This window comes from Grampus griseus (genome assembly GCF_964374135.1).
Source record: "Grampus griseus genome assembly, chromosome: 1".
NCBI classification, from domain to species: domain Eukaryota; kingdom Metazoa; phylum Chordata; class Mammalia; order Artiodactyla; family Delphinidae; genus Grampus; species Grampus griseus.
In genome coordinates this window covers 75,748,791-75,891,813 of record NC_139017.1, presented here as the reverse complement: position 1 = coordinate 75,891,813, position 143,023 = coordinate 75,748,791, and the positions used below count along the sequence as shown (strand labels likewise).

General features: G+C 43.4%; 14 protein-coding genes across 15 annotated transcripts; 6 read left to right on the top strand and 8 right to left on the bottom strand.

The window, feature by feature from the left end:
• Positions 1-64,276: 64,276 nt before the first annotated feature.
• LOC309827393 (histone H2B type 2-F) lies at positions 64,277-64,686 on the bottom strand (the record flags this gene model as incomplete). Its single annotated transcript, XM_082662013.1, has 1 exon — positions 64,277-64,686. Exon 1 carries the CDS (start codon positions 64,655-64,657, stop codon positions 64,277-64,279), a length of 381 nt encoding a protein of 126 aa, XP_082518139.1. The 5' UTR covers positions 64,658-64,686.
• A 1,073-nt stretch (positions 64,687-65,759) lies between these two features.
• On the bottom strand, positions 65,760-66,170 carry LOC309826817 (histone H3.2; the record flags this gene model as incomplete). The annotated part of the gene is made up of 1 exon (XM_082661198.1): positions 65,760-66,170. One exon carries the CDS (start codon positions 66,168-66,170, stop codon positions 65,760-65,762), a length of 411 nt encoding a protein of 136 aa, XP_082517324.1.
• Positions 66,171-71,047: 4,877 nt separating this feature from the next.
• LOC309837493 (histone H4) lies at positions 71,048-71,359 on the top strand (the record flags this gene model as incomplete). The annotated part of the gene is made up of 1 exon (XM_082678001.1): positions 71,048-71,359. The coding sequence occupies one exon, from the start codon at positions 71,048-71,050 to the stop codon at positions 71,357-71,359; it is 312 nt and encodes a 103-aa protein (XP_082534127.1).
• A 13,794-nt stretch (positions 71,360-85,153) lies between these two features.
• On the bottom strand, positions 85,154-85,564 carry LOC309827582 (histone H3.2; the record flags this gene model as incomplete). The annotated part of the gene is made up of 1 exon (XM_082662323.1): positions 85,154-85,564. One exon carries the CDS (start codon positions 85,562-85,564, stop codon positions 85,154-85,156), a length of 411 nt encoding a protein of 136 aa, XP_082518449.1.
• Positions 85,565-86,772: 1,208 nt separating this feature from the next.
• LOC309830102 (histone H2A type 2-A) lies at positions 86,773-87,190 on the bottom strand (the record flags this gene model as incomplete). Its single annotated transcript, XM_082666444.1, has 1 exon — positions 86,773-87,190. Exon 1 carries the CDS (start codon positions 87,163-87,165, stop codon positions 86,773-86,775), a length of 393 nt encoding a protein of 130 aa, XP_082522570.1. The 5' UTR covers positions 87,166-87,190.
• A 325-nt stretch (positions 87,191-87,515) lies between these two features.
• Positions 87,516-87,902, top strand: LOC309837799 (histone H2B type 2-E-like; the record flags this gene model as incomplete). Its single annotated transcript, XM_082678641.1, has 1 exon — positions 87,516-87,902. The coding sequence occupies one exon, from the start codon at positions 87,516-87,518 to the stop codon at positions 87,894-87,896; it is 381 nt and encodes a 126-aa protein (XP_082534767.1). The 3' UTR covers positions 87,897-87,902.
• A 7,164-nt stretch (positions 87,903-95,066) lies between these two features.
• LOC309835799 (histone H2B type 2-E-like) lies at positions 95,067-95,453 on the bottom strand (the record flags this gene model as incomplete). Its single annotated transcript, XM_082675489.1, has 1 exon — positions 95,067-95,453. One exon carries the CDS (start codon positions 95,451-95,453, stop codon positions 95,073-95,075), a length of 381 nt encoding a protein of 126 aa, XP_082531615.1. The 3' UTR covers positions 95,067-95,072.
• Positions 95,454-95,781: 328 nt separating this feature from the next.
• Positions 95,782-96,196, top strand: LOC309825158 (histone H2A type 2-A; the record flags this gene model as incomplete). The annotated part of the gene is made up of 1 exon (XM_082658625.1): positions 95,782-96,196. Exon 1 carries the CDS (start codon positions 95,804-95,806, stop codon positions 96,194-96,196), a length of 393 nt encoding a protein of 130 aa, XP_082514751.1. The 5' UTR covers positions 95,782-95,803.
• A 1,210-nt stretch (positions 96,197-97,406) lies between these two features.
• Positions 97,407-97,945, top strand: LOC309832236 (histone H3.2; the record flags this gene model as incomplete). Its single annotated transcript, XM_082669861.1, has 1 exon — positions 97,407-97,945. The coding sequence occupies one exon, from the start codon at positions 97,407-97,409 to the stop codon at positions 97,815-97,817; it is 411 nt and encodes a 136-aa protein (XP_082525987.1). The 3' UTR covers positions 97,818-97,945.
• A 16,987-nt stretch (positions 97,946-114,932) lies between these two features.
• On the bottom strand, positions 114,933-117,751 carry LOC309835584 (histone H2B type 2-E). 2 transcript variants are annotated; one of them, XM_082675152.1, is made up of 2 exons: positions 117,359-117,751; positions 114,933-115,064 (listed from the first exon to the last, which is right to left on the bottom strand). In XM_082675152.1, the coding sequence occupies exons 1-2, from the start codon at positions 117,733-117,735 to the stop codon at positions 115,061-115,063; spliced, it is 381 nt and encodes a 126-aa protein (XP_082531278.1). In that variant the 5' UTR covers positions 117,736-117,751; the 3' UTR covers positions 114,933-115,060. The 2 variants fall into 2 exon arrangements, 1 of the variants encoding a protein (XP_082531278.1); XR_014298029.1 differs by having other exon boundaries at positions 114,946-115,064; positions 117,222-117,751.
• A 275-nt stretch (positions 117,752-118,026) lies between these two features.
• Positions 118,027-118,578, top strand: LOC309824954 (histone H2A type 2-C). The gene has a single exon (XM_082658245.1). The coding sequence runs from the start codon at positions 118,062-118,064 to the stop codon at positions 118,449-118,451; it is 390 nt and encodes a 129-aa protein (XP_082514371.1). The 5' UTR covers positions 118,027-118,061; the 3' UTR covers positions 118,452-118,578.
• Positions 118,515-119,005, bottom strand: H2AC21 (H2A clustered histone 21; the record flags this gene model as incomplete). The annotated part of the gene is made up of 1 exon (XM_082658240.1): positions 118,515-119,005. One exon carries the CDS (start codon positions 119,003-119,005, stop codon positions 118,613-118,615), a length of 393 nt encoding a protein of 130 aa, XP_082514366.1. The 3' UTR covers positions 118,515-118,612.
• Positions 119,006-129,207: 10,202 nt separating this feature from the next.
• On the top strand, positions 129,208-131,682 carry BOLA1 (bolA family member 1). The gene is made up of 2 exons (XM_082677607.1): positions 129,208-129,304; positions 129,674-131,682. The coding sequence occupies exons 1-2, from the start codon at positions 129,272-129,274 to the stop codon at positions 130,088-130,090; spliced, it is 450 nt and encodes a 149-aa protein (XP_082533733.1). The 5' UTR covers positions 129,208-129,271; the 3' UTR covers positions 130,091-131,682.
• A 2,554-nt stretch (positions 131,683-134,236) lies between these two features.
• On the bottom strand, positions 134,237-142,553 carry SV2A (synaptic vesicle glycoprotein 2A; the record flags this gene model as incomplete). Its single annotated transcript, XM_082672984.1, has 12 exons — positions 134,237-134,420; positions 134,839-134,998; positions 135,591-135,797; positions 136,656-136,789; positions 137,000-137,164; positions 137,844-137,932; positions 138,121-138,231; positions 138,471-138,560; positions 139,226-139,359; positions 139,472-139,623; positions 140,446-140,626; positions 141,932-142,553. 12 exons carry the CDS (start codon positions 142,551-142,553, stop codon positions 134,237-134,239), a joined length of 2,229 nt encoding a protein of 742 aa, XP_082529110.1.
• Between the last annotated feature and the right edge of the window lie 470 nt (positions 142,554-143,023).

Below are 143,023 nucleotides of genomic sequence, written 5' to 3'. Positions count from 1 at the left end.
TGTACAACAGTGACTGAGACAGCGGGCTGGCTCACATTGTGGAAGGCAAGGAGAGCAGGAAGAATGGATACAGGGAAGACATAACTAAACACTACTATATATATATATATATATATATATATATTTTTTTTTTTTTTGGCTGTGTTGGGTCTTCGTTGCTGTGCGCGGGCTTTCTCTAGTTGAGGTGAGCAGGGGCTACTCTTCGTTGCGGTGTGCAGGCTTCTCGTTGTGGCTTCTCTTGCTGCGGAGCACGGGCTCTAGGCGTGCAGGCTTCAGTAGCTGTGGCACGCGGGCTCAGTAGTTGTGGCTCGCGGGCTCTAGAGTTCAGGCTCAGTAGTTGTGGCGCACGGGCTTAGTTGCTCCGCAACAAGTGGGATCTTCCCTGGCCAGGGCCACTGCGCCACCAGGGAAGCCCACTATATTTTTTTAAAAAAGAAACTTGGGAATTCCCTGGTGGTCCAGTGGTTAGGACTCTGTGCTTTCACTGCTGAAGGCCTGGGTTCAACCCCTGGTTGGGGAACAAAGATCCCACAAGCTGCGTGGCGCAGGTCCCCCCCCATCCCCACCCCTACCTCCCCCAAAAACTAAATACGTAAGGAGATTGGGTTGCTAAGGGCAGTATCCACATTTCTTTTGAAGACAGGGGAGATTAGATTGAGAAAGAATACTGAAAGAATAAGAGAAGGACTAAGAGTGCCCTCCTGAGAAAGCAAAGAAGATTGAGCCCAGAGGGATGTGATAATGCAAAACAATGGACGCACACCACATGGAATAATCATGCACGTGAAAGCACTTTGTACATTTCAATGTACCCCAAAACAGAAGAGATATATCTTAAATATAATGAATATGCATTGCCATTAATTCAGTGATTCTTATGTTGCTTGGCATTATCTCACTATCTCACTCACTTAATGCTTCCAGCAACCACATGAGGTAGATTTTTTATTATGGTGTTAGAAATGAGGAATTTGGGACTGGCTTAAATACCTGAGAGCCTACATTGTTTGTCTAAAGCAAAAACCAAAAAAGTAGTGGCAAACCAGAACCTCCTGCAAATAGTGGGGACAAGCAGCTGTAATTAATACAGTAAAGGCTCATGACACTTTATTTGAATCTTTTGGGCCAGATGTTTCTAAGATGTCGGAATTTGTTATTCTTTTAGGAAAATAATATAAAGCACAGCCTTTATATTACACAACACCTCCAGTGAGTACTGGGATTGTATCCCACAATCAAATACATATACTGGATTCTAAAAATACAGGCATCACTTGTCTTGCCCTAGTCACTTCCAGCTCATGAAATGAGGGCCACTTCATTTGGTGTCTTTATCTGGAAGGACATTCATCCTGGAAAAACAAGTTCTCCTGTTGCTTCTCCTTCCAGTTCTATGAAAGCTACTATCACTCCACCTTCTTTTGCTCTACCTTCCATTTGAGCCCTTGAAGCTGGGACTGAGAGGATAGCAGAGCCTCCTCAGGAATTCCATCTCCTCGGAGTGTTCTGGTGAGCCCAGGTTGGAAAGGGGTAAAGGAAGGGGAATTTGGGTTCTCATCACTGCAAAGCAGTCAGCTGGAAGGTGAGCCCAGTCACACCCACACTGATATTGAGATCTAAAGCAAAGGTGGAAGGAAGCATCACTATTGGTATCTGAGGTGAGCTAGGGCCATATAATGGCCCCTGGGGTGACCTGCACTTATCTGGGTTCAGAGAAATAAGAGTGGCACCTAAATTCAGGGAAACTGAGCTTAGTACCGAGGCATCAGGAGATGTGCTGGGTTTATTTGTGGGAGGTTGACGGGGGTTGAAGAGAGCTATTGAGATGGTGTGAGTGCCTTTGCGATAACCTACTGAGAAAGGTAGCATCCAGTAAAGACAAGCACATAAAAACTATGCAATAGAACTATTTAAAAGACCAAGCCGTGAATATCGATTAAAGAATCATAGAACCTTACAGTTGGATTGTGCCTTAGGCATCTATCTCAGCAAGTTCTCCTTTCAAGGATTCACTCTCAGACATTCTCCATGAGGAAACATGTACTCTGGTCTTGAATACTTCCAAGGACAGAGAGCTCTCTCCACTATGAGGCACGCTACTTCTGTCATTGGACAGTTCTAGTTGGTAGAAATGGCTCTCATCATCAAGTCCACCTTGGCCTTCACGTCACTTTCACCCACTGGTGTTCACTCTGCCCTCTAACTCCATAGTCTAATTTCATTTCCACATGGCAGCTGTTCCAATATTTGATGAGCCTGTATTCAGAATCTTTTCTTCTCATGTACCTTTTTTCATGAAATACTCTGTCATCCTCTGAAAACTAGCAAAACTATGTCTCTTAGTTGGCAACTAGAAGTTCTCTTAAAACCGAGTTATGCCATGACCAATATAGAGCACATGGGCCTAACTTTTATCCTTGACTCAGCTCTCTGGGCATTCTTCTGACCTGCTAAGTTATCAATATGGCTTAACTTGCTCTTGGTGAACCCATTCTGCTTATCAGTGCCCATCTTTTCTATGTGCTTACATGTCATCTAATTAATACCAATCCATTCTTAGTTTGAAAAAGATCAAAATAAAATTTACTCTTCTATATATATTGAAATATATTATTTCTACCTTTCTGAAAATTGGACAACTGCTATTTTCCAGGCTTGAGGCAACTCTGATCTTCATGACTTTGAGAAGCAGCTTCTGTCATTCTGTTGAAGGGAGTGCACCCGGGTCTGGTAAATGGTCTTCATTATAAACGTTCAGATTTTATGCTACTATATTTTCACGTGATAGTTTTTCTGTTCTTTCCAAGCATGTAATGGGGGTCAAGGAGTCCCACGGCCCCACTCTTAATAGCTCCAACATTTTCCCAGCATCGGCCTTTCTGGTCTAGTTCTCTGAAATAGAGATAGCTAATAGAGAAAATGTATTTTTTCCTTTAACCTTTGCTATGAATTTCAGGCCATTCTGGGTTTTATTCTTTCCTGCCCAAATTTTACTTTTTATAGACACTCAATAAATACGTGTAAACAAGTTTTAAATAATAATTTATTAAATTGATCCATTCATTTAAAGGTAACATCTGATGCCTCCAAGTTTACATCCACGAATGCTGTTGGATAGGGCTGGAAAATCTGGAGAACATATCTCTAGACCCTCCTGCTGTCATGTCACAAGATGTCCTTACCAGAGGCAGAATAGTGACTCTCAGTGTATGAATGAGGGGTTGCAAGGGAGATATCTGGAGCTGGCTGTGCAGTTCCTAGGGAGGGAGAGACAGAGCTGCAATGAAGTCTGGAGGGACTTAGGGTACTCTCTTCACTGACTGCTCCAGACAGAAACTGACATTCTTTCCCCTCCTCATTTACACTCAGCTGGAAATGGGAAAGGGAGAGAAATAGACACCAAGCTGGTATTCAGTTCACAGCCAGTGACCCTCTGGTTATCTGCAAAGATGGGAGAAGGGATTTATATATGAAATGTGAATTTCTCAGTGCTATTCACAATTAGAGCTTGTGAGTCTAGGGACTTGTAGGTGGGATCTCATAAGAAGCAGCCTTATCTAGATTGGGCTGTGTGGGTCTGGGCAATTTTTGTACTCTCTACCCTCTTCTCTTTGATTCTGCAGCAGAGTATTGCTGTGGAAAGGAGGAATATGGAAGTGACCTGAAAACTCCAGCTGGCTTCCCTGAAGGCCCTTTTCTTGTTGTAGAGCTGAGGCATGGACTCTGGGTTCTAACCATGGAAGCCAAAGGTGGATGCTTTCTCAGGGAATAACAAAAACCCAGTCAAGTCACACATTTGGGTAACAGATTCTTTCAAAGATATAGTTCCTTGCATTCACCAAAGTTTCAGCCCTAGTCAAACAGAAAACCTGGGAGCCTCATGCACTGGGACAATAGTATGATGTGGCTGAGTCCATGACGGGCCACACACTCATGTCAACGGCTGCAGTTGTAGAACAGGGTCTTTCCCCCTAATTGGCTGCTGCTGTGATGTTGTAGGGGCTCTGGTCACCTTTTTTCTGATCCTGACAAGGGAGAAGGAATGTGGAAGTACTGGTCTTCCAGCGAGAACATCTGGGTGGAAAGTGTGGAAATACGGGCCACTTGCATGGGGCGGGGGAGTGGCAGGTGCTATCCAAGGCATGTGGTAGTAACATGAAGGTGGGATGTGGTCCTCCCTCTGCTGAAGTGGGCACCATGGAAGCCTTCGCTCTATCATTTGACAGTCAGGCCACAAGCCCAGGGGCAGCACCAGGTAGTATAGGGAGTCACAAGAATGGGCATCACATCAGACAGCCCTGAGGATGAAAACTAGCCCTGCCTGGGGCAGGCCACTTGGGGTCAGTATTTGTAAAGTAGGGACAATAGTGCCTGTCCTGCTTCCCTCTCTGGGCTGACTGTGAGGAAGAGTGGAGTACTGCACACCAATGTGTTTTATAACTGCAAACCTATATGCCCTCTTGAGACTCTTAGATGTGGACAGAACCAGGAGGTTTTGGTGACTTTTCTTACTTTTTCCTTGGTGAGCTTTGCTGAGCACATATTCCAGCCTCTCCCGCAGGCGGTCATTGATGAATATGGATTCCTCCAGGCGCTGGCGCAGGTTCTGGATCTCAACAAGATTCTTTTCCAGCAGGTCGGCCCCTGTTGCGTACCACCAAGACATGGGAGAGGTAGGAAATGGGGAAGGCTGTCACTCATGGGCAGGTAGGGGGTTCTGCCCAGGGTCCCCCTGCAAGATCCCTGCCCATATCTATACTTCCGTCAACTTCCTCCTCACACCTGGGCACCCAGGAAACACCAGGCAACTTCGTTTAAAGAGCTCCTGGGCTCTCAATCACATCCACTCACTGACAGAAAGACTAAGGTAAGTGGAGATGAAATTAGATCAGGCTGTGAATAATGAGTGACACTGAGTGTTTTCCTTTGGTGAGAAGTGACAAGGAAGAGCCTGGGGAGGTATCAGGACCTGAAGGAGGAGTGAGAGAAAGGAACACCTTCAAGGAGAGAAAAAGATGCACAAAGGAAAGGGTAGAAAGACCAAAATTAGCTTCATCCACCAGGACATCTTGCTTAGGGCCAGCTTTTTCTCTGAGAATGTCAAATGTTGTATTGTTACACTGTCTGCATCCCAGAAACTGAGCTGCTCCAAGGCATTCCTCTACACAGCTGAACCCCTAGCCACTGGGTGCCAGATGCCTGGCTCCAAACCCAATGGCAAAGTTTGAGAGGCAGGACTGACTTATAGTTGTATACAAAGAGTGTGTGTGTGTGTGTGTGTAGAAATAGTCTCCCATCCTGCAATAGCTCTTGACCTAAGGAAGACCTACCTTCCCCATGGAAGGGAACACACAAATGTGAGGCAACTCAACCTCCCTACAGAGTGCCTTCCTTTATTGTCCTGCCCAGAGTAAGTCCCTAGGTAGGGGAAATGGGAGAGGCACATAGAAAGGACCAACACTGAGCTGGGACTTCATTCTCTGGCTGACCCACGGGATGTTGCCTTTCATCTTCTCACCCATTTTCTGTGAGCCAGGGTCTAACAGAGGAACAAAAAACCATCTGGCCAGGAAAGGAATGTATCATTCCTGTCAATGGGCTCTATTTCACCAACTGCTCCTTTGTATTTTACCAGAGGGCTTGGAGTTGGGCTGGTATAAAGAGGAGAAGGAGGATAGGTTCCCAGATGCATTCATCTTCTGAGGCCTCATCTCGTCCCATGGGTCACTGCTGCCGTGAAGCCCAGGGTCTGGTGTCCCACTCAGTTGTGTGGTGCCACTCAAAGGATAGAAGGGCTGAGCAGACATGGCTTCTGAATGGTTGCTGGGCAATGAACCTGAATCAGCAGGAGTGGCTGGGCTCTCATCTGTCCAGAAAGGAATATGAGTGAGAAACAAACAGAGAAGTCAGAAATGAAGTGTTTTAAAAATAATTATACTGGGTTGAATAGTATCCTCCAAAAATTCATGTCTACCTGGAACCTCAGACTGTGACCTTTATGGATATAATTACTTAAGATGAGATGATACTGGATTAGGGTGGACCCTGAATCCAACATGACTGATACACAGGGGAGAAGACCACATGACAGTGGAGGCAGAAATGGGACTGACGCATCTTCAAGGCAAAGGATGCTTCCCGCAACCACCAGAAATCAGGGAGAGGCAAGGAAAAGGGAGCATGGCCTGTTGATGCCTTGATTTCAGACTCCTAGCTTCCAGAACTGTGAGAGAACAAATTGCTGTTGTTTTTATTTTTGTTTTGTTTTGTTTGTTTGTTTTTGCGGTACGCGGGCCTCTCCCGTTGCGGAGCACAGGCTCCGGACGCGCAGGCTCAGCAGCCACGGCTCACGGGCCCAGCCGCTCCGTGGCACGTGGGATCCTCCCGGACCAGGGCACGAACCCATGTCCCCTGCATCCACAGGCGGACTCTCAACCACTGCGCCACCAGGGAAGCCCCTGCTGTTGTTTTTAACATCCAGTTTGTGATATTTTGTTACAGCAGCCTTAGAAAACGAATGCAGTAATACGTGGAATGAAGACTAAGGTGGATATCAGTGACCCCCAGCCTAGTACTGAGTATCAGCTGAAAACTCATTTCTCAAGGACCATAAATTTCACCCCAAGGTTACTGGCATTCCTGGCCTATGATATCAAGAAGTAGTTGTTAGATGTAGTGTCTGAGGGTCACAGTGCACATGCAGGAAAAGTACAGGGGCCCCTCTCCTAGCTCCCTCTATGATCCCCAAAATGCTGGAATGTTCCCAGGGAGGTACTTCAGAAATGTGTCCTCCAACAGCAGGACTCATTGCCAATCGTGTAAGTCATGAGACTAAGGAGATGAAGCAATTTGCTGGTCTGTGAACAGGTGATCCACTCACCCAACAGTCTATGCTCTTGCCAGCAACAGAGCAGCTAGTCCTTCCTGGGGTTGTTCTGTACTGGGGCTGTTGGAAGAGGATGAGGAAGGGAAAATTGTCTCTACTTCCGGCGGATGCGCAGAAAACCTAGACGGGTGGCTTCCACTCCTCCTGCCTCAGCTTACTCTGGATGCCTTCTGAGGCTGAAGGAGTGTCTGAGGAAAGCAAGTGGTGAGTTGCATCCCACCCAGAATGGCTCATGAGACTGTAAAAATAATTCTTAAATATAGCTGATTGTCTGGCTCCCGTCCAAAGAATGACCTGGGTATTTCTGCATGGGGGATTGTAGAACCAAACAATATACGGTATCTTACAGCTCAATGATCCTACGAGAACATCATCATGTCCTTTGCTGGCTCCCTTTAGAAAAAAACCTGGCTAGGTGGCAGGGCCATAATTCAGAGAAAAGTTCAAGAGTCGCCCCTTTCAAGGATTATTATCAAGGTCCACAGAGTAGTCAGGTTTCTCCTCTAAGCAGGGAGGAGTGAAGTTCTATTTCCCTCAACCAAGCCAAGTTCCTCTAGGGAACTGCCTACTTAAGTCAGTATCCTTCCCCAGTTTACATAATACCAGATGTAATTAACATCACAGTGAAATAAAGAGGAAAGCCTTCAGTTCAGAGCCTCACTTAAAGTAGGAACTCAATCAAAATGTGATTCCCAACCCCTTTCAAAGCCCCTTTATCCGCTCCCCAGAAAATCAACTTACTCTCAGCTAAGAGCGTAGGAGGGTTCAAGTCTGTCAGTTAACAGTGATCAGCGTTTCTTGTCCCATTCTCCCCTGGCCACACAACACAGGGAGTGTGCCCTACACGGCATGTGGAAAGCAGCAGAGAAGAGCCTCCTGTGAGAGGAATTCAGCCTCACGGTGAAGCTGCCACACACCATTTGTTAACTACCCTAGACATTTTGACCCCAAAAGCAAAGAAGGAGCAGTGATAAGCCATTGCCCCTCTGAGAAAATAATGACTTCAGATGGGAAAAAGAAGGGCTTCAGCCTCCCTCTGAAAAGATAGGAATAACAGAAAATAAGGCCAATACTTTGAGAGTGCCACTCCAGCAGCCACATTTTAAATGTGGCCATTCTTACAAGTAGTGGCAGGAATTTCAGGTAAGGAGAAGGTGTATTTGCCTTTCTCCTGCTGTCCCTCAGGGCAGCGCTGAGGTGGAACCAAGTGCCTATGGGCAGCTGAGTCCAAGGATGCACTCAAAACTCCCATAGGCCCTTGGATGATGTCACACACACATCAAGGGCACCCTATTCATTTATAAATTCATGGGTGCAAGTGCAATGTGTCTAGGGTCTTGTCTCCTTTGCAGAGGCTAGGCCTTTGTGTGGGGCATAGGGGCAGAAAGAGTGGAATGGGGGAAAACCCTCGCCCCAGAAGCCTAGAGAAAGAGGTGTGCGACGGAGTGACTCCCTCCCTGCTTGGTCCCTGAATGCTGAGGCTGCCGTTCAGTGGACAGTCTAAGCGTTAGGGTCAGGCAGGCTCACAGTGAACGTTACCCCAAGCTGGGCTGTCTTCAGTAGCTTCCCTTACTTCACCAAGCCTCAGTGTCCTTAGCTGTGCTGTAAAATCAGAACACCAGCACCAACTTAAGAGGACTGCTGTCCCGATTAAATGAAGCAACATATGTGTAGTGGTCAATAATACACGCATAACAGGTGCTCAATAAAGGTGTACTTCCTGTCTTCCCTTGGCTGCTATACTCGTGAGGAAACATTATGCTGCCTTGCTTCTCAGGGTAAAATGAGAAACAGGAATAGTACCAGGTCAAAACCCATTATGGCTTATTCATGCCTAAAACAGTCAGTTCAGGTAAAAACAAGAAAACAACAAAAAAAAGCAAAAAAAAACCCCAGATATAGCCAGGGACTAAGGATGGTTTCCTGGTCCCTGGTTGTTCACACCAAAATCTGACTCATACAGTTGCCTAAATATTCAAATGCTTTTCTCAGCAGGGAAAATAAAGAGAAGGCTTAGCAGGAGAAAATGAAGGTTTGATTTTAAACTTACTCTCCTCCTCCTATCCCTAGCAAGGCTGCCTAAGAGCCCTCCTTGGGGAATTCTGGAGACGGGCATGCTGGTGATGGATTCAGCCAGTCCCAGTTACTGATGGTTTAGAGGATATTACAGCTGAATTATTAGAATGATGAGTGGGATCTGTAAATCCACAAATGATAAAGAATATTTAGTGGTGAATAGAAAATAGGAACTGTGGCTGTTTACCCAAAAGAGTCCAAGATCAGAGGCCCAATGTTAATGATATTTGCATCCATAGTCTGAAACATGACGTGACTGTGTTGCAGTGATGAGGAGCATCTGTCCCCTCCCGTTCCCAATTCACGACCCCTCCCCTCAAGTCCAATACCATGTATGTGCCTGATGGGGTCTGGTGGCTGACGACGTCGGGGACTGGGAATGGAGAAAAGCTATCTGACACCCTTGGGGCCTGTGCTCGGCACTGAGTCCCAGGCCTGTGCTCAACCAGGTGTATCACAGTGGATCTGCAGGGTCTGGCTGCCAAGATGCCTCCCCCTGGCCTAGACAAATAAGCGAGCACCCAGAAACTGGAGGCTCTCTGCATACTTACTGGCCACATCCACTGCAGGGCGCACTTCCTGTTCATCAAACAGCGGAGAGGTGCTGCTAGGGGAGCGATGGGCAGCGGACTGGGCAGGGCTGTTGGAGTGGGTCTGGGGCCTAGTCTGGGGCCGGGCATCCTGCTTGGTCTCTAGGACTTCTGTCATTTTACCCTTCTTCTGCAACTCCCTTAAGATACTAGGGGGTAAGAAAGACAGAAGGAAAAGTGAAAGTCACCCAAACACCACAGCTGTATTGACCTGGGGGCTCACAGGGGAGGCCCCAGGAGTCAAGGAGACTGTTCCTTTAGGGAAGAAGCCAAACAATCCATTTCCATTTAGGGGTAGAGAGTTGGGAGGCAGGAGAGAACAACAGTGTCCAGTGCCTTGGCCACAAACATCCTGAGAAAGGGAGAAGACCCGTCAGGCTCTTCAACACTTAACGGTTCCTTCACAAGACACCCACAGGCCCGTAAGATTTCAACATACTCTGTGACATAATCCACTGAATAGTATTTAAAACTGCTTCCTGAGGCAATGTTGCCTTCTGGGTGTCTTGTAGTTTCTAGACCTCCTTCCCTAAGTATAGTTATACACAGTATAAATCTATCTATGTCATATTTATAGTATAAATCTTTTTTCTTTCAAAGAAAATTTGTAGCCATTTAACACCTGCCAGCACTTGCTGGGTCACACTTGAAGATATCAGGTATAATCTCACTCCAGTTTTTAAAGATCTAGGGGAAATCAGAGGTGATCCCTGGGAGTACAGGAGACTCCTAAGACTGGAGAGTTAGGCTAGAGCAGCTCTATATTACTAAATTAGTGAATTAATACGAGACTGGGAACCAAAAGAAAAATAAATTAAAAAAATAGGAAATGAGACCACGTTGTCGCTCAGGATACATAATGGTGTAATGGTATAATCAGCTGTTTGGTTTTTACGGAGGGTGAGCACTCCTTGCTCCTTTGATCTTCTGGCCTTCGCTCTGGATCCTCTACCAGATTATATCTTTCATAGCCCCTGAAAATTTGGACTTACCTGAGGTCCCGCAGCACCTGTTCTCTTTGATTCTTCTTACTTATACAGTCATCTGAAAAGCAAATTTAAAAAAGGATCAGTCATAATTTAAACAGCTCTCATTTACCAAATACAAACACACACTGGGTTCTCTCTCTGGGATCAGAGACACATAGCTGCTTGACTCTCAAGTCCAGGATACTCTGAATTTTCTCAGGAGACACTGGGTGGAGTCTTTAGAGAACTTGTCTGGCAGACTTTCCTGAACCCACCGTGAAGATCATCATCTCTACTCGCTCTGCCCTGAATCAGAGTAAAAAGCTGAAAATGTCTCTTTTCCCACAGGTCATGGGATACTTGTCCAGCTGGCCTCTGGACCACTCCGGCCAGAGTCTCCAAGTCCTGCCACAAGGCTGGTTCCCAGTCCCGTGTCTGTGTGTCCCATCACAGCTTTCATGCAGAACCTACTCCTGCCTCTGTAGAGGTGACAGAAATCCCTGTCCCACCTCTGCATCTGCCACCAGGAGCCTGCACAGTGGCCTCAAGCCTGCTCTTACTATGTGCCCTCAGGTCTCCAGGCAATATTCTATGTAAAAGGCTCCTGAAATAAATATTCCACTAAAGGTACGAATACACAGAGCGCCTAAATCATTCCCAAATCAGCATGATTCTTTTATCATTCTTTTTTTTTTTTTTTTTTTTTTGCAGTACGCGGGCCTCTCACTGTGGTGGCCTCTCCCGTTGCGGAGCACAGGCTCCGGATGCGCAGGCTCAGCGGCCATGGCTCACGGGCCCAGCCGCTCCGCAGCGTGTGGGATCCTCCCGGACTGGGGCACGAACCCGTGTCCCCTGCATCGGCAGGCGGACTCTCAACCACTGCGCCACCAGGGAAGCCCTTTTATCATTCTTTTGAAGTACTCTGATTAATATTGTTTATTTGTCCTAAGAACAATCATGCAAACTTTAGGGGCTGGTATTATTTGACCTAATTTTTTAGGTGAGGAAACAGATATCAAAAGGAATATGAGTATGTCCAGAACTAGTAATGATCACATACAGGCTAGAGCAAGAGTCTTTAGATTCCTAGTTTAGGGTTCTTTTCATGACAACCAGCTGTCCCTACTACACCTCTCTTTCAATTAGTTTCAGATAAATGCTGTCCCCCCACTGATCCCTCCTGCCATAGCAGCCACATTCCATGAGAGATGGAGGAGCAAGTAATCATCATGGCATCCTCAACCCCATGTGCCGCTCTGTTGCTCCTAACCAGCCAGTCCTGACTCTGGCCCCAAGATGGTGATTACAAAGCAGGACCCCAGATTGAAAAGTCACTCGTGGATGAGTGTGGGCCTGTGTGAGCGTAGGTCCTTGGGAGGGACTAAAGGCCCTCCTGAGGCCTAGGGCCAGATTACCTGTGTTGAACTTGCTGGCAAGGCTCTCTGCCAGCTGGCTGCCCTTGGCCAGCTGCTCACGGAAATGCTGCTCCATGTAGCAGTCAATCTTATTACTGCTGAGGAGCTCTTCAAAGGTCTTCACTGTGTTCTTGACATGCTGGATGAGAAGGGAAGAGACAGCCCTCCCAATCCTCATCTTTTCCCGCAGGTGGGTCAACTCTCGAGCCTGATCCTGGATCAAGGAATATTTCCTAAGGCGGGAAAGAAACAGTTAAGGGTGGAAGGGGGTGACTGATAGATTATGGCGCTTCAGCAGAAGGTGCTTTGAGGATTTCACCGAAAGAGCCTCCACGCTGAACTCTAGCACGTGTTTAGTGACCGGAATGTGGTAAAGAGAATGATGTGTAAAGAGAATGATGTGTTTCTCTGTGTGAAAGACCCCTGCTAAGATCATCTTTCCCCTTGCCCTATACTTCTGAAAATGGCTTTCTTCTCTAATTCTACTGTAAAATCTGCCCCCAGTCCCTCTCTTCAGCTTATAATCCATTTCAATACAGTAAACAAAGCTAGGTGTTAATTGAAAAGTTGAAAGGAAAATCATTATGTGAGAGAAGAGACCGCTTGTCTAGGCAGCGGGATTCTTCTTTCACCAGAATGGACCTATCTGTGCCTTTTCCATAGACAGCCAAGGCTTGATTGGCAAGACATCCTCAAGCCCTTAATTTAATCACTATATACTATTGCTTCTGTATTCTCCAGTGTAACGGCTACAGTTCTGCCCACAGGGTTCAAAAGAATGATCTGAAAAATATGATCTCCAAAAAATGTTCTGAATTAATTTAGAATCCTATGATATCTTGGCCAATATAACTACTATTTGTTATATAGAAGAGTAGAAGAGAAGGTTTTAGTTTATCTTGTTCCTGAGGGAGGCAAAGAGGTTAGATGTATGAGAAGGAATCAGCAAGCCCAATGCACCCTGTCCTCCCACCGCAAACTTGAGAAGTCACTTTACTACTTTGTGCCTCAGTTTCTTTATCTGCAAAGTGAGAGTCATTTAGCTTCTTTGCCTTTTTAGAAATATGGTCAGGATTGAAATTTATTTTAAATGTTGGGATGAGTAGAGCAAAGCCTATAAAGCATTTAACTTATCAAAATGAAGACAGATTATCATTCATTACTTTGGTAATGGCGAACTTATAAGACCAACTTGACATCCTCTGTGTTTCTACAGATGTGCCAGAGCAGAACCAACGGCTTCTGATTTCACCATTTTCTCTTGGAGACCTAGGCAGTGTTGTCTGTATTGTGCCAGCAGGAAGCACAGGTGTTTGTTTTCTGAGAAGCAAAAATCTGCCTGAGGCCCAGGGTCGCTGGTCTGGAACAGGCAATCCAGGTGTTGGAAGGAGCCTGAATGGGGATCAGGGCAGGTCAAGTAGCATAAAACGCCCTTTGAACCTTTTAACCCACCCTACACCTTATTCACATTTCTGTCCAACAATTCTCATGTCATTAAGCAGCTATACTGGTTACTAGGCTAAGAATTCTTTCAGTGCTGGGAGTTTTTTATTCATCTTACGCACACAGGCAAACACAGAGGGGGCTCTCAGTAAACAGTTCTTCAATAATGGAAAAGAGAAGTGCTTGCAAACCTCCACTCATCTCTCCCTGTGTTCCTGTTCTAAGTGTCCTCTCAGGGAGCCTATGGATTCTCCATTGACGCAGAAAACCCTTTCCTTAAGAAGGACCCTGCACTCACTTGTGCGGAGGTCTGTGAAATGGGATTGTCTTCAGAAATTCATCTCAATGGGTGACAGCTTCTTAGGAAGAGATGGCCTTGTCCTACACTCTTTTCATCTGGGCTTCCAAAACACCCAGAGGTTAGAACAGTTAGAGTGTTCTGTTGAAGCTATCTATTCGTATACTTTCCTTCCCCACCAGTTTGAGTTTCTCCATGGAAGAGACCAGATCTTATTTATTTATTTATTTTTGGGCGGTACGCGGGCCTCTCGCTGCTGTGGTCTCTTCCGTTCCGGAGCACAGGCTCTGGACGCGCAGGCTCTAGACGCACAGGCTCACCGGCCACAGCTCATGGGCCCAGCCTCTCCGCGGCATGTGGGATCCTCCCGGACCAGGGCACGAACCCTCGTCCCCTGCATCGGCAGGAGACTCTCAACCACTGCGCCACCAGGGAAGCCCGAGACCAGATCTTATTGATTCCAGGTGCCTAACATGGTATCTAGCAAATTATACATTCAGTAAACATTTATGAGCTATTACGTATAAAAGCCTTTCTCAAATGTAATATAAGTACAGAAAAATACTATTATTGCTGCTGCTTCAGATGCATTAAGGATTTAAGCACACTGCAAAATCTCAGAAATTCTACTTCAATATGCAGATGACTTACTTCTGTGTTCCTCATCTAGAGAGAACTCAGGAGTTAATTCAAAATATTTGTTACGACTGGCTTATAAAGGCCATAAGGCCTCGTGAGATACACTTCAGTTTTCACAAGGAAAGGTACATTACCTAGGTCATGATTTATCTCTAAAAGGACACTTTCTGTCTCCAGAAAGATAAGTACCACCCCAAGTAACCCAACCTATGACTAAGAACTTAGAGGTTTCCTCAGACCTGCAGGATACTGACAAGCCAGGGTCCCTAACTTTTCCTTGTTAGCTACTCCACTCTATGTAGGAATTGACTACAAATAACACTCAAGAACCTCTTCCTTGGGAAACAAAATATGAGAAAGGCTTTACTGAAACTAACGGGCTTTACAAAATCCTCCTGCATTGGGACCCGCCCCCCGGCCCCCAACCTGCCAACTACCCTAAACCTTTCATGCTATTTGTTTAGGAATGTCATAATCAGGCTTTGGAAGTTCTTATGCAAAAATCTGGAGGAAAAAAATAGACCCATAGCCTACAATTAGGTCCAGTGGCCCGGGCATACCCAAATTGTTTAAAGGAAGTAGCTGCAGCCTTTAAATTCCTTTGTGGGATCCTCCTGGAAACTTGTTCAGGGAAGTGAATTAAATTTACAGGTTCCTCATGTTGTAGGCAGTTTGCTAAACATTGAGCGTGCACACCATTTCTTAGCTAGTAGATTAACATGAGACTCTACTTCTGCCTCCTAATCTGAGCATTCTTTGCTGCCGCTCTTTAAACCCTGTTACCTTCCTACGCTTACCTGACAGAGAGAGACTCAACGGTGCTGAATTTGGCTCCCCAAATCTAACTCCTAGATGAGTTTTACAGAAAACCCTATTAGCCAACCCAGATTTAGTACTCTGTGTTGGTGGCTCCTATGCCACAAATTCTGAAGGGGAACGTCAAGCTGCATATACTGTAACTACTCAACACGAGCTGTTAGAAAGAGGAGTCCCTTCCTCAGTTTAATTCAGCTCAACCTACAGAACTGTCTACCCTCACTTGAGCCTGTGAATTGGCAAAAGAAAAAACTGCAAATATCTACACTGATAGCAGGTATGTCTTCAGAGTGGTCCATGGCTTTGGTATGCTCTGGGAACAGAGAAGATTTTTAAGTCCAGTGATACACCTATAAAAATGGACCTCAGGTTGCTGACCTCCTCTCTGCACTGTTATTGCCCTCACAAGTTGCTGTCATAAAAACTGAGGCTCATACCCACTGATCAGACCCTGAATACCAGGGAAATGTGATGGCTGACTTTCATGCTAAGGCTACTGCTCAAGAAATTACTAAGCTACCAAAACGTTGTAATTTAAATGAACTCCATAAAATGGCACATAGCCATTTTTCCTGAATTTCCACAACCTACCGTCCACGGTAGAGCCAAATCAGATTACTTAAGACAATTTGGGTAATAGGCAAAAAATTGTATCTGATGCTGAAAGATACAAAAGTGTCATGAAGAAGGACGAATATTTAACATAAAAGAGAGGATTTGCAGAGGGCCCAAATGGCTGTCTGGTGCTTCCTGAATCTCTCAAACTACCACTCTTGCAAGCACTTTACGAGACTACCCACAATGGAATTGACAAAATGACTCAAATTATGAAAAAATATTAGTGATATGGTTGTTCTAAATTAGCAAGACACGTTTATAATCAATGTTTAAACTGTCAATCATATAACATGGGTAAAACCATTAATGTAACTCCAAGGGCTGCTCCCCCACTGTCTGGACTATTTGAATATTTACAATTAAACTTTTTCAATTGTCTCCTTTAGGGGCTATCAATATGTACTTGTAATGGTGTGTCTAGAGGAATAGAAGCTTTCCCATGTTGGAAAGCTGATGCCAACATTGTAGTCAAGAAATTATTAGAAAATGATTTTCCATTGTGGGGAATCCCAAATGAAATTTCAAATATTAGAGGGACTCACTTCACTAGACAGGTTTTAAAACAACTAACCAAGGTTATTCAAACATTATGGCATTATCATTGTCCTTATCAGCCTCAGTCTTTATGGAAGTTGAATGTACCAATGGCATTCTAAAATTTAAATTGGCAACACTGACTGAAAACACAGGAATACTTGGCCTAAAGTGCTACCCTCAGCCCTCATGACAATGAGGTCAACACCTTTTGGGAAACATAAATTAACACCCTTGTGAAATCACCACTGGACAACCCATGCCTTTGATAAGAGAACCCCATGCACATCCTACCCTTGTAAATTCTAATACGACCCAATACTGTAGGGCACTAATACAATATTCAAAAGCTTACAGTCAACAGGTCAAGGAGACTTTCAGAGATCCTTGGTCTCATGAGGACTTTGTATCCCTTACACTGGAACCTGGAGACTAGGTATTCCGGAAGAGATATCAATGAAAAACTCCACTTGAACCTTGATGGAAAGGGGCCTACCAGGTTTTTTTAAATTTCCCACACAGCAGTTAAATTACAGGATATTGAAACTTGGATCCATGTCTCTCAACTGAGGAGACGCCTCCCCGCACCACCACCAGACTCTTGAACTTGTCAACCTTCAGCTGACTTAAAATGAAAGATTTCCAGGAAAAAAAAAATCTTCCCTCAAAGCAGATGACAACATCAGGTAGACAGCTTACACCCAAGATCACAGAACATGATTCTGCTGGCTTCCCCATTCTCTTCCAGGACTTATTTTTATAACAATTATTGTGATATTGCAATTTTACAAACACAAAACATTCAAACTTATTTTCCTTTTTCTGTTAGGGATTTTCTCTACCCACTGAGGTCCGCCATTCAATGCATACCCTCCTTTACTAATCAGAATGATTGTTATGTTATTATTATTTAAGTGTAGCCACTAAAATGCTCAGGGAAACTCTCAATTAATATTAGAACCAGGTTTTACACATACTTGGATGACAGGAAAAATGGCCTTACAGAAAGATTTAGTATCCATCCTTTGGCCATTCAGCTAATACTGATGGCCAATTAATCTGCCATTGAGAGGAAGCTTCAGAAGCCAAAGGATGGCCTGTAATCAATGTAAACTTCATTGCTGGCAATCTGTCCCTATGCATAGAAAACCTTAATGGTACCGGACTTGATTTAGGACATGTTCTGGACTCACTCTTTATTCGCACCCTTTGGTTTGACTCAGATGATGGAGACTGAACTCCTATATATAATGACACAGATTTTAAAATAGATAATGACAATGAAATCTTTGATTATAGTATTAAGAAAATTACTGAAGCTAAACTCAACCTAATCTGCAAAACAAGAAAAAATTACATTGGGCTGCATCTCGTAAGTGCCTTTGAAAATCATAAACAAAACTTAAGCTGTTCCCCCAAACTGGCATGAGGTGGCCAGTTTTAACCAAACCTCTATCATTAGGAAAACGCTAATGTTATAACAAATCATTGTAAATAATAAACAGCTTCTGCATTCTTACTATATAAGCTATCTTATAACAATATACTTCTGAGCCGCATTCTAACTGTCCGTTTAAGAGTTCCCAGTTCATGACTGTTTTTATGTGCACAATAAACTCTTACTAATTACTATTTTTAGTGATCCAATAGTTTCAATGTTGTCATTTCTGGATTTTTTACACTCAGTTCCCTCTAACTTTCTCATTCACACCAACTTTGGCTACCCGTTCCCATCCCAGCGCCATCATCTCCATCCTTCTTCTTGTTATTCTCTTTTTCCAACTAAGAAGATGCTTCTTCTCCTATCTGCTCTTTCAGCTCTATCTCAGGATATAATATTAGCGTAGTGTTCCTTGTAAGAAACACACACACAACACACAGATATACATCAGGGGCCAAGGCCCAGTCTTGGCTGCATTTACTAAGATAACAGACACTTTAACATCAAGAGGTATCAAATACTAGTTCAGGAAGGGACTTCATCTTATTTTACAGATGAAGACATTCACAAAGAATAAGAGAGATATTTGACATATGTCAAAAATATCTCAATAAAGCTGAGGGGGGATATATCTGAACCCCCATAATTGGTTGGTGGAAGAGCCATCATTAAAAATTTTGGCTTCAAACTCCCAACCTAGTATCTTTATCAGTACCATGCATCCTATTCTGACTTTCAGGGGTCACTGAGATATAAATAAAGCTAATTCTACTTTTAAAACAAGGCTCTTTTCTGAAACACATTTATTATGCTGGATTCTATAGGTCTATTATCTACTCTCAGCCAGTTTCCAAATAATAAACAGCACTTATCACAATAACAATTAAAATGTATCTAGGTAATTTTTTTGCATAAAAGCTGTTTTTTTGAAAACATCAATAAAATCAATAAGCGTCTGGCCAGGCTAACTAAGAGAGAAGACACAAATTACTAGTAACAGAAATGAAAGAGAGGACATCATTATAGATCCCATGAACATTAAAAGGATAATAAAGGAATACTATGAATAACTCTAATCCCACAAATTTGATAACCTAGATGAAATGGGCCAATTTCTTGAAAAACACAATCTGCCAAAACTCATACGAGAAGAAATAGACAATCTGAATAGAACTATATCTATTGAAGACATTGATTCAATAATTAATAACCTTCTAAAACAGAAAGCACCAGGCCCAGATGGGTTCACTAGTGAATTCTACCAAATATTTAGGGAAAAAATTATACCAATTCTCCATAGTCTCTTCCAGAAGATAGAAGCAGAGGAGCTACTTTCTAACTCATTCTATGAAGCTAACATTACCCTAATATCAAAACCAGACAAAGGCATTATAAGAAAAAAACTACAAACCAATATCTTTCATGAACATAGGTGCAAAAATTCTCAGCAAAATATTAGCAAATTGAAGTCAACAATGTATGAAAAGAATTATACAACACACCAAGTGAGATTTATTCCAGGCATGCAAAGCTGGCTCCAACATTTGAAAATCACCTGATGTAATTCATCACATCAATAGGTTAATGAAGAAAAATCACATGATCTTATCAATAGATGCAAAAAAAAAGCATCTGACAAAATCCAACACCTATTCATCATTAAAAAAAAAAAAAACTCCCAGCAAAATAGGAATAAAAAGAAACTTTCTCAACTTGATAAAGAATATCTACAAAAAACATATAACTAACATTACACTTAGTAGTAAGAAACCAGAAGCTTTTCCACTCAGATCAGAAACAAGGTAAGGTTATCCCCTCTCACCACTCCTTTGCAACATCATATTGGAATTCCTAGCTAATGCAATAAGATAGGGAAAAGAAATAAAAGGTTTACAGAATGGAAATGAAGAAATACAACTGTCTTTGTTTGCAATGACATTATTGTCTATGTAGAAAATCTGAAAGGATCAACCAAAAAACTCTTGGAACTAATAAGTGATTACAGTAAGGTTGCAGAATACAAGGTTAATATACAAAAGTCAGCTTCTTTCCTATATACCAGCAACGTACAAGTGGAATTTGAAATTGAAACAATACCATTTGCATTAGCACCCCCCAAAATGACATATTTAGGTATAAGTCTAACAAAATGTGTACAAGACCCATGTGAGGAAAACTACAAAACTCTGAGGAAGGAAATCAAAGAAGAACTAAATAACTGAAGAGATATTTCATATTCATGGATAGGAAAATGCAATATTGTCAAGATGTCAGTTCTTCCCAACTTCATTTAAAGACCCAAGGCAATCACAGTCAAAATCTCAAGCAAGTTATTTTGTAGATATTGGCAAACTGATTCTAAGGTTTACATGGAGAGGCGAAAGAACCAGAAGAGTCAACATAATATTGAAGGAGAAGAACAAAGTCAGAGGACAGACACTACCAATGTTAAGACTTACTATATACCTATAGTAATCAAGAAAGTGTGGTAGTGGTGAAAGAATAGACAAATCAACAGAACAAAATGGAGAGCCCAGAAACAGACCCACAAAAATATAGTTGACTGATCTATGACAAAGGAGTAAAGGCAATATAATTGAGAAAAGACAGTCTTTTCAACAAATGGTGCCGAACAATCGGACATCCACATGGAAAGAAAATGAACCTAGATACAGACCTTATACCCTTCACAAAAATTAACTCAAAATAGATCATAGACCTAAATGTAAAACACAAAACTATGAAACTCCTAGAAGATAATGCAACAGAAAATCTAGATGATCTTGAGTTTGGTAATGACTGCTTTTTTTTTTTTTTTTTACTTTTTATTTATTTATTTTAACATCTTTATTGGGGTATAATGGCTTTACAATGGTGTGTTGGTTTCTGTTGCTGGTATTGACTCTTTAGATATAATACCAAGTTTTAACATTTAAAATTTCTGCTTTGCAAAAGACATGGTCAAGAGAGTAAGAAGACAAATCACAGACATGGAGAAAATATTTGAAAAAGACATATATGATAAAGGACTGTTACCCAAAATACACAAAGAACTCTCAAAACTCAACAATAAGAAAACATACAATTCAATTAAATAATGGGCAAAAGACCTGAACAGACACCAAAGAAGATATACAGAGGTCACATAAGCATATAAAAATGCTCAATATCAATGTCACCATGGAACTGCCAATTAAAACAACAATAAGATACTACTATACATCGTTAGAATGGCGGCCATCTAGAACACTCACAACACTAAATGCTGGTGAGGATGTGGAGCAATAGATACTCTCACTCATTGCTGGTGGGCATGCAAAATGCTATAGCTACTTTTGAAGACAGTTTCTTACAAAATTAAACATATTCCTACCGTATGATCCAGCAACCACACTCCTTACTATTTACCCAAATGAGTTGAAAACTTATGTCCACATAAAAATCTGCACACAATGTTTATAGCAGCTTTATTCATAATTGCCAAAACTTGGAAGCAACCAAGATGTTCTTCAGTAGACGAACAGATAAACTGTGGTACATCCAGAAAATGAAATATTTTTCAGTTCTTAAAAGAAATGAACAATCAAGCTATTAAAAGATATGGAGGAACCTTAAATGTATATTACTAAGTAAAAGAAGACAGTTTGAGAAAGCTAGATAGTGTATGACTGAAACTATATGACATTCTAGAAAAGGCAAAACTATGGTGACAGTAAAAAGGTCAGTGGTTGCCAGGGATTAAAAGGGAGGGAAGGATGAATAGGTGGAGCAGAGTATTTTTAGGGCAGTGAATAGTCATTCTATATGATACTGTAATGGTAGATGCATGTCATCATACTTTTGTCAAAACCTATAGAATGTACAATACCAAGAATGAACCCTAATGTAAACTACTGACTTTGGGTGATAATGATGTTCATCAATTGCAACAAATATCAACAAATATACGACACTGGTGCAGGATGTTGACATTGGGGGAAGAGGCTATGCACGTGCGGGGCAAGGGATAGGTATATGGGAACTCTTTGTACTTTCCATGAATTTTGCTCTGAACTTAAAACTGCTCTAAAAATAAAGTCTATTTTTTAAAAAGAATGATCACAAGAATATAAATTTTTTCAATGCGTTTGACAAAGTGAGTGTAGGCTTTGTGAATTGAGGGCCCAGGATTCTGATATTATTTCTGCTGAAGGCTACTGTGCAACTGTGATCAAGCAACCATATCTTTGGGCCTGAGTGTTCTCAGTTCTAAAATAACTCTCAGGTTATTTTAGCTCTAACATTATTCTCTGGGTCAGTGAAATTTAAGTGGTACATATTGACAGTGACCCAATGGAGTATGAAGCAAAATCTAACCACCTCCAAAGCTGCACTTCAACCACTAAGCAAGTTAGTGATGATTTAGTATTTCAGTAACTGGTGCTCACAGGTAACTGTATAATAGATTATCCCCATATTAATTGAATGCTTTCCAAAAGTTATAGGCAAACAGCCATTAAAGACAGACTGACAAATCTAGCCAACAGGCCATTATTTGGCAATTTTGTAGGCTTATTTGTAAAATTGAGCTGATCACACTGTAGTGTATACAGAAGTAGAAATATAAGATTGTACACATGAAATTTATATAATGTTATAAACCGATGTTACCTCAATAAAAAATAAATTTAAAATGTTGAGTTTATCCAAATTGCCATTCTAGAAACCAGGGTCATGAGCTTCCAAGAGAACGGGGTGGAGATGGAGGAGCCTCTGTATAAGTCTACCTCCTCAGGCACTGATGTGGGTCAGCTTTCACCATCAAAACATCTCAGGTAACAGGAGATTCGTATGTGCTCCCATCAATGAAGAAAAGAGACACTACTCAAGTGACTGGAAGAGTTCCATGAAATCTCAAGTACCCGTGATATCATATATTTGGTGAATACATGCATTGTTAGCTAGAATAAAACCAAATTACTCTGAATAATATAAAATAATTAATAATAAGAACACAGGGACTTCCCTCGTGGTCCAGTGGTTAAGACTTTGCTTTCTAATGCAGGGGGTACAGGTCTGATCCCTGGTCAGGGAGCTAAGATCCCACATGCCTCATGGCCAAAAAATCAAAACAAAAAACAGAAGCAATATTGTAACAAATTCAATAAAGACTTTTTAAAAAGATGGTCCACATCAAAAAATCTTAAAAAAAATCAAACACAACTTGGTTCCACGTTGTGGACCTTTTTTAAAAAATAAAATAAATAAAAATACTATAGACTTTTCTTTAAAGAATTTCCAGGAAGGTCTTAAGAGAAAGCACTACAGTTAAGGTACAAAGCCTGAATACAGACCCTGAAAGGTGCTACGATAGCAATGACTTAATTCTGACAGAAGAAGTCTCTGAACAAAGAGTCTCTTACCCACTGTGGGACACAGAGGAGAATCCTGCTTTCTCAGGCTGAGTCTTCTGCTCATTCACTCCCCTCTCAGCAGGTCCCTTCTTCTCTAAGGGTTGATGCATCACAGTCTTCAGTTGGAGCATTTTCTCACAAAGAACACTCTTACTGCCTCCTTTAAAAGGAAAGATAGAAAAGAAATGTATCTGGGTCTCCACAATGGCTAGACATTCCTCCAAAGCTACCTAGAGGAATCAAAACAAAATAATGGTTTAAAGAGGCTGGATTACTATGAAGGGTCCCCTAGGAGCATAAAAATCACAAGAGCAGAACCTACAAGAAAGTAAACAATGAAGCCTACAATGTGCCCCCTTGAACAGTTCTTTATCAGCCATGAAGACCCTGGTGATCCACTGGGTTGAAGGAAAGATGCAGCAAGTAGGGGGAGACGCTGCTTGCTATGAAGAGGAAGAGGACGGTCCAGAGAAGTTTTAGAACTAAAAACAAGCAAACAATGAAGTAAACAAATGAAAATAAATGGGCTTTAAACTGGGCTAAAGGATGAGTATTTTTGATTCTTACAGTTGAGATAAAGTTCCCTGGGAGTGTCCCTTCAGAAATCAGAAAGCCTTTTTATCATCCCTAAGTTTTGACAGTCATGTAGGCAGAAACAAAATTTGAGATGTCAGAATTCAAATCTCAGTAACTGGGACTCAACAATAGCACCATGGAAGGACTCAGAGTGTCTGGTCTCAAGTTGTAATCCTAGAATTGGAATGTGGAGGTAGCTACAGAACCTGAGCAAGCCCTGCTTTCTGATGGCCCGCCATACTCAACACAAGGCTACCTGTTTCTCCCTGGATGTCCCTATCAATAAAGACCACCTCTCTTACCAGCCAGTTTTAGTATCTGTGTATTCTTTTGCTCATACTACCAACCAATCAATTCTAAAGAAAAATCTAAGCATATTTTCCTTGTTCAATCTTGCTGTTGCATAGAAAACATCAAACAAATAATATTTTCTCAACACCTTTTATTTTCTTGAAGATAGTTTCAATAAAAACAGTTGTGGCTTTTCCTAAATGAATTTTTTTTTTTTTTTTTTTTTTTGGTATGCGGGCCTCTCACTATCGTGGCTTCTCCCATTGCGGAGCACAGGCTCCAGACGCGCAGGCTCAGCGGCCATGGCTCATGGGCCCAGCCGCTCCACGGCATGTGGGATCTCCCCGGACCGGGGCACGAACCCGTGTCCCCTGCATCGGCAGGCGGACTCTCAACCACTGTGCCACCAGGGAAGCCCTCTCTGCATTATTTTTGAAAAACACTATGTTGATATTTTGCACCTTAGTTTTACGTCTTCAAGAAGTTATTGTAAATGGAATAATGGAATATGAACCTGTTGTGTTCTGCATAATGGCTCTGAGTTTTATTCATATTGTTGAGTACATCAGAAGTTTATTACTTTTTATTGCTGAGTAGTATTCCATTGCATGGATATACCACAATTTGTTTACCAGTGTCCTGATAATGGACATTTGGGTTGCTTCAAGTTTTGGCTATTGTGAATAAAAATGCTATGAACATTCTCACTACAATTTTTTTTGTATGGACATGTGTTTTTATTTCTCTTAGAAGAATATCTAGGTGAAGTGTTTCTGGGAACAAAAGGATATTTATGTAAATTTATGTTTAAATGTATAAGAAATTGTCAAACCAAAGTGGTTATAACATTTTACAGTCCCACTAAAAATGTATGAGAATTCCGGTTTTTCCACATCTTCACCAAGATTTGATGTTTTCAGACATTATAATTTTAGCCATGCTACTGAGTGGAGTGGTATCTCAAGGTAGTTTTAATATCTATTTCCCTGACAGCTAATGATATTGAACACTTTTTATGTGCTTACTGGCCATTAATATATCTTCCTCTTTGAAGTGTGTTTAAGCTTTTGCCTGTTTTAAAAAATGGGTGTTTCCGTTTTTAATCTGAACTGTAGTAGTTCATTATATATTCTGGAGACATAGTCTTTGTCAGATATCTTTTGTAACTATTTTCTTCCAATCTGTGACTTGACTTTTCACTTACCTAATGGTATATTTTCATGAGAAGACTTTTTAATGTTGTTAAAGTCTAATGTATCATTGTATTTTTTACTTCTTTTTGTGTCATATTTAGAAAATCTTTGCTTACTACCAGGTCACAAGGATATTCTCATGTATTTTCTTATAAAATGCTATAGCTTTAGTTTGTATGGTTTGATCTATGATCCAACTCAGATTAGCTTTCGTGTATATTGTGAGGTAGGGATTGTAGGTTTTTTCACTACATAGATATCCAGTTGTTCCAGCACTATTTATTGAAATGATATTCCTTTCCCCATTGAATAGCTCTAGTGTCTTTTTAAAAAAATAATTTGACCATATAAGGTGGGTCTGTTTCAGGTGTCTCAATTCAGTTCCATTTATCTATACATGTATCCTTTTGCCACTCCCATACTATCTTGTTTGTAGTAATAAACAGCTTGATAGTAAATCTTAAAGTCTTCCAGGGTTGACTTTTTCACACAGCTCAATAAATTTTGAAATGTGTATATACTAAAGTAGCCACCATGCACAGCAAGATATGCTGTCACTTAATCCCTCTCATTTAATTGCAGGATACGTGCCTTCACATATTATGGCTGACCTGTTAGCCAAAGATCCTCTATTGCAGCCTCCAGAGAAAAATCTCCAGTTACCTTCAGAGCTGATTGAGAGACAAAATATCTGCAACATTCAACAATGAATCTAGATTTTTTTGAAAAAAAAAACTTCATTTTCCTTACACCCATGAATACAATTGTTTGATTTGCAATTTTCTATTCTTCGTAGGGACAGTCCCCTGGAAGGCCTACCCTAATTTACTAGGCTGATGGTTGAGTGTGGGGTTGCAAATTAAAGGCTGAAGTAGAATTTACTTTTATTGTATAGAAAAGATGATGGGGAGATGCTGAGGAAAGGCTTAGGGAAGAGTAAGTTGGAACTAGAAAGTTGATATTAGGATCTTGCAGTGATTGTCAGATTTCGTAGAAAAAGGAGTTAGATGCTACCTATCCAAAGGCGGAAAAAATGTTGGTGGAAAAAAACAATATTTAAAGGCATTTTATTAGGCCTTGTCATTTATATATCATCTTTCCTTTTCGTTTTTGTAAAATTGGCATAAAGCTGGCCTCATGTGTTTGTTATATGACTTCTGGAATGTGGATTTCCATTGAAAACTATTAAAATTAAAATATTCATTGTGAACGTCCTAGATTACTGGTCCCAACCTAAGGGACAAACCTACCTGGCTGAAGTGCCGTTCCTGGGTCTGTGTCATTAACAGTAGTTGCTTTCCCTAGTGTATTGGCTTTCGTATTTCCCCCACACCTGAAAGTCGTAGTTCATACCAGCCATAAACCGTTTCCTTTGCTAAAAGATTTTAAAGTACTCTTACCCCAAGTAAGTGCATTTAAAAAATTGACCTATCTGTTGCATCCTTGGAATCCATCAAAAGCCAAGGGAGAGACGTTCAAGTGCTACAAGTTCCAGTGCTGCCCATCTGGGGAGGCAAAGGGGCTGCTTACTCGCTGGCCGCCTGGCCACGGTTGTCTGCTTTGGCTCCAACTGCTCACGGGAACTCGACTCACCTTCACCACGCCGGGAGGACCGGGTCGCTGCGGACGCCGACTTCATCTTCAGGGTGCGTTCAGATGAGGAATTCGCATGGGATTTCTTCTTTTCCCTTAATCTGTTTTCACCTCGCCCTCTGTCTCTTCAAGACCGTTTTTGGATCCTGACTGGACAGGGCTTAAAGGAGAGGCTTCCCGTCTCCTACAGGTCTCTTCCTGCCCGGACGTTACTGCCCGCGAGGGAGAACGAGAGGAGCTGGGAGGGCAGCGGGTGCCCGAGAACCACAAAGTCGCCGTGTGCGCCCGCGCGCACCGCGCCCCTGCGTCTCGCGGGCCGCTGGCAAATTGAATCAACACCGCCGGAAGCTTCTCTGCCGGCGCCACGCGAGGTGTGGGGCTCCCGACCCGGCGAGAGGGGCCCAGCTGAGGCGGCCCCGCCCTGCCCCCGGCCCCCGAGGACAGGCCCGGAAGAGGCCGATTTGGACCGGCGGAGCCAAGAAAAGTCTCAACCGCGACCCGGCCCCACGCTCCCGAGGTTTAAGGTCTCAAACCCTGAAGTCTTAGCGGACCGAGCGTCGCGAGTTGAATCGATTTCCACGCCTTTATCAGGAGAGTCGAGGGCCAAAATCAGACCAAGAAGAAGACTGTGTGGATCAAAGTGCGCAATTAATCAGAAAGGAAAAACTATTTCTTAACTGATTAGGTTGTGGATTGTGAAAGACCGGCATCAGGTTTTTTGGCGTGAGCACACGAAGGATGGAGTTGCCCTCAAGTAAGGTAAGAAAACTGCAGGTGCAGCAGGTTGTATGGGAAAGATTCAGAATCCAGTTCAGGGCCTTGGAGCCTGATTTGAAAGCGTTTTCCATCCTAGCCGTCTCCGTTGCTACATCCGCCTGAGTACATTTGGACGATGGAGATGCCGGGTCACGGTGCGCGGCCCCTTTTCTCCCCGCGCACATTCCCTCCCGCCTCCAGTGGGCCCCTAGCACGCTCCCCGGTCACCGGTGACCTTCTCTCCACACGCAGCCACCTCACAAAGACGCGTCACCAGGCCAGTTCTGAGGTGCTGCCAGGATGAGGCAACTCGCTCGGGACTTGCAGACACGGCTGGCCTCGCGCGCGCTCGGAGCGTCACCTGCGGGCTCCTTTTTTGGACGAAGCAGGGAGGGAACGACCTTAGGAAAGGATTTCTGGAACGACGGGTGACCCTTCCGGAAGGCTCAAGGCCTTCCAGAGCAAAGGGAAAAGGTCACTGTAGTCAGAAGCAAGGAGAAGAGGTGTGGATTTGCGGTTCTCCGGTGGTCTAGTGGTGAGGATGCAGGGCTTTTACCGCTGCGGCCTGGGTTCGATTCCTGGTCAGGGAAGGAGGCTTTGCTTCTTACTAGGTTTGACATTTTCTAACCGCTATCATTCGTTTTTTCCACGACTGGAGGAGACATGGGGTTGACTGTTTACCGAGAATACATTCCAGAAAGTGGAACAGGTAGGTGAAATGTAGTATGAATTTAAAACTCTCATATGCGGCCACCACCAAATTATAAATCCAATTACATGCCCCAAATTGTACGAGGCAATTTTCTCCCCACATTTAAAACCAACACTAGAAATTATCAATCTTTTAGATATGATTTTGAACTTTATTTACCATCAATCTCTTCACAATTTCCCCATAGTCTTTTAAGTCCGCAGGAGACAAACTAAAAGAACTGCCTAGTATTTCTGCAAACTTGAATTTAAGACTCTTTCTCTGTTCTCTTCTGTTTTGGTGTTCACCCTTCCAGGTAAGATAAGTCGCAATAAAAAATGTAAGTCTGGGCGTCCCTGGTGGCGCAGTGGTTGCGAGTCCGCCTGCCGGTGCAGGGGACACGGGTTCGTGCCCCGGCCCGGGAAGGGAGGATCCCACACGCCGCAGAGCGGCTGGGCTTGTGAGCCATGGCCGCTGAGCCTGCGCGGCCGGAGCCTGTGCTCCGCAACGGGAGAAGCCACAACAGTGAGAGGCTCGCGTACCGCAAAAAAAAAAAAAAATGTAAGCCTGGATTTTTTGCTTGCAGCGGTCTCACTGGTTCTAAATTTTGTGGATATGGAGTTGTAGCTTGGATAGGTTCACGGGTATACTTTACCTTTAGGAACTTCACAAACGTGGTACATCGGAGGATCCCTAGATCCATTTTTGGAAGTGTTGGCAGAAATAAACACCAGAAATAAAAGTAACAGCTCCTGAAGACCAAAGACTGGTTGGAACCACAGCAGACTTTTGTTGTTGTTGTTGAAGTGTAGTTGATTTACAATGTGGTGTTAGTTTCTGTACAGCAAAGTGATTCAGTTATACATATATATACATATTCTTTTTCATGTTCTTTTCCATTATGGTTTAGTATAGGATATTGAATATAGTTCCCTGTGCTATACAGTAGGACCTTATTGTTTATCTGTTTTATATATAGTAGTTTATATCCACAGGAGACTTTTTAAAACCAGAGAGGAGTTGCTTTCATAATTTAATTTTCATTTTGATGGCCACTTTATCTATTTTGATGAGGACATTAGTGGAGGGAAATTTCTTTATTGGATCATTCATTTTTCTATATTGTTATTTATCTAAAGGAAACTTAATAAAAAATTGTACTATAATGGTGATAATAACAATAAAATTTAATAATAAGATTTCACATCTTACATTATTCACATTGATGTAGCTGGCTTATGCTGTCATGTATTGCCCACTGTATAACATTACCTGATGAGTATATTCAAATATGTAGTAATACGTACTATTTTGTATATATTTTACATATGGATAGATAGATAGACAGATAATGCAATTATTTATAATTCAAGAAGGGAAATATAATGGGAAGGTGTTGGTAACCTCTTAGGTAGTGTAGCCCTGAAATTAACTGATTTTATGCCATGTTCTCACATACTTTAGAAGGCTATGCTATAATATTAAAATGACATTCCTTAGCCAGTTTTGTTGCCCATTTCCTGACCCAGCATTAAACACAGGAAGAGTGACAATGGGAAGAAAGCAGCCTTTTGATGGACTTACCTAATATCTCTCTCTTATTATTACTTAGAATAACATCAGAAAGTCAAGAGAAACATTTATGTAGAAAAGGGACATTCTCTGCTCTTCCTCTTCCCCAACCCTTAATACCCAATGGGGGAGTAAACACTTCTCATTCTTCACAATCCAGGACAGATATTGAGCTTCCCTTTCTAATTGTTGAGGTCAAGAGTATATTAAAACATCATACCAAAGGGTGTGGTTATTACTGCCGCTTTCTACCTGAGCAGCAAAAATTCTAACCCAACTGGTGTCAGGGGGAGGTTCCGACCATGCATCCCCATTCCATCTGCCTTCTTTCTGGCCCTCTCCTCTCATAGGACTTGCACCGTCAGATTAATTTGGGGAAGTTTGGTAAAGGTTGTTTTGTGCTTAGACAGAAGGAAAAACCTCTCAGACCTCGAACTGAGCCTTATGTTCTGGTCTAGTTTACTGGAGTTCCTTCTACTATGGCACAAGCCCTACCAATGGAAGTTTGTTATTGGTAATAACCAATAACAACTTTGCTACTTTTCTTTGTGTACATATCTCCCTCAGGGACCCCCACACCAACCAGCAAATCTAAGTTATTGGCAGGTTGAGATTTGGGAATTCTTTGGTCCTCTGGCCAAACACCACCAATTAAGTGCTCTAATTCCACCATTTGTTAAAATTACACCCACCATATTTTAAACACTTTATTTTAGAAAGTCCAGTTTGTAGGCAATGGAGATTATTACTTTAATGTTATTTCTGTATTTTTAAAATTTTAATTGTAATGGAGATTTCTCATCAAAAAGTATGGAGGCCAGAAGACCGTGGAACAACAGTTTTTACTATAAAACAAACAGGTCAAACTTTGGCAGGAGTTATAAGTCTAGCATGCAGTGGTGGCTTCCATATCAGAAATACAGAGTTCTTTACTTTGTGAGAGAAAGCAGTTTTGGTTTTTTTTGTTTTGTTTTGTTTTTCTCTTTTGGCTGCCAGAGGGATTGAGAATGGCCAGGAGAATTGATCCACCTAGTTCCAAGTAACTTTACTTGACAAGCAAGCTACTTGCTTGTTATTGGGGTTTATCCGTCACTCCTGCTAGTAGCAGTCTGATAACACTGCAGTCAGAGCTGTTGATATTAAAATTTTTGACTTGTCAACCAAGAGGATATTATTTACACGGTGAAACTTTGGACATTAGAGGGTACAGGCACTCATGCTAAACTCTGACCCATTGACTGGTGGCAAACCCCAGGGGAGTTTATCCCATTAGCACTTTTTTTTTACACATGACAGTACCCTGAACAGAAGAATCTCCTCTAACACTTTAAGAGCATTCAAAGTATAAGCATGTAACTCATTAATTTCAATTACAAATTTTCACAGCTATGTGTTGAATTGACTCAGAGGCCTCACTCATAACTTTAACTTGGTTTTTCTCTTTGATGCAAGTTGTACCCAAACTCTGTCAGTTGAATTCACGCTCTCTTTTGCTGGAACACAGACCAAGGAGTTTAACACTTGCACTTGATGGGTTACAGCAGCAGCCAAGAGACCATTTTACCCCCTTGACAGAAAGTTCAGGAAATGCAAGGAGGTGTGACCAGTCTGTGAGGTCAGTTGGAACAGTGGGTGGCTTCTTATTATCTGAGGTCAGGAGGAGGAGAAGAGAGGGTTTGGAGAGCATGAGGGTGGCAGCCCCACAGCAGTAAGCACAGCTCTGCATTTCGGTTTTAAGAGGCTGTCTACTCAGTCTCAACAAATTTTTAGAACAACTAAAATATTGTTTAGGTGACTGTTTTCGATCCTTCCTTGTCATTGCCCAGCCTCTAAATGTTCACTAACTCGTGGGATAGTTGGAGGATCCTTATTCCCTCCCCGCTCCTGCTCATAACCACCACTTGGGGGAGAACTTCCCAGGGAGCCTTCTCATATCTCCTAACTTGGCTTACACAGACCCTTCTGTCTTTTCTTCAAGAAGGTACTGTGACCTCACTGGCCCTACACTGGGCACCAAATTAGTCAGGCAGTCTAGCAGTCCCTAGACAATGGTATACTGGCAGCTGCTAGTCACACTTCTGTAGAATTGGTCAGTAAGGAGACAACAAGCTCAAATGAACTGAAGTAGTTCATTATTTACACACACAGCATAAGTAAATGTAGCATGTTGTCAGCTCCCCACATCCATAATTCCACAAAATCACACCACACTAGAGGGATCAGATGACAAGAAGACACAAGTGATGGCTTGCTCTGTTACGAAGGAGCCAGTTTCCATGTTACAGCTGAGCAGTTTTATAGCTTATAGTTGAGCCCTAGGAGGGTGGGGGCAAGGTTGGAAATTTCTATGTCTCACAAAAGCAAGGAGGCAGGTGAGAAACTATCTGCTGGTAGCCTGTCCCAAGGTAGGGAAGCTCCTATAAGAGATCAGTGAGAAAGAGCCTTATGATAGCTCCTCACAAGACTGCCTATCTTTCCATGTTCCGAGGCATTCAGCCAAGACTTGGGTCAGACTCCAATTGAGCCTTGCCTATGTGGCCTATGTGGAGAAGTATAAGGTCACCGGAGTACCACACCAGAGCTATTCCCCTGTACCATGAACCTTGAAAACGAGGTTGACTGGACATGATATCTTTGATTTGCACTTTCTTTACATAAGTTCCTTGAAAATGCTGCTCCACTCTTGCCTTGCTTTGTATGTTGGTGCTCATCTAATTCTGTTGCTTTTGTAACTTATTTCACAGTTTTGCCTGGCAAGCCTAAGGATGTTTTCTTTATTTTTGTTTGTTTGTTTTCTTTATCTTTAAAGTCTAAGAGTTTTACTATGATATTGTCTTGGAGTTGATCATCCTGGTTCAATTTTCCCCGATACCTGATGAATCCTTTCATTTTGCCTCAACATATAAGTAATCTAATCATTTCTTTTTTATAAATCAAGTCCCCTAGTTTGTTCTCTCTAAAGCCTAATTCTTGTATGTAACACATTACAATTTTTATTCAACAAATACAGAGATTCTCAAACAAGTTCCCAAACAAATAGTAAAATAACCCTGATGATTTCAACACAGTATGCCAGTTTAAGGCTTAAAAAAAAAAAAAATCACCATCAGTTTATAAACAAAATGTAGAAAGACATAATGTCAGAATAAGGAAACCTTTGAATATGAATAAATTTATTATTAAAAAGAGAAATGTAGCTGGCTTGAAAATAGGTTAAAAAAACTTAAATTCTAAGCTATTCTTAGGTGAAAAAATTTTGGAACAAGATTAATCACCAAGTTGTCTTTCTAACACATTAACACCCATTACTTTTATTTATTTTATTTTTTTAACATCTTTATTGGAGTATAATTGCTTTACAATGGTGTGTTAGTTTCTGCTTTACAACAAAATGAATCAGTTATATATATACATATGTTCCCATATCTCTTCCCTTTTCTGTCTCCCTCCCTCCCACCCTCCCTATCCCACCCCTCCAGGCGGCCACAAAGCACCGAGCTGATCTCCCTGTTCTAAGCGGCTGCTTCCCACAACACCCATTACTTTTAAATGGCAGTCTTTCGCAGGAGCTTCCTAATGTGTCAAGAGCTATAAAACAAAACCCTATAAACAGTTGCCAGATTCTCAGTTCATTTTCCCTTTAAAAAAATATAATTTTCAGGCTAACACCTGTTGACACACATAATCAGGTACACAGGATCCTTCCCTGTGTTGGGGACAAAAATTCTACCACTGAACCGCCAATGCTTCCCTTTGTTACACCACAGGCAGAGTAATTAGTGTCCGGAAAGACCCAGCAGTAGTTCCAAAAGAAGCTTTTTATGGTGCTAATAGCTAACAAGGACACCAGAACAAAAGGTTTTTAATAGGAGACTTATCGTAGACAAAACTATAAATAACAAAATATCTGATTTATCTGATCAGACTCTTAACTCTGAAAAAGATTCTGTGTAACTGCACAACAGATTCTGATAGAAGAACATCAGAAATTCATCCAGGTTCTTTGTTTCTGTTCCTAAATCTTCACTTGTCAACCTCTAACTGTTGCCTGAGAAGGTAAGCTAACTTGTAGGTTAGGTAAGGCACAATTCTAATCCAGGAAAGAAACAGGAATCAGAATCAGAATTACAATTAGAAGAAAGAGGGGGAAAGGGGACAGAATCAAGATAGAGATAGTGAAGAGATCAATTTTGGTTCTTGGAGTTGGTCCTTTGAGGCTTTTTTTTTTCGTGAAAGAGTAATGATCAGTCTTACGATAATTATAATAATACTATGTGTCTGCTTTTTAAGGTGCATAAAACATTTGAACGGGTATATAGTATGAAAAGATTAATATTGTTTGCAATCAGTATTTAATTTTTGGGGAGGATTCAATTTCCTAAATTAATAGGCTTTGATTTATTAGCTGTATGAGGCAATAGACTATTTTAAAGATATATTGATTGTTAAAATATTAGCATGGTGATCTTTTGGTGAAGTTCAAATAGTATAGAGGTCTCTTTCCTCAGTCTTCCCTGGGGAAATTAAACTGATGAAAGGAGCCTGGGGAGCTCCCCCACATTTTGGAACTTAGGACTTTTTGAAAGACAGGAGCTATAACCTGCAATCATGCTTCTCCTGCTGAGAAGCCAGGCTAGTTCCAGGCTGAGTCATAAACTTGTTTTCAACAAGGAAAACAACCATCACCTTGACCTTGAAGCGCTTTGGCTCTGTCTGCCCTCTGCTCAGCACACCAGACACACACAAGCTCTGGCCAGCATGCTTTCAGTTACCACCTACGTCAACCAGATCTACATGTATTCCCACATCCCTTTCTAAACTACAAACCTATACTTCCAACTCACAACTCCTAATTCACAGGTCAATGCCTCATATGCATCTTAGAGTCACAAATGCTAAAACTCAACATACCAGTGAGTTCCCTGTCAGCATCACACATCACCCTCTGCCTCAACACTCTGTGATCAGACCCAGGTACTGCATCCCCAGAGGAGTAGTATACTGTCCCGTGTTTCAATCCGTCAGTAAAACCATACCCAGACCTCTTCCCATCCCTACCTAGTACATTTATCCTCACCACCATCAAGCCTGTTGCCCATACCAGATCTTACTATCCTTTTTGGATAGACTCTCTCATCCTCCCAGCACAGAAGTTTATTTCCAGTATAATTAATAAACAGTGCTTAAGTTTATAGGATTCTCTACAGATTCACCTCCACTTCATTACTATACCCTTCCTCTATCACCTCTTACCTCCATTAATCTAAGCAGATCAAAAACTGGCCTCCCTACAGCGAGTCTAGTCTACTCCAGGCCCTTTGCCACACTGCATTCTGATTGACTATTCCGTGGTATAAATCTGGACATACCTGTACCTAAATCCACGTCAACCAAGACAGTAGCCAAGCAACAGTAGTCCTCCCTCCCTTGGTCATTAGAGCCCTGGAGACTGTGGGAGGTGCTGGGAAAATAATTGCAATAGATCAGCGTCTGGAGTTAGTGGTTTCTGGACTTATGTTGGCTTTAAAACATTTACATATTGGAGAAGCACAAGTCTCTGACAGGGCTTGGAAATTAGGAAGCAAGGATAAAAATGAGTCACTGTGCTGGTACACCTGTCCTTTTGACTTTTCAGTTTCACCAAGTCAGTTTCCTAGCAGCTGGGGTAAAGGCCACCAAAAGGCCCCTGTAGGAAGTTCTCTGGAAGAAACATTCTGAAACTTGGTCTTATGGGAATTCTTAGTAGTAATGATCAGAGATTTCCTAGAAGCACAGAGGTCTTCACACAGGGACAATTTTGGGTTCCTCAGGGGAGAATTTTCATCCTTTAGAGGCTGGGTGCTACCTGCAGTTCTCTTCCATCCCAGACCAAGCTCCAGAAACAGTGGGCTGCTTAATGTGCTGGAATCTGTGCAGTCATTGAGTCCAGGGTGTGGACAGGTGGCTCCATTTCTTTGAAGAATCCTGGTAGATGAAGTCGTATGACCTGCTGGTGGTTGTGGGAGAATCAATCTCATGAATTACTGGATGTGTTATGATCTGTGAAGAACACCTTAAACTAAGAATACTGGTGCTTCAATAGCAAGCATTTTATCTCCCACCTGAGTGACCCAAGTTTGAGTGCAGGCCAAAACGTACAACTGTTTTTCTTCTTTCTGCACCATAGTGGCTTCATTACTACCTCTATTAAGTCTTTATTGCAAAGGCAAGTCTCATCAAACATCCAACAGGCAGGGGCAACACAGTCAGCTGAGGTAAGGGAGGGAAATGGACAGTGTTTTGGGAACAAAAATTATTAAAGACCGTTTCTAAACAGTAACGTGACAGCCTTGGAACTGGGATAGGGCTATGATCATGGAAAGATTAGTGCCTGGCATGAGTTACACAACTGTTCCTCTGGGGTGCATCTTCCAAGGCAGGAAGTAAGTTTCGGTGTGTTGCTGGGACATGTAACATTTGGAGCTAAAATCCTTGCTACACTCATGTGTATAACCTCTGACACCATGACATCACCTACTAACAAATGAGTGTCCTAGAATATGAGGAATAACTTTACTGTGTTTCTGTCTTTGGAAGTTAGCTTTGGCAAAAGATCAGAAGATTTCCCTCCCTTGTCATGCCTATATTATTCTGATTTTCTCTTGTCATGATGCATGTAAATGTACCCCAAGAGATTTGAGGAACATAGAGGAAGTCTCACCCTCTCCTTTAGGTTGCCATTCCATAAACTTTTCTTGAACCTTCTGTATGTTACACTGGACCAGAAAGATGAGGAATTTGGCCAATAAAGACACTTCTCTCAACAGGTTACTGTACAGGTCACCACAATATCACAAATGGTCAAAATCATACATTAAGTTAACTTTTGGAACCTAGTATCTGAGAAGTCAATTGTTCATTTTGAATTCTAATTATTTACCTCTTCTAACAGCCTATCAGACAATTACAGTCAACAGAGGAATATTCAGAACTTCTGACTTAGGTGGGCATGGCAGATACAGAACAAAAGCTGTTTAGAATGAGAGAGAAACTGAAGGGTAGCTCTAGAAAGTGCTAAAGGCAGTCAAAAGCCAATCAGCTTTAACTGCCAACCATTCAGTTAACAGCATAACTCCCTAACTGACTGACCACATGGCCACTCCTCACAGATGAGACTACATCAAGTGGTAATGTGGACAGTTCACCTGCTGAAACCGAGAACATGTCCACCTTATCTCTACTCTGTCCAAATCTGCCAGCTCCAGAAGGCTGAGAGTGCAAGAGAGTGTAAGACCTCTGCTTCTTTGGTACATGCATAGGAAACACAGGAATTTAGGGGTTAGCCAAACAATAAGGATGGGGAAATTGTCCTCACCAGTTTTGGTGTTCTGAAGAGACAAAATTAAGAGGGAGGAAGGGATAATGTTTGAAGTTCGGTGGGGTGGTGGAAGACTATTCTGGTCCAAATACCTCCTGCTATTGGCCCAGTGATAAGTGAAGCAGTTGGCCTCAGAGAAGCCACATAAATGAGCATTTGATTTACTATGGGAGGCAGAGACGAAAGAGCAGCAGGAAGCTGGACAAGAGCAGGCAAGGAGTTTGGCACTGGCACTGCCATCCATCCATCTGCATGCCAGAGACAGTGTCATCCTGGGTTTTTCCCTACAGTCTCCTCTGACCCTGGATAGTTAATAACCTAAGATTTGCCTAGGGAAGAAATTCTGAGGGCCTGCTGTGGCATGGGAATCATCCTAAATTATAAGATGACTGTAATTACATACACAAATTTTAAAGATAAGGTATCTTTAAAGATTTATTAGTTTATTATGCCTTTGTAGTTGGAGGGTGAAGAAGAAAATATCAGAGTTCTTTGTCTAACAAAATGACTCATGGAGATTAATTTATATATCATTACCCATAATAACCAGTTAGCATAAAAGGCAATTAGAAATGGATGGTTGTATTCCACAAGAGACATATTCTGAAGTCATGTTTTTTGCCTTAAAGTCTATTAATGTAGCTACTTTTTGGTTAATATTTTCAATAAAGCTTGTTTTTTCTCCTTTTGTTTTCAACCTTTCTGTCACTTTATAGTTTCGGTGTATCTCTCGAATACAACATATAGTTAATTTTTAAATCCAGCCTAGCAATATTTATTTTTTACTGTATAACTTGATCTCCTTATATTTATGTAATTGTTAATATAATTAATTTAAAATCTATCAGCTTTATCTTTTTCTATTTGTCCTTTTTGTTCTGTGTTTCTGTTTCTCTCTTGGGTTTCTTTTTAATTGGTTATCTTTTAAACTATTACAATATTATGTTTTTTATTGTTTTATATATACTTTGCTTCAATTTTTTCCTTCTAAATTTTTAATTGTATTTCACTTCGTTTCTATCCTTTTTGTGATTAGTTTAAAAATTACAATCTTAATCCTTAGTTTATCAAGCATAGTAATAATTATGACCCTTACTGTCATACTGAACAGTATAAAGACCTTGGGATACTTTTATTCCATTTAGTCTCACTCTATGTATATGCTGTTATCATTTGTTATAGTTCTAAACATTTTTAAACCCCATAAGACTTTTTATGTATTTTTATATGGCCAATGTTAATTTAGATTTATCTATGTATTTACTGTTATCTTTCTCTTTTTTTGTGTCTGTCTTTCCATGTGGAATCATTTTCCTTCTGCTTGAGAAGCATCGTTTAGAGATTTCTTCTGTATGGGTCCCTGGTGAAGAACTGTTTCAGCTTTTTTTCTCTGAAACAGTCTTTATTTTTCTTTAATTACTGAAGACTATTTTTATTAAGTATAGGAGTCTAGAAGCAGTTACTATCAGAACATTGAAGATATTTGCATTTGATTTTTGCTTTTCAAAAGTCAGTCAGTAGTCTAATTGCTGCTGATTTTAATGTAACCTCTCTTTTTTCTCTGGGTGTTTGTATAATTTTTGTCTTTGTTTTTGATTTTCTGCAATTTTAGTGTGATCGCTCTAGTATTGATGTCCCTTTATTTACCTTGTATGGAATTGGTTGGCCTTCTAGAATCTGTTGGTTTGTGTGTTTCATGTTGTCTCAAACATTACTTCTTCTAATATTTACCCTGTTTTCTCTCTCTTCTACTTCTGAGACTAACTAAAAAATAAGGTAGACCTTCTCACTCTATTTGCTATTTTTTCACTTATGTTTAATATTACTTTTTTCCTTCTTGTTCTACATTTTTAATTTTTTCTTCTTCCCGATCTACCACTTTACTAATTCTCTTTTCAGCTATGATTGCTCTCCTGTTAAATTCTTCCACTAAGTTTTAAATTTTAGTTATTTTGTTTCAGAATTTCTTTTTTTTCTACCAAGTGAAGAAAACGTTTCCAGGAAGAGGGAAGGATCAACTGTTGTTGATAGATTAGATAAATGTTGATAGATACATAAATGAAGGTAAGAATTGACCACTGGATTTAGCAAAATTAGTCACTGGTGACCTTGACAAGAGCAGTTGCAGGGGAGTGATGGGGATAAAAGCATGATTTTAGTAAGTTCTAGATCAGAGACTGAATATGCAAATGGACAATAGCCAGATAACAAATAAAAGTAGAACTCTGACCCACAATTTGTAGTAACCAGCCTAGAAAACCGACCCATTATCTACACTAACCAGCCCAGGAAGTCAACCTACTATCTATAAGTCAGAGTTGTAGAAAGTCAACCATCTTCTCAGCAAACAATCCAGGAAGCCAAACAAAAACCCTTGTAATAATCAGTCCCAAATGGCCAGGACTTGATTGATAACTTTAATTTTTGTCCCTGCTTCTAACTTAGGACCAACCAGAGCAGGCCAAAAATGCACCTTTAACCAGTCATATAGGACATCCTGCTTCTACAGGTGGATGCTGGAAGCTGTTAGCCTGCCTACAGCTTCCCCATGCCAGCAGCCTCCAATCACAGCATACCTGAAGCCTTCCCTTTTTTCCATAAAGCTTTCCCAGTCTTCTGCTTGCGCTTGCCTTTGAGTTTCTACTAAACCTAAAGGATGGTGGCTGACACCTTTGCTATAGCAAGTTCTGAATAAATAGCTTTAGCTTATTCTCATTTGGATGGGTTTATCATTTTAGAATTTCTGTTTGACTCTTCTCTAAGTCCGTTTTGTCACTTTTTATAATTTCCATTTTGTGGTTAAAATGTTAAACTAATAAAAAAACAAAATGTTTCCCCTTCTGCATGACAATTTGACCTTTAATTAACCTTCTAGGTCTGTTTTCCTGGAATCTTGGGGTGAAATATCAACTATATTACTAAACTACATTGCATGATAAAAAAAAGACTCCTGATTGACACCTGGACTTGGAAAAATAAGCATCTGGCGAGAAGGTATACTTTGAGCTTCCTTGAATGCAGTGACTCTTGTAACTTGCATAAACCTTGCATGGATACTGGAAACTACGTTATTGTTACCTGAAAACTGGGTTCATCTCTTGGTGAGGGCTGAGTCAAAAGACAACCGAGCTAAAGACTGAGAGAAGGAACGGTTTGTTGCTTGCAGCAAGTAAGGAGAATACCAGGGATCCTTCCCAAAGCAGTGTCTCCCCTCCCAAGACAGCAAAATTGGGGAAGTTTTAAGCTAAGGGTACATGCATATTCATAAAGGGGGTCGGGAATCCAACAGGATCCAAGCTTTAGTTTATTGAAGTCAGGAGGGTCAGAAAAGGCCAACCTCATCATCCCTTAGGTTCCTGTTGAACTGGTGGTTGAGCTTGGGGGGTGGGGGGGTGGTAGGGGGTGTTAAATTCTGCAAATCTGCTCAAGAAGATGCTTCAGGCTAGTCTTTACCATAGAAACAGAACTGGGAGTCTTTACAAATGATTTATTATCTTTGCTATTGTTACTTCTCTTGCTTGATAACAGTTTGTTCTTTTGTTCCCTTAAGATCATTATTACTGAGACCTGTTCAAGGGCAAGCAGTGTGGCCAGGCTTAGATCACAAAATGGCTTAGGCCAAAAATGGCTTCTATTATGTCAAGAAAGCCATGCCTGGTTTTCTTTCTCCAGGGACCCCCCCACCCCCACCCTATCTGCTTACACTGTGAAGTTTTTGCAAGAGATATTGGTTCCTGGGACCTGGAGTTTCAAAGCCAGGGTGGCTCCACTATATCTTTTTCCCTTACACCTCACTCTTCATCTGTCCTGGAATGGAACGTGAGGGGCAGAGAACCAAGATAGTATCTCCTGGGTGGCAGTGCAGACTGCTGCAAGGACTACTTCCACAGAAGAATAATGCCTGAGATTGCCCTGCCAGGAAGCTGTAGTTCTTATCTTTTATCTTTCTGAGTAGACTGGTGCCATGTGTGGCCTATGAAAGTCTTGTGATTCTGAATGTTTAGTTGAAGCTAAGAAAACTCCCCAATAGGCAAAATTCTTCCAAATTTTCAATTAAAACAAAATTTTCTATTGAGGTATAAGAGATATACAACATTATATTAGTTTCAGGTGTACAACATAATGACTCAATATTTTTATATGTTGCAAAATGATCACCACAATGTCTAATTAACATTGATCACATAATTTTTTTCTTATGATGAGAAGTTTTAAGATTTACTCTCTTAGCAACTTTCAGATATGCAATACAGTACAATTAACTGTAGTTGCCATGCTATATGTTACATCCCCATGACTTATTTTATAATTGGAAGTCTGTGCCTTTTGACTCCCTTCACCCATTTTGCCCACCCTCCACTCTCCACCTCTGGCAACCACCAATCTGTTCTCTGTAACTATAAGCTCCGGGTTTTTTTCTATTAAGATTCTACATAGAAGTGAAATCACATGGTATGTGTCTTCCTCTGTCTGACTTATTTCACTTAGCATAATGTCCTCAAGGTCTATCCATGTTGTTGCAAATGGCAAGATTTCATTCTTTTTTATGGCTGAGTAATATTGCTCTGTCTGTGTCTGTGTGTGTGTGTGTGTGTGTGTGTGTGTGTGTGTGTGTACTGAATTTTCTTTATCCATTAATTTGTTGATGGGCACTTATGTTGTTTCCATATCTTGGCTATTGTAAATAATGCTGCAGTGAACATGGGGGTGCAGGTATCTTTCTGAGTTATAGTATTTTCAGATTTTTCACTTGTTTCATGAACAATGTAGACATCATTGTTTACAGTCTTTATGATAACTCCAATATCTCTATTATTTCAAGGGGCAGTTTCTGTTGCCTGATGTGTCTGCTGGTTCTCATGCATAGATCTAGTTTCTTTGTTTTCATTATCTTTGAATATGTGCTACATGTTGTATCTGAAAAAACAGTTTTGTAATAATTTGAGACTTACAATGAAGGCCTTCCTGCCAGGCACCTGGGAACACTCCCAGCCTAGAACAAGCTTAAACCAAGTAGAATGTGTGAAAGATGCTCTAAGCTAATTGTATTACAGCGGGGATGTTTCATTTCTAGTTCACCTTCATCCTAAGATTATAGCCATTTGGGGTCCTAGCTTTTGATAGGAATGCATTTCTGGTAGACACCCCAACTTATGCAGAGCCTGATCTTTTATTTCTGCTCTATTAGCCACAGGAGGCTGTCATACCAAATTTGCAGGATCAGGAAGTGCCCTTAGCAAAAAGTGTGGCTTCTATTCTTGTATGTCTCTGGCTTCCAGTTTTTCCTTACTTTAGACCTGGTGATTCTTTATCATCTAATCATCACCTTAATGCGTTTAAGAATACGTTTTCTGTATTTTATCCAACACTTACTTGTTTTCAGAAGGAAGGTTAATTTAAATATTCTAGCCACTATTACCAGAAATGTATCATCAACTTTTAAAATATACTAAATGCCTCAAAAAATAAGGTCATGCTTTACTGCTATGGCTCTGACTTAAATCTAAGTTGCTAACACCACAAGACGGAGTACAAATCACAGTTCAACCATTGTAAAAACTGTCAGACCACTACAAATACAGATTTTATTACAGAAAATTACTACAGAATTTTCTTTCCCCTCTTTTTCTTAACTCATTCCAGCTACCAGTCTATTCTGGGCCATGCAATCGAAGGCTTCAGTCTCAAAATCTAACTTTTTTTCCCTTTGGATCCCCCAGATGGCAATCTATACATGTTCAGCCTTTACTTTGGATAAGAAAATCAAGTCACATCATTTAAAATTAAACTGTTTATTTTTATTATGTAATTAAAAGAGTATAGTAGACAGATGCACATGTATATGTTGGCTAGAAATTGAGATAAGTTTTCACAAGTGAGAATCAAGAATGCCACCATAGAACCATCGGCCTCAACTTCACTTGTCTGAATAAGATGGCATAGCCTAGTTTCACCACAACTGAGAGCACACTATTTGGCATTTTCCAGTGTCCTTGAAGTTTTTAGCTACCTACCAGAGGACAGGTCGTGTAGAAATAACAAATGGTGCCAGGTTCCAAGTGCCTTCAAGTGACAGAAATAAAGATTTAAATAAACAGAAGCTGAGTCGGCCAAGGAAAGTAGCTCTGCTGTCAAAGGACTCTAGAGTACAAAAGTAGAGGGTTTACTTAGGATTTCAAGGAAACGATAGAGAAATCTTCACCAGTTTTTATCCTTGAGATCCTTTTGGTGGTTGTGACCCTACAGTGGGATAATCCTAGGATCGTTTCCAACCCTAAGGATATCTTAGGACCCAAGAAACCTAATTTCTGGCAATTCTGACTATCATAAAGCCTATTCAATAAGTCATTATCTAATGTTGTATCTGGAAGTTGTTATTACTAGTGTTTCCTATTTGAATGGTCATCTCATTTCCTGCTTCAAAATGATATCTAGAAATAATGGCTTAGGACCACATTCTCAATTTTTAGGTGAAAAGTAGTCTCTGGAGACATCAGACACAATAAAATACTCCCGTAAATGACAGTGAAGTATATGGACTGGGAATCAGGAAAGCAAGAGTGTTCTCTTAGGAGACAGAGAAATTGATAGAGCAATTGAAATTATGCCATCCACCCCTTATGTGCTATGTAGGAGGGAAATTCTTGCCTTACCTAACCAGTAGATGGAGCTACCAAGATGAAAAATAAATTTTGATCTGGTTTAGTTCTTTTCTGACCCATATGCTCTTGAAAATTTGAAAACATTTCACTCTTTCTTCTTTTTGTGTTTCAACGTAGATAGTTTCTTTTGATTTATCTTTAAGTTCATTTTTTTTTAGAAGATGTTGGGGTAGGAGTTTATTAATTAATTTATTTTTGCTGTGTTGGGTCTTCGTTTCTGTGCGAGGGCTTTCTCTAGTTGCGGTAAGCGGGGGCCACTCTTCATCGCGGTGCGTGGGCCTCTCACTATCGCAGCCTCTCTTTTTGCGGAGCACAGGCTCCAGACGCGCAGGCTCAGTAGTTGTGGCTCACGGGCCTAGTTGCTCTGCGGCATGTGGGATCCTCCCAGACCAGGGCTCGAACCCATGTCCCCTGCATTAGCAGGCAGATTCTCAACCACTGCGCCACCAGGGAAGCCCTTTAAGTTCATTTTTAAGTCAAAATCTTTCAAATATTGGCAATTTCATATGGCTCAATATAATAGATTAACCTAATGGGCAAAATTCAGATTTGCTTATACACAGCTTAATAATATTTTTTTTTAAAAAAAGACTTTGCCAATTTACTTACATTGACAGTGTGTAAAAGTATCCATTTTCTTTCATTCTTTCCAACCTGATATTATCAATAATTTTTACAAACCTGAAGAGGAGGTTGTGGGAACTCGGGGGGCAGTCTTGTGGGACTGAGCCCTTACCAGGTGGGGTCTGTGCTTTGAGTAATTAGTATCAGAATTGCTTAATGTGGGGGGAAAACTCATACATTTGGTGTCAGGAGTGTTGTGAGCGGAGGAAATAATTTTTTTCTTTTAATATGTGTGAAGGAAAAACCACCCTTAAACTCACTTATCTTGGGGAAGAGAGGGGGGGTGCCACAGATCTGACACTGGAAATGGCCTTTCCCCATGTGAGTCTTCTGAACTGAACCAACTGCCATCTATCTGAGCTAGGATAACAATATTCCTAACCAAAACAGGGAGAATAGTGATATGATCCCAGGAAGTCCTTGTACTCCTAGACGTCTAATCTTATCAATTTCATTTGGTCTTATAGTTCATAGTTCTTGAAACTGTAGAGACAGAACTGAAGACTGGGCCATGTTTGGGGCAGTGATGTCTCTAAAATCAAAAGAACCAAGACTTGGATCTAGAAGTGAGTAGTGGAAAGGGAAAGTATATGGTTGTAACTTAAGAACCATCTCAATCCTCCCTGAGTTAGTAGTTGTCATCCTCTTACTTATGCTGCTCCTAAGAGATTCCATTCAAGCCTTTGTGGCTCAGCAGTGGGCACAAACATAGCTCTTCTCCTTCCAGAATAGTGTTCAACAGAAAACCTTGACATAAACCATGCATTGTATCTATATTATGCCATCTTCATGGAGTCAGGTGAGAAGGCCAGAGGATCCAATCTGAAATGCTGTGACTTAAACAGGGTCTTTATTGAGTTCTAATATAATATCTTATCTTATAGTTGTAAAAAGAAAAGTCTCCCTATGTCCCTTTTGACTACAATAAGGCTGTGCTTACCCTCTGAAAAGTCAGAAGAAGATTAATACAACATTTACTGTTATCAAACCAAATGAGTCCGCTCACCCGCACGCAGTAAAGCCAATCTACTGACACTGGGTTGTGGTGAAGGAAGGTGCACCATTTATTGTAAGGCACCAGACAAAGAGTCTGGGACAGCTAATGCTCAAAAAACCTGAACTCCCCTGTGGGTTTCAGGGAGACAGTTTTAAAGGCAACGGGAGGGAGGGGAGTCTCAGGGTATGTGATCAGCTCTTGCACAATCCTCTGATTGGTTGATGGTGAGGTAACAGGGTGGTGTCACAGGGGTTAACATTATCAATCCTCAGGCTCCGTAGCTCTGGGGGCTACAGTGCTCATGGTCATCAAGTAGTTAACTTCTTCCATTTGGTGGGGGTTTTAGCATCTGTAAAACAACTCAGGAAATGTGCATCAGATACTGTTATCTATATACTTCAGATAAGAACTAAAGATGCTGTGACTGCCATATGGCTGATTTACTGTTTAAATTCTTATCAGTTCTCCTGGCCCAACTGCTATTTTTGCCACTACATGTTCACATCCTCTCAGTCATTAACTCTTGAGTCAGGCTTTTGTGACTCAGGGGCGGCCTGGGAGACTACAGCTTTTCTACAAAAAGGAGGCAGGCAGAGGACAAGGTGGTGAAGGGTCTGTCCCAGGAAAGTTCTGTAGGGTCCTGCTCTGTTATGTGCTAAAGAATTTGGAGTTCATTTCTGAAGGTGACAAGGAGCCACTGAAGAATGTTAAAGGGGGAGTGAGTGACTCTCCCACTTACCAGCTGCGTGGCTCTGGGAAAGCCATCTCACCACTGTGAACCTGAGTCTCCTAATGGGTAAAATAGGGATAGATGCCTATCGTCTGGGGTGATGGCAAAGAATGAACTGGCTCATGACCATGAGGCATCCAGCTCAGCCCTGGTATGCAGCAGCTTCTGGGCAGCAGATCAGACTCTGTGTGATCCCTCCCTGTGGAGAAGAAGCTTTAAGGAGGCCAAGCAGGGCTGTTCTGTGGCCCAAGGTCCCTGGTGTGGGATTTGTGGGTGAACACCTTTGAGCAGACTTCCTGCTAGGGCACTGGGAGGACTCCATCGAGGCTGTGCTAGCTGTGCTAACTTACCTCTTGGAGCAGCAGAAGCTGAAACCTTTTTTTTTTTTTTTTTTTAAACACAAGAGAGCTCTTAGCTTGGGGTTGGAAACCATCTGCTTTCTTCTATTGGTGAGCTGCAAATTCTAATGATTATAATCTATCAAATACTTACAGAGCACCTATTAATACCTGGAATCTTCTGGCTACTGGAGATATGTCAGGGACCAAGACAGACAAATTTCTGCCCTCATAGGCCTTTCATTCTAGCGGGAAAGGCAAATAAAATACAAGTAAAATGAAACTAACATAAAATTTTGGGTAAGTTGTAATGAGTGCCTTGATGGGAAAAACAAGGATCTGAGTGAGAGAAGAATCAAAGTAGAGAGTCAGGGAAGACTACACTGAAGAGGGGACATTGAAACTCAGACCTGGAGGAAGAAGAGGAACTAGGGTTGCAAAGAAGGGAGGGACCAAGAGGAAGCTTTCTGGGTGGAGGGAAAAGCACATGCAGAGGCTGGGAGGTGGGGAGGGGCTTGGTCTGGGATGGGAATTGAAAACCACCAGTGTGCCTGTGTCAAGGGGAGCACGGGGGAGGGGGACTGGACATTCGGAGAGACAGTTTGGCTACATATCACAGGGGTTAAGAACGCAGGCTTGGGGAGTGAGTCATATTTTCTCTGCCGCTCATTAGCTATGTGATCTTGGACATGTCACCAACCTTTCCAAACCTCAGTTCTCTCATCTGGAAAATGGACTCAAAAGGAATACCTGCCTCCTAGGAATATCGTGGCTATAAATGAGTAAATACTTAGCAGAGTGCCTGGCACATAGTAAGTGCCCCACTCCTGTTAACTATAATTATTATTAATAAGTGGAGGGTGGGTTGGAGCCAGACAGACTTGTGTTGAAAACTGGCTCTGCTGCATGATTGCTTTGTGCCATAGAAAGTAAGCCTCCATGCCTTCTGTCTCCTCATCCATAAAATAGACTTCATATTCCTGGCAGGGGTAGGTTATTATGGGGATTATATGAAGTGATTTATGTGCAGCCATCCTGAAGGTCTTACATGTTTTTAACACAATGCTCTTTTCAGAATAGCTGAGAACAGTTATTGAACATTTAACATCCCATTATGTATTTTTAAGAATGTTTTTGTTTTTCTTTTTGAATATATGGTCAAATCCAAAATGTAAAAAAAACATATACAGTTAAAAATCTCCTTCCATCTTGGACTCCTAGCCCTCTCTCTTAGTCTGTTTGGGCTGCTATAAAATAATACCATAGGCTGGGTCACTTGGACACAACAGAAATTTATTTCTCACAGATCTGGAGGCTGGAAAGTCCAAGATCAAGGTGCCTACAGATCTGGTGTCTGGTAAGAGCTCAATTCCTGATCTATAGATGACTGTCTTTTTGTGTCCTCACATGCAGAGGGTGAGGGTGCTGTCTGGGGTCTCTTCTATAAGGGCACTAATACCACTCATGAGAGCTCCACCTTCATGACTCAACACTCACCAACGGCCCCACCTCCTAATACCATCACTTTGGGAACTAGATTCCAACATATGAATTTGGGAGGAAACACAAATATTCAGTCTATAGCACCTTCTAATGTCCTTTCCAAAAGATAATTACTATTGGTTGTTTTCTGTCATCTCAGAGACTTTTATGCTTTTATAGGCAAATAAAGGGAGACATCCTTCCCTCTCTCTCCCTTTGTACACAAATGTTAGCATAATATACACACCATTGCACCTTGCCTTTTTCAAATAACTTATCAGGAGTAGTATTTGCTCCAGAGCTCCTCAGCAGGTCGATCAAGGCTGTCAGGCCTTCATTGCAGTCTGATTTCTTCCTCTGCCCAATCCTATGTCCTCATTCTTCCTTTCACAAGGGTTCATCCCTAATAATCACCTTGTACCCTAAACTCTATCTCAGCCTCTGCTTCCAGAAAGTCCATCCTGAGCATTTTGTATGCCACTGCAACAATTTATAAAGTCTTTGGAGTCTTATAAGACTGTTCAAATAACACTTCTAGGGACACATTTATTTTAACAGAGAACAAAACAAGTTGTTAACATTAGAAAATATGCACCACAGCTCCACTGTGCACAGGAGAATAAGCTTGATATTCCTGTGAATGTTTTTGGTTTAAAACCTTATCAAATCAGATTTTTTGAGCTGGTTTATGATGCAGAATGTTCTCTCTCCCTCTGTCTGTAAGGGAGAGGGAACATCTTCATTTGTTTCTAATTGTACTTTTATGAATTATGAAGGCTTGCATTTTAAGGTTAGGGTTTGCAATTTCACTAGTTAACACTAGAAGCAAAATGCAAGCCTGCTAATTTTATTTGTAGAATCAAGAAATGGGTCAATAAGATTTTATTCAACACTGGTGAAACAAGCACCATACAGCATTTTATTCTACAGTCACCACCACTCCCTATTGTCACACATATGGATTGCTTTACTCACCAGCATAGGTGTTCCCCAAGAGTGTATGAACCCACAGGGATATATAAAGATGTTCTAACAGGTACATTGGCAATGATAGTTTAAGGGAATCAACCCCCAAACATCAACTTCCATAAGCACTCTTTCATTACATTGTGCAGCCTAAGAACATGCCTGTTGTAAATGCTTGAAGCTGGTTCACCTTTTCCACCTCCTCTTTCCCACTCACCCTTCTCCCAGTTTACAAAAGAAAGGCATATCTCTCACCCATCCCAAATCATGACACACTACCCTGGGGATAAAAAAAAATCTCTGAGTGTACCAAAGAGACAAAGGAACTATAAACCAGAGGTAAGTTTTTGTGTCTTTCTCTATTTTATACTTATGGGTGTTAGGGGCAAAGTCAGGTATTAGAAATGGATATGTTAGCCCATGTTGAGATGTTCTGAGTCCTAGTATACTGTAGAGAGGTAGGGAAAATTTCATGACAATTTTTATTTAAAGACCTTGCCTCTTGCTCTGTTATTTAAAAAAAAAAAAAAGATGCTTGGCTCTGAGGTGAAAGTCTTCTGAGAGCAAGGCAAAGAAATTGTAAGTAAGAAATACTGATAACAACCGCACCTTATCTAGGATAACAAACATGCACAGCTCTATACCTGGTCTATTCATCTATGAATTAGGCTGTATAAGAATAGGCTAGGGTATGTTAAGGCTCAGACAACTCCAAAATCTCAGCACCTTACACCAACAAAGTTTTGTTGTTTATATTACACTAGGGTCAACTGAGAGGGAGGAAGAAGGCCAGTTGTTGTGCCAGAGTGAAAAAGAGTTCTGGAGCATCTCAAACCAGAAATTAAATGCTCCAGCCCAGAAGTGACACGCAACACTCCCACTTCCAACTCACTGGTCAGAAGTGGTTACATAGCTCCACCCAAACACAAAGAGGATGTAAAATCCTAAAGTAAGCTAAGGCAAGAAGCTGGAAATATTGTGAGAACAGCATAAATGCCATCACAAAGAGTGATATGCAAAAAGCATGCTGGGAAATATCAACTAACTTCAAAGAGCAGTCTTCCTGCATTATCACCATCCTCAGTAAAGAGGTTGATCTCATTCATCCATGACTCAGTCTGTTTCTCAGCTGCAGTCTGCATGATTTCATAAAAACCTGAAAAGCCCTTTTACTTCTAACAGATCAACACTATATCTTCAAGTAAAAGGAATGTATTGAAGGTAAGTTGGTGTTTTCCATTTTCTGTAACAATTTAGAAGGGATTGTTTCATTAACTTTTGCCAAAAAAAAAGGGGGTACTAGATAGCGTAAATCCATATTTATATTTTTACTTGGTTGCAAATCTGCTTGTTATCACTCATCAGTCATTTCTCTTCCTAACTGGGACGTGTTAGTAGATTCTATTGTAAATCAGCTACTTACCAACGGTCATTAATACACTTTTTTAGCTCCACACTTACTGGCTAGAACCGGGCTCCCGGATGGACAGACACGGCGGTAGCTCTCGGATCCGTCGCGGCGGCGTTGTGCGTATCCCACGGAAGGCCACTGGCGCCACCCTGTGGTCTCCTGTGCACATTGCGACCTTAGCTCTCCACAGAATCTGCAACCGCCAGTGCGCGCGGGCCCAGGGGTGCGGAGACTGGCCGGGTGCACGCTTTTTGCAACCTCCCCCCAAAGCCCCGTGAGAAATACTTGCTTCCTCAGAGCCGGCAGGGGCAAGAAATTAGCTCTGGTCAGGTCGGCGGCAGAGGCGGCGGGCGGGTAGAGGAGAGAAAGGGGTTGTGAGTGTCAGATTTGCCCCGGTACCCAAAAAAGCACCCAACTCGGGGGCTGCTCCTTCATATCCGATGTAACTGTTTGCTTGGGCCGGCAGGTGTGAGAACCCGACTCCCGAATGAGCTGGGTGGGCACCTGCAGCGGAACCGCGCAGCTGAAAAACCCATTCGTAGGTCAGGGGGGATGGAGGGAGGGCTCGATCCAGCTCACGGACCTGGCGGCGGCGCCACCCCACGGACGCCTGTTGCGGTTGCAGCCTCGGCTGCCGCCTAGCGCAGGTGCTGCCGGGAGGCGCGGGGCGCGCGGGAGTTTGCGGCTGGCGGTGGCCTCCGCGGAGGCCTGGTTAAGGGGGCCACCGGAAGGGGAGGGTCGCTGGCTGTCTGGGCGAGACCTCAAGAATAAAGGCGGCTGGAGGCGGTGGTAGCAGCAGGGAGGGAGCAGGTGGAGAGTACGAGACGGCTGTCCAGTCAAGCCCTGATGAATTCCTTGCTGGTTCCACCACCATCAAGAGCCAGGAAGGGACCCCGGGCCGGCAGAACCTGCAGGCCTGTGGGCAGGGAGCCCCCAGGCTCTTCACGGGCTGCTCTGAAATGCATTTGGGAACCATGGAGCTTCTCCCTCAAGGGTCCAAGCCCTGTCCTATCCCGGAAGACAAGTTTCCAGGACTGAGAACAAGGGCCCAGAGGGGATTGATGCAGCTGGCTGGGAGAGAGGAGGAAGGTGGGGTTTTCCTTCCTTCGCCCTCAGACTCAGCAGGGACAACACCCAGGGCCTGTTGGACCTATCGAGACTTCATCTTAGAAGTTTAGAGCTTCATCTGAGAAGCTCCTGGGCCCATCCTGTAATCCCCAGGTCTGTTCCAGACCTAAGCACAACTCTCCAGAGTAGACAGTTACGGAGCTGAACAGGCAACTGGGTGTGAGGAGAGTGGTCGTTTCTCACCTTCCAGGCTCTGTAGGATGAGCCCTAAACTCATTTGGGGACCACAGGAGCTTCTACAAGAGTCCAGGCCCATTTCAGAACACTCAGAAGTTTCCTAGCCTGAGAAGGAATCACCAAAGTGGATCGACTGGTTTTGGGAAAACAGGAAGAGTTGGTTCCATTCTGGGTCTTTCCTGGCTCCCAAACTCAGCCGGGAGCAAAACCAGTGCCTACTGGATTTAGAAATTTTCCCCCAAGAAGCCAAAGATAGCCAGACCTATCCTGTAATTCCAAGTCTAAGAATTAGACACTGGAGGCATAGCTGGCTGGAAGGTGTCTGGCAGTCCTCACTGCCACCAGAGTTAGTTGGAGACAGACCCTCAGGGGTAGTAAGGGGACAACAGTGGAAGCAAGAAAAAGTTAGGAATTCAGGGGAGAGATAACTGTAGCTTGGACTAACGTGGTTAGCAGTAGAGGTGTTAAGTGGTGGTATTTGGAATGTACTTTGTAGGAAGTGTAAAAAAAAAAAAAGCTTGCTGATTGATTACATGTAGGGCATATGGGGAAGAGAGGAATCAGGTACAAATCCTAGATTTGGGGCCTGAGCAATAAACTGACTCCATAGATTGAGCTGGGAAACAGCAGGAGCAAATTGGTGGAGCAGGGGAGACAGGAGTAGCAAGAAGCAAAAGTTTTGTATTGAACATCTTAAGATTCCTATTTGACATTTAAGTGTAACTGTTGGGAAAGCAATGGATACATGTGTGGAGCTCAAGGAAGGATCCTGAACTAGAGATAAACTTTTGAGAATCATCATATATATGTGGTATTCAGAGCCATGGGACTAGAGAGACAATCTAAGTGGAAAGTACAAATAAAAAACAGAAAAAGGTCTCACAGCGATAATAGTATAAAAAATGAAAGACCCTACCTAAGAGAGCTGTATATTAAGGTTAGCAATGGAAAGCAGGATGTCAAAAAGAAAATGCTAGTAAGTTGAAAATCTGGAGCCCCATAAGGTCTTTTAGGTATAGACTTCTTTGTTAATGCACACTGGCAGTAAAATTGGAGCCAATAAAATTGTTTGCTGCCCTTTATTCCTCATATCTTTGTTTGTTTCTAAATATGAGGTCAAATCCCCAAAAGGGTAAGAAGTTCATCTTCCTGTCTTCCCCTTTCAGCTTCTTGTCACACTAAGCACGTATTATTCCTTAACCCTTTGGCTTAGGATATGAAAGAATAAATTCTGGAGAAGGAGCATGTGTGGAAGGGAAAGATGCCAAAACACGGTATGTGAGTTAAATGGAGATAGAAAACCTCTAAGAAAGGCTAGAAATAATTGGTTTACACATCCTGGAGAAATAAATTCCCCAAATATGGTGTATTCTGAAAAGATAATTTATTTTGAGGAAGCAATGGCATGATCTCCAGTGAAACAGCAATCATCTGGAGTCTGGCTGTAACTTTGAGGACAACTTCTGCACGGGCAGGAAAAAAGCCTTGAAGAAAAGAAATAGGTATGTACAATGGGATTGTAAGTATCATATTTATTTTAGAAAATAATATTTTCTAACTTTAAAGAAATAATTTCTTGAAATTTCACAGGCTTTGGGCACAATAAACTAGAATTCAAATCTTAACCTTACACTTAATAACTCCTTGTGTTGCAGTTTCTTATCCCAATTACCTCTCTTTGTACTTTGAAATCTATATTCTGGCTCATAATATCTAACTTTTATGGATTATTTTTATGTACCAAATACTCTTTCATTTGCCTTGCAGGGGTTATTTCGCTTAATCTTAATAATATTTGTTGCTCTCATTGCCCCATAATATTAGTAGGTGGCTTTTAATATTTTTCCATTATCATGATCAATTTATATAATAAGTATTGTCTCTTCCCCCAGTGTCTGGTAAAACTGTCTGGGCCTGGTGCTGTTTTTAAGGGTAGATCTTTGCCTATCTTTTCAGTTCTTCCTATAGCTAATTTTTTATTCAGGTATTCTACTCTTCTTAAGGCAACTTTGATCATTTGTATTGAAAAATGAGTTGTCTACATTTGTAAATATCTGTATCAAAATATACATACCATTTTAATACTTCAATATCTAATTTTGCTGATGTTATTTGTGTAATTTTTCTTTCAATATTAAATTTACCAAAGGATTAACTTTTAAATTTTCTTTCAAAGAGCCAGATTTTGGTTTTATTGATTAATTCTGTTTTGGGGAGAGTGGGGAAGTATGATCTATTCCAATGATTTCTATCCTAATTTATTCCTTCTACTTTCCTCAGGTTTTATTGTTCCTTTATTAGCTTTTAAATATAAAGCTTAATTCATTATTTTTAAAAGTTCTTATTTTCTCATAAATGCATTTAAAGCTATGAAGAGGTCCTCTGACTTCTTCATATAGGTTTTAATATATAGTGCTCACTTTGTTTATTTCTAAATACTATATAATTTTTATTTCGATATCTTCTTTAACCATGTGCTTTTCCCTAACAGTATAGATCAAGGAGAGTATTTTTAGTTATTTCATTGCATTATGATTAGTAAATATATCTTGTATGGTTTCAGCTTATTCAACACTTGTTGAGTTTTCATTTGTCATCTCACACATAGTTTTGAATCAGTATTGCATGTGAATTTCAGTATAAGGTACTTTTTCCATTTTGGATACAAGATGGTATAGGTATAATCTTATACTTATGATTACTTTTGTTAACTATGTTCTTCAAATCCTCTATATCTTCAAACAAGTTTTAGTCGACTTGGTCTTTTAATTCTTGAGCAAGATGTGTCTGTGTTAACATAATCACCACTATGATTGTTGACTTATTAGAAATCTTTGTTGTATGTACACGCGTATGAGTCTATGCATGTGTGTGTACCTGTGTTAGGTGCAAACAATTTTTTTTACATTGTATAATTTAAAAGCTTTATTTCCCCTCCCACAATTAGCAAATGGGTTTCATATTAGTTCAAGTGGAATTTTTCTTCCTACAATCGCCTTTCAAGTGCAAACAATTCTTGATCACTGCTTAATGGATTTCTGCTTTTCTGAATATGAAATATCCCTCTTCTAGTGCTTTATAGTCAGCTTTTATACATATACATTTTGTATATACATATATATTTAAACTTACACTTTTCTAACAACTTCTAGAATAATATCTATATCCTCCTCCTAAATATAACATAAATATTAGTTAGCTTATTTTATTTCTTGCCATGTCAATATCATCTGGAATTTGAAGTTCAGATTTTCTTTTCAATTTTTTAGGATCTACACCAAAGGACATATATATTTGAAGTCACTAACAGTTTTGAGCTCTTGTTTCTTCAAAATAGTAGACAAAATGCGGAGCAGAAACCATACATGTAAAAAAACTCTGTAATCACAGTTACATAAACAAAAATCTTAAAATCCAGACTTGAATCAGTAATCAAAACAGAGGGAGATTTCAATACATGATGGATACAATAAATTAATGCTTCTTGTATGACCCAGGATATCACGAACAATGTCACCTGTATCTCTAACCTCACAGTACTTTGTATCTATCATTTATAGCACATTTCTTTTTAAATTTGTATTACAGGTAACTTGGTATATGTATTATATTTCTTTGTTATTTGAACCTTTTCTGCTTCATTTATTTCATCTCTCTCCTATCACCTGATTTCTAATTTCTCAATAAATTTATTTAATTATGAAATTAGGTGGATGAATAAATACCAAGTATTCTAAGCCTTAAAGAAATTTTTCTAGAATCTAAACTTATTTAGACTTAGCAATATATTTTACTGGGCACATGGCCCCCTTCTGGTATCGCACATCTTCCCCTTAGAATCTTTTCTGATTCTTGCAGGAATACAACTCCAGAAATTCTTTCAGGGAGGGTCTGAAAAGTCACCCACACTTAGATGATAGTTTGGCTGGATATAGAAATTTAGTTTCAAAATTATTTTCCCTAGATTTAAAAAAATACCGATTGTCTTCTTATATCCAGTGTTGTCCAAATGAAAAGTCTGACATAATTTGATTTCTATTTCTTTGTAAGAATTTTCTCTGGGTGTTTCTAGAATTGTCTCCTTAACTCTTGTGTTTTGAAATTTTATTGCCATGTCTCTAGGTAAAGATACTTTTAGTTCATATCTATATGCTCTGCATTTAATGGGACCTTGCAGTCTGAAGATATATATTCTGTGAAAGTCTCCTTTTCTTTACTTCCTCAGGACCACCATGTATGACACTTGGGTTGTGCACTGCACAACTGCAGGGGATACCATTCACAAAGATTATAATTTAAATGGTGCTCCTGAAGCTGTGCAGTGTACAATCAGCAAACCTTATTTGGTAGACCTGTATTTTATTTTTTACATTATTTCTATTCTCTCCTTCTAAACTCCTACTGGGTGAATTTTGGAACATCTGAATCTGTCATCCATGTCATTTAACTTTTTTTCATATTTTCTACCTTTATATCTTTTTATACAGCATTGTGGGGGGATTTCTAGGCTTCATCTTTCAGCTCCCCTATTTTCTCCCAGTTGTATTGATTCTATTCTGGACTCAGTCCTACTGTTGAATTTTTGTGTCAATAACCAAATTTTAAATTTCCAAGATGTTTACTGTTTTTGCACTCTTCACTCTTAACCCATTTGCCGTCTTTTTTGTCAGTTTTCTATCATTTAAGGAATTTGGGGTGCAAAATGGGAAGAATGCAACATATGTTTGGGACACTATCTTGAATTAGTAGATATTTCACTGTACATTAGAGATGAAAAACTTACATAGCACTCAACAGGAGTTCCCTACTATCAACGACAACTAACAGTTATTGAAATGTTGTGTCGAACATCAGTCTAAGAATTTTTATATGTATTTACTCATTCACCTTTCAAAAAAAATTATAAAGTAAGCATTATATTATTCTCAATTTAAAGATGAGGAAACTAGGGAATTCCCTGGCGGTCCAGTGGTTAGGACTCAGTGCTTTCACTGCCAGGGCACAGGTTCAATCCCTGGCAGGGGAACTAAGATCCCACAAGCCATGCTGCACAGCATCCCCCCACCAAAAAAAAAAAAAGATGAGGAGAAAGCATAGAAGGTCCAAAAACTTGCCCTAGTCACACTACTGATAAAGAGCAGGGCTGGGTTACAAACCAGGTGATCTGTTTTATGAGCTTGTGCTCTTTACTAATACAGTGGCATACTCAGAAGATTTTAAGAACACACCATCCTTCTACACTGCCAGATTATGTATTTACTTTGACACCTCTGTGCTGTTGTGGGGCCCTGCTACATGGTTATCCACCAACTCAATCTAGAAGACTCAGTCATGCTTATAATTCATGTACATATATATTACTGTTTTCTCCTGTCAGGAAGAATAGTCAGAGTTGTTTTGTTTTACTCTTATAATCGTTGGGACTTTGCTATTTCCCATTATAAATGATTTGCATATGCTAATCCAGAAAGATTTATCTATATGCCCCTTCCTGCCTAAACACATCCCACAATCATAAATACAATGAAATTCCCTTAGACAAATGAAAAGATTCCTTCCTTTTTTTACCCCTAGGCTAAGAATTGAAATTCCAATTCTACCTTGGTTAACTTTCCTGCTAATCCTAAAATTGTGTTCTCTATGCATACTTGCTGTTTCTGAAAAAAAATTCACTTAAGAATAATTTCTGGGGACTTCCCTGGTGGTCCAGTGGGTAAGACTCCACGCTCCCAATGCAGGCGGCCCGGGTTGGATCCCTGGCTGGGGAACTAGATCCCGCATGCATGCCACAACTAAGAAGTCCGCATACTGCAACTAAGAAGCCTGCATGTGGCAACTGAAAAAAAACAAGATCCCCTATGCCACAACTAAGACCTGGCACAGCCAAAATAAATAAATAAAATTTAAAAATAATAATAAATTCTGTTGCCCAGTTCCTTGATATTAATGTGAAAAAATTGTGAAAATCAAAATTCAAATACTTAAAAAGACATCACAGGAAAAGCTCCCTACAAAGAAGCTCATATAAGCAAAATCATTCTTATTCGATTTTCATATTGCAGCAGGGAGGAGAAGGAAGAAGCCTACGAAAACAAGGATATGCTCCCTCGCTAGAAGTAATCTTATGGTTGATGCATATACAAGTTAATCAGTATGCCTTTCTCCTGCTTATTCTACATGTTATAATAGGGGTCTTGAGTAAGTAGACATGCCAAACTGTAGGAAATATACAACTCCAGAGAGAAATTCAAGTAGTTTAAGGCCCATCCCTAGGATTGGGAATTTTATTAAGAATACTGAACAGCCTTTGTCCAGGGTTATATCTGTGGTGTGTCTGAACTCTGTTTCACATTCCCTCTTGGCCTAAGGAGTTTTCCTTCAATGCATTTCAAAATGATAATCCCACTAACTGGAAACTAAGACCTACACAAAGCTCAAACATCATTGCCAACAACAACAACAAATAAAGCTGATATCTTTAGGTATTTTCTGTTCCCCTGAATGTTAAAAACACTGATATCCAAAGAGTGATATGGATTTTCCCCTACCTTCTGATAATTTAAAATTATTGCCTTTGATCACGTAAAACAACAGAGATAAATTGTTCCTTATTTCATTTCACAAATCTGCATCCTCCATTTTTGCCACAAGGATTCCTTCTTCTGGGTGCCTTGTGCTGCCTCAGTCCCAAGATCAACTGAGATCTTGATCTGTCAATCTCTCTCTCTCTCAAAATACTCAGCCAGTCCCAAGCCATTACCTCTTTACCATCCTTGGGACAATACGTCAGCATCCAGGTTTGGATCCTTCAAGGCAAAATGCTAAAGAACTGCTCAAGCTCTATGAGTTCTCTTACTTTGCTCTCTGTTTCTGGTTTTGGCCATCTAAAGCAAAGTTCCTTGGATTGGTTGAGAGTGATACTCTCTAGATTCTTATGCTTCTTTTTAGCAGAACCATCTGAACTATCTCATCTATTGTGTAATGAGTTCTTGGTCAAAGAAAAGAAATATTGAGGTCTTGGGACTGCCATCTTACTTGTTTACCACTCCTTGGACTGTAGTTTGAATAAGAAAGTCTTATATTCTTGGGGAAACTTTCATCCCTGAATAGTGACAGGAACAGGAGCTTCATCTTGAAAATACTGAGAGGAAAAACATGAAGTACATTAACAAGCAGTAATGAAGAACTCAAAAGTCATCAACCTGACTCCACAAGCCCATTTTTGAATTTCTAATTAAACATTTCCCAAATATCTCCACATTCTCCTTTTGGTTATAAGGTGTGTCCTTCTCTGTGCTACCTGATAGTATGCCTATATCATTTCTATTCATTTGGCTTGCTCTTGTGTTAAATCCTCAAAATTCAGAGCTTTCAACTCAGAAATCAGAAAGAAGTATTGAGATGAAAGTATTTCAATTTTTTCTGAAAGCATTGATGGGAGGTATTGCAAACATCATCTGATATATATTTTTAAAGTTATTTGCCAAAGATTATATTCATCTTTACAGAGCACTAGTAACAGACACTAGAAATAAGGTCTTTTATTATTTAATTCATTTTTTTCCCTTTTGGGACACATAGCAGATACTTAAAGATTCTACAGTGTCAGAGGCCCAACAAGTAAATTGTGGCATTGCCTTCTTGGATGTTTTTAAGATAAAGAAGGTCTTACTGCTCTACTGCAAGATGCTTAGGGAGTTGACTCTCAAATCACTAGAGATCTCTTAAAGCACAACTTGTTGGGAAGGAAATGTGCTCTGGAGGTACAAGGGTGCTCATGCAAGTGCCTTCCCAGCCACAATAATGGGAGAAACACTGATCGAATATTTGCCATGTTCCAGCTGCTGTACTAAGTGCATTAAGTACATTATCTCATTTAATCTTCACAAGTCTTGAGGGTAGGTTTCATTATTTTTCTCATTTTACAGATGAGGAAATTGAGGTTCAGAAGAGTAAAGAAACTTTCCCAAGGTCATATAGCTCTTAGGTGGGTTAGCTGGGACTCAAAGCTAATGCCCATCACTACTACAGTACACTGCCTTTCAGCCAGTATCTTTTGACTTTTATAATTGGTTTGCTATAAGGGGTCCATGGCCAGAGACCAGGGGCTGGACTGTGACATGATAAATGTATGTTTGATCTCTTCCCCCAGTTTCTAACACAGAGCTCCTAAAACTCTTGTAATTCCCTGAGTGATAAGGGTGCTAAGGACATCATTTGTTCTAATATTTGGTCTTTGACCCCAATTCCTGACATAGAGCTCCTAAATCCCTTGGAATTTCCAGGGTAATAGGAGCATATTTTGTTCTAATGAGACGACTCTTGGTGGACTCCTGGGGAGCTTCAGGACAGGGGCTGGTCACCAGAAAGGCCAGGCTATGATTAGAAGATTGAAGCTGTTAACCCACACACCCCATCCTCCAGGGAAGAGAGAGGGACTGGAAGTTGAGTTAATAATCCATCATGCCTACTTGATGAAGCCTCCATAAAAACCCCTAAACTCTGAGATTCAGAAAGCTTCTGGGTCAGTGAACATATCCACATGCCAGGAAGCCACATGGACACCCCAATTACACGGGGACAGAAGCTCCTGCACTCAGGACACTTGCCCTATGTACATCTTCATCTGGCTGGTCATCTGTATCCTTTACTATATCCTTTATAATAGACTGGTAAATGTAAGTGTTTCCCTGAGTTCTGTAAGCTGTTATAGCAAATTACTGAGTCTGAGGAGGGGGTTGTGGGAACTCCTGATTTGTAGCCAAGACTGACAGAGGTGTGTGTAACCTAGGGACCCACTACTTGTGATTGGCATCTGAAGTTGGTATAGGGGGTGGAGGGGCAATCTTTTTGGACTGAGCCCTTAACCTGTGGGGTCTGCACTAACTTCACGTAGTTAATGTCAGGATTGCTTGGTGTGGAAAACCCACATACTTGGTGGCCAGAAGTACTGAGAATAGTAGAGGAAACAAGAGTTTTCCTTTACTCTCTTACTGCTTCTGAGTTAGTGTAGGTAAGTATCCTTAAATACCCAACAACTTACACTATGAAGCTTCTAAACTGATTTGTGGACCATGGTGTCTGCAACTTCACCTAGACCTTCACTCCATATTGTGCTGTTCCCCATTCAGAGGGCAAAAGATTTTTAAAATCATTTTTTGTTAAAGCCAACTCTTAGAGTTCTGCATCTCATAAATCCAATCCCACTGCCCTCCCTCTCAACCACTCCTTCCCTCATCAATCTATTCATCCCATCAGTATTTACTGAGTGCCCACTCTATTCCAGATACAGCTCGAGATGATGGGCAAAGTGCAGTGAACAAAACAAAGTACCTACCTTCATAGGACTTACTCTAAGAAGGTAGGAGGAGAGTCAGACAATGTATTGGTTGGAGAACAGTCTAAATTATTGTGCCAAATATTAAAAAAAAGAAGTGGCTTAAACAAAATACAAGTTTATTCATCTCTCATGTCCAGGGTTAGTAGAACAGTTCTGCTATTCTCATCACATGGCTTCTGTTTCTGGGCCCAGAGTGGCTGCCATAGTTCCTGCCATTGTATCTGTAACCCAGCCAGAGGAGAGGGTAAAAAGGCAAGGGCAGTACATATCTATTCCTTTTTAGGACACAAACTAGAAATAATATGTATCACTTCCATTCATATCTCATTGGCTCAGAACTTTGTCTTATGAACAAACCCAGATGCAAGAAAAGCTGGTAAATTAGCCTTTAACTGAGAAGGCATGCACCCATAAAGCAGAGGGTTAAAGTAAGGAAAGAAGAACAGCTTTTATGAGTAGCAGTCTCTGATTCAGTAATAAACAAATAAGTAAATAAATACATTAGTATTCGGATGATACACGGAAGAAAATTTAGCAAGGTATGGGGACAAGGAGTACCAAGAAATGGGGGGAGAGAGGGAGGTGGGCTTGCTATCTTACATAAGTCAAGGAAGAACTGAAGAGTAATGGAAGTTTTGAGCAGAAGCCTAAGAAATGAGGAAGCCAGTCGTATAAATATCTGGGGGAAAAGCTTTTCCAGAAGAAATGGCAAGCACAAAGACCCTGAGATAGGAGGGCCTTGGTGTATTCGAGGTAGAGCAGGGAGACAAGTGTGATGAAACAGAACAAACAAAAGGGAGAGTGGTAAGAGAGGAGGTGGATGTGGGCCATTGTATCAGTGTGGACCTTCTCTCTGAAGCCATATGGGGATTTTCAGTTGGGCAGGATGGTGTGGGAGTGACATGATCTGACTTAGAGGTTTCAGAAAGTTTACTCTAGCTGGTTTGTGGAAGATAGAGTGAGGGTAGAGGCGGAAGCAAAGAGACCAGTCAGAAAGTCATTGCAAATACCTGGGAGGTGTGATGGTGGCTTGGAGTGGGAAGACAGCAGTGAAGTGTCAAGTATGGTTGGATATGGGACATGTTAAGCCAACAATATTTTCTGATAAATTTTACTTGGGATGACTGAGAAAAGGCTTATTCCCATGCTTTACTATAGTCATACCCCCTGCAAAAGAAAATGAATCTCACAGGGAACAAGAAAATAAAATTTCTCTCAAGCTAGGATCATGGTGAACAAAGAAAGCTTCAGCAGGTTTGAGATGCTGGGAGCCAAGTACAATGTGACTTAAATTGCTTTGCGGGCAAGAGGGTGGGACAGCCAGAGCTTTCCAATATAATGAAAAACCCTAAAAAATAGTCTATGTGAAAATTTTAAGTTTAAAGAGACATATTAAAGTGAAAAGAAAATGTTACAACCTGGATGAGGAGTACAGAAATAATGACACCTAGTCACAGAATTTAAAGGGAACGATGAAGAATTCCATTTTACAAAAATCAGATGATTAAAAAGTTGAAAGATGTTACAGTGAAAATTGGGTAAAACTAAAACTTAAAAAAAAACTTCCCAGAGGATACTTGATATATTGGTCGCAAATAAAATTCCAGGTGCACTTCATGGACTTGGGAAGGAGAGCACCTGTATATCCCCATCACCTAGCACAGGGTCTGGCACATGTAAATTCTCACTTATAGAGTGATTTTTCCTACCATAGAATGTGTTGTATAATGATTTCTTTTCTTTCAACTAGAAATTTTAGATTCTCAGTTGAGTCATCTTTCTCTGGTCGCTTGTCTGATAGTCTCTAGGGAAAGATGACTCACTGAGAATCTTAATTTCCCAGTGAAAGAAATCACATACAGCCCACTTTATGCAACTTTTAATTAGATGTAAATTCGAACTCCTACATTACAAATGAATAAAATTCATTTTAAGCATTTAAAAAATTCATTTTAAATTCCCCCAAGTTTAACCAGGAATGGCTTAATTTCAAAACTTGACTGTCAAGTGAATTGGAAGCTAAGACTTTTCCTTTTGCCTCAAGGGTATATTTTATTTGGTAGAATATCCAGCCTTTTTCGGGATTGGTCTTGAGTTATGCAAGTTTTGAACTGAGAGGGCCTTAGAAATTCATCCCACATGTTAACTGCCCTTTTGTACACCATGCCCCCAAAATCTATTCTAAAAATATACACCTGAGAACACTAAAAACCACCTCACCAGTCCCCCACCTCCAACGGGACCTTATCAGGGAACTTCAGGAGAGGCACCTGGAAGTATGTTTAGCAAGCTTGGAGATGGGCCTTATAACCAGGAGTTACAGAACCAAGACAAGGTCCTTGCCCTGGAGAAGATAATTTTCCTGTGGAGGAGTGTAAACAAGCAGTGTAAGTTAAGTGCTGCTCAGTTTTCACCAAAAGCAGGGTAGGAGTGGGGAAAGGTTTGACCTAAATGAGGATTAAACCCAGAAGGGAAAATATCCTGAAGGAAGGGAAGTCTTTGGGCACTGGGTCTCTCAACCTTGGCGCAAGGGTCAACATCATTCACCAAATAATTCTTGGTAGTGGGGGCTCTCCTAGGCATTATAGGATGTTTAGCAGCATCCCTGGCATCTACCCACTAGATGCCAGTAGCGCCCCTCTCCCCAAGTGATGACAATCAAAAATGTCTCCAGATACTGCCAATATCCCATGGGGAGTGTGATGGAGGGGGTGGGGTGGGAAATCTATCTGGTTGAGGGTCACGGGGCTAGGTAGGCCAACGTACTAAAGCACCTGGTGATGTTGAAAGTTTGTGACAGACACCTAGAGATTTATGTTAAAAACAGATTAAAACATTAAGAAACAGCGGCAACTGGGGAAACTATAGGGCTATCTGTACGCTAGAATAAAATAAAACCCAACTCACTTACTAGTTTAATAGTTTAATAAGAGACAGCCCTTCCCCGCTCCTCCGTACCTAAGCTCCCATTGAAGACTCAGACTAGGTAGGAACCACCTTAAGGACCAATCACTTGTTACCAGCGACATGACACATACCACTAGGTGGCGCCACTGGACCATGGGAGGTCCTAGATTTTAACAGGGCAACCATTCAATCACTGTCCCAATCTAGCCCCAAATCCAAAAGCACTCGTGATCATGGGCCCACCCTACCCAACCAACAACTAAACCCACCTTTTATCAAGTGTTTACAGCCACTTTCCCCGATAATTTAAGTGGCTCTGAAAAGAGCCTTTGGGGTAAAATAGATGTTCTAGCTCGTCTCTTGCACGCTTACTTCGAACTGGTGTACTTGGTGACCGCCTTGGTGCCTTCCGACACGGCGTGCTTGGCTAGCTCGCCGGGCAGCAGCAGGCGCACAGCCGTCTGGATCTCCCGGGACGTGATAGTCGAGCGCTTGTTGTAATGCGCCAGGCGCGACGCTTCGCCCGCGATGCGCTCGAAGATGTCGTTCACGAAGGAGTTCATAATGCCCATGGCCTTCGAAGAAATGCCGGTGTCTGGATGAACCTGCTTCAGCACTTTATATACATAAACAGAATAGCTCTCCTTCCGGCTACGCTTGCGCTTCTTACCGTCTTTCTTCTGCACTTTCGTGACAGCCTTTTTGGAACCTTTCTTAGGAGCAGGAGCAGATTTTGCTGGATCCGGCATCTTCACACAGGAGAATCCCCACACGCCAGTAGAAGTGATCCCGACTACACCGAAGCAGGCTGGTTACGCGCTACTTATAGAGCCTGTATGCAAATGAAGACTAGCACAGTATTACGTTTTTATTGGTTAATATCCAACAGTGTCGTCATAGAGGGGCGGAGTCCATGTAAATAAGGTTCTGCTTGCGCTCCCTCAGTGGCCCTTAGAACAAATGTCTTGTTAACCAATCAAAATGTTCCATTTCACACTAACCACTAAATTATGTAAAAAGTAGTTTCACCTGTTTGTGGTCTTTTGATGTTAATTGGTTTTCACTTTTACTTGGAGATCTGAAGTGCCAGCTAAAGACAAGTTAACGTTCTCATTTTTGCATTATTTTACTCCTCTGTACTACTTTGTGGAAGTTTGTTTGATTACGGTTTTTGCAACAATACCTCAGCCCACATTTTCTTTTTTTTTTTTTCGCGGTTTGCGCCTCCTGTCTTATGCAACGAGGAAGATGGGTTCTTACACATCTCGGGACTCTTGCCCCCATTCTTAGTTGAAATCCCGAGTAACTACTTGGGGACCGAGGATTTTATCTAACATCCGGCCTAGTTCTAGTAACTGTACAATCGGGCTGAAAACCCAGATTGCCATCCCGACAGTTATCACATAATGACGGCCTTCTAGAGTGTCACTTAATTTCAGTATTCAGATTTGTGCTAACGTTTTGTACTAGCACTTTGGAACGCGTTACAAACGACTGGTAGAACATATTCTATCCTCTTGCGAAGTTTAGCAAGGTTGGCGCTCTGGACTAAGAAATCAAGCCAGGAGATAAAAGCAGTACTTGACCGACACGACCCAGACCTTGCCTCTGGTGGTCCCTCTAGCGTCTGTCTGCCTTAATTCCATAACCTCACCACCCAACACGTGCGAGACGCCCCGATCCACTTTACCCTTAACACTTGTGCATTAGGAACTCACCAAGCTTAAAGCTGGTGAGTTCCTGTTGCTCTTCATAAAAACGTGGGCGCTCTTTATGAAAACAGCTGCTCTTTATGAAAACGTGGGTGGCTCTGAAAAGAGCCTTTAAATCGTCTAGTTTAAAACGTGTGCCTTAAGCCCGCTCCCCGCGGATGCGGCGGGCCAGCTGGATGTCTTTGGGCATGATGGTCACGCGCTTGGCGTGGATAGCGCACAAGTTCGTGTCTTCAAACAGCCCCACCAGATAGGCCTCGCTCGCCTCCTGCAGCGCCATCACGGCCGAGCTCTGGAAGCGCAGATCAGTCTTGAAGTCCTGCGCGATCTCGCGCACCAGCCGCTGGAAAGGCAGCTTGCGGATCAGCAGCTCGGTCGACTTCTGGTAGCGCCGGATCTCCCGCAGGGCCACGGTGCCCGGCCGGTAGCGGTGCGGCTTCTTGACGCCGCCAGTGGCCGGCGCGCTCTTGCGGGCCGCCTTGGTGGCCAGCTGCTTCCGTGGGGCCTTGCCACCAGTCGACTTCCGGGCAGTCTGCTTTGTACGCGCCATGATAGCTCACTGGTTTTACTCACCAGCCCGTAGGCAGTCTTATTTATAGACATAGCCTCGTCTTGATTGGGCCAGAAAAACTAGGAATTTCCGAAAATGTAATCTCATTGGCTAGAAATCAATCCTATTTATTGCGCAGAAGCTTGTTATGCTAATCTTTTATAACCTCCCCCTTCCAGTACTTTTCTATAATCTTATCGATCACAGATTTTTCTTTTCAGACCTTTTCTTTAAACTGCTGTAACGTTTGTAAGAGCAATTTATAAAGTGTTTTTACACGCTCGGGATTTATATATTAGCAGGTTCTTTCGAAATGCAAGCATGCCCTAGGTTTCAGCCTGCATTTCCACTTACTAGTTACTGTAACTCCTCTCCCATAGCTAACATTTATTTAGCTTCTGACACCGAGCTAAGCAAGTCAGAGTTACATTATGACTGAGGTTCAACAAAATATGTGGTTGAAGGAACCAAAAACTAAACTTAACGTTTACCTGATTCGGATCTCCGCCAAAGCTGTGTGCTGACTGGTACCAATTTACAGAGTAGAGCCTTCAGCCTTTTCCCCTTGGAATGCGGTTTCCTCCTCCTCAATCCATCAATGGCTAATTTGGTCCTATAGATGGAACGCTTTAAGTAACGGACGATAAGACCAGAAATATTAATTTCTCCTTTACAATGGTGAAGAGTTTTAAATAAAGTTGCTTATCAGTCAGATTTAAATTTAAAGTGTCAAAGCAAATAAATTTTTCGTTGATTACTGAGTTGCTAGCATATTTTCTTCAATAAAGTGTTTTCTAACGCTTAAAGTTTCATATCTTTTCTATTCTCGGTAAGGAAATAGAAGATCCTTTGCCTTTTATTTCATATGCTTTGAAGAATTTCTCGGAAAATTACATGTAATAAAACAGCAGTTATGTAAGGTTACCAATGCTTTAAATTGTAATAACTGACATAAAAACTTTTACTCGTATGCTTATTTGATTAAAAAAAATTATTGCATCCAAATCTTATAAAAACTCAAGCCTGAGAACAAAAGCAGCCCCAAGAGGCTCAAAACTTACCTCTATGGTGTCAGTATGAATGACCATCTTCCTGAAGTCAAAATAAAATAAAAGTGATTTTGAAAGGATTTCCTGAACGTTAAACACAAGGTAGAAACTTATCTTTATAACAATCTGTGATGTATGGCTGCCTTAGAAGTCACCTTTAATAAGAGAATTCTGATTCATATTAGAAGTCTCCTTAGGCAGCAGCAATCTCCTGCTCTAGGGAGAAGAGCTAAACTGTCAGCACAAAAGTGTAGCTGATGTGAACAACTGTTACCCCCTCCTGTGGTGGTTTTGTAATAATGTCTTACATATACAGAGCACTACTCAGTATTGTAAAAGTCTCTACATACACTATCTCATTTAATCCCAACTCTGTGAAATAGATGTTATTTTCCTCATTTTACAGATAAATAAACTGAGTCTCAGAGAAGTTATGGCTCATCCTGGATAAGCAACAAGGCCTGCGTAATATTCTAAAGCAAAAGAATGAAATTATAATGGATTTCCAGTTTCATCAGGCTTGGGGTATATTTTAAAGCACTGAAGACTCTTCACAACATACGATCGAATTACTCAACTGAACTATTCCCATCAGAAGAGGAAACTACCCCAGGGCAGGTGTCGATGACAGCCCAAAGCTGCCCAACCAAATGACACATTTCTTTGAAATGTTTTTTTTTTTTTTCCTTTAATGTATGCACTCTTGGCCAAGCTGTATGGATGTGTTCATTTAAACAAGAAAAAGATTCTCAAACTATTTATATAGAATCTAACAGTAATGGGACTTATATTACCTTTATAATGTAGAGAATAAGAAAATTCCAAGAGTCTTCCTCTGGCTTAATAAAGAAATTGAATAAGAATTTCTACTCAAGAACAGTGATGCCAATTTAAATATTAACTCCAGGGCAACAAATCAAATAAGATAATCAGAATAGTATATCATTATGGGTCATAGGTAACATTTCTCTGAATATAACAATCTCATATATGGTTGCCTTAGAAGTCGTCTTTAATAACAGAATTCTGATTCATATTAGTTCAACTTCACCTATTCTCCACATTGGACAATAGAGTGATACTCCTGTGAGCATTCTCAATACACCACTTTATCAGAAGCAAGTTTATAATAAAGAAGAACCTCTGCTTTGCTGCAGCTGTGAGGAAGAGGGACTATTTTTCTCCTTTAATACTTCTGAAGTTTCTTTCATCAGAAATAATAAGAATCTGCAGTTTTGAGACAGCACTGAAATTTCACTATTTAGTACTGATGAGGGGAAGAAAACAGGGATGAGAAGCTTAAATTTTACCATAGGGAATAAACAGGCAAGAGAAAATGTTAGTAAGTGAATTATTAGGCATATAATGTTTTGTATGCGCATGTGTTTCTTTTTAATACAAAAGTAATGAACTAAATTAAAATATATGTTTCAGGAAGGCAGTTTGTGTTTAGTTTTTGACTTCAAGCACTGCCAGGGCTTCAATTATCCCATTTTGAGACTGAATCTTTGGTTTGTGGGTTAGTCAGGCCATGTGCCTGCTTCCCTTTCATTTTGAGTAGCTTGCAGCCCCAGACCAAATTGAGAAGCCATGATTTTGAGATTTTTTTCTTACCCCATTCTGAACTAAACTCATTCCCCCAACATCCTACTCATTGATAAACACGTCCTCTTTTCTACCAGTCCTTAACACTACTGCCTGTACTGTACAGTGAGGGGTTGTGTAGGGGAGGAAAATTTTTCCTTGACCCCCTTAGGGTCCCTGGCTGGGTCTGAAAATTAACAAAGACAGATTAACAGGAAAGAGGGGTCAGGTAGGCCTCTTAGGGAGAGTAAATGATTTTTAGGAAAGATGAACGGACCCGTAGAATAGATGGGAGGTATGATAGTTTGTGACAAAGTTTGAGTTTGGTGTTGACTTCTAGTCTCCTCTCCTGTGACAAGAGTTAATCTTCCCTGGTTGATGAAACCACGTGGGGCCGGGATTTCTGTCAATTGGGTTCCTTTCCAAGGATCTGACTTTAGGCAGATAAGGGGAGTTCAAAGAAAGTCTGTCCTTGCATTTGCTGTTTTTCAAAGTATTACAGCTCAAAATAATCAATACACCAAAGCAGCGTATTTTGAGGTAGCATGTCCTGGATTCCTACAGTCATGTTTTGGGGTGGCATATGCTACTACCCTTCAACATCTATTGTGAATTCCAGGGTGTTGATTTAGGCATGTGATGCAAGGTGGCACCATCCAAAGAGCGGAGAGAGAACCCCATTCTTATGGGGTGGGGGGGGAGGAGAATATATTCCCTCAGCCCCCACGAGAGTCATACCTTGGAGATTTTAAGTTTAAACATTTTGATTTTGGGAGATTTTGAGTTTAAAATGACTAAAGAACCCCCAGGATAATCTACGTGTCTGGAGCCTAGAAGTTTGGATAAAGATATAGATTTAAGACTCATTAGCATATAGAAGGTTGAGCTAAAGGAGAGCTGAAAGAAGGAACATAAGTTGTTTTTTGTTGTCGTTATTTTTTTTAAATATCAAAAAAATAATGTCTCAGAAAAAAACATAATTATTTCTGACGCAGAAACCATATCTCCTCCTGTATTCTACAGAAGGCCCTGATAATGAACGTGTTATCAGTAGAATCCCGATTTCATAAGGAAGTTTCTGGTAATGACTCTCAATATGGAGCAGATGTCCTCTTGTGAAACCCAATCCAGCAAACTTTGCTAGCTCCATGTAGGGCCTCGATTTGGGCACTGAATTCCGGCTGAAAACAAGGGTCGGATTTAGAGGATCTGTAGAAACGGAGGTACAGAGGCTCTTCAGTCTTCTTTCTATATATATTGCTTCTTTCAGCAGAGCTTTGCATGACAGTGAGTTGGATTCACTGACCTCCATGTTAGAAGTCTTGCAGTATACAGACCAATTTTCCTAGGATCTAATTTCTCCTAGATGAGGTGAAATTCCATGCTTCATATCAACAAAACAGAGACGAGACTCGGGAATTACGGCGCTCTCCCTGCTTCCGCCTCCACGCACATCCAAGGTGCCGCTGCTCTTGAGATCGCCTACTGGGTCTGTCAGTCTAATTGTGGCAACCGCCTTTGCTGCAGTTTTATGTAACCGTGGTTCCGAAGCCTGGGATCCTTCTGTCGGTGTTGTACACGGCGCTGGTGCTTTGTTCTCCTTTCCGTTTCTGGATTCCATTTGCTCTTCCTCTGGTCATCTCCACTATTCCTTTCTTCCTAGCCTAAATTTAATGCCTTCTGGGGGCACACAGGGAGAGAGACAGAGGCGAAAACAGCGACGGGATCCGGAAGCTGGGATCCGAATTCTCCCGGGGACTCTGGCAAATAGATCTTTTAAAAGATTGGAGTCCGAGAGGGGAGGGGCAATATAAGAGTTAGGGGATTAAGAGATACAAACTACTATATATAAAATAAATAAGCTAGAAGAATATATCGTACCGCACAGAGAATGTAACTGGTATTTTATAATACCTAAACGGAGTCTAATTTATAAAAATATTGAATCGCTGTCGATACACTTGAAACTGATATAAAATTGTAAATCAACTATACTTCAAAAATAAATAAGTTAAATAAATAAATAAAAATAAACGGTGAGAGTCCGTTGAAGGGAACTGTGGAGGATGAAGGAGGGATAGGGAAACAGCAGAAAAGAAATGACGAAATGTCGAGGGGGTTGGGCCCATTTAGACAGCTTCCCGCCCGCGCGCTTTCGGTTTTCAATCTGGTCCGCTGCTCTTGTATATCAGGGGAAAAAGCCGACCTTGCTTGTCTCAAAGGTGTTTTCAGACCTCGTCAGCTATGTCTGGAAGAGGGAAGGGCGGCAAAGGCTTGGGCAAGGGTGGCGCTAAGCGCCACCGCAAGGTTTTGAGAGATAACATCCAAGGCATCACCAAGCCCGCCATCCGGCGTCTTGCTCGGCGCGGGGGGGTCAAGCGCATCTCCGGCCTCATTTACGAAGAGACCCGAGGTGTGTTGAAGGTGTTCCTGGAGAATGTCATTAGGGACGCGGTCACCTACACGGAGCACGCCAAGCGCAAGACGGTCACTGCCATGGACGTGGTGTACGCGCTCAAACGGCAGGGACGCACCCTGTATGGCTTCGGAGGCTAAGCTGCAGCTTCTGTGCTACGTGACAATCTCAAAGGCCCTTTTTAGGGCCAACCACCCAGTCATCAGAAGAGCTAGACACCTGCCTAAAGTATAGGTAACTTTGAATTTGGGGGCTGGTTAGTAGTGGGATCAGGAGTCTAGGAGGTACCGATGCCCAAAAGTGCTAACAGCCCTGAAAACCCGAGTCACTTACCAAAAGCTGCCTTTCACTTGCCTGCGTCAATTTTTGCTAGCCTGAGAGGCTATACGTGCTCCAGATTTAAAGCATTTTTCAGTTTGCTTTTGGGCGTGTATCATTTGTAATCGTTGGACCAGACTGTGGAAAGTGGTGTGTGTGTGGGTTTTACTTACCAGGTCTACAGTGAGGAGGTGGGCTGGGTGGCTTAATGCTGTGTGCACGTTGGGTTATTGTGTCATTACAGTCTGCTCAATTGGAAAGGTGCAAAAGCACTAGCAAAACCAAATCCAGTCACCAACCATTCAAAACTGAAACAAATATAGGTTGTTAGACCAGAGATGAGCTCATTAATACAATACTTAAGTACATCTGGAAATTATCTGGCTAGTGTATGGAAAGTATTTTTGGTTTCCTGTGTTTTTGGTGTTAAAGGCCCCTCACAATTATCTGCCGAGAGTAGTGCCTGTGCGTGCACGCGTACGCTACATTTAAGGGAGAATTTAGTTTATGAGGTTTGTCTTTCAGTGATAACATTACAAAGAGACAAATGCAGAAGCAACTAAGTATGAACCTTATATAAAATCTGAGCAAACTATATAACCTTAATGTGAAAGCAAGTCTTCAAGAAACAGTTCGGGTATGTGACTTTTCCATTAGGGCCTGTTGTAGCCTAGAGTAAGAGACCGGCAGAAACATACCCACCATCAATACAGAAAGCACAATTTAATTTTTGACAAGGCAAAAGTAAATTCTCCTTTATATATATATGTGAAGCCATTCTCTATACTATCACTTCTAAATCGCCTTGATTTGAATTGAAATGTAGGTCCACGCCTCTGGTCCTTAAACCTAATTATAGTTTTGCAGCTATTACATTTGCAAGTAAAAGATTTTTTTTAGTGTTCTATCTAGGCTTATGATTTTACAGCTAAATTTGTCTTGTATGTAGCCAAGAAAAAATTCTACAGAAGAAATTCTGTCAGCTCCCAAAAGATAAGCCAGCTATTGCATTATTGGTCTCCACACTCGGCAGCTCTCATTAGCATCAAACACTTGGTGAGCTAGGTTTAAAACATGGTGCTTAGCAATGGAGATGCCAGAAAGTCAAAGCATGTGAGACTTGCCTGTAATAGCTTATTATCAGAATAGGGGATAAAAATAATACATAAATACATACATATACATGCATACATACTAACATACACAGCCCAAAAGTACATGGTGGCACATATTCGGTATGATGAGAAATGTAGCCGATGATTACTCTAGGAGTCTTAACACTACAGAAGTCACTGGCTGATGGGAAATGAGCAAGCTTGGCTGTGGAGGTGGGGCTTGTGTCAGACTGTTAAGAAGGAACTGACAGACTTCCCTGGTGGTCCAATGGTTAAGACTCGGAGCTCCAATGCAGGGGGTCTGGGTTCGATCCCTGGTCAGGGAACTAGATCCCACATGCTGCAACTAAGACCCGGCACAGCCAAATAAATAAATATTAAAAAAAAAAAAAAAGAAGGAACTAAATGCCTGGTATCCTATTAAGAGATACAGTAACGGGGAGGGGGAGGATCAGGGGGTGAGAGGCAAGAATAACATTTGTGAAGATGTCCAAGTGAGAAATAAATAAGAGGATTCAATGGTCAAGATGTTTCGTCGTCCCTTTAGATTAAAATCTCAACTGCAACTGATGGCATTTGTATTTCAAATATCACTGTGATTTTTTTTTTTTTAACTTTAAAGGCAATGCAGATTGAATATATCTGATCCTCACTGAGATACTCTGGAGAAGGAGATGTCAAAAGTTTGAAAAGAAACCAAAGAATAAAGGAAGGGGGTGGGGAAACATGTTCATTATCTAAACTAGTGGTTCTCAAAGTGTGGTCTCTAGTCTAGGAACATCAGATCACCTGGGACTTGTTAGAAATGCAAAATCTTGGACTCACTCCAGACCTATTGCATGAGAAACTCTGGGAGGTGAGACCTAGCAATTTGTATTTTAAGAAACCTTTCAGTTGATTCTGAAACACATTAAAGTTTGAGAATGACTGATCTAGGTAACAGTTTTTCTTTAAATCAAACAAAAATATTTAGAATCTGAGTATATATTACCCTAATTTTTTACCATAATGTTAAATTTTGCTTTCTTTGATGGAAAAGAAAAACATTAGGTGAATGATCCTAATAAAATTTTGTAGGACAAAATATTACAGGAGGAAAAAGTTAAAATAGCTTATTTCCTAAAAGCATTTGGGGCAAAAAAGAAGTATGAATTAAAAATGTAGTTAGCTTGTTTTACTAAATATTATTGGTTTGTGGGGTTTTTTTGAATATTATTTTATTTATTCTTTTATACAGCAGGTTCTTATTAGTTATCCATTTTATACATATTAGTGTATACACGTCAATCCCAATCTCCCAGTTCATCACACCACCATCCCACCCCCGCCGCTTTCCCCCCTTGCTGTCCATACGTTTGCTCTCTACTGGTTTGTGTTTTTGACAGTATTGAATTTTGTAATCAGTGGATATGTTTCTTTTATTTATTCCTAAATTTCTCCAAGATCTTGTCCTTTAACCATTAATTATACATCTTCTTTACAGTGATTTTAATAGTGATCCCTGTTCCCACTTCGTCTACTCCACTAAATACTATTATAATAGGATATGACCGAATCCTCTGTTAGCCATATCCAGCCTGTGAATATTGCCAAATTACAGTATATGCATTATGCATATTTTTGTGTTAATAAATGGCTTTTTTGTTGTTGTTCTTAACTATCTGTAACAGTGACGAATTAATGCTCTGATTTGCTTTTTTGTTTTGCTTGTTTGTTTTTTAATTTTATCTTATTTGGCCGTGCTGCGGGGCATGTGGGATCTCAATTCCCCTACCAGGGATTGAACCCGTGTCCCCTGCATTGGGAACACAGAGTCTTAACCACTGGACCGCCAGGGAAGTCCCAATGCTCTGATTTGCTAATAAAATAATTTCCTTCCCATTTCTACCCCTGAGTGTCTCAAATACTCTCTGTAAGCCAGCCCTGGCTGCCAAGTCTTTCCTTTCCTGGGTGAATTCAAGACTTCCACTAGGATATATGTATACAAATGATTCTTGCCCGGTCTGCATGTCTACTTCCATTACCATGGTCATAGAGGCACTTAAGTGTCCCACTGGCTAATCAGACTTCACAATAGACCAGTGTGAAGTCTTACCTTTCCTTTCCAGGCTCCCTATTTCTCTGAATAGCAGCATTATGCTCTAGAAGACTGGATGCTCCTGTCATCTTTCACAACATTCTTATTTGCTTCCTTTGAAACCTTTTACTCTGAGCTTTATATTCTATCTATTGATGAACATGTTATTTCTCTACTTGAGCCAAAAGGATAGAATTATCCTTAATACAGAATATTACTAGTATATATAAATATGTATGGATGTATAGAGAATTATCAGGAAGAATGTTCACAAAAATTTGAGTGATTTATGGATGTTGGTTTTTGTTATATTCGTTGAACATTTTGAATTGTTTGGTTGTCTTAAAATAAGAATGTACAATTCCCCCCACCCCAGACAATCAGAAGATATAGATAGTTAGATAGATAGATAGATAGATAGATGATACATAGATAGATGATACATAGATAGTTAGGAAGATAGTCTGGGCTATATGAACCATGGCAAATCTTAATTTTGCCAAAGTTCAATTTTCTCATACGAGTGGCCACCAGCCCTTCATTTCCTTTCTACCACCTCACAATGCAATAAGACTGAATGCAATAACTTCCCAACCATTAAACACAAAATCCAAGTAGCAGAGGAAGAGAAGAGGGGGGAAAAATCAATCAAAGAAACACAAATCCAAAATCAAAACCTGACTGAGGAAAATTCAATCGTGAGTTCACAAACTTTAGCCCTGAGCAGGGATTCTGATTGGTCGGAGAGGGCCCACGGCCTTAAGAAAGAAACTTTGCAAGATCAGGAAACACTTAACATTTTGCTCATCCTGTCTAAGAGGGACCTTGAGATTCAGAACTAAATAACAAACTGACCAAATTTAGTTGCTAATGTCCAGAGTCAGTTGTACCAAAACTTTTAGATTGGAAGCTTACAGTTTAGCGATACCTATCGAAAAAAACCCTTCAGATATACTGAAAATGTACCCCAATTATATGCACAAGGATAATAAGTTGTAACAGTGTTTTTAGTGGTAAAAATCTGGAAAATACTTAAATATTAATTAATATGAGTCTGAGTAAATAAATTAAGAAATATCCATTATGTGAAAGCTGTGCATCCTTTAAAGAGAATAAAGCAGATTGATTCAGAGGCACTTTTATATCTGTAAGGGTTGAGATAGAAGGACTTCATATAGATATATCTCAAGGTCATGCCCCTTGCTTTTTTCACTTTTGTATTAAAAAATATATATATATATATACTTTTTTCACTTATATATTTCACTTATATAAAATATATTTTTAAGGAAAAAGAAAACAAAGGGCAGGATAGTGTGTCTTCTGTGTAAATTGTCTTAAAAGAATATTGGTAAATAAATAGAACTGTATTGGTAAATAAATAGAACATTTTTCTGGAAGTACATATTAGAAATCTGTAACAGTTATTACCATTATGAAGAGGAAACAAAGTAGGAGACTGGGAAGAGGAGGATTTTACTTTTCATTTTATTCCTTTCTATACTGTTGGATTCTCTCTCAAGTAAAGTATCACTTTTAGTGTGTGTGTGTGTGTGTGTATCAACAGAAGTAATCTAGAGAGTAGGATTATGAGCCACTTTGTTTTTCCTTTGAAAGTCTTTATTATAAAAAACACTCAATGTTTTCAAAATATAGGAAGGGGGATAAACCATCTCAAAATGGCTAGCATAGTGCCTGGCACATGGCAGACAATAAATCTTAGTTAAATCTTAAAAAATAGAGTTTTATGAATTGAAAAGGAAAAGAATTTACTAAAAAGAATTCAATTTTATACATTGAAAAGGAAAAGAATTCACTACACATATGTCTATTTTTCAGCAGGCAATCCTCTGGGTGATTTTCCATACCAGTCTTTTTTTTTTTTTAGTTAATGAGGCCTGATGATAGGTCTGCTTCTCAGCTGGGCTCACCACACCCTAAAGAGATGAATCTTGGAGAACCTTGAAATCAGGCAGAGGAGATTAGACACAGTAGAATAGAGCCTGGAGATCTCTGTTGATTCTTGAGCAAGTTGAGAGTGATATTTTGGGAAGGTTAGTCTGGCTGAGGTGTGCAAGGTGGACTGAAGGGGACAGAGAATTAGAAATTGAAATGAGTTAGGAGGCTGTTGCAAGCCTTATAGGGCCCTGGACCAGAATAGTGGCAGCAAGATTGAAGGAGAAAAATAGATGGAGATGGAAGGAGGCACAGTAACCTCTGGTTTCTCTAACCATGAAGTGGCCATTGGCGTTGAATTTAGGTACCACTCTTTGATTTGAATTAATTTTTATTTTTTTTAATTTAGTTACTTTTAATTAATTAATTTATGTCTGCGTTGGGTCTTCCTTGCTGCGCGCGGGCTTCCTCTGGTTGCGGCAAGCGGGGGCTACTCTTCGTTGCAGTGGGCGTGCTTCTCATTGCGGTGGCTTCTCTCTTTGTGGAGCATGGGCTCTGGGCATGGTCTTCAGTAGTTGTGGCGCGAGGGTTCAGTGGATGTGGCTCACGGGCTCTAGAGCACAGGCTCAGTAGCTGTGGCGCACGGGCTTAGTTGCTCTGCTGCATGTGGGATCTTCCCGGATCAGGGCTCGAACCCATGTCCCCTGCATTGGCAGGTGGATTCTTAAACCACTGTGCCACCAGGGAAGTCCCTGAATTCACTTTTAAACAAGAGAATAATGAGTAATAGTTCCCATTTATTGAATACCTACTATGTACCATTTATATTGTTTGCATAGTTTACAAATCTTCAGAACAACCCCAAAAGGTAGTTATCCCCATTTTCAAAGCAAGAAACTAACGTTCATGCAGTTTAAATAACTTGGCATTCTCTGATACATTACGATGCTCCTGAATCTTACTAAAATATTTGCCTAAAATTTGAAAACCCCAAATAATCTGAGGATCTTTAATACATTTGCTACATTTATTTAATAGAACCATATAATGTTGATTCTGGAAAAGACCCAAGAAATCATCTGATCCAATGTCCTCATGATATTTTTCCTCTGCTTTTAGGACAAAACTCTACTCTATCTTCCCTTCCCCACCAGATCCCTAAGTGGTGTAGATTCCTGAGAGGCCCCTTCTTTGATCTCCCTATAAGCTCTTCCCAGGCACTCCCACTGGTTCCTCTAGCTCCTCTGGGCAGATAGGAAAATCCGGCCGGTCTCTAGCTCCGCCTCCCGATCCACAATCCCAGCTGCCGGAAGGACATGGCCACTTGCTTCTGCCTGGTGCCAGCTCTGACCCAGTGTGGCCTGAACGCTTCAGCAGCTACCCATCCCAGCCTGCCTATTCCTTTGATGGTGGCCTCATCCTCTCAGTCGCTCAGGCAGGAAGGTCTCAAGACACCTTTGATTACTTTTTGCCATAACCACCTCCTTCTATCCCCATCCAGGTTCAGGCGATCTTCTACCTGCAATAACATCAAAACTTTCCCTCCAGTCCATTGCTGTGGCTGCTTGCCTTGTTCTCCTCACGCTCAGCACCTCTCATCTGCTACACCCCTGAGGCCTGGGATTTGGCCGCTGCTCACTTCTGACTCCTTTTGCACCCCCACTACGGATTAACCCTCTGTGTACACAGCCCTGATTATGTTACCCACCTGCTTAAGGCATTGCCCCGTTTGGGCATTCCCCACTTTTCTTACTCTCTTGTCCCCATTTCCCTATCTTTTCCCCATCACCCCCCACAGAAAACCATTATACTATGTTTAAAGTATCTTTTAATTTCTATGTGTGATAGCAAAATCTATTAATTTTTAAAATTTCCATAAATAATATTCTATTAGATCTCATTTCCTTATTTCTCTCAGAACTATGTTTTTAAGATCTGTCATTATTGTTATGTTTCCATATAATCCGCTGTCTCTTACTGCTGCAGAGCGCTCCATGGAGTGTGTCTACCACATTTTCTCTATCAACTCTTCCAGTGATGAATGCCCACATTGTTTCTGATGTTCCATCATTCTTGTCATGGTCTCTGATAGACCTGTGTGAGAATTTCTTTTGGATGAATACGTACAAACAGAGCTGCTGGTTCCCATGATGTGTAACCTTAATTGGCCTAAGAAGTACCAGGCTGCTCTCCAGAATGGCTGCCCCAGGTCACACCCCACCAGCTGAGCACCAACCACCTAAGCCCTCCATCCTGGCCAACCCTTAGCATTATTCAACTTTCCACGACTGGCCAGAGTATCGAGTATAAAGTGATTATCTCATTATTGCTTTAATTTGCCTTTCTCTGATTACTAGTATTTATGAGCATCTCTACATATGTATGTTAATTTTGTTGTTTCCTCTTCTATAATCCCTCCCCCTACACTGTTTACAGAGTAAAATTTACCCCCTCCCCAGTTTGGCATTCAAGACCCCCAATAAGCCGGCCTCAAAATCCCACCCCTGAAAAGTCATTTCCCATTTCTGGCCTTGGACCCTGTGGACCAGCCACCACTCACAATTCTCCTTGTCTTTCTCTTGAACCCCACCTCAAGTTGTCCTACAAGAAGAGCTCCGTGGATCCCTCGGTTAAAACTGACCTTTCCCTCTGACCTTCCAGATAATTCATCTGCACCTTTCTCCACTGCCTACCACGGCTCGCCTTCATTATAGTGCATGTCTTCTCACAGAGCCTAAGGACCTGGTTCCCATTTCTGCAAACTCATATACATGCCTCCAGCTATGAACAGTTGCCAGGCTTCTTGTTTATTTATTTATTTATTTATTTAGGCTGCACCGAGTCTTAGTTGTGGCATTCAGGACCTTTTTAGTTGCAGCATGGGGACTCTTAGTTGCAGCATGCATGTGGGAATCTATTTCCCCAACCAGGAATCTAACCCAGACCCCTTGCATTGGGAGCACGGAGTTTTACCCACCGGGCCACCAGGGAAGTCCCAGCCAGGCTTCTTGTTGAACAAAACAGTAAGAATTTTTTAATTTGAGTGATGAGTTTACTTTATTCTTTGTAATTTTCTCTACTGCAGTGTTTTTCAGTTGCAGGTTGTAACCCATGAGCAGATGATAAAATCAATATAGAGAATGGGAACCAGTATCTTTTATTAATGAAACAGAATAGGGTTGAAAATATCAAGGTGCATCCCAAACCAAAAAAATATCCTTTTGTATAACTTGTTTCAATTTTTTAGATATGTGTGAATGTGCAGCAGGTAGTAATATAAAATTATATCTTTCTATAGTTTGGAGTCAGCAGAAATCAGAGCTACTATACATATATAGTGATAGTGTATCTCTACGTGTAATTATTGTGTGTGTGTTTTTCTTCTGACACAATGAATCTAATACAAAAAGAAAACACAAGACCCAGGCTCAAGTTCCACATCTGCTGTCTTCCAGCTGTATGACCCACGTTCCCAGGTGTCTCTCCCTCAGCAGCTTTAGTTTCTTCAGCTATTCAACAGAAATTTTAAACGCCCTTCTTCCCATCCTGGGATACTGTGAAATTGAATGAGAGTGAAAGATGAGCCATAAGCCATCTAGGGATCTGGGTATTCTTACTTCCTGGGGTGCACAGTCTAGAAGCTGGCTGTGTGTTGAAAATTATTCACCAATTTGTATGTGTGTGTGCCTGTCATTCTTTTTTCTATGACATGATTATAACTGTGACTTACATCAATTCACATTAATGTCACTAATATTTACATCACTGATATTAATGATGCTACTAATATTGATTTATGACCATATGTAAGGTTCTGTTCCAAGCACTTTGTATGGGCTGTATTATCTCTTTTCATCCTCACAGCAATCCTGAAGTGGGTGCAATTGGATCCTGCTTTACATATGAGGAAATGGAGATCGCAGTCTTTTCTCTTTGCAGCCTTTTCCTGGTTAAGGGTCAGGAGCCCTGGCCCTATGCTGTAAGGGGTCTCAGGTATCAGCCCCAGTTCATTGCAGTGAGGACCCTAGACTTCTGTTTCCCAACCCCTTTCTCTCCTCTACTATCCTTCCTCCCCTTCCTTCTGCTCTTTATACATACTTCACTCTCTGCTCCTGACCACATCCCAATCCCATACCATATCCCCAAAAATCCTGTCAGTAGGGCTGAATCTGATATCTTTGTGGGTATAGAAACAGACACTCCTCCCCAGATGCTCTGCATTCAGGAACAGACTGGGGGCACTGGCGGGAATGTAGCTCAGTGAATTCTTCTCTCAGTTCCTGTCACCAGGAGCAGGCTGTCTGGGACTGGGGCCATTCATGGGCAAGGGATACCTGGGTTTTCCAGGCATCCTGCCCACAGACAGTTTCCTGCTCCCATGTTCTGGGACCCCCCCAAGGACTTTGGAAGTTCTTCCCAGATATCCAGTCCAGGCCAGCTCTTGATCTGTAACTTCAAGTACTCCAAGAACTGGGAGCATCTTCTGCTCAGCTCCCTCATATAAAACAAAGAGTTGAAGACCAGGAGAATTGGTCCCTCATCAAGCATTTCTTGACCACCTATGGTGTTCCAGGCACTGCTTGGGTGCTGGTGCCACAGAAATGAACAAGGACCAGTCCTCACCCTGAGGAATGATGCCAGCCTAATGCCAAGAGTAGGGAATAGGAAGGGGTGTTAGGATAGGATGAGGGAGAAGCAAGGAGGAGGGCCTAAAGAGATAAAAGCAAAGAGGAGAAAGGGAAGAAAGGATGAGCAGGGATTCTCAGGGTTACCTAAAAAGGGGAGGACATTCTGGAGAGAAGAAATGGAGTGTGTGAAGACATTGTATGCTTGGGGATTGCAGTTGTTCTGAGGGGCTAGAACCTTCTGTTCAGTTGGCAGTGCACCTGAAACCTGGGGAGGCTCTGGGAAATACCAGGAACTAGATGTGTATTAAAATAATTTTTATTGGGATTTTTAAATTTAATAACTATTAATAGAGTAACTAAAAGTAATTGAATACTTATTCTGGACCAGACACTGTGCTAGCTACTTTATAGGAACTGTCACTTTTAATATTTCCAACAACATTATTAGCAAGATACTGTTGTCCCCATTTTACAAATGGGAAAATGAGGCCTACAGAGATTTACTTGCTGAACTCAGATACCTGTTATATGGGCGAGACCAGGATTCAAACTCAGGTTTGTCTAACTCCAGAGTCCCTACCAGTTATTAACCTGTACTGCTCTGACTGCCATGCAAAGGAAGGTGAACTTTATTCTGAAGGGAATAGAGAGGGAGGCAGAAAATTTTTAAGAATGAAAGTGACAGGCTCAAAAAAAATGCATTTTAAAAAAAGACAGCTCTCACACAGAGTGGATGCTTCGTAGCAAAGCAGAGTCAAGTCTGAATATTTAATCCTCTAGAACAGAGCTGGTGAGGGTGTCAGTTAAGACAGGGACCATAGATGGATGGAGAGAGGGTAATAGACTTGAAAGTCAGGTAGAGGATTTGATAATACTTGCTGACCCATGACATTTGGACGAATGAGAAAAAAAAGGAACTGCTGACCTGAACAGATGGGGGAGAGGGAGTGAAGGTGCCTTTCAGTTAAGATGGGGAATATAGGAGGGAAAAAATAGCTTTGGGAAGCAAGATGATGCAGTTTTGGAAAGAAGCTGAGTTTGAAGTGCCTATTATCCATCCAGAAGGACCTGGCCATCAGGCAGTTAGAAATATTGGTGTAGAGCTCAGGACAGGGGTCTCAGAAGATACCAATTTGGGAGCACTTGACAGAGAGCAGAGATATGGAAAGTAGGGAAGCCGTGATCTCACTTTAGTTTCAAGGAGAGAAGAAAAAAAAAAAACAGCCAAGGTCAGCATGGGTGAAACAACCAGAAATATTGATGCGGCCTGGAAGAGAAAGAGAACATGAGAAGGCTGAGATGAGGACCTGGAGAAGGAGAAGGATGATCAGGAGAGGGTGTGAACCCGAAGGCCAAGTCCTCTTCCAAGGAAGCAAAGGTAGAATCAACAGGGCATGTAGTTTCTCTCTGCACACACCCATGCACCTGTACCCCACTACCCTCACTAAGGCAGAATTAAACCTGAACAAATACTGTTTTTCTATTCCTAAAAATCCCAGGTTTGGGGCAGACTTTCCTTGAAACCAATCTAACCACATAGAACCTAATCACTAAAGGAAAAGCATTTATTTACCTTGCCCTTAATTTTCCTTTAACTCTCAATCTGAGAGTAGAGAATGATTTAAGTACAGAAATGATTAAATGATAAAACTTACATTTTATATTGTTCTCTTGCATTGATGAACTTCTTTTATGCTGGTCTCCCAAACAAATAGATTTGAAAGATTGCTGTGAGGGTAGGCCTCTACAGTGACAGGAACACAAAATTTTATGCTATTCCTGACTGGATATAAAAAATGCCAGGGCTGATGGCGCAGTGGTTGAGAGTCCGCCTGCCGATGCAAGGGACACGGCTTCGTGCCCCGGTCTGGGAAAATCCCACATGCCACGGAGTGGCTGGACCCGTGAGCCATGGCCACTGAGGCTGCGCGTCCGGAGCCTGTGCTCTGCAACGGGAGAGGCCACAACAGTGAGAGGCCCGCGTACCGCAAAAAAAAAAGAAATGCCACTAAACTTCCCTTGAGATTCATACAGAAAGACTTCCTGGATGTTAAGGGTGCCCAGACTGGTAAAATAAAGCAATGTGATCTCAGAGGCAGGCAGAGGATGTGGAGCACTAACACTTGACACGAAATTGCAGTTTTCCGGGGTCTGCTCAGCTGCTCCTGAACCTGAGATGCTAGACAATTCACTCACCAGAGAACCTCAAGCTGTACCTCAGAGAGCCCTATGTCTGTATGTCCCTGAAAGTCTTACCATGAGGATGCATGAGATGACGGGTGCAAAGTTGGTGCCCCACACACCCCTTGAATTCACTACTTCTTAACTCAGAGTACAGACCCAGGCCCTGGATTCACCCTGCATTGGGGGCCTAAGCAGGTGATAAGGGTCTAGGCAGAGACCCAGAGGCATGCTCTGGAAATTGCTGTGACCCTGGAGCAGAAACACACTGCAACCTGTAGCAGGAGGGGCCGCAGTCCCTACACTGCTCCCCCCTTTTCTGACACATCTCAAAAGACATAACTAAAGTTTAAAAAACAAACAAACAAAAAGTAAATATCCTTCCTTTTCCCTCTCCCTTCTGTGAATTCTCACTGATCTCTATAATGAATGCTTTTAACCTGGCACTGTGCTGAGACAAAGCAGAAAACATAAGTCTTGGCCTTTTCCAAGTTCAGATAAGTGACTGAGAAGGTTAAGAGGTGTCACCTAAGACCTGTACAGCCTTTGTATCAGAGCTCTGTGGAGATGGGCTCTACAAGACCTTGCCCCACGCCACTGCCCACTAGAGGCCTTGCACTTCCACCTCCCAAATGGTACAAGAATCATCTCTAAGGCCTCCATTCTCACTATTTCCTAATGAGAGTAACTTCCTCTCCCCAAAGGAGGACCATGTTCTGCCTGTTTGATCTCTTCCCCAAACTTGAACTCAGAGCCCCACTTCTGTTCTTTCGCTGAGTAATCCAAAACCTGGGGACCGACTTCCCACATGTCTGAATAAAACATGTAGAGACACTACCAAGTCTGGGAAGAGAATCCAAACACAGGTTGAAGCTTTTAGGGATTACTTCGAGAAGTAGAGTGAGTCTCACTGTGAACTCGGCAGAAAAGGAGCAATATGTTTAACGCCCAGCTCACGAAAGTGGGCTTAGGACCTGTACAAACACCCTTCCACCCAACCCCCGGGTTTTGATTCGAAGCAGAGGGTGGGAGTGAGGCCCCAAATTACCGACACTTGAACCCCAGAAATACCACACTTTCCCCGGCAGAAACGGGGCGAGACCGACCGAGATGGCGATTTCCCGCCGGAGGCGGAGAGCCACGCGGGGCGGGGCCCTTTCCGGCGGGGGTGAGGAGGTCAGACCTGCGCGCGGCTCTCAGATGCCTGAAGGCCAGCCCCCGCGCGCTCAAGCCCGCGAATCCTGAGCGTCCCCTAGTGACTCCGCCTGGCCTAACAGCCCGCACCCCCCACCCCCCCACTCCCCCACCCGGGACAGATTACAGTTCTGGGCCAAGGTCGAGTACGAAGACGCCCTAGAAGAGCCCGACCCTACGGGAGGACCCGTGGCTGCCTCCAAGAAGCGAAACTGGGCGCCCTGGCCGCGCCCAAGAACGCAGCGGCAAGCTCGCCAGGCCAGAGAATCCGACTGACCAAACTCAAAGATCTTGACACCCCGGAAGGCGGCCAGCAAGCAAGGGACTAGGCCAGATACCTGGCCTTTCTTTAGCCTATCTGTTGGAGCCCAACGCTCTGCCCGCTCTAACAGCCTCTCCTCCCAGGGTATGCGAGGGTCCGCCGGGAGAGCACGGCCAAGTGGCACAGCTTCTTCAAGTGCAGTTGTGGGTGGCTCTGAAAAGAGCCTTTGGATATGATGGAACCTCGAGCCGAGCGCACACTTCTTAAGCCCGCTCCCCGCGGATGCGGCGGGCCAGCTGGATGTCTTTGGGCATGATAGTCACGCGCTTGGCGTGGATAGCGCACAGGTTCGTGTCTTCAAACAGCCCCACCAAGTAGGCCTCGCTCGCCTCCTGCAGCGCCATCACGGCCGAGCTCTGGAAGCGCAGGTCGGTCTTGAAGTCCTGCGCGATCTCGCGCACCAGCCGCTGGAAGGGCAGCTTGCGGATCAGCAGCTCGGTCGACTTCTGGTAGCGCCGGATCTCCCGCAGGGCCACGGTGCCCGGCCGGTAGCGGTGCGGCTTCTTGACGCCGCCGGTGGCCGGCGCGCTCTTGCGGGCCGCCTTGGTGGCCAGCTGCTTCCGCGGGGCCTTGCCACCGGTCGACTTGCGGGCAGTCTGCTTTGTACGGGCCATAGCGAACCGAGACACGAGCTCACCGGCGCAGCGACGCGCAAGGAGAGGAACCGGAATCCAGCCCGCCGCAGCGGTCTTTATAGGCACAGTCTTTTCCCGATTGGGCGGATCAGTAATTGAAAGTCCCGCGCTGGCTGTCCATTGGCTGTGACGTCATCGGCCCTAGCGCCACTGATTGGCTTGGGCAGAATTCCCCCCACCCCCGCCCACCCGCCTCCCTTTCTACTTTCCAGTTTGCCAACAGTTTTCCCTGGCTTGTTTTTCCTTTCTTTCAGGGTGAGAGTTAGTTTTGAGCGCAACTGTGTCAGAATGTTCCTCCTCAGCCCTTCGCTCCCTTGGAACGCGCTACCCGCGAAACCCTCTTTCTACGCTTTCTAGCTCCCGAATTGAACCTCAACCTTCTGTTTGGCCCCGCCGCCCCGCCGCCCCCGGAACGCCTTGTTGCCTTCTCAGAGCCCCCTAGCTTAGTTGGCATGACGGATCGTTGGGGGGGGGGGGTTTGTTTTGTTTTGTTTCCGCCTTTCGGTGCTTTTCGGATCGGAAAGTTATGTGCGGCCCCCTCCGGGCGCAAGATTCCGCCTCCGAAACCCTAAGTAGGGACCTGTATCTCCGCCGCGAAGGCGCCTTTTTTTTCCCCCTTTGACACAGTCGACTCACTTAAGCCAAACCCCAGGTCCGCCACACTCCCGAAAACTGTCCGCTCCCCTAACCGACTGGGGTGAACGGGGCGTGTACGTGTGTGTGAGAGAGGTAACGTCCCCTTGGTACTAGACCTCAAGTGTTCAGCAGAGGCCTGGGGAACAACTATACTATAGAGTTGCTCACTAGGCATCCGACTCCGAGTTAAGGCACCGCGGGTCGCCTGACGGAGCACTTAGAACTGAGTCGACTCTGGCGCCCAAGAGGCTTGCTACCTTCACCCGAGTTAACTAACCTCCCGGATTTACAACCCGTCGCCACCCACCGACCCACCGACCGAAGCATAACACCGGTAGGGTACTCAAAGATTCCAGAGGATGGGCGAATAGCACTCCCTCCCCCTCTGTACCCCTGAGCCGCACGTCTACTACTGAGAAAGCTGAAATTGAGCAAACTAGGTGTTGAAACAACTCTTCTTACTTGAAAACGTGGGTGGCTCTGAAAAGAGCCTTTGATTTCACAGGTGCCCCTTCAGGTAAGGGGCTTGGGAGGGCTTCCGGAGACCGGCCTCACTTGCCCTTCGCCTTGTGGTGGCTCTCCGTCTTCTTGGGGAGCAACACGGCCTGAATGTTCGGCAAAACGCCGCCCTGGGCGATGGTGACTTTGCCCAACAGCTTGTTCAGCTCCTCGTCATTACGAATGGCCAACTGCAGGTGACGAGGAATGATGCGCGTCTTCTTGTTGTCTCGGGCCGCGTTGCCCGCCAGCTCCAGGATTTCGGCGGTCAGGTACTCGAGGACTGCCGCCATGTACACCGGCGCGCCGGCTCCCACCCGCTCGGCGTAGTTGCCTTTGCGCAGCAGGCGGTGCACTCGCCCCACCGGGAACTGCAGACCTGCGCGGGACGACCGCGACTTGGCCTTGGCGCGAGTCTTGCCTCCTTGTTTGCCACGACCAGACATGACAGCCACTGGCACTGCAAAATACCCCTGCTTGACGGCTAACAAATTCACTCTCAACAGCGCCGCTTCACCCTTTTATAGGCAGAACGGCGATAGTCTACGGAGCAATTTGATTGGCTAAAACACATCTTTGTCCTGCTGACCAATAGGATAGCTCAACCAGAATCCGCTCATTTACATAACCTCGTCCCCCTCGCAAGAGAGCCGCTGAAAACTCGCGAATCGCAACGCGGCGTAATCCGAACCTTAATTTGCGTACAGCCTCTATAAGTACCGAGTCGCTTCCGGTAACCTCGGTGCCGCTGCTGTGTTTGCGTTCGTGGTGGTCTCTGCAGCTCGTGCTTGCCGTTATGCCTGAGCCGGCAAAATCCGCCCCGGCGTCCAAGAAGGGCTCGAAGAAAGCTGTCACCAAAGCCCAGAAGAAGGACGGCAGGAAGCGCAAGCGCAGCCGCAAGGAGAGCTATTCCATCTATGTGTACAAGGTACTGAAGCAAGTGCACCCGGACACCGGCATCTCGTCCAAGGCCATGGGCATCATGAACTCGTTCGTCAACGACATCTTCGAGCGCATCGCGGGCGAAGCGTCGCGCCTGGCGCATTACAACAAGCGCTCGACCATCACCTCCCGGGAGATCCAGACGGCCGTGCGCCTGCTGCTGCCCGGCGAGCTGGCCAAGCACGCCGTGTCTGAGGGCACCAAGGCGGTCACCAAGTACACCAGCTCCAAGTGAGTGCCTGCCGGGATGCGGCGCGCGCACGAGTCGCCGGGCCGCTTGACTTTCCAAAGGCTCTTTTCAGAGCCACCCACCTTCTCTGTGGAAGAAGCTGTTATCCAATTTATTTTCATTTTCTGTTATGGTTCTTTTCTGTGCCACTTACTCTTTTCGTAGTGTAAATTTGCCATTTTCCTTAGAATGAAGGGAAAAACCCAAGATAGGACCAGATTTTGTCTATCGATCAAGAACTAGCTACAGTAATTGTTCATTCTCATGCAAGTAACTTGCCTTTTCCAGTAAAACGGTTAGCGATGGGTGATGATCAGTGTAAATCTACTCAGGAGGATGGGGTAAAAAGTTAAACAGTGGTTGCTCTGCAGCAATTAGATTGTAAATTCATTTTTCTTGAGCTCTGAAAACCAAATGTAACACCGTTTAAAAAAAAAAAACGCAATACTTTGAGACCACGCCCCAGCACGTATAGAAAATCTATACGTCGACTAAAAAAAAAACAATCTGCGTTAAGAATCAAATTTTATTCGGTGACTTGCTGAGGACTAAGCCCGAGACAGCCTTTCAGATAGCTCTGAGGGACTATTCCAAGGCGGTATGGGAGGAACCAGAATATATACCAGTTTTGCAAAAACAAACCAGGTAGTTGAACGTCAAAAGAATTCTAATTAATGAAAATTTAAAAAAACGATCTCAAGTTAATGAATTTAGCACTTCTCTATGGGAAGGTGAAAGAGTGGGCTGATTGAAATCATTCATTCGATATGCACCTTAACTGTCTAGGTGCAGTATCCTGTTTTTCTCCATCCCGAATCCCCTCAGGGTGCACAGTTGGGGTAGCTGCAGCGGCTGATGGCTTGATGGCCACAACATCCTTTGATTACTGATATGGCAGGTGACATTTTTCATCCACATTTCATCTAGACAATTTTTAGTCTAGACACAAGTCGTGTCTCACTTTGCTATTCCTTTCGGTTAATATTTGAACAGAGGCCTGAAGAAGAAAGTGAGCCATAGGATATCTTGGAGAAGAGTATTCTAAGAACAAAAACAGCAAGTGCAAAGGCCCTGAGGCAGGCACAAGTTTGAGGAGTTCAAGGAATAAGCAAGACCACTGTGGTTAAAGCACAGTGAGCAAAGGAAAGATCTGCAGGGAGATGTGATCAGAAAGGTAGTTGAGAGTCATTATGTATGCCATTGAAGGGCCTCTAGGCCATTGCAAAGATTTTGTCTTTAATTCTAAGTAGGTTAGAGTGCCTTTGGAGAGTTTGATAAGAGTACTGACATCATTCGACTTACGCTAAAGCTCACCCAGGATGCTATGTTGAAAAATAGACTATAGATGAGCAAGAGTAGAGGCAGGGAGAATATCAAAAGGGCTACAGTAATAGCTCAGGAGAGAGATGGGTGGTAGCCGTGGAGATGATGAAAAGTAGTCAAGATATATTTTAAATGAAACTGATGAATTGTAAATAGGTTATGACAGAAAGAGAGGAATCAAGGATTAACTGCAGGTTCTTGGACTGAGCACTTGGAAAGAGCTGCAATTTACTGATACGAGAGGCAAGTAGGTTTGGAGGAGGAAAGCCTAGAGTAATGTCTTGGACAAAATTTTGAGACTACTGGTAGCTATCCAGGTGGAAATATCAAATAGGAAATACCAAATTCCCAAGTTGGGAATATGAAATATGAGAACTGGAGTTCAAGGAAGAGAAAGGACAAAGGGGTAGATTCTAAAACCCCAATTCTTGCTCATTTATAGGTGATCTATCGTTTTTTCTCTGGACGCTTTTAGAATCGCTATAACATGTCTAGATATGGTTTTTTCCATATCTAGCTTTGGTCTCAGTGTTTCACTAAAATCCCCTATCCAACTTCAGTTTCAACCTCCAACCTTAGAAGGCAGAATAATGAAATGTCTAAATCAATGTTAATTGGGCATCCCTTGGCTATTGCAACCACATAAATCACTGTTATCTCTAATAAGTGTAGCAAAATATGAACAAAGGATATCATTAAGAGTTCTAGTTAATATATAGATGATCACTCTCAAACATACATAAGACTTTTAAATATAATGTAGTAAAAAAATCTTATATGTTCATATGTTGAAATTCTATCAGTTAACATTATACTGTAAAAATAAAATGGAATAATTAACGTCTATGAAAGTTTTCTGTACTAGTTTTTTAAATCTGATTACAAGTTTTTAAAATTTTCTCAATTTTTTGTTTTGTAAAATTTAAACCTTTAGAAAAGTTGAAAGAAACTGCAATGACCAACATTATCTTCATCTAGTTTTACCAATTGTTACTATTTGCTGCATTTGCATTTTCTGAACCATTTGAAAATCAGTTGTAAACATAGCGACATTTTTCCTTACTTAACATTTTTTTTAATTTTTATATAATTTTTTTTTTTTTTTTGCGGTACGCGGGCCTCTCACTGTTGTGGCCTCTCCCGTTGCGGAGCACAGGCTCCGGCCGCGCAGGCTCAGCGGCCATGGCTCACGGGCCTAGCCGCTCCGCGGCATGTGGGATCTTCCCGGACCGGGGCACGAACCCGTGTCCCCTGCATCGGCAGGCGGACTCTCAACCACTGCGCCACCAGGGAAGCCCTATATAATTTTTGAAGGTTACTTTCCATTTACAGTTATTACAAAATGTTGGCTATATTCGCCGTGTTGTACAATACATCCTTGAGCCTATCTTACACCCAGTAGTTTGTACTTCCCACTCCCCCACCCCTAAATTGCTCCTCTCCACTGGTAACCACTAGTTTGTTCTCTGTATCTGTGAGTCTGCTTCTTTTATGTTATATTTACTAGTTTGTTGTAATTTTTAGATTCCACATATAAATATTATACAGTATCTTTCTCTGATCTATTTCACTTAGCATAATGCCCTCCAAGTCCATCCATGTTCCTGCAAATGGCAAAATTTCATTCTTTTCCCTAAATACTTTATTTACATGTCTCTCTTAAAAATAAGGACATTCTCCTATATAACTACAGTACCATTATTACACGCCCAAAATTTAATATTGATTCAGTAATATTAACCAATATGCAATCTATATTCAAATTTCTCCAATTGTCAAAAAAATATCCTTTAAAGCAGCGGTCCCCAACCTTTTTGGCACCAGGGACCGGTTTTGTGGAAGACAATTTTACACAGACGTGCGTGGGGGGCGGTTTCAGGCAGTAACGCAAGCAATGGGGAGCAGCAGTTGAAGCTTCCCTCGCTCGCCCGCCGCTCACCTCGTGCTGTGCAGCCCGGTTCCCAACAAGCCGTGGACCCCCACTGGTCCGCTGCCCGGGAGTTGGGGACCCCTGCTATAAAGGTGTGGCATTAATTTCCTACGGCTGTTGTAACAAATAACTATAAACTGGTGGCTTAAAACAAATTTATTCTCTTAAAGTTCTGGAGATCAGAAGCACAAAAATCAGTTTCACCAGGCAGGTCTCAAAACTGCTCTCTCCAAAGGTTCTAGGGGAGAATCCTTTTCCATGCATTTTCCAGGTTCTAGAGGAGCATTTCTTGGCTCATGGTTCCTGCCTCCATTCTCAAAGCCAGCATCCTACCATCTTCAAATTCTCTGCTTCCATCACCTTTTTCCTCCCTTGGCTTTTTTTTGCCTCTCATGAGGACACTGGTGATTACATTTGGGTCCACCCAAATAATCCAGCATAATCTCCCTATCTCAAAATCACACCAGGAAAGTCCCCTTTGACCTTTAAGGTAATGTTCACAGATTCTAGGGTTTAGATGTGGACATATTTAGGAGCCCTATTCAGCCTACCCCAGCTGTTGACTACTGTTATAAGTTGAATTGTGTCCCCTCAAAAGATATGTTGAAGTCTAACTCCCCAGTGCCTTAGAATGTGGCCTTATTTGAAAATAGAGTCTTTGTAGATGTAATCAAGTTAAAATAAGGTCATTAGGGTGGGCTCTAATCCAGTATGACAGGTATCCTTATAATAAAATGTAGAAATGCACAGGAAGAAAACTGAGACAAATGTCAGGGTTTGTCGTAAACCAAATAATACCTGGGGCTACCAGAAGCTGAAAGACAAGGAAGGATCCTGGCCAAGAGCCTTCAGAGGGACAGGGGCCTGCCAACACATTGACTTTAGACTTCTAGCCTCCAGAAATGATGACAGAATAAATTTCCGTTGTTTTAAGCCACTCAGTTTGTGGGAATTTGTTATGGCAGCCCTAAGAAACTAATGCAAACTAAAATTTTTTAATAATAGAATTATTTAATTTTTAAATAAAATTTCAGATTTTTAAAAATCCTAGACTGTCCTTCATTTTAATGGCAATATTAATCTTTGGCCCTGGTCAAATATTGATTTTAAAACGTGGACATTTAGTCCAAATGTGTAGTTGGAGCACCTCTATTTTTCCTTATCTACCCTATTTGGCCTCTTTGAGATCTTCCAAGATAAAAGGTCTATCATCTTTCCTTTTATTCTGGGAAATTATTATTTCTCAAATATTTCAAGATCCAAGTAGGGCTCTGAGGCTGGCTGAACTCCATGAGTGGCTCAGCTTTCCAATTCTTCCTCTCAGCAGTTGCCCTCCTGTGGCCTACAATCATTCTTGCCTTCACACCCACATAACACTACATTCTGCTGCAGCCTCCTGAAAGCAAAGATTCTTTACCAAAAGATAAGAGCAATCTACATTCCCAGTAGTTCAATTTCTGAAATGTTTGTGCTGATTAGATTGGTCTAGATTCCTGAGCTAATCAGTGTGGGAAGTGGTTAGGACTACATTTAAACCAATCATGCCAACGCTAAGAACTGTAGATAAGATCTGTTTTCTGGGAAACACATGTGGCAATGGTTCTCAAACTTGACTGCTCATTAGAGTCACCTGGGGAACTTATTTTAAAATTCCAAGTGATGACTGTGTCCCAAATCACTTAAATCAGAATTTCTGGGGATGGCACCCAGACATCAGTATTTCTAAAAGTTCTCCAGGTACCTATGGGCAGTCAAGTTTGAGCTCCACCTACATAAGGGATTAGGTGAGCTCCTTAATGAAAATCAGCATAAAATTAGAAAAACAGAATAAGAAAAATGCTACATAGTCAATAACATACATTATAGGGCTATCAACTACTAAGTTATACTACATAAACACATACGAAATCAAATCTCAAAGAATACGTTAAGGAAACATAGAAGGAGAAATAAAGTCTAGAAGAATAAGGTGATAGCCTTCATCCCCAGTGCTGTGTTTACAGTGTGGACAAAGAATGTCTCCTGCCATTTCAGTAAGCAAAAGATGTTGTGGCCAAAAAGCCCTCAGCCACTGCAGCCGCCCCTGACGGTGCACCCTGAGGAGATTCAGGATGGAGAAAAACAAGATAATGGCCCTACATAGTTAAGGTGCATATCAAAGAAATGGTTTCAATAAGCCCAAACTCTTGTATCTTCCCATACCTAGGAAAGCACTAAAATCATTAACTTGAGATGTCTGTTTTTGTGATTACCAGTAATCTTTTGATGTTCGACTACATGTTTGGTTATTTTTTTCATCAAAAACTCCTATATATCCTGGCTCCTCCCTTACCTCTTTGGAACAGTCCCTTGGATCTGAGAGGCTGTATCCCAGGCTTAAGTCCTCAGCTAAGTCCACCGAATAAAACATACTTCTCAATTTTTAGGTTGTGCACTTTTTTAAAAAGCAGGTTCATGTTATCCTCGCTGAGCCCTAGATGCATCTCTCACACTGCCAACTCCATTTATCGAGTTGAATGTTGAATGTCAACTCCATATATTGAAGGTTCTCAATCTTAAATCAGAATTCTGGATCTCCCTTCAATGCCCCAACCTATCCCTCCTCCCAGTATTCAATCCTAATCAACAGCACCACTGTTTACGCAGTTGCTCAGGCTAAAAACCTAGGGGTTTTGCTCCTATCCACAGTACTACCTCCAAAATATAATCCTAATCGCAACATTTCTCACCATCTCCATTATTATTACTGTTCTCCAATCCGGCATGTCTAGACTACCCAGTGGTTCTCACACTTTAGCATGCATCAGAATCACCCAGAGGGCTCGTTAACACAAATTATTAGGGTCTGAAGATTCCACCTTTAATAAATTCTCAGGTAATTCTAATACTGCTGGTCTGGAAAAGAGACTTTAATTGAGTCACTGCTCTAGCCTGCAACACTGTAATAGCCCTCCTAATTGGTTCCCTTGCTTCTACTATGGACAGTCTAGGATCTTTGATTCACCGTAGCAACCAGAGGGATCTACTTTAAGGTTAATGAGGTCCTGTTATTCATGTCCCTACAGAAAGCAATCCAAGGGTTCCCAAAGCACTGACACTAACCTCTGAAGCCAGTCTCCTCTGCATTCCCAGCTATATTGGGGCTTTTTGCTCCTCGAACATTTCAAATATTTTCCTGCTTTGGAAATTATGCATATCTTATTTCCATTGTATGGACATGTCTTTTAAATTGGGCAAGTTTTTCTAAGAGGTAATTCTCTGGGGAGAACACTATCACCGAGTATTAGGCAAGTTTTATGTGATTTGATCTAAGATGAGGCAGACAGAACCTACCAGAAGAATGGTTAATTCCTAGGTATCAAGACCAAGCTCCAATTTCCCTATTGGGGAATCTACACATAAACTGGGTACTCAGGTGCTTGTGAATGCAAGATACACAAATGCAAGGAAGTTGTTACTACCAATTGAAAGTTGAGTTATTCCTTTTTTATAAACACCGAGCACACAGTACAAAAAATTAATTACAACCACTGTTTTACCACTTGGGATGGGAACACCAGATGGTCGCACCTTTGATATTCCAACTTCACCTTGCATACCTAAGTTCATAAAAAACATCATTGAAACAGCCAGTTTCAAAAGTTCTGACAAAACGCAGCACATCTATCTATACCCCATCAGCTTCTCCCAAACTAGGTAAGAATACTCCGTCACTTATCTGGAAGAAATGGCTGTGTTCGTACTTAACGACTGTGAATGCTATTAACGTTCACTAGGTGAGGAAACCAAAAAGCAAAGAAGGACTACAAAAAACCCGTGTAAAACAACATGACAGCTTCTTCCACTGAGAAGGTGGGTGGCTCTGAAAAGAGCCTTTGGAAAGTCAAGCGGCCCGGCGACTCGTGCGCGCGCCGCATCCCGGCAGGCACTCACTTGGAGCTGGTGTACTTGGTGACCGCCTTGGTGCCCTCAGACACGGCGTGCTTGGCCAGCTCGCCGGGCAGCAGCAGGCGCACGGCCGTCTGGATCTCCCGGGAGGTGATGGTCGAGCGCTTGTTGTAATGCGCCAGGCGCGACGCTTCGCCCGCGATGCGCTCGAAGATGTCGTTGACGAACGAGTTCATGATGCCCATGGCCTTGGACGAGATGCCGGTGTCCGGGTGCACTTGCTTCAGTACCTTGTACACATAGATGGAATAGCTCTCCTTGCGGCTGCGCTTGCGCTTCCTGCCGTCCTTCTTCTGGGCTTTGGTGACAGCTTTCTTCGAGCCCTTCTTGGACGCCGGGGCGGATTTTGCCGGCTCAGGCATAACGGCAAGCACGAGCTGCAGAGACCACCACGAACGCAAACACAGCAGCGGCACCGAGGTTACCGGAAGCGACTCGGTACTTATAGAGGCTGTACGCAAATTAAGGTTCGGATTACGCCGCGTTGCGATTCGCGAGTTTTCAGCGGCTCTCTTGCGAGGGGGACGAGGTTATGTAAATGAGCGGATTCTGGTTGAGCTATCCTATTGGTCAGCAGGACAAAGATGTGTTTTAGCCAATCAAATTGCTCCGTAGACTATCGCCGTTCTGCCTATAAAAGGGTGAAGCGGCGCTGTTGAGAGTGAATTTGTTAGCCATCAAGCAGGGGTATTTTGCAGTGCCAGTGGCTGTCATGTCTGGTCGTGGCAAACAAGGAGGCAAGACTCGCGCCAAGGCCAAGTCGCGGTCGTCCCGCGCAGGTCTGCAGTTCCCGGTGGGGCGAGTGCACCGCCTGCTGCGCAAAGGCAACTACGCCGAGCGGGTGGGAGCCGGCGCGCCGGTGTACATGGCGGCAGTCCTCGAGTACCTGACCGCCGAAATCCTGGAGCTGGCGGGCAACGCGGCCCGAGACAACAAGAAGACGCGCATCATTCCTCGTCACCTGCAGTTGGCCATTCGTAATGACGAGGAGCTGAACAAGCTGTTGGGCAAAGTCACCATCGCCCAGGGCGGCGTTTTGCCGAACATTCAGGCCGTGTTGCTCCCCAAGAAGACGGAGAGCCACCACAAGGCGAAGGGCAAGTGAGGCCGGTCTCCGGAAGCCCTCCCAAGCCCCTTACCTGAAGGGGCACCTGTGAAATCAAAGGCTCTTTTCAGAGCCACCCACGTTTTCAAGTAAGAAGAGTTGTTTCAACACCTAGTTTGCTCAATTTCAGCTTTCTCAGTAGTAGACGTGCGGCTCAGGGGTACAGAGGGGGAGGGAGTGCTATTCGCCCATCCTCTGGAATCTTTGAGTACCCTACCGGTGTTATGCTTCGGTCGGTGGGTCGGTGGGTGGCGACGGGTTGTAAATCCGGGAGGTTAGTTAACTCGGGTGAAGGTAGCAAGCCTCTTGGGCGCCAGAGTCGACTCAGTTCTAAGTGCTCCGTCAGGCGACCCGCGGTGCCTTAACTCGGAGTCGGATGCCTAGTGAGCAACTCTATAGTATAGTTGTTCCCCAGGCCTCTGCTGAACACTTGAGGTCTAGTACCAAGGGGACGTTACCTCTCTCACACACACGTACACGCCCCGTTCACCCCAGTCGGTTAGGGGAGCGGACAGTTTTCGGGAGTGTGGCGGACCTGGGGTTTGGCTTAAGTGAGTCGACTGTGTCAAAGGGGGAAAAAAAAGGCGCCTTCGCGGCGGAGATACAGGTCCCTACTTAGGGTTTCGGAGGCGGAATCTTGCGCCCGGAGGGGGCCGCACATAACTTTCCGATCCGAAAAGCACCGAAAGGCGGAAACAAAACAAAACAAACCCCCCCCCCCCCAACGATCCGTCATGCCAACTAAGCTAGGGGGCTCTGAGAAGGCAACAAGGCGTTCCGGGGGCGGCGGGGCGGCGGGGCCAAACAGAAGGTTGAGGTTCAATTCGGGAGCTAGAAAGCGTAGAAAGAGGGTTTCGCGGGTAGCGCGTTCCAAGGGAGCGAAGGGCTGAGGAGGAACATTCTGACACAGTTGCGCTCAAAACTAACTCTCACCCTGAAAGAAAGGAAAAACAAGCCAGGGAAAACTGTTGGCAAACTGGAAAGTAGAAAGGGAGGCGGGTGGGCGGGGGTAGGGGGGAATTCTGCCCAAGCCAATCAGTGGCGCTAGGGCCGATGACGTCACAGCCAATGGACAGCCAGCGCGGGACTTTCAATTACTGATCCGCCCAATCGGGAAAAGACTGTGCCTATAAAGACCGCTGCGGCGGGCTGGATTCCGGTTCCTCTCCTTGCGCGTCGCTGCGCCGGTGAGCTCGTGTCTCGGTTCGCTATGGCCCGTACAAAGCAGACTGCCCGCAAGTCGACCGGTGGCAAGGCCCCGCGGAAGCAGCTGGCCACCAAGGCGGCCCGCAAGAGCGCGCCGGCCACCGGCGGCGTCAAGAAGCCGCACCGCTACCGGCCGGGCACCGTGGCCCTGCGGGAGATCCGGCGCTACCAGAAGTCGACCGAGCTGCTGATCCGCAAGCTGCCCTTCCAGCGGCTGGTGCGCGAGATCGCGCAGGACTTCAAGACCGACCTGCGCTTCCAGAGCTCGGCCGTGATGGCGCTGCAGGAGGCGAGCGAGGCCTACTTGGTGGGGCTGTTTGAAGACACGAACCTGTGCGCTATCCACGCCAAGCGCGTGACTATCATGCCCAAAGACATCCAGCTGGCCCGCCGCATCCGCGGGGAGCGGGCTTAAGAAGTGTGCGCTCGGCTCGAGGTTCCATCATATCCAAAGGCTCTTTTCAGAGCCACCCACAACTGCACTTGAAGAAGCTGTGCCACTTGGCCGTGCTCTCCCGGCGGACCCTCGCATACCCCGGGAGGAGAGGCTGTTAGAGCGGGCAGAGCGTTGGGCTCCAACAGATAGGCTAAAGAAAGGCCAGGTATCTGGCCTAGTCCCTTGCTTGCTGGCCGCCTTCCGGGGTGTCAAGATCTTTGAGTTTGGTCAGTCGGATTCTCTGGCCTGGCGAGCTTGCCGCTGCGTTCTTGGGCGCGGCCAGGGCGCCCAGTTTCGCTTCTTGGAGGCAGCCACGGGTCCTCCCGTAGGGTCGGGCTCTTCTAGGGCGTCTTCGTACTCGACCTTGGCCCAGAACTGTAATCTGTCCCGGGTGGGGGAGTGGGGGAGTGGGGGAGTGGGGGGGTGGGGGGGTGGGGGGTGCGGGCTGTTAGGCCAGGCGGAGTCACTAGGGGACGCTCAGGATTCGCGGGCTTGAGCGCGCGGGGGCTGGCCTTCAGGCATCTGAGAGCCGCGCGCAGGTCTGACCTCCTCACCCCCGCCGGAAAGGGCCCCGCCCCGCGTGGCTCTCCGCCTCCGGCGGGAAATCGCCATCTCGGTCGGTCCCGCCCCGTTTCTGCCGGGGAAAGTGAGGGATTGTTGCAACCTGCCTGTGTGTTGGTTGTCGGTAATGCCCGGGCATCACTCCTCAGCGAAGAATTTAGCGGAGGCCATTCATCCCCTTACTCCACCCTCTCTCAAAACTCCTGCGCGGGCCTCAAAGATTTCTCCTGTTATTTTAAGCCCTTGACATTCTCACTTTCCTCAGCCTTGCTCCTTTTCTTTCAAATGCCAACCCCACTCAGACAAGTACCGGTAGCTGTGTGCAGGAATAGACCAGAGGACGAAATAGGATCTGGTGTCTGCGGCTTGGCATTCAGTTCAGGCAGTCGGGTGGGTTTGACCGGCCTGAGCCCAAAGGAGTAGCTGTGGGGAAAGGGACAGACGGCCGGGAGCTCAAGGGCCGCCATAACCTAGGCCACTCCCCGGGGACTCGGTCTTGTCGGTATTGTTCTCGGCTCCACAGCAGGAGACTGATTCTTCCTGGAAGACATCCCGAGAGGCATAGGCGTGAGTTCTGTGTAGTTATATGAGAAGTTATCCAGGTCAAGGCGCTCAGAGTTCAAGCTGTGGGAGGCAGTGAACCAATAGAAGGCAGAACAGACCCTGCTCCTCTCCCTTGCACCCATTTGCTGGTCCCAGGATCTGTAAGGGCAGAGATTTTACGTGGTCTCAGAGGGGCAATTCCTGCACCAGATGAGAGCAGAAGTCCAAGGTCTCTTACTGTCTTTTAGGAATGAACCTGTTCAACTGAGGGAGTAGGACAGTATCTTGTAGAGCCCACACTACACAAGACTCAGATAGGAGCTACTTATGTGGGTCTCAGATGTTATCTCTTTTTAACCTTGATCATCGCTTGTTTGCATCTGGAAGAGGCCAGAGTTTGTGTTTTTGTTGTCTCAGCACAGTTGATAGATAAAAGCATTACCAAAGATGGGAGAATTCACTGAGGGGAATAGAAACTGAAGTAGACATACTTTTGTAAACTTTTTTGCCCTTTGCAAGGAGTGTGGGGAAAAAAAGAGCAATGTGGACTGCAGCTTCTCCTGACAGTGGGTCCCCAGTTTGCAGCCCCAGGCTCACAGAGATTTTCAGAATAGGCCCTGTTATGAGCTGAATTGTGCCCCCCAACAATTCATATGTTGAAGCCCTAATTCCTTGTACCTCAGAATGTAACTGTATTTGGGCATAGGACCTCTAAATAGGCAATTAAGTTTAAAATGGGGTCATTAAGATGGACCCTAAATGAATCGTGTCCTTATAAGAAGAAGCAATCAGGACACAGACAACACAGAAGGATATCCATGTGAGGACACAATGAGAAGGCAGCCATCTGCAAGCCAAAGAGACAAGTCTCAGAAGAAATCCAACCTGCCGACATCTTGATCTTGGACTTCTAACCTCTTGAACTGTGAGAAAATAAAATTAGTTGTTTAAGCCTCCCAGTCTGTGGTATTTTGTTATGGCTGCCCTAGAAAACTAATACAGACCCAGGGTTTCATTCCCTGCTCAGACCAACACTGCAAGATGGGATCCTCAGGATCTGTACTCTGTGAGATATAAGCAGAAGCAGCAGTGACTCAGGGCTGTGCAGGGATGGCACATTTACACCCAGCATCTCATCCACTGAAGTTTGTTTTCAAAGAGGCAGCCTGAAGTTCTCAGACGGTGATTGACTTTCCAGCATGTCTGAGCCATTAGTGGCTCAGCAGACCCCTGAGCACATAGATTTCCATGTTAGGGCTCTTCCTCCCCAGGATCATACTCCCTGAAGGGATACTGCATCAGATTTAAAAGCAGATATCTAAGATCTCCCTGTGGCTCTGAAATTTGGGGTCAGCCTGGGCATCTGTCATGGCTAAGGCAGGTCAGGGGTTCCTAGCTTAGCAGGAATGTCTATATCCTGCCTTCACCCCCTCATTTTTCTACCCACGTCTGTCCTCCTACCACAGCAGTAGATTGCTCACTCACCAAACTCAATGCTTGCAGGGTGTGGAAGGATAATGACGAAAGAAAGCAGAGAGGGAGGAGCACTGGTCTCTTGCTGGTGGAACAGGGGAGGCCCTCCTTGGTTGGTCTTTCCTGGTTTCCTGTCAAAGGTGAGCCCCTTAAGGGCAAGGCCTTGTCTGCATCATTGATCCCTCTTCCAGGGCTGCTACACAGCCGGGCTCTGGGCCTCAACCATGGAAGTGTTCTCTACTCAGCTGACAGCCCCCTGCCCTCACATGGGGCCAAGAAACAACAGGCAGTGGAAACAGGTGTATACACACTCACTTTCTGAGGAAGTGGGCCTGTCTGACCCAATCCCTGTCACCCAGTGGAGAGTCAGGCCTTGGCAAAACACTGCTGCCTCACCAATCAGCAGCTGTTTGGGGGATTTGCCCCACAAGGCCAAGACAACAGAATCTGGTTCTCACTGTGAGCCTGTTCTGGGAGGTGTGAAGAGTTCTCCAGTGCCTTCAGGGCTTCCCAAACTGCCACAGGCATTTTAGCTTTGACACCTTTTGGGTAATAGGACAAAGATGATATTCCTGCCACTGTTCTGTGAAGGTCAAACTTCCTAGGCCTAATAGGAAACTTCTGGAATGTCTTCATTGGTTTGAAAACCTAGGGTGAAGTAGTACCCAATTTTTTTAATGTCAATATCAAAATTTAATTATTTTAGGTACTTAAGTAATTTTCCTCTTTCAGATTACAAAAAACAAAATCAAGCAAAAAGAAATTCATGTTCTTTTTAAAAGTTTCATCATGTCCAGCCTGTTTCCAGAAAAAGTTGGTCATGGAACTGGATTGTTTATTGGACTTTGTGTCCTTTAATCAGAGCTGTTGGTGGCCTCAGTTAAGGCAGTGGCTAGGAGTGGACAGAGATACAGTGATGGACTTGAGGGAATTGTAGAAAGTAAATTTGATAAGATTTAGGTATTTGGAGAATGCAAGAGAGGAAGGAACCTCTCCTTGGCTTGAGAAGCTAGGAGATAATGGTAGTTTTCACTAAGGTGGAGAATTTAGGGAGAAGAAATTGCTTTTGGAACCAAGAAGCTGCATAAAGTCCCTTCCAACATTGAAGTTGAGATTCCTGTTATCCATCTAGGATACATTCACTAAGAGTTAGGAATATTAATTTAAACAGCAAAGGCGCTCAGCTGGAGCTACTTTGGGGGAAGCCCTTAGCAGATAGATAAGGGTAACAGAAGGCAAGGAATGAGATGAGATCTACCCAGGGGTCAAGGAGAAGAGAAGAGGACTGAGGCAGGCATCCTGGGCAAGCAGGACCAGTGATGGGGCTGGTAGATGAAGAGAACACCAAGAGGCAGAAGGAGAGCTGGAAAGAGAAGAGGGCCACCAGGAGAAAGTGTCCCAAGGGGCAACTGTGGTCATCATAGGGACATATTGTACACTGAAGTTCAGAAATAACAACCACTTATGCATTAAGCTCAGTCACTTCTGACTATGCTTTATATTTTGTATCTCTTTTAATCACCATGACAACCCTGCAAGGCAAGTAGATGTTCTATCATCCTCATTTTAGACTGGGAAGCTTTGAGTATTTTGCCCAAGCTCTCACAGCTAGTGAGTGCCAGGGCCAGGGATTCTGACCAAAGTGCTGGGACTCCGAAGTTCATATTAAGCAGAAAACACCAAGTAAAGGGCAAGTACTGGAAGCTGGGAAGGGACATGACAGGAGGTGTCTGATTGAACACAGGGTTGAGGGCCTCATTGCTTCAGTGGACTCTCTTCCTCCTGCTTACCCAGAAACCCTGGCTTCTGAATCCTAACTCAAAAGGACCCAGTATCCAGGCCTCTCCCAGCTCTCAGGGAACTCTCAGGAATTTGCAGGCCAACAGCAGGTCTGGAAGGAATTTCCTGCAGGTTGGCTCCAGAAGAGGGCAGAAGGTAGCTTCCCTGGGCTGTAACCCTTGCCCACAGATGGCTAAAGCCAACCATTAGCCTGCTTCTGGTGACCTTTGCTGAGGGCAGAGTTCACCACTAGTGACCTGCTTAATGGGTCAGTGCTTGAAGGGGGGTGCTTTAGGGAGTGGTTCATATTTGTGGTAGACTGAATAACAGCCCCCCATTAGCATGCCTGCATCCTAATCCCTGGAATCTCTGAATGTGTTACCTTATATGGCAAAAGGGACTTTGCCAATGTGATTAAATTAAGGACCCTGAGGCAGGGAGATTATCCTGGATTATCTGGGTGGGCCCTAAATGTAATCACAACAGACCTTATTAGAGGGAGGCACGAGGCTCAGTGGGGAGAAGGTGATGTAATGACAGAAGCAGGGATGGGGTGATGAGGCCAGGAGCCAAGAAATGCCAGCAACCTCTAGAAGCTAGAAGAGACGAGTGGATTCTCCCCACAGAGCCTCCAGAAGGAATCAGTCTTTCCGGCACTTGATTTTAGCCCCTTAAGAGTCATTTTTGTCTTCTGACCTCCAGAACTACAAGAGAATAAATTTGTGTTGTTTTAAGCCACTAAATCTGTGGTAATTTGTTAACGCAGGAATGGGAAACTAATACACCATCCTGTATTCATGAAAGACACTAGTTTCTTTTCATTTGTGGGAAGGGAGATTTGAGTGTGATAAGAAGCAGAGTGTGCAGTGTACTTGGAGGAAAGGTGGGAGGGAGGGAAGGGAGATGGCAGAGGAGAAGAAATGGCCTCAAGAATGGGAGACTTGGTACTCCACAGCTATCAGACTGGCCCCTTCATGAGCCCCTTGACCTGCTCAACCCAGAGTTCCTCAGGGCATCTCCATCTTCACAAGTGGCACTGAGGGCCTCTAGACACTGGTTGACCTCTCCCAGCCATGGACGTCTGTAGGGCTCCCTGAGGCCATACCAGGGCAGGAAGAACCCAGATTGACTCCGTTGTGGTCTGCAGCAGTGGCAAACTCTTCTTACTCTTCAGGACATCTCACACCCAAACTGCTGCAAGCATGCTGTGTTCTTTTCCTTAGGGCTGCTATAGCAAATTACCACAAACTTGCTAGCTTAAAACAACAGAAATTTATTCTCTCACAGTTCTGGAGATCAGTAGTCTGAAATCAAAGTATCAGCAGGGCCATGCTCTCTCCAGAGCTTCTAGGGGAGAATTCTTCCTTGCCTCTTTCAGCTTCCACTGTCTCCTGGCGTTCTTTGGCTTCTGGCAGCATCACTCCAATTTCTGCCTTTGTCTTCACAGGACCTTCTTCCCTGAATCTCTGTGTTCAACTCTCCCTCTCCTTTCGCTTATCCCACCCTCAATCCAGGATGATTTCATCTCAAGACCCTTAGTTACATCTGCAAAGACCATATTTCCAAATAAAATCACATTCTGAGCTTCCGGGTAGACATGAATCTGGGGGAAGGACACTATTCAAACCGCTACGGATGCTGAGCCCTGAGCCCCTAGGGCCCTCTGGAAGCAGGCCCAGACTTCCCCTGGTTTCCCTCTGTCTAGGTGCCCATGAACTCTCCACCTCCAAAAGGCCATCTGTCAGTCACTTGCACCTGAGTATTAAAACTAAGAGCAATAGCTTTGCATTTTTACTAATGCTCTCTGTGCCCATGAGTGTGGAGCCTAGAGGAGAAGCTGTATCTCCACGTGGGGAAGTCCAGGCTTCAGGCGCAGTGCAGGGAAATGTCTTTGGCCCTTGGTTAGATGCCTCTGGTAATCATGAGACAGCCTGAACTGTCTGGGCAATAGTAGAATGTTCCCGGATTCATTTGTCTGGGAAAAGCTGGAAGAGAAAACATATGGAGCTAGAATAGGAGTTCAATGTCTCAGTTTCAATATCTGTAAAATAGTGACAATAAATGTAGACACCTCATAGGATTACCATAGGGATAAAATGAGATAAATACAAGTAATGCAAAAGACTTAGAGCAGAGTTTCAACATGGCAATAAATTAATAATTATTAGTCAATTTAATTAACATTATGATAAACACTAATTGATATAAGTCCTAAATCTTTCCTTTGGGAACATTACAATCATGTTGTGGAAAGAAAGACTAATACATAGGAAACAATGGGTACATTATTTAATCTCTAGATGATTAGCATCTTGAGATTCTGCTAGACTGTGGCCCAGACGTTAAGAATACTTGGGTTCCTGAGTGCCTTATGAATCACAAAAGCTATTCACTTATGTCCTCTCATTTGATTCCACAAGAACTCAGGAAAGGAAGAAGAGGTTTGTTTCCCTGTCTTACAGTTAAGAAAATTTCTGGTGAAGATGAGACACCTGGGTATGTGGGTCACCCAGCTAAAAAGTGGCCAGGATGGAATTTGAGCCTAAGTTTTGTGTTTTAAAATCTTAAAATTTGTATGGAGACACAATAGACCCCGAATAGCCAAAGCAGTCTTGAGGGAAAAAAACAGAGCTTGGAGGAATCAGACTCCCTGACTTCAGACTATATATACTACAAAGCTACAGTAATCAAGACAACAGAGTACTGAGACAAAAAAAGAAATATAGATCAATGGAACAGGATAGAAAGCCCAGAGATAAACCCACGCACCTATGGTCAACTAATCTATGACAAAGGAGGCAAGGTTATACAATGGAGAAAACACAGTCTCTTCAATAAGTGGTACTGGGAAAACTGGACAGCTACATGTAAAAGAATGAAATTAGAACACTCCCTAACACCATGCACAAAAATAAACTCAAAATGGATTAGAGACCTAAATGTAAGACTGGACACTATAAAACTCTTAGAGGAAAACATAGGAAGAACATTCTATGACATAAATCACAGCAAGATCTTTTTTGATCCACCTCCTAGAGTAATGAAAATAAAAACAAAAATAAACAAATGGGACCTAATGAAACTTAAGAGCTTTTGCAAAGCAAAGGAAACTACAAAACAAGTCGAAAAGACAACCCTCAGAATGGGAGAAAATATTTGCAAATGAATCAACGGACAAAGGATTAATCTCCAAAATATATAAACAGCTCATGCAGCTCAATATTAAAAGAATGAACAACCCAATCCAAAAATGGGCAGAAGACCTAAATAGACATTTCTCCAAAGAAGACATACAGATGGCCAAGAAGCACATGAAAAGCTGCTCAACACTGCTAATTATTAGAGAAATGCAAATCTAAACCACAATGAGGTGTCACCTCACACCAGTTAGAATGGGCATCATCAGAAAATCTACAAACAACAAATGCTGGAGAGGGTGTGGAGAAAAGGGAACCCTCTTGCACTGTTGGTGGAAATGTAAATTGATACAGCTACTATGGAGAACGGTATGGAGGTTCCTTAAAAAACTAAAAATAGAATTACCATATGACCCAGCAATCCCACTACTGGGCATATACCCTGAGAAAACCATGATTCAAAAAGACACATGGGGCTTCCCTGGTGGCGCAGTGGTTGAGAGTCCGCCTGCCGATGCAGGGGACACGGGTTCGTGCTCCGGTCCGGGAAAGATCCCACATGCCGTGGAGTGGCTGGGCCCGTGAGCCATGGCCGCTGAGCCTGCGCGTCCGGAGCCTGTGCTCCGCAACGGGAGAGGCCACAACAGCGAGAGGCCCGCGTACCGCAAAAAAAAAAAAAAAAAAAAAAAAAAGACACATGCACCCAATGTTCATTGCAGCTCTATTTACAATAGCCAGGACATGGAAGCAACCTAAGTGTCCATCAACAGATGAATGGATAAAGAAGATGTGGCACATATATACAATGGAATATTAGCCATAAAAAGGAACGAAATTGAGTTATTTGTAGTGAGGTGGATGGACCTAGAGACTGTCATACAGAGTGAAGTAAGTCAGAAAGAGAAAAATAAATATCGTATATTAACACATATATGTGGAACCTAGAAAAATGGTACAGATGAACCGGTTTGCAGGGCAGAAATAGAGACACAGATGTAGAGAACAAACTTATGGACACCAAAGGGGAGGAAGTGGTGGTGTGATGAATTGGGAGAATTCAAAAAAAGAACTAAGCAAATAAGTAGGTTTTGAAAATATTATTCATAAGTTTGCTTCCATTAAAGCCAGGGGGGAAAAAAAGTTTTGTGTTTTACTTTTTTTTTGTATTAGAGTCAGTGTTTCAAGGAAAAGTGATATACACAATAGATACAAATAACATCAATACATGTACTGTAGGGGAGGAAAACTAATTTTCCCTCTGACCTTTTGAATTTTTAGGTGAGGCCCCCATAATAAAAAGAGAAATTAACAAGAAAAAAGCAAACAAGGTTACTAACAATGTATACCTCATGTATACATGGTAGATACTCAGGATAAAAATGAGTAACACACTGAGGTGGCTTAGAATTCAGACTTAAATATCTTTCTTAATAGGGAAAGAGGACAGGGGATCCAAGCCTCTTAGGGGAGAATAACTGACTTTGAGGAGAAATGAATAGGCCCTAGAAGAATAGATGGGAGGTATGATAGTTTGTGACAAAGTTTGTCTGAGTGTGGTCCCGACTTCTGGTCTCCCATCCTGTGAAGTGTCAATGTTCCCTGGTCAGTGAAACTCTCCGGGGAGGGCATTTATGACAATTGAGTTCCTTTGGAGAATCTGTCCTTAAGCAGATAAGGGGAGTTCAAAGAAAGTCTGTCCCTGCATTTCCTGTTTTTCGAGTGCCTACAGCTCAAAATGATCAATATGCCAAAGTGGCATATTCTGGGATGGCATGTTCTATGACCCTTTCAGTACAGTAGAACAGACCTCTCCTGACCTCAACCCCCAGTAAGAAACACATTTTACATGGCCTCCTAGTCACATTCACAAAAGAATATAAATTGCAACAAGTTTCACAAAATGATATTTACTATTTGTGATATACTCTGATATTTTCTCTTCTCTTCTTCTTAAAAAAAGGGAGAAAAAACGTGCTCCCTATCAAGTAAACCAATTTCATAACCCACTAATGAGTTACAACCTATAGTTAGAAAAACACTGGCTAGAGGAAACTACAAAGAATAAAGTAAAAATCATCGTACTTATTCTTTAAAGTCAATATTTCTCAGAACATGCCTTCTGAATCTTTCTGTTCTTGCACACATAACCTGATGCCTGTCTTTATGGGGAGGTGATACCCACATGAATAGCAAAAGTGGAAGGCCTATTGTAGTGGATGATAAAGAGAGTGCAGGTTGAGCTCTGTGGGAGCTGAGAGGGAAAGGTCAATTCCAGCTGAACAAACAAGGGAACCCTTCCTGTAGGAGGTGATATTTGAGGTGGGTTCTCAGGAATATCTAGAATCTGAGATACATTTAGATTGGGAGCTAAGGAAGGTGGTGTAACCCAGGCAGAAAGGAGAGTGAAAACAAAGAAGAATTGTTGTTGGACCACAGGTAGCCTGGACAAAGGGCAGTAATGAGAAATGAGCTTTTCATACTGGGGACATCAGGGACCAGTTTTAGGGGCCTCAAATGCCAAACTATGGAGTGGCTAGGTTTTACTCCATGAACAATGTTGGGAAAAGTCTATAAGTAAGCAATATACAGAAAAGCAAACACAGAAGCTATCAAACTCATGTAGAGATGCTTGAACTCATTAATAATCAAAGAAATGAAAATGAAAGCAAAGATGAGATATCACTCTACACCAGATAATCTGGCCAAACTTAGAAAGTTGGATGACCCAAGCATTAACATGGAAGTGGTCTCATGGGAGTCCTGATGCCTTGGTGTTGAAAGTCTGAGCCTACCATTCTGGAGGGGAGCCTGGTACTACTTCATTCAATAAAGAATAAATGGACCCTAGTATTGAGGGTTCTTATCCAAAAGATATTCTTACATAGGTCCATGAGGGAAATGCACAATGATGTTTATCTATAACAGTGTGTTTGTGATGATGGGGAATTGGAGCAAATGTGGATGTCCGTCAGCAGGAGAGTGGGGGGTAAAATGTGGTGTTTGCACATCCTGGAGTTCAATGCAGCACTTTCAGTCAACAGAGTGCATGTTCACATCACAACATGGAGAGCAAAAGAGAGATGCAGGTTTTTGTGGGAGTTGAGAGGGAAAGGCCAATTTTTAACATATATGTTAGAAAGGGGGAAAGTGAAAAATAGAATAAAATATAAAACACAATACCACTTCCATGCATTCTGAGAAAGTAGACATTTGCTAGGACCGAGAAAGTAAAAAATCTGTTCTGCCATTCATCAGGCTGAGATGAACGTCAAAGAATTAGTCAAAAATTAGCAGGAAACACAAGTCCCAAGGACATGCTGTAGCTATAAAGAGTCAGAATCCCCTTCTTTGAGGGACCACTGCTTTCTTATTCACTGAGAAACTTTGTTCTCTTAAAAATCGTAGATTATCAGAACTTTGGCTGTGTGAAATCGTATCAGTAAGAATGAAATATCCCCCTCCTGCCCAGAGGACCTAAATCACTCTGACACAGAGAAGCAGCCTTGGTTTTCAACCCAGGTACAAAACTTCAAACAAGCGATTTCTAAACACAACATTCCACCTTCATCAATACTTTGTAGTTTCCAAGGAAACAGGACCCTGAATGCACTTGAAAGCCTAGTTCTGATGTCCATCCTTTCACATAGCCCTGCTTTGCTTTAAGCCCATCAAAACTCTATAGTTTATCCTTCCCCACAGCTTACTATTGTAAGCTATTGTATGTATTGTATTTACTATTGTATGTTTTTCTTTTGTTGGTGAGACACCTCACAGTTTTTTTGGTGTGTGCTCTCCCTCCTTGAAAACAAGTCAATAAACTGGGCTTGTTAGACTAAGTCTAACTACTAATTTTTTTTTTCCCTTAGAGTTGATATAACTTATTTCAGCATTCCTAAATTGTTGATTATTTCTAACATTGTTAACTGCTATAAATGCTGCATCAACATCTTGCTTCTTTGACATTAGTGATGTAGTACAGTGACTAAAAGGAGACTGAGTTTTTATCTTGCCTTGGTCACTTGGCTGATAGGATATGATTCTTGCTGATATGACTGTGTGACTGTGGGCACATTACTTAACCTCTCTGTGGTTCCATGTCTACATCTGTAGAATGGAAATAATAATACTACCTACCTATAGGGTTATTGTGAGGATAAAATGATTTAATACATGTAAAGTGTTTAGAACATTGTCTGGTACCAAAGAAGAATATATAGGCAATAGGAACAGAAAAAGCATATGCCATTCTAGTTTAACTTTGCATCTATTTAGTTAGTAGTAAAGTATGTTCTGCAACTTTTTAAAATTTTTGTTTTGAAATAATAATAGATCCACAGGAAGTTGCAAAAATAGTAGAATCCCATGTACCCTTCACTCAGCTTCCCCCAATGGTGACATGATTTAGAGTTGTAGTACAATATCAAAACCAGGATAATGACATTGGTACATTACCATTAACTAGTCTATAGACCTGAATTACTTTTCATAGTTTCTTTAAACTTCATTCATATGTGTGTGCATGTAATCCTGTGCAATTTTATTCCATGTATAAATTCTTCTAACCACCACCACAATCAAGATACAGACCTGTTCAATCACCTCAAAAGAACTCCACAATTTACTCCCAACCACCTCCTACCTCACACCCACCCTCTGGAAACCGCTTATCTGTTCATCTCAGTAGCTTTGCTATTTCGAGAATGGGTTGAATATATAGTATGCGAGGATAATTATTTTTAATGCATAGAAAGCAATACACTTTTTGCAGGAACACAAAGAAGCGAAATTAGAATGATAGTCTGAAAGGGAGCAAATAATGAACATAAAAAGGAATAAAAAGAACAGGGGAAATGGTTCTATTAAATGCATACAGCAAATATAGTAAGACATCCTCAGATTGTTTGTGATTTGCAAATTTTAGAAAAAAATTTGAGTAAAATTCAGGAGCATCAATTTATCCTGCAAGTCTCAGTCAGAATAAAGATTTAAAGGTCAGAATAATCCTCCCAAAATACTGCTCCTGACTTACTCAGGAACCCACACCAACTCTCCCAGGCACGTTCTACGCATTGTCTTCTCCACCTGATTTTGTTTCGCTCCGTGACCCAGTCTCCTAGCCTGGCTGAGGACCAAATCTGTAGCCGAAGCCTTATCAGTGAAGTTGACCAGTCAGGAAAATCACTTCAGAGAATACCTTCTTTAAAGTGGATGTTCACAATTTAAAGTGATTGTTTATTTCACAGGATTGGGACTAGTGGAGTCCCAGCCCCAGAACTGTAGGTCAGCTCATAAATCCCAAGGACTTTTGGAGTTTGTTGTTGTTGTTTAGGTTATATTATTGAAGATTTTAAAAACTGTTTTTCACAATTAACTAAAACAAGTTAAGGATCTGCTGTGTGCCAGGCATTAGGATAGGTATCTGAAATACATTATTTTCACCAAAAATATTATCATGTCACTCGGGCTTTTTTTATGGCCAATAATCCCACACTGCCCAAATAACTTACTTCTGCTGACAGTGTTTTTAAGTGCACATTGATCAAAAATTCAAATGATATTGAAAGATGTAAGGAAAAAGTAAAAGCCTCCTTCTGGACTAACCAACTTCCTCTCCTGATGAATAGCCACTATTATTAGCTTTAATATATGAAATTCCAGAAAAATGTTTTACTTACTTACCAGTGCAGACACACCAATGCATACACACATATCCTTTTTTACTTATACCAAAACGGATCCTACCACTTTCTTTTCACCTGCTAATAGATATCTAAGTAGTTTCTATGTGTTTATTATTAAAAATAATACTGCTTTCTCTTAATTCCAGCTAATAAAGGAGAAGTGCTAGAATATTATTTTGCAGCCCCTAGTGATTTAAAGGATCTAAGTATTAAGCATCGATAGGTGTTGTTATCACAAAAAGAGAAGCAATTAGCCATTATGTCCCCTGATATGAAAATATATATATGTGTGTGTGTGTATATATATATATGGCACTAGCTATGAAGTAGTCTGGCCAGGGAGTGGAAAAGTGAACCTAAATCTAATCAAGCCTCTGATCCAACTACTAATTTACAGGAAATACAGAGACAGAAGATCATGATAAACTACACCAAGAAGTAATTGGCAAAATCTGAATTGGGAAAACTCTACAGGGAAAACAACCCAGTTTCTTCAACAAAGAAATTACAAGAAATAAAGAGATGGATGGGAAACATACATTAGAGTTAAAAGGCATCAACCAACCACTATGTGTAGATTTATTTGGCTTCAGATTCAGATAAAGTACTTTTAAAACATATAGATTAGATTAGATAGGGAGATTAAAATTAAAAATTTGAGCACTAACTGGATATTTGATAAATTAAGGAACTATCGTTAATTATTTTAGACATGATTTGGTACTATGGTCCTTATCTTTTAGAGACACATAAGGAAATTTTTATGGATTAAATAATATGGTGCCTGGGATCTGCTTCAAAATGACACAGGATAGATGGCCTTGAGTTGATAACTGGTTTGAGCTGATAATTGTTGAAGTTGGATAAGGGGTACATTGGCATCTGTTTGTGTATATGTTTTAATTTCTCAATTATCAAAAATTAAAAATACTTTTTTTTTAAAGCTGCTATTTACAATCCCTGCACACATATCTTAGAGTGATTTTCTAAGGGGTTTTGTTTTGTATTCATATATGAAAAGAGAATTTTGATAGTTATTGTGAAATTACCCACTAAAAAGTTTGCACCAAATTCTTCTCTCACTACTAGTGTATGAGAATACCTCATTTCTCTAGCCCAACCAGCTCTGGGTATTGGCAAACCTTTGCATTTGGCCAATTATGAATCTCACAGTCCCCCTCAGAACCTCATGGTCCCCTCAGAGCATGATGGTGGCTGGCATCGGCCTGGATGGCCTGATGAAGCCATTTCCACATTAAGGGAAGCCACTGAAATGAATGGACACTCTTTCGAGGGTCAAGGTGTCATCCGCAGTAGAGGTTGCTTGAACGGGTACAGATGTTTCCACAGGCACGCTGGCCCAGAAGTTAATCGGGTTCTTTAAAGTCTGTTTCCATATGTCTGGGCCAATCCCTCAAGGTCTGGCTCTACCTGCCTACCTCCTCACCCTCTAAATACTACCCATACTAAATTTCTTGCAGTTCCTCCTACCTCCCTGAGCTTGCTGTCTTTCACTCTCCTTCAAGTCCTTCTTCAGAGACGCCTTCCTTAGCCCCATCCGTGTTAAGTTAGGCCTCCCTCCATTACACTCTCTGTATCTGTACTTCTCCCAACTTAACACATGTCACATTTTATTATAGTCACTTGTATAATATCTATCTTCCCTTCTAGCCACTAAAAGTCCAGGAAGGCAGAAGCCATTCTGTTCCGTTTAACCTTAAACCAGATTGCCTGCTATCTAACAGATACTCAATAAATCACTGAATGAAAGAATGACTTAATTATATCATACCTAACAATGCTCAGGAGTCAGAGTGGTCCTAGAGAGCCTTTCTTACAGAACTTAATAATATTAATAGATACTTAATAATTATTTATTAAATTAGCAGATACAGATTTTCAATCACCCATATTAAATAAATGATTAAACCTAGTCTCCCGAACCACAGGGACGGTCTTCCAGTTAAGGGTCAGTGTCTGAAAACTGAACAGAGCTGCCCCTCAGGCTTCCTCCCTGTGCCACAACCACTGATTAGCCATATTGTGAGCTATGTTAGCCTCCCTTTTAAAGGAGCGGAGTTCCCCAGACCATGCTGTGAGACCAAATATGGTATAAGAACTGCTGATAGTTTTACATTTTTTACTCTCATGTTTTTCTTTTGAAGGCCAAACTGAGTCAGAGAGGTAGGCCACCGTCTGTGCTTTAGACAACTACTCTGGCCACAGGACATAAAATGGATTAGAGACATTCTGAGCCTCGGAGAACAAAAGTGAGACCCTAATACTTTCTCCCACTTGAATAAGTATCTGTGTATATGGCTCATCCACCATCTGAGTTCCTTCCCAATTGAAGGCAGAAAGTTTATTGTGCTCATCTGTGGAACCAACACGACACAAAGTTGGAGTGCATTAAAAAGTGGAGGAAGGGGACTTCCCTGGCGGTCCAGTGGTTAAGACTCCACGCTTCCACTGCAGGGGGTGTGGGTTCAATCCCTGGTCGGGGAACTAAAATCTCTCATGCCATGTGGGCGCAGCCAAAAAAAAAGAAAAAAAAACTGGAGGAAGGACTGGGGACAACACAACTATCGATCAACAAGTAACTGAATTACCAGTTGCGGCTATACAATGGTATACTACTCAGCAATAAAAAGGAATGAACTACTGATACATGCACCGAATTATATACGAATCTCAAAACAATTTTGCTGAGTGAAAGAAGCCAGATACAAATGATACATTGTATGATACAAACTACCTATAATGACATAAAGCAAACCAGTGGTTGCTTGAGGGCAAGGATGGGGCCAAAGGAGGACATTGGTGAAGGGAGCAGGGGGGAAGAATTATAAAGGGGCACTAGGGAACCCTTTTTTGGGGGGGTGGATGGATATGTCCATTATTTTTATTGTACTCATGTTCTCATAGGTATATATGTATGTCTAAACTTAAAGTATACTTTAAACATGTACAGTTTATTGTATGCCAATTATACTTCAGTAAAGTTTTTTTTGTTTTTGTTTGTTTGTTCAAAGAAGAGATGAGGGTGGTAGAGAAATTAGTTGAGAGGTGTCATTTGAGGTGGAAGATTATGGCCTTGGCTTGAAAGAAAGCTCTGGTCAGGCCAGAAAGAAGGGGCAGTCCAGTCTAGCCCTGAGAAAGAGCAAACGGGTTTAGGGGAAGGTGACTAGACCATGTTAACTAGAGCAGAAATCCTGTATAGCAGTAGGAGATAGAGCTGTGGAAGAAGGAAGAGGCAGATTATGGAGGGCCTTGAATATCAAGCTTTTTAAAAGTGTGCATTGGGTTGTAGTTCCACCATTTACTTCCTAAACAATCCTGGACAAGTTATTTAACTTTTCTGAAATTCAATCTCCTTTACCTATAAAATAAGGATGAAATCCATCTTAAGTGGTGGCTGTGAAGATTAAATGAGGCAATGCTTGTCAACCACTTAGCAGAGGACAAGGTAAATATTTATGTGCTCAAGAAGTAGAAGCAATTATTATTATAACAAGTATTGTTATTAACTCCAACTTAAGCAAATGTATACAGATGTTTGAGAAGGAGAAAGATCAAAGAGGTTCTTTAGGAGGATAAACCTCACCATCATTAATCACCTCCCCTCCAGAGTTAAAATACCAAACTCTAACACCTCCTTCCCCTTTCTCACTCTGTAACTTCCCAGTAAACAGTGGAGGAGCCCACGGTCAGTAACCAATGCTCTCTCACGTTAGTAAAAGTATTTCAGCTGGTGAGCCCTACAACTATGGGGACAAATAAAACTGAGCTGAACTATGGTTTCTGGAATGGAGAATGAGAGCACCCCACCCAAGACTTTCAGCCACCACCATAGACTTATATCCAAGGTGCATGCTAAAAAAAAAAGCAGGCGGTATTTCTTTATATTTTAATTTTAAAGCATAAATATTTCCCCCCAAATCCAGGTTTTCGGAGAGGGATCTTACTTTCTCAGGTCCGTTAAACATTGAACCAAGAGTTTATTCTCTGGAGAGTTTCTGAGAAGCCGCCTTTCTGTGCCTCAGTTTCCTCATCTGTAAAATGGGACATAATAATGGTAACTATTTCATAAGGTTCTTGTGAGGATTAAATGAGTCATTATGTGTAAAGGACCTAGAACGTCATCTGGCATACAGTGAGTACTCTGCAGGTGTTATAAACTTTCTTAAGGACTTTATTTCTTCTATCTTGTTTATAGTGCTTCTTGTTTGTGGTGATTTTTGTTTGGTTTTGTGGTCATGTATTTTCCAATTACTGAGCATTAACAGTGTCCTCATAACAGGCTATTTCAGCCCCCGTGCACTTCTGGAGTAGAAGTAAGTTTGGCTGATGGTTTATAAATATTCATCTTCCAAGTCAGAGGCACTCAGCTTTTCCACAGACCCAGTAGTGGTTGTATCTGTTCATTTCATTTAGTTAAAAACTATATTGCAGATACAATAATCCAGCCAAGCTTTTAAATTAACTGGTAACTTTATTAATAACAATAGCATCTACACACATCTGAAAACACACATGTAAGAAACATAAGATTTATTCAGTCTCTGATAATGTCTGGAGCCCATTTGGATTCATGAAACCCCTGCAGTTAACTCCAGGATCCCTTATCCAAAAGCAGAGTTGAATAACTCATCAGACCATCAGTGTCTTTATCAGAAAAATCAAGGCTTGGACAGAAAGATTCAACATTCTGTAATTACACGAAGTAAAACTAAAATACAATTGTCCTCGCATCTGAGGATACAAAGGTGGACAAGGTTAGCTGCATGACCAGTGGACCAATCACTTCGCTTCTCTCAATCTCGTTTTTAAAGGGATATTAATCTTGTCTATCGTATAGGGTCTCCTGAAAAGCAAATGAGATGGTGAACATAAATTAAAAGCTCATCTCCGTGAGGAACAAAGGATCAGGATGGAAGGATGTCATAAATAGAGAAAGGAAAAGGATTTCCAGTGACCAATGTTTTGAATTTAATGAAAATCCAAGAGATTAGGCCAAACTGAGAAGTATAAAGGAGGGACAAAACTGCCACCTCCCCCTTAAAGCAAAAGAAAAAGAAAAAGAAAAAAATCTTAACAAAGTCCTCCTCCCAGCTGTTGCCCTGAGGTGACCACGGACAGACTTGGGGGAGGAGCTCCAAAAACATTTCCATTTTCATCACGTCTTCACATACATCTAATGAAAATGAACCGCACCCATCCATCCACGGAAGCGATTAAAAAAGGAGTGGGACAGAAAAATTAATTAAACAAATACTAATTCAATAAGTACTGAAGTGTCCACTGTGTGCCCAGTACTGGTTGGCACTGACGATATAGAGGAAAACCAGACCAGCAAAGTTTCTGTTAAGGGCTTGAGGAGAAAGACCGTAAACAAGAATATAAACGAACAAGACAATTTCAGACCGCTGCTAGGAGGAAGATAAAATAGAGTGAGGGCCCAGGACAGGCAGGAAGAAGAGGCGCAAACTCCTGAGTGGATGACTTGGGAAGGTTTCTGAGAGGTGACGTTTGAGCCCAGACTAAAATGACTAGTGCCTTACAGTTACTTGAGGCCGAAACATTCCAAGATAAGAGAATTAAATGCAAAAATGATCCACCAACCAAAAAATAACAGGGATTTCAAAGCACCAAAGTGAGCGGTGGAAACCAGAATCTATGAATTCTGGAGCGGCGCGAGATTTTGAATATTCATGTCGTCCAATCAGGGAAAGGCTGAGACCAGGCAGCGCGGGTTCCGTCCTAAATACCCCGAACTACTGGTATCCACAGGAGGTCACGTCGCAGGGCGTAACTGGTGACTGGGCACCCAAGCAGCCGCCAAACTCTCGGGAGAATTCTTCAGGGCTGTGATGCAGTGTTCGCAGGACTCGGGCTTACTTACATCCTGGGGTCCTTTCTTAAATGAGGATGGCCGAAATCACTCACTTCGTTTTAGAACACCGATGAAACGTACCTAACAGAGCCACCAGGACACAACAGTCTACAAGCAGAGGGTGGGAAGGAGCAGTCTCAGAATCCTAATTTAGAACTGACTGACTCATAAGAAAACGAAGCAGCACAGTGAGGGGTTAAGACTCGGCCTAGATTCAAAAGCAATACCAGTCACGCGCCAAGAACCTCAAGTCATAAGGGCCTAAAAAGCTACGTGTGCCATTTGCCATTACTTTCATCCAACTACTGCAACTTACTTTGTGAGAAGAGACTGAGGGAAAACAAGTGAACAAAGCTCTTCTCTGGTGATAAGGTGGGTGGCTCTGAAAAGAGCCTTTGGAAAGTCAAGCGGCCCGGCGACTTTTGCGAGCGCCGCGTCCCGGCAGGGACTCACTTGGAGCTGGTGTACTTGGTGACCGCCTTGGTGCCCTCGGACACGGCGTGCTTGGCCAGCTCGCCGGGCAGCAGCAGGCGCACGGCCGTCTGGATCTCCCGGGAGGTGATGGTCGAGCGCTTGTTGTAATGCGCCAGGCGCGACGCTTCGCCCGCGATGCGCTCGAAGATGTCGTTGACGAACGAGTTCATGATGCCCATGGCCTTGGACGAGATGCCGGTATCCGGGTGCACCTGTTTCAGCACTTTGTACACGTAGATGGAATAGCTCTCCTTGCGACTGCGCTTGCGCTTTTTGCCGTCCTTTTTCTGAGCTTTGGTGACAGCTTTCTTCGAGCCCTTCTTGGGCGCGGGAGCGGATTTTGCCGGTTCAGGCATTGTAGAATACAACACCCGTTAGCAAGGAAAAGTAGCATGAGAATGGGCGGGCCTGATCCTTTTATAACCACCGTATGCAAATCAAGGCTCCAAAAGTCTTACGTTTCCATTGGGCCATGTAGAGACCTTGCGTTATCAGTAATAGCTACGTAACAACACCGACTCTTGACCTTATTGGCCATTTCTGGAGCCAATTTAGGACCAATGAAAAATTCGTTCCTGACCCCACCCCTAGGAAAGCTTATAAAAGCTTTCCAGTTGCTGATCTTTGAATCCTGTTTGTTGCGAGAATCTGAGCTCTAGGCCTTGTAGCATTATTTTCAGTTATGTCTGGCCGCGGAAAGCAAGGAGGCAAGGCCCGCGCCAAGGCCAAGTCGCGCTCGTCCCGCGCAGGTCTGCAGTTCCCGGTGGGGCGAGTGCACCGTCTGCTACGCAAAGGCAACTACGCCGAGCGGGTGGGGGCCGGCGCGCCTGTCTACATGGCGGCAGTCCTCGAGTACCTGACCGCCGAAATCCTGGAGCTGGCGGGCAACGCGGCCCGAGACAACAAGAAGACGCGCATCATCCCTCGTCACCTGCAGCTGGCCATCCGCAACGACGAGGAACTGAACAAGTTATTGGGCAAAGTCACCATCGCCCAAGGTGGCGTTTTGCCCAACATCCAGGCCGTTCTATTACCAAAGAAAACTGAAAGCCACAAAGCCAAAAGCAAATAAATCCAGACAAAGTGAACCAAAGACCAAAGGCTCTTTTTAGAGCCACCCAAGTTTTCAAAAAAAGAGCTAATGCGCTGTTTCGTGATCAGCCCTTCATTTGACACTTTAGTGGCTCTTAAAAGAGCCTTTGGGGTGAGTGGGGTTGGTGTCAAGCCTCCTAATTACTTATTCTTGCCAGGCTTGTGACTCTCCGTTTTCTTGGGCAACAAGACTGCCTGGATATTGGGCAAGACGCCGCCCTGGGCAATTGTGACACCCCCGAGTAACTTGTTGAGCTCTTCATCATTTCTCACGGCTAGTTGCAAATGGCGAGGGATGATGCGCGTCTTCTTATTGTCTCGGGCCGCGTTGCCGGCCAGCTCCAGGATTTCCGCTGTCAGGTACTCCAGCACAGCCGCCAGGTACACCGGCGCGCCAGCCCCCACTCGCTCGGCGTAGTTGCCTTTGCGCAGCAGGCGATGCACTCGCCCCACGGGGAACTGAAGGCCTGCGCGGGACGAGCGCGACTTGGCCTTGGCCCGAGCTTTGCCTCCCTGCTTTCCGCGTCCTGACATTACGGCTAAAAATGCAGTTACAGCTTCTTTTTCAAAGAGAAGAATGTGGCAAGGATAACCAATTTGATGTAATTTATAAGAGCTACCGGGAGGGGTGAAGCGAAGTGGTTTGATTGGCTAAAAGCTGAGTCCGATCGAACAGCCAATAGGAAAGCGAAAAGCAGACTCTTCGTTTGCATCTTGTACTACGAGGAAATGACGGCCTTGGTAAGTACCTACCAATCGCTGTGAACCACATTAAAGCCCCTTATTTGCATGCCAGGATTTTTAAAGCGAAGGTTTTCAAACAACACGCTGTTTTGTTTTTTATTGAGTGGCAGTTTTTTTCCAACTTAAGAGTGGTAGGTTTTTTTTCACCAAGGGAAATCCCAAGAAGGACCCAAAAGGACTGCAGAGAGCCTCTGGCAGATGTAGAGTTACTCCCACTCAAGGGTACCGAATTCTGAAGCTGATTACCCCCTTGAGCCCTAAATTACCCTCCAAGTCCCTCCCTTTGTGGCTCGTCAAAGCTAAACTTCTTAAAGAATATAGTACTACTAAGGCCTCCCCCTTTCAATTTACTCGTTGCTTGCAGTGTGGCTTAGCCCCATGCCACCCGCCACTGCTCCTCGGACTCCAGTTTGACCGAGGCTAGCATAGAATTAGTCATCCTCCTCTTTACCTCCCGGCGGCGTCCAAAACCGCCTTGAACCTGAAGGCGGCTTTCCCTTGGCTTTCAAAATGTCGCCCTTCGTCTTTCCTCATCCTGCTTCTGTTCCTTTGCCCTTTTTTTTTACCTATTTATTTATTTAATTTTATTTCTCCCCACCCCCACCCCTCAACTCTGGCAACACCAAATTCCTCTGCCCGTCTTTAAATCCCGGTGTCCAGCTGGGCTCTGCCTCCCTACTCGCCCCTCCCCCACACTCCTCCATTCTTCACTCTCCCCGAAGAGTCTTACCCAACTCCATGCTTTCAACTAACACCTAAATTTGTTTCAGAAGCTCGGACCCATATACGTGACTGCTGACTGGATACTTCAACCTGTTTGTCCCAATAACTCGACCTATCCAAAAGCAAACTCATCCAAACACCCCCCCCCCCGCCCTTTGCTCTCTTTACCTGAATGGCACCAACAATCTTCCAGGTACCTAAGCCAGAATCCACTGTTCCCTGCATCTCAACAGCATATCCAGTGTTACTTATTTAACTTCAGCCTTTTCCTCCATGATCCTCTTGTTTGCCTCTCTTAGACTTCAGCAACAGCCCCTAGAGACTCGTTTGTGTAATCCTCCACCTACCTTCCATAGAAATTTGTCCTGAAAGTTCCATTTCTTTCTCCTCAGCTTCCCATCCCTGGGAGTTCTACATCCCCACCCCATTTTCACCCTTTCCTGAATATCCCATAAAGCTGAAACCGCTGAAATGCGTCTGGGGGCTCCGAGGAGCTTCAGTTCTTTATGTCTCAGCGCAGAAAGAATTCAGCGAGAGGCAAAGTGACAGATAAGTGACTTATTAGAATAGGACACTTGTGAGACTTGAGACTTCCCAAGTGGCTGGGTGAGAGGGTGCCGTGCTCCTAGAACTTAGTGGGCTACAGTTTTATAATCAAAGGAAAAGTGGGGAGGGGGAAAAGACCACCTTCTTCCTCATTCTTGAGTAGACGTCAAACTTCCAGCATTAGCTCCTCCTCCACGTGGCGGGGAGGGGGGGAGGGAGGCTCTTGTCCCTACTTGGTCAAGTCGGGACTGTCATGGTGCAATGGAAATGAGCCAAAAGGCGCTCATTTTCTAAAAATGGTAAATGATCTCAGGTTTCAGTATAATGTCACCCTTTCCTTATATTTTTTTGTTTTTAGTGTGTGGAGAGAAGCATGCCCTTGGAATCAGCTTACTGAGCTCACTGGGCAGGATGTGGGTCTCATGCCACCATTGTTTTATTGTTTTGGGGCATGTCTCATGCTTCTGTTGCATAGTTTTGTTGCTACGCAGGCCTGCCTGATTGAGTGATCATTAACTTAGAGTGGTCTCCCATACCTTTTTCTTTACTTACAATCCCCAGTGGGATTAACTATTTAATTACCTACTTTGTCCCTTCACTATGTCCCTATCAAAGACAGGAGGTAGAATGCTATAGAGAAAAGAATAGACTTAAATTTTTTTCCCTGAGCTCTTTTCTAGTGTTCCTCTTTTATCCTCACCTTTGTTCCACTGACATTTATTGAGTACATGCTACCTATCAGGCAGTGGGTATACAGATAATTGAGACTAGTACAAAGAGGTCTGTAATGAGATGTCTCTAGAAAATAGAGGAAATCTGGTGAACTCTGTAAGTTCAAATTAGTTAACATCAGCTATCTGTAGAGCTTACCCCTGGTAAGATGCTGGTATAGATTTGTGAAACACCCAAGTACAGTCAAAAGTAATGGGAGTGTTTCCTCAATAGTAGGATGCAACTGAAGATAATTCTAGCCAAACTGATTATAGTATTTCAGAAGATGCACGTGTTAATAGAAAGATATGGTCCACATACCATCTAAATGGGGCAATTACAGTAGGAATGTGTTGTGCTTCTCTAACACTTAAGAGTATGTGTCTGCTAGACACAAAGGTTTAGGCTGTTATAGAAGGTTCCCTGGTGAAAGCATCAGCTTGTTCTCATAGTCTGGGTGAAATGTTTCTGAAGACTATCCAACCCTCTTAGCTCAGGTTCTGCTCTCAATTAACAACTTTCCAATTATTCTACTTTAGGATAAAAATATGAGACTGAAAAGGGGAGAACCAGTATGGGAAGATATATCTATCACTAGAAGTTAATTAATTTGAATTCTGACCTATTCATCAATTGCTTGTGTATTTTGTTAGTGTAACTCTCTCCCCAAGAAGCCAATCAGCTCTGGAAGTTCTAATAGTGTCAATTTTTCAGCCCTACAGAGCACAGAACAAAATACAGTAGTAGGGACCCCATGACAACTCTGGTACCCTTCGAGGCCCTGCTTGAGGGGCCAGCTGACCTCCTGATTTCTTTTTTACTTCTATCACAGTGACCCTGTGCTGTTAGGAAGGGTAAAGGGAAAAGAGATTATATTAAACCCTTATTAAGAGATAAGCCCTATGTTAGGGGCTACCTATGAAGTAGATATACAGTTGTACCTCGGTACCAGGACCCCCAGTGGATACTAAAATCCAAGGATGTTCAAGTCCCTTATATAAAATGGTGTAGTATTTGTGTATAACCTAAGCACATCCTCCCAGATGAAGTATCTCTAGATTACTTTTAATACCTAATACAATGTAAATGTTATGTAAATAGTTGTAAGTACAATGTAAAACTATGTAAATAGTTGCTAGGGCAGGGCAAATTCAAGTTTTGCTTTTTGGGGACTTTCCAGATTTTTTTTAGAATATTTTCCATCTACGGTTGATTGAATCCTCAGATTCAGAACCCATGGATACTGAAGGATGACTGTAATTGTTTCACAGATAAGGAAACCAAGGCTCAGAGACGTTTAAGCACTTGCTGAAGGTCACACAGCCATTTACAAAGACATGATTAGAACCAAGGTCTGCCTGACTCAAAGACTGTGCTCATCATCCCTCCAAGCACACTACTTCACTAACTAGATTATGGGTTTCATGAAGTCACTTAACTTACCCAACCTCGCTTCCTGCCTCTGTTACAGAGAGAGGGAGAGCTGGAGAGCAGGAGAGTTAGAGAGTGAGAGTGAGAGAGCATGAGAGAAGAATGGAATTAGACTTAATACTTTAAATTCCATCTAGCTATAAAACCTTATTAGATAAGTCCAGATAGGCCAATATCCTACAAATTTTATCAGGCTCAGTTACTATCTATTGCTCCCCAGACCTCCCTTCCCAGCATTCTTACCAGAGCTATTAAAATATATAACAGAGCAGGCCATTTGTAAAAGTCATACACCATCACAAACAGGCTGGATCTTATCTCCTTTAACACCTCTGGGATTTTTAACCAAAAGCAGCGGAGTTTCTAACAAGGCAATCTAGTTAATCAAACATTTAGGGCATTCTGGGTCCATTCTATCATTCCAACCATACTTCTCTCCCTTCCCCTTTTCTTCCACCTTTCCTCAACTCCACCCCCAGCCCCCTCCGTACTGAGCTTCACATCATTCATAAGAGGAGCAAGGCCTTTCCACAGCTCCCTGCCATTGCACATGACGTTGCCCTTGGCTAGAATGCTTTCAGCCTCCTCTGGACCTGCAAAATCCTCCTCATCCTTCCAGTTTCCACCCAGATATCACCTCCTCTTTCATGAAGCTTCCCTACTGTCACACACACAGCCTCAGTGTACCCACATCTCTTTGTTCATATCCTGCTGATAGCATTTAAGCACTCTGCCCTGTGTTTTGACCTTGGTCTCACTTCCTTTCTGTGACCACTTCAAGGGACAGACCATGTCTTCTTCACCTTTAAATCAGGAGTCCTTTATTCCTTCTACCTGGCTCTTAGTAGGGTAATTAAATGTTTTTTGCACAAACAAATAAAACTATACTCTTAGAGAATTAGCATCTTCTTCTCTAAAATATTTCTCTTTAGTCAACAAACCACTCTCCAAATGCTAGCTAGCTATCAACAGTAGACTGTGGTAGCCAGAGTGACAGAAAATACAACAGAAGCTCATCAATTAAATAAAAATCATATACCCTACCATAATAGAGTTGTTAGAATAAACGAGAATTAAATATAAAGAACCTAGTACAGAGGTGGAACCTGAGATGCCCAAATGCTGGATTAGGAGGCAGAATAGCTTAATGGTTAAGAGCTCAAATTCTGCAGCCTGACTCTCTGGGTTTGTTTACCAGATCTGTGACCATAGGTACATTACTTACCTAACCTCTAAGGGTCTCTGCTTCCTCAATGGTAAAGCGAGAGTAGTAACAGTAGCTACTTCATGGACTTGTTGCAAGAATTAAAAGAGTTTATAAATGTAAAACATTTAGCATAGTACCTGTCACCAACAAAGCAGGGGATCTCAAAAATTTGAACAAATTTGCCATTTCAGAAATAAACATTGAGTTTATCCTATGACCACTCCTGGATATACACCAAACAGAAAACAATGTTTACATCCAACGAAAAGCACGTACAAGGATGTAGTATATTCATATACTGCAATACCACACAATGAAAATGAACAAATCACTGCCCCACACACGGATGAATCTCACAGACAATGTTGAGCAAAAGACAAACACAAATGTATTCATACTATGTGATTCTATTTATAAGAAGTTCAAAAACAGGCAAAACTAATCTATGGTGCTAGAGGTTAGAATAATGATTAACTGTGGCAGGGTGGTATTGACTTCCCTGGGAGCCTTCCGAGGTGCTAGAAATTTTCTGTATCTTGATATAGTGTATTCCCATGTAAAATTAAGCTGTGCGCTTAAAAAGTGTGCATTTCTTATGTGTAAATTATACATCAGTAGGGACAAATCAATTTTTTTTTTTTTTTTTTTTTTTTGCAGTACGTGGGCCTCTCACTGTTGTGGCCTCTCCCGTTGCGGAGCACAGGCTCCGGACAGACGCGCAGGCTCAGCGGCCATGGCTCATGGGCCCAGCCGCTCCGCAGCATGTGGGATCTTCCTGGACCGAGGCACGAACCCGTGTCCCCTGCATCGGCAGGCGGACTCTCAACCACTGCACCACCAAGGAAGCCCCCAAATTAATTTTTTAATGAACAAATACTGAAGTAATCATCATAGGAAAAAGATGAATACTTTGTTGGGCATCTTACTCCTCACATTACACATTAGTGTTTATTAGTTTTCGTTTTGTTTTCTTTAATTACACGAGGCGGCCACCATAATGTCTCAGTGCTTAAAGCCTCTAAGACTCTTAATCTGTCCATGACAAAGCTTCACTAAGTAGTACATATTGTCATGACTATGTTTTTATTAGAAACAAAGACACTAAACTTGCCCTAGGGAGCTTGCAACTTACAAAGCTTTCATTTATTTTTGCAACAGGAATAATAATGTCGGCCCTCTCTATTCATATACTAGCTCACTATCCATTCGGTACATTTTACCGAACACCCAAGTATGCCAACAGTGAGCCTGGCATAACACATGCAGTGAATACATTGCCTCTGGCCAGATCTCTCTTTCCACATGATTGGTTTCCTCTAGTCATTCAGATCTCTGTTTAAATGTCCCCTCCACAGCAAGGCCTTCTCTGACCACAGCCTCCCACCATTCCCCACCACTGTCACTGGATTAGCAAATTACAAGGCCCTCACCTAAAACAAGTCCTTCTTAGAGAGTCCATCTCTTTAACAGCACTCAAGTTGATTTACTTCTCTCTAGCCTGTCTCCTGCCTTCACTCAGATTATCTTGCACCAGACTACTGCCAAAGGCTTTTCTCCTCTTCTCCCTGCTTCCGCTCTTCCCATTCCCTTAATATATTCCTCATACACTAGCCACAGTGATCTTCTAATAGAAAATCTGATTCTTTTCTCACTTTATTCTTTTTCCCAGGTCATTTCACTCCCCTCACCCACTTCCCCGCCTTCCCCCCCGCCACGATCTCATTTCGTCTTCAGCGAGACTCTTGCCTCACATGCGCTTCTCAGATGCTAAAACTAGTAGACAAAAGCTTAATGAAAAACAGAATAGTACATCGACTCAAAGTATCTCCTACAACTACAAAGGGAAAAAGGAAAATTTTACAATTGAGAAACCTGAGAGATACCACCTTAATCAATTAATCAGAATTATCATTAACAATGAGACAAATTGAATTATATGCCCCCTATATGCTTCAGTGAAAGGATTCAATATCACTTCTGCAGTTTTCCTGCCAAAAATGTATATCCTAAATCTGAATCAGAGTGAAGCATTCGACAAACCCAAGTTGAGGGATATTTAACAAAATAAACGGTCTGTACTCCTCAAAAATGTCAAAGTCGTGAAAGACAAAAAGACAAATGAACTATTCCAGATTAATGGAGACCAAAGAGACATAACAACTGAATACAGCATGTGATCCTAGATTGGATACTGGCCCAGAATTTTTTTTTTTTCATTTTATATAAAGGACATTATGGGACAACTGGCAAATTTTGCATAAGATCTGTACATTATAGTACTGAATTTGACAATTACATTGTGGTTATGTGAGAAAACGTCTTTTTTTTTTTTTTTTTTTACTAAATACATATTAGCAAATATATATTAGTCAGAGCTCTTCAGAGAAATAGAACAATAGGATATATATGGAGAGGGCAAGAGCAAACGAGAGAGAGAGAGAGAGAGAGAGAGAGAGAGAGAGAGAGAGAGAGAAAGAGAGAGAGATTTATTATAAGGAATTGGCTCACATGACAATGGATGCTGACAAGTCCCGAGATCTGCAGGGTGAGTCAGCAAGCTGGAAACACAGGAGAGCTGATGGTGTAATTCCAGTCCAAGTCTGAAGGCTTGAGATCCAAGAGAAGCAATGCTGTAGTTCCAGTCAAAGACTAACAGGCTGGAGACCCAGAAAGAGCCAGTGTTTCAGTTCAAGTCTGAAGGCAGGAAAGAAGCCAATGTCCCAGTTCAAAGGCAGTCAGGCGGGAAAGAACTCTCTTTTTCCAGGAGGGTTAGCCTTTTTGTTTTATTCAGGCCTTCAACTGATTGGATGAGACCCAGCCACAATAGGGAGGGCAATCTGCTTTACTCGGTCTACCAATTTTAATGTTAATCTCATCAAAAACACCCTTACAGAAACACCCAGAATAATGTTTGACCAAATATATGGGCACCCTGTGGCCCAGTCAAGTTGACACATAAAATTAACCATCACAGGTAGTTAGAGGTAAATGGACTTATGTCTGAAACTTACTCTCAAATGAGTCAGAAAAATAATTATATATGTGTAGTTAGATACATAAAAAGAAACAAAGCAAACATGATAACATGTCAATATTTGGATAATCTGGGTATCAGGGTGAGGGGTATGCAAGAATTATTTGTACTGTTTTTGTATTTCTATAACTCTGAAAGCACTTAAAAAAAGTTAAAAATAAAATACACACACATAGAACCATACATCCAACATGACATCTGTTCTTCGATATCATAAAGACACTTCAGGATCAAGTCCAAAACAGAACTGGGCACCTAGTCTTTCCCTTCCCCACCCTTCCAAACCTGTGCTTCTTCCAATATTCTGTATCTTAGGGAACAAATGCCATCCATCCAGATGCACAAACCTGATAGTTATCCTTCATACTTTCCCTCCCGTAACTAGCCCATTACCACATCCTGTGGGTTTTACCCTCCCAATGTATATCTTACAGCCACAATTTATTTCCATCTTCACCTGCATGACCACCAGCGTGGTCCAAGTCATCATCATCCCTCACCTAGACTGCTACACTAACCTCCCAACTGGTCTCCCTGCTTGCACTCTTACCTCCTCTACAGTTCTCCATACTGCAGCCAGGGATCTTTGCAAAATAAAAATTTAAAGATGGCTAAATTCAATGCATGATCCTTGATTGGCTTTCGAAAAATAAAAAATTATAAAGGCAGTAATGAGACACCTGGGGAAATTTGAATGTCAACTATATATTAATAACAGTATTGAACAAATATTAAACGTCTTAGGCGTGGTAATAGTATTACGCTTATGTAGGAAAATATCCTTGTCTTAGGAGATACACGTTTAAGTATATAGCAATGAAATGTAAAGATTTTCGCAACTCTCAAATGGTTCAGCAAAAATGATAACAATATTTTTTATTATATACACACATTCAAAGAGAGATTAGGGCTTCCCTGGTGGCGCAGTGGTTGAGAGTCCACCTGCCGGGGACTCACATGACATGGGGTCGTGCCCCGGTCCGGGAAGATCCCACGTGCCGCGGAGCGGCTGGGCCCATGAGCCATGGCCGCTGAGCCTGTGCGTCTGGGGCCTGTGCTCTGCAACGGGAGAGACCACAACAGTGAGAGGCCCGCGTACCGGAAAAAAAAAAAAAGGGAGATAAAAAGCAAATCTGGTAAAATGTTGTCAGTAAATATAGGTGAAGAATAAATGGGGTGCTCATTGTACTAACCTTGCAATTGACATTATGTTAAATTTTTTGAGTGTGATAGGGTATTGTAGTTATTTAAGAGAATATCCTTCTTCTTAGGAGATACATACTGGAGTACCTAAGGGTGAAATGTCATGCTGTCTGCAACTTATTTTCAAAAAAAGTATAGAAATACATTTTTAAAGTATATAAGTATACATAAAGTACTTAAACATAAAAGTATATATGTATAAGTATATAATATATATAAATGTAAAAAACAGTGAAAGGTAGAGGATGCTGTTTTGCGCTGTTCAACTTTTCTGCAGATTTGAAATTTTTCAAAATTAAAAGTTGGGGAAATACATATATGGAGAAATCGATAAAATATTAGGATACAAAATAAAATACTGGTTGAATTGACGAGTTACATATCATCTTGGAAAAATCTCATCCTGTTATATCCCCACTGAAAACCTTCCCTAGCTTCCTACTGCTCCTAGGATAAAAACAAAACTGCCTAACGAGGCCTTCTCCCCACAGGCCTATACATTCGCTCAGCTTCCCATCACCATCATCTCTGCCCCGTGGGCTCCAACTATATCTAACTACACCCAAAGGAACCACTCCCCCAAAGTTCTCTCTCCTCCTGGCCTTTGTGCGTGCAGCTACCACACTAGGAGGGGCTGAGAAAGGGATTTTTGTGCCTCTTGTAAACTGTTGCCTTAAGTTTTCTCTTCTCCCCCCAAGTCTGGACGACATGCCTCCTTAGCATCCTGCTCTTAGTCCCATCACAGCCCTTAGCACACAGTATTGCAACTGTCCACTCACTGGTCCATCTTCTCCAGTGTTCTGTAAACTGCCTGAGGACAGGGCCTGTCTTACCTCCCCAGCCTCCAGGACTGGTCTGGCACACAATAATTATGTATTCAATAAATGAAATGGACTTCCATTTTCTTGTATGTAAAATAAAGGTGTTGGGCTAGATAATCTACAAGATGTATTGTCAATAAAATGAATCGAATAATCTCAATATCAATTGCACAGAAGTTCCCGTTTTCTTTACAGTTCCTCAGGTTCAGAGCCTCCCACGACCTCACGAGTCGGGGGAAGTAGAGACTACAGTTCCCGAGAACCCTCAGGACACCACGTGGTGGCGGCCCGGTCTATCGCGTAGCGAGGACTCCATTTCCCAGCGTGCCTCAGGACGCGAAGTCTACGTTTCGCCCGGAACTTCAGGAGTCCGGCCCTGAATGGGAGCTGCGGTAGCGAAGACTGAGTGCAAGGTAGAAGGGGCCCAGCCTGGGGTTCAGAGGGGACACAGGGACATTGGCTCAACCAAAAGCCCGGAGTTGCACATACCCTACTCTTGCAACCTCCAGCTCATTCTTAGCGAATCCCCTTAGTAAGGAACGTGCCTCGCGCGCGGGCTCTCTCTAATCCACCGCCTCCCTTCAGCGGCTCGCGGCTGGAGGCCAGATTCCCCCACGTCACACAGAGGAAAGAGGCGGTGCCTCGCGTCTCACTGTCGCGTCTAGGCGGGCTCCCAGTGTGGACGTTGGCCGGGGGGCGGGGGCTGGGGTGGTTGAGAGACTGGTCTCTCACCAAGAGCGAGGCCCTGACCCTCACTGCTCCCGTCCTTGTCTCTGCCGTAGCTGATGCTGAGTGGGCAGCTGGTCGGAAGCCTGTTCTCCATGGCTGGCCGCGTCTGTGTGTCCCGGGGCGGCGCCAGATCAGGGGCCATCGGTCCCGTCGAGGCCGCCATTCGCACAAAGTTGGAGCAGGCGCTGAACCCCGAGGTCCTGGAGCTGCGTAATGAGAGCGGCGGCCACGCGGTCCCACCAGGCAGTGAAACCCATTTCCGCGTGGCCGTGGTGAGCTCTCGTTTCGAGGGACTGAGCCCCCTGCAACGGCATCGGCTGGTCCACGCGGCGCTGTCAGAAGAACTGGCTGGGCCGGTCCACGCCCTGGCCATACAAGCGCGGACCCCCGCCCAGTGGAGGGAGAACCCTCAACTGGACACGAGCCCCCCCTGCCTGGGCGGGAGCAAGAAAACTCGAGGAACTCCCTGAACCCTGAGAGAGAGGGAGGACCGGGATCGAAACGGGTTGGGTGAGAATAAACTACTGGGACCTTCTTCCCTTCAATACAGTCTGGTATTTGTAAGAGTTGAGGACCTGGGCCCCATTCAACCGGCATATACAGGTTCTCTGGAGACAGCAATTCATTTCACATCAAGGTCAACCTAAGGAAAGCAGACAATCACTCACTACTGCTCTTGCCCTGGACTATTAAGGAAAAGCTGCCCAGTTGTTTCGTGTTAAATTGTGACTTAAGGAACCACCAGACCTTATGAGTTGCAAGTAATCCTGTACATTAAAAGAGAAATTATCATATGAGGTGAATTGCTGTGTTGTTAAAGGCCTGTTGAACCAGTGCTACAGATGTTCTTGGGAGAAGAAAGATACTTGAGGCCTAGCATAGTCAGGAAGGGCTTCATTAAACCAGAAAGGAAAGGAAAGTTGTTGCAGGCAGGGGGAAGAACCCAAGCAAAGGCGTAGAAGCTGGACTGGGCAGAGAGTTATTGGACAAGACAGCAGTTACAGACACATTTGAACTTCAGACTTGGGGAATGTTTGGCTTTCTATCAACCTGTCCATTTCCAAAAGGATTTACATTTGTTCGTGAGAAAAAAAAACTTTAAAAAAAAAAAACCACTAAAGCAGTGAAAAGATTATAATCTGGGAAGTAAGTATAGAAGGGGGAGAAAACTTTACATAGCCCTTTTTCTTATGAGCCTTCCAAATGTCATAATTTTGAGGGAAGCTCAGGTAATGTCTAGATAAGCAGCTTTCTGATGATCTCAATATGGAGATGGAACTTAGGCAGTAAAGAGAAAGCTTGGTTAACATGTATCAACTGTTTCTGGCTAAAGAGTTTAGACTGCATCTGGTTGGGCAGTAGGGAGTCATTGAAGGGTGTTGAGGAAAGGATGCCAAAGAGCATTTTGGGGCAGATTGATCTGGCAGTGATGTGTAAGTGGGTTGGCATAGGAAATAGGAGGCACAGAGATTAACCAATGGTGCAGGCAGAACCCTGACCTAGAGGTCAGCTGTTGAAATGGAAAGGAAGGAGTTGATTTGAGAGTGACCATTTTTAAAAAGTCAGAAAACGGCTTGATTAGAACAGAAATGGACTAGAGTGAGAGGAGCGTCAATGGTAAACCTCAGGCAGTACTTTTCAGATTTCCTCACAGATAAAAATTCCCACGGGAGCTTGTTTAAAATGTGGATTCTAGGTCAACTCTCTTCCAAAAAGAGATTCTGATTCCACAAGTCAGGAATGGAATCTGGAATCTACATTTTTAAAAAACACACAAGGATTTGGAGGAAAGTTGGTTCTATTCTCAAGAAATATTACTCCAAGTTTTTGTTTATTTGTATTCATTTTTGGAGTTCTTAGATTTTTTAAATGTTTTTGTAAATATTATTTTATTATGGCAAAAACTCTTGAGATCTGTCCTCTTAACAATTTTTTTTAAGTGTACAATCAATACATTATCACTGACTATAGGTACAATGTCATACAGCAGATCTCTAGAGCTTAATCATCTTGCTTAACTGAAGTTTTATGCCTGTTGATTGGCAACTCCCCATTCCCTTCTCCCCCAGCCCCTAGTAACCAACATACCACTCTGATTCTATTTGACTATTTTAGATAAAGTGGAATCATGCATATTTGTCTTTCTGTGACTGGCTTATTTCACTTAGCATAATGTCCTCATGGTTTATCACAGCAGAATTTCCTTCTTTTTTAAGGCTGGCAAGTATTCCATTGTTATGTACATACTATATTTTCTTTATCCATTCATTTGTCAATGGACATTTAGGTTGTTTCCACACCTTAGCCATTGTGATATTCTGCAATGAACATGAGAGTGCTAATACCTCTCCAAGATCCTGATTTCAGTTCTTTTGGATAAATACCCAGAAGTGAGATCGCTGGATCATATGGTAGTTCTATTTTTAATTTTTTGAGGAACTTCCATATTTTCCAGAGTGGCTGTATCATTTTGAATTCCCACCAACAATGTACAGGGGTTCCAGTTTCTCCACATCTTTGCCAACACTTTATATAATAGCTATCCTGAGAGGTATGAGGTGGTATCTCATTATGGTTTTGATTTGCACTTCCCTGATGATTAGTGACATTGAGCATTTTTTTATATATACCTATTGGTCATTTTATGTCTTATTTGGGAAAATGGCTATTCGAGTCCTTAGCCCATTTTTTAATTAGGTTATTAGTTTTTTTGCTATTGAGTTGTAGGACATTACCCCAAGTTTTCAAAACTAGGAGACTGAGGGGGTGCTCCATCTGTAGAAGTGGAAAGGTCAGGATAGAGAGGCCAACTCAGGAAGTAAATGTGATGCATCATGTTACTCTGGCCTTCAGTTTAGAGAGAGAGGAGTTGTTTTTCCATCTCACGTCTTCCCCTCCCAGGACTGTCTCAGAGTTGGACGTAGGTGGAGGCAAAGAAGCAGACATAGATTTTAAGGATTTGTTTCCTTTTTATTTTTCATCAATATTTTCATTTTTTACATCAACAGAGTTGGGTTTAGGGTTCCCCAGGAAAGTAAGGGAGATGGATGGGTCCCTCCAGGGGGTTGCAGGGGAGAGGGCTGCATCCAGCAAGTGAAGGGTGAGGGAAGAGGGCACACACTCGTACACTGGGCACTGGAGAAGGCAGTCCTTTGAGCACAGACATCAAAGAGTTAAACAGTCACCACCTGGTTCATTGTTACAAAATGGGAGTGACCATAGGGTGGGGGGCACCAGACGCGGCATGAGGAGGGTGAATTTGGATTTTCTTTTTTTATTGTTGTTTTCACTTTTTTCCTTTTAACTTTTTTTTAACATTTACAAACAGCTAAAAACTACGACACATCACAGCTACAGTGGGGGAAAGGGGGCACCAAAGAAAGCAGCCACACAGAGTAGGGTGGGGCAGGGGCAGCTTAGCCTACAGGGGCTGTCCTGTGGAAAGGGTGAGATGAGGAGACTGAGGCTTCTGGTCCCTGCATTAGGAGTCCCTGGCTTACTGCCTAACCTCTTCCCACTTTACAGGAGTTGCTGGGAAGGCCCCAGTTCCTGCCCCGCCCCAGCTCCTTGTGCTTTTGATCTGCTGGTTGGACCATATGACTGGTTTCTTTCCCTCCACTGCTCCCCTGCCTGTGAGGGGACAGGTTGGAGGTGGGAGGGCTTCTGTGCTGTGCCTGTCTGTGCTATAGTGGGTAGAGCCTCTCATTCCAGAGGAGGCCTGTGCTTCTTGAGAGGAGGGGAGGAGATGGACCTTGTCAGGTGCCCTCAGCTCTCCCTAGACTGTGGGATTCTTATCCCAGCCTGGCCTAGGGCTCCTCCCACCCAGGCCCGGCACAGAAACAAGATTAGGGGAGGTACTGGGGGAGGCAGGGTTGTGTGTGTGTCCACTGAAGTTACCCTTGGCTTGTATCTGAGGACAGCATAACGACACCCCCACCTCACAGCACGCACACACACATAAATGTACACAAGCACTCACACACACAGTCCTGCTGAGCTGCCTCAGAACTTAATATATAAATAAATAAGAATCAGAAAGCTAATTTCATAAAATTCAGGCTTCTTACTTGTAGCCCAAATTGAGAAGGAAATGGAGGCTAGGGGGCTGAGGTTTATTGCTACTCCCCCAGCATCCAACAGGAGGCGTGAGAGGGCACTTTACGGGCTTACTACTCTAAGATTCTTTTGGTCCGTGGTCTACACTAGGCCCCTGCCGCCGGCATAGCCACACGCCTGTGCTTTCACCAGGGCCCAGGCAGAGGGAATGAGGGGGAAGGCAGGAAGCCTGTTCTAGAGTCCCAGGCGCCAGGAAGAGCAAGGGCCTCTCTCCAACACTGGGGAGAAGTGTGGGGCCAAGCCTTCTCTTGGGCAAAATCACGGGTGGGAGGAGGTGGGGGACAGGGCTGCACCCCAAACCTGGGATGGAGGAGCCTTCCCTGTAGTCCCTGCCCACGGGGTCACGCACGTGCACACACATACACACGAATACACGGCTAAGACACCAAACAGGAGCGGGGAATGAGGGCTCTTTGTGGCCAGGATGGCAGGGCAGGGAAGGGGAAGAAGGAATTGTTGGTCTCACAGTGTGCCTGCCACCCCCGAAGCCCCAGAGACTCTCACTGCAGCACCTGCCCCCGCGTCTCGGGCAGCTTCAGGGCCAGAGAACTACCAAGGGCAAGAGCAGCTGAGGCAAAGAGGATGGGGGCGGCCTTGGTGATTCCCACAAAGGATGTGAAGATGCTGATCCCCAGCACAGCTGCCAGCTTACACAGAGCATTCAGGAAGCCGAAGGCTGTGGTCCTGCTCAGGAGTCCCCCAGCGCAGCACGCAGGATGCAGGGGCCCGGCCCAGGAGGGAGACAAAGGGAAGAGGCATGGGAGGGTTTGTGGGGGAAGGGTGGGTAGGTGGGAAAGTGAAGGAGAGACGGCAGGCAGTGTCCAAGAGGAAGAGGAAAGATGGAGAGATTAGAGAGGTGAGGGATGCACATCAGGGAATACAGATAAATTGGGAGGCAAGGGGGAAAGGACACCAAAAAATTAAGTTAAGACTTCAAGGAGTGAATATAAAAGCTACCAACTTGTAGAGGAGAAACTCAAGGGGAATATGTACCCTTTTACCCCTAAAGATGCCTTTCCCATCAGCCCCCTTCCTCACCCCTTTTCTGTCCTGTCCTGTGAGCACTAAACCTGCTGCCCTGCCCCTACCACACTCCAACTACCTCTTGTCCGAGGGGTAGAGTTCAACAGTCAACACGTCCAGCGCGTTCCAGGATGCAATGCTGACCCCCCCAAAAAGGCAGAGCAGAGCAATCATGGCTGACTCGCTGTTCCCAAAAGACAGGAAGAAGCAGGAGACACAGGACATCACGCTGGAGCCAGCTAGAGCCGGGGAAGGAGAAAGCAGCATGAGCCTGGCCACAGCCCACACTGTCCTGTCGACCAGCGTTGAGCACAGCCCAGGATGAGACTCTCTTTTTGCCAAGGTACCCAAAAGAAAGGCTTTCCACTCATCCCCAACCTCCCTTAAAATTGTCTTATTAACAATTCAGTACCAACCATTTCTTCAGTGCAGGCTATGGGCCAAGCAACTTGATGGTTTACACGCATTGCTAATAAGGCAACCTCATGAGACAGGTACTATCATCACCGCCATGTTGCAGATGAGACAGCTGGGCTCATAGAGGTAAAGTGACTTGCCCAAGGTGGAGCTGAGATTCAAAACAGATGACCTCAAAGCCTGTGCCCTGAACTTGCTATTCTGCCTACCTCCTACCCCCAGAAGAGCTTCCCCACCAGACCCCTCCCTGTCCTGCAGCCACCCCCAAGCAGAAGACGTGAGAGACAGAACCTTCTATCTTAGCTTCTGGCTAAGCTTTCCACAGACTAAGCTGAGAAGCCCAGTGACAGCCTTCCCCTTCCCCCAGCCCCCTAAACAGTTCCGACACACCACCAGCCAGCCTCCCCGCCTTACCAAGCATCCGGAGCCTGCCAATCTTGTCCATGAGCAGGGCAGACACAATGTTCCCAGGAAGCACAGCCAGCGTCCCCAAGAAGCTGACGAAATACACCATGTAGGCGCCTTCACCTGTCCCTGTCACGTCCAGTGGGCAGCCCTCCTTGTTGTGCAGGAATGTGCTGTTCACCAGACGGCTGTTCACAAACTTGTACTCAAACAAGTCTGGGGGCAAAGGCCAAGACAGACAGGGCAGATGTGAGAGGGAGGCTGCTACTGCTTATGCCCAGGGCTCTGCCTTTGAGGGGTTTAGCTGGGATGGCTCTCAGAATCATTCAGGACACTCATGGCAAAGCATCAGATAACATCACCATATGAACTAGAACTCTTTACAGCACAAAATGACCATAGTCTACCAAATGAAACAGTGTGGCTGGCTGTTTCCCAGTTTTCTCATTAACAGTGTCTGCTTCTTTCCCATTCATTCTTTTTGTCTGCTCTAGCTGACTACAAGCAGTAGCAGTGCCATGAATTTAGGATAAATTAATGAGCAAAATATTAAAAATCATTAAAAATCCTATCTATTATTTTTTCCTGCAAGGTGGAAAAACTCACCCAGTACTCCATTTAGAGGTGGGAAACCTCAGTCTAGCTCACAAAACCAGCCTTTCATGTGCATACAGTTTGAGAATCACTATTAAAGAAATGGATTAAGGCACTGACTCCCTTTTCTCCACCAAATATCCCTTTTATTGTTTTTCTGTTTCCCAACGACACTGTTTTGAATGATTTTTGCCCTCTTCAAAAATGCATTAATATCACCACACTGAGCTGTTTCAATTCTAGCCAAAGGCAAAGAAACCTGCTGTTTTTGTCAGATGTTCTATTTATCACAGAAAAATGTTCAATTTCCATTAGATTTTTGTAATTATTGGTAGTAGCTAATAGGCCCCCATACCACCTCCAAGGCTCCAGAGAGCTCAGCTTGAGAACAGTGAGTTAGGAAATGAAGAAGGCTCCTTTTCCCTGGCGCAAGATCCACCCAACCCTTTAGTCTGTCAGCCACTAGCCACCCCACCTTACCAGTGTTATAGAACACGGTGTTGATGAACGTGCAGTTGCGGAAGAAAGTGTTGCTGGATGTGACATCCTCAAAATAACACTCCTCAAATAGGGAGTCCTCAAAGGACACTGACTTCAGACGCAGCCCAATAAACCTGTAAGGCCAGGATGATGAGAGCCACTTTCCCCTCATCCTTAAACCCTCCTCCAAGACTCAGTTCCTTAGTGAAGTAACAGGAAGCTGCAGCGCTGAGGAGAACCACGGCTCCTTGCCCCCAAACACCTTGTCTCCAAATCCCCAGACTCACAAAGGAGGCAAAGGGTAGAAGGGGTGGAAGGAGTGAAGTGCAGAGGTCCCCACATACTTGTCATTGAAGTACTGTCCCCCTCGGTGGATCTGATTCTCCAGGGTGAAGTTAAAAGTCACATGCTCTACACGTTCCCCAGGGAACACTTTGGTGCGAGCTGCATAGTCCACTGCTTGGAGATGGCGGATCATGTCGGGAAACCAGACAGTCAGGCCATAGTAGCTGAAGAGTCAAGGGCAATGGAATCAGACAGGGCTCCAGCATCAGGGCCACGCAGTCCAGAAGGAGGGCGAAATAGAGGAGTCAGCTCATGTTAGGACCTTGCTCACCTCCCCAGCCTCATCTCCTACCTCATCTCATCTTTCACCAATTGCTGTGGTTCTGGGGGACTTCAGGTTCTTCTAACCCTCCCACCATATTATTTCTTACCTCCCAGGCATTTGCTCTTCCTTCTGTTTAAAACAGTCTCCCCATCCCACCCTCAGCCTATCTAACTCCTATTCATCCTTTAGGACTTAGATCCCCTCCCCAGCCCACCCCAGATCTGGGCTGGAAAGCCTGCTCATGTGTTCCAGAAGCACTTCCCCCACCGTGGCACCCATCACACTGCTTTACAGCTAGTTTTCTCTAGCTCCTGGACCAAAATGTAAACTCCATGAGGACTGGGACCACATCTATTCCATCGCATCAGAGTACCTGGCACAGAACAGAAATTAATACTGTTCAGCCTGTAATATAAGTTTGTTGGATTAATGAGTGAAGTATAGGGTGGAGGATAAGAGGGGCTCTGAAAAGCACCTTCCTCATTATTCATCCCCTTCACTTCCATTTTCTCCACCTCCCTCCCAACCCACAAACCATCACATCCCCCACATACCACCCGTCCCACCCACCTCCTCACCTGAACGACATGGTGAACCACACACCCATCATCATCAGAGTGATGCGGCGATATTCTGGACCAAAACAGGAGAGGAAATTCCCCCAAACCTAGGTGGAACAGGACAAAGCCAGACAGTGGCTGCCAGCCAGTAGTTTTAGCACCTAAAGATCCCCATTCTTCTGCCCTACCACCTCCCTTCAGTTCACGCATCACCCCCACACCCAGGCTCAAGCTCCGCCTTCCTCTCCATCTCTCCCACTTCCTTCTTTCTCTCCACCATCCCATACCCCATTACCTGCCCTCCCAGGCTCAAGGCCCGGACCCCCCAGCGCTGGTACCAGGTCCCTGTGTCTGACTGAATCTCAATCAACTCATCCTCCTGATGAATTGTCTTAATGTGGGTTACCTAGGGTCAAGAGAAGGAGCGAGCAGTCACACAGTCTGTACTTTCCACCCCTTCCAGGTACCTCAGTTTCTCCCGCAGTAGCAAAATGGGAGGCAGGAGGTGGACATGATACCCTGAGGGATCTCGCTGAGGGAGAGTGTGGCCAGAGCTGCCTAGGAAGGTGGGTGGGGACTGCGGGAGGTATCCAAAGAGGGGCCAGGTGGGGGCTTGGAGGACTGAGGGGGAGGACTGTGGCTTACTGAGAAGACTCGCTCAGGATGCCCCTTGGCTCGCATGTTGGTGTCATGGACCTGCTTCAGTACCATCCAGGCCTCATCATGTTTCCCGTTCTAGAGCCACAGACACAATCCCCACATCCAGGTTAGCCCCTCCCTGACCCAGGGTTATAGACCCCCTCCCTCAACCTGGCTTATGGAATCACAGGACACAAAAAGGCTCCTACCCCCAACCCCTATGTGCCCCTATGTGACCTATGGGCACATCCATCATCCACTCTGAAAGAGCCCAAGCGGGAGTACAGCAAGATATCATCAGACTTGGGTAAGAGTGGGGGAATCCAGGGTCCTAACCCAGGTCTTAGGGAATCCCCTGGTCCAATGGAAAGAGAAAACTGAAAACAAGGGAAATGATGATGGTGGGCAAGCATGTAGTCAGAGAAGGGGCAGCATCCTAACCCTGCTGGATCAAGATAAAGTTGGAGGGGGAAGGAGTAGGCAGTAGATCCTCTTTTGAACTGTAAAGTCAGGGCCAGGGCCAGGACCTCTGCCTGCAAAATCTTAAGCCACCCATGGTTGAGCAGGTCCCATGGTTTCTCCACCCACAGAACTCCTCTGGAAACACATTCTAAGACAAAGGAAGCAAGATAAAGTCCCCCAGACCTTGGACCCTGTGAGGAAGGAAAGCAGCCACATAGGACCAAACCAAACCCACAGTGGGTGTTTGAATACAGGAGCCCCTGCTGCCCTTCCCCCAGGCCAGCCCCCGCCGCATTCACCTCCAGGAAGAAACGGGGGCTCTCTGGCTGTGTGGTCAGAGCCCCAATGGCAAACACAGAAGGAAAGGCGCAGACGAGGACAAAGACCCTCCAGCTGTGGAACTGGTAAGCGGACCCCATCTGAAAGCTCCACCCTGGCAGGGACAGAGTCACAGCATCAGCAGAGAGGCCAGAGGCTAGAAGGTCCTACCACAGGGAGCACAGGAGAGGAGGGAGTCTGGGGTGCATCTTCTGGGGGCTGCTCACCGTAGTGGGGGATGATGGCCCAAGCCATAGCAGCTGCGTACACTCCACCAATCATCCAAAACATGCAGAGCCAGCTCAAATGCTCCCCACGTTTCTCCTGGGCCAGAAACTCCGAAAAATAGGAGAAGACGATGGGGATGGACCCTCCAATCCTGGAGGGCATTGCAAGAATCCAGCATTGGAAAATGGCCATATTCTTGATCCCCTCCCTGCCCCACTGCTCTGGATCCCCAAGTCCCTTTCATCTTCCGGACCTTTTAAAGAGACTCTTTCTCACACGTGCCCTATAAGCTCCCTCACCACCAGCCATCAAGCACTCATCCTTGGGAATCTGGAAAACAGGCAGGCAGGTCTCGGGGAATGGGAAGGAACAAACATTGAATGTTGAAGATGACTACAGAGTTGGAAGGGAGGGAATATAATTACAGAAAAGAAGGGAAATCCCCAAAGGAAAAAGAGCAAAGAGGCAACTGAGGGCACATATATGGGAGCAGGCCAGAAGAGAGCTTGGAGACAATGCAGAGAGTACATGCAGGTGGCTGAGGAAGTGTAGGAGTTGGGTGGGTCAGGACTTCAGAGTTCTGGCAGGTGGGGGTATTGACAAGGTCTGTTACTGAATGTAGGAAATATTTAGACTCTGGGAAGGGGATAACTCAAGGGTCTACAGGTACCCAGGGGTGAAGCTGAGACCCACTAGGCCTCTTCATGGAGCCAGGCTCAGAATGGAACTAAAGCATAGGGTGGAAGACTCAGGAGTGAACCACACATGGAATGGCATTCTGGACAGGCAGTAGACAGGTCCTGGACAGGGAGAAGCTGGCCTGAAGATGGTGGGAAGAGGAAGGAATTCATTCATTCAACTCACACATATTTGAGGTGCATCTGGTGTGCCTGGCACTGTGCTGGGCCCTAGAGATACAATAGTGACCAAGACCCAGCCCTGCTCTCCAGGGGCTTAGGAAGTGGACACTCACCCGACGCCAGAAAGGAGGCGGCAGAAAAGGAAAGTGCCATAACCCTGGACGAAAGATGAGAAAAAGGCGAAGACGCTGTTGACTGAGAGCGATATGAGCAGACATTGTCTTCGACCCAGCCGATCAGCCAGCCCTCCCCAGAGGAAGGCTCCCACCATCATGCCCAGGTAGACAATGAGGCCTGGAAGGAGGAAAACAGGGGCAGAAGGGGTATGAGCAGACACATTTCAATTCTTCCACTTGCCAAATATTTAAATGAGCTGAAACTGCAGGAGCATGGATGGAGGATCTGAAGGACCTCTAGAAGCTAAGTCTACCCAGAGATGAGAGCAAGTGAGAGAAGATGAATTATGTGAGCAAAAATGGAAGGCCATCTCTGCAGGCCAGGGGTTCAAAGGCAGGGATGCAGGTATGGGAGATCCCTAGAATTCTCCTCTTTCTTTCCCTCATTCCTTCTTGCTCGCTCTTACTTCTCACTCTCTTGCTGTCACGCACACACATGTACACGCACACACATACATGACACCCCCATCTCTGGCTTGCCTGGAATGAGGAATGGATCTGCCTAGATTCTCAGACCCTCCCAGGGTCCCCTCTATTCTCTCTGCCGTGATGCCCTCAAAGCAGCAAGAGGTGTCTCTTATGTTTCCTGGGAAAGAAGCTCCATTGCTTCAATCTTCCCAGGAAATCCCATGCACAAAATCCATCCTTTACTCTTTCCAGCTCCAATACTTCTGGTCCTAAAACTCTCCTGTTTCTTACTTCCTTCATAAAATCAGAGTTGGAATTGATCTTAAAAGTCATCTACTCCAAACTCTACATTTTACCCAGGCCCAAGCCAAGCCCCAGGGAGAAGGGAACTGCCCAAGATCTCGTGGCAACTTGGCGACAGAGCAAGACCTGATCCCTTCTGAGTGAATCTAGGGGACTTCCTCCCTCTGGGTCCCCATCAGGAAGGGCCATTAAAGACCAATCGCTGGCCCCTGAACACTCCCAAGGCTAACCAAGAGCAAGTGTGACCAGCTTCTCTGGCTGAAGGCCGAGGATTCTTCCCCTCCCCCGACCACCCCAAACTGACTCTCCTCATGTAAACCAAGGAATTTGGATACTGACTTCTTGTTCCCCCCCAAAGGGGAATGGATCAGGATAACAAGAGGGAAGGCTCTGAAGAAACATTAAATGGGGGCCCATCCCACCATGGCCACCTCCTGCAGAAGTAAGCAGACCACCACCCAACCACTGGCCCAAGCCCCAGCCCAGCTGCCCTCCCTCAGGCCTCTCTTGCATAAGCAACCTCACCATGACCCAACCCCCAGAGGAGGGGGTGGGGGTGGAGAGTTTGCAGAGGAACCCTGAACCCTCTGGGGACATCTTGGGAGCAGGGTCCTTGGGAGCCCAGTGGTGAGGACAGGAGCAGTTCTCAGGAACAGGAGTGTTTCCAGAGTTTGGGGCAGGACGGGGCTAGAGTGCTGGTTGAGAATCTTACCCAGCATGCCTTTGTTGGAGTCAGACAGGCACATGTCTTTCTCAGCACTGGGCAGCACGAAGCCCACCACAAAGACCTCGACACCATCAGCCATCAGCGCCAGACCAAGCACGAAATACAGTGTCCACTGGAAGCGGCCATGGCCACACTCCCGTAGGATGGCTTCATACTGCTGGGCCAGTTCTTCCCGTTCTTTCCGCCGCTGTGCCTCTCCCCGGCCCCCACGGGGGCCCTCCCCATCACCCATGCCCCCCCCCACTCCAGCCAGGGGTGCCCCATCTGCCATCCGCTCGCCTTTGCCCCCAGACTCTGCACGGGGGATGCCCTGATATTCCCCCTCATAGATCTCATCATCCTCGTCATGGCCCTCAGTGGCATCACTAGATGCGCCACCTTCCTCCTCATCCTGGGCCCCTTCCCCGCGGTAATAGCCGTCGGCAGTGGCAGGGAAGTCATCATCATCGTCCTCCTCCTCAAAGCGGGAGTAGGATCTCCGGGAATATTCATCCTGGACTCTGTCCAAGCCCTTCACCACCTTCTTGGCTGCGTGCTTCTTGACTTCCTTGGCAATGTCTTTGGCCCCACGGATGAAAGCTGCCCGGTCTCTGAAACCCTCTTCCATGACGGGGCTTTGGGAATACCAGATTTCCTACACTCCTTATTCAGATTTTGCTCAAGGACTTGTGGAGTCAGAAAGACCCTGTCCCCCTGTTACTTAGATGAAGTGTGTTCGAGTATCTCTGGGCACAGAATAGGAGAATATAGGGCTTGGCCAGTGTGTGTTTAGGAGGGGAAAGGAGGGAGAGGAGCTTTGGCCCACACCCACTTCAGTTGGGTGCACTGGGAAGGGAGAAGGGGAGAGGGGGAACAGGAAGGGGAGGGGGAGCCAGGTTGCGGAGGCTAAGCTGGGGAGCCAGGATAACTCAGAAAAGGCTGCTACTTCTCTTCCAGGAGCTTCTGGAGATCTAGAAAAAAATAAGAGGGAGAAAAAGGAGGTTGTGAGGCGTAAGACACTGAAGAAGGCCAACAAAGAGCTCCTGCTGACACAGAGCCCCACCTGGGCCATGTGTTACAGAGATGGTCTCCTTGCCT

Bases quoted from the DNA above. Each gene is read 5' to 3' on its own strand.
- BOLA1 (XM_082677607.1), top strand. From the start codon at position 129,272: ATGGGAGCTGCGGTAGCGAAGACTGAGTGCAAG. The intron at 129,305-129,673 runs GTAGAAGGGGCC...TCTCTGCCGTAG, and splicing joins TAGCGAAGACTGAGTGCAAG to CTGATGCTGAGTGGGCAGCT.
- LOC309824954 (XM_082658245.1), top strand. From the start codon at position 118,062: ATGTCTGGCCGCGGAAAGCAAGGAGGCAAGGCCCGCGCCAAGGCCAAG.
- LOC309835584 (XM_082675152.1), bottom strand. From the start codon at position 117,735: ATGCCTGAACCGGCAAAATCCGCTCCCGCGCCCAAGAAGGGCTCGAAG.